Here is a 137,023-nt window from a genome sequence, read left to right as displayed (position 1 = left end):
TCCCGTGCCTTTTGCTTTCAGAGGAGAAAAGTAAAGTCCTAAACAACGTTGTTTTTTTTTAGCTTAGCATCCTACAAGGTTTACAAGTTGGTTTTGCCTGAAGCACGAGGGAAAAAATGTCTAGGAGCAGGTGTCGGATGGTTGCTAGCCTTTGGAAAGTGATTTGAAAATTAACCTCCTGCACCCCTTCTCAAGTTATGAAATCTCTTTTCCTCCTCAAAACACCTTTCCCGATCCCTTCGAAGATGTTGATCCACCCTGAATCTTCCTCAATTTTGCTTACTGAGGGCTGTGCTATCCTCGAATCCTCGGAAACATCATGATGAACACGATCAAGATTGTATTGTCATGGCCATAAACGGAAGATATCACAAGCTGGCCTTTGCTAGATTGGGTGCAAGAGATGGACTAACGTTGAAGTTCCCTCCTTGGTTTATGCGGTGGATTGCCATGGACTAGTAGTTCGTTGTGACCTTGATAATGTAGCTGTAGCTGGGGGGGTCCTCTTAGAGCCACACAGATTGCACCACCTCCTGGTGTGACATTAGATCATGTTCAGAAATATCTTGTAGAATCAATAGGAGACCTCTTGTTAGTTTCTCGTGTACGTGGTGGGCGTTTTTATGGGGAAAGGGGTCATAAGAGACGTTATTAATAAGCAAGAACTTCACGAAGCACATGTTCTAGTAAAGCTTATTGATGAGAACCTGCAAATTAATATACCCAAGTTTCAATTATAAAAAGATGGGAGTATAAAATCATTCTTAAAACCCTAAATAATAGCTTTACAATTTTTTATTTTAAAGGGAAATATAGCGTTAGCATTGTGCTTTGAAGAGTGAAATAATAATAATAAAAAAAACCTAGACCAAGTTAAGTCTTGTTTTGCTTTTAAAAGTATATTTTTAGCTACAACAAAATTAAACCTAGGTTAGTTTTTCTAATTCATAAACGGTGAAACCGCGGAAATAAGTTCAATTAAAAATTTTAATTCTCAACCAATTTAATATCGAAATATGAAATTAAAAAAAAATCTTAAATACAAAAACTTACCAGAATAAAATATGCCTCTTCAATTAAGAGGGTGTTTGAAAACGTGCAAGTGGTTGTTTTTAAAAATATTTTTTATTTAGAAATGCATTAAAATATTTTTTTTTTACTTTTAATGTTTTTTTACATCTAGACAATAAAAAAACACATATAAACTAATAATTTCAAGCGAAACAAAATTTAATTTTTTGGGAAACGTGATTTTAGTCTTGTTCCCAAACACAACCTAAATGGTAGGTCAAGTGGTTAACATATCTTTCGTCTTCCTTTTAACGTCCATCATCGTGTTAAAAATATTTTTAAACATGTTTTTTTTTAATATGCATGACATCCATATTATGGTGTGGAAGACTAGTCTTCCAATAAAAAAGTTCCTAAAAAATACTTTGCTTAACATAGTTATGAGTCACATCAAAATCAAGAAACTTTTGCTTACTAGATTGAAAACCAAACACAATATCATCATACTACGAGATCACATCATACAATTTTTCATTTGACAGTACCGATGGTGTAACATTCATTTCAGCTCTACCTACAAATAAGTCTTTTATGTACTTATGATCGGTTGACAAGAATTTCCGATGTCAATAAAAAATGATTTTTTACCACTATTTGTTAAAGTGAAGGCTTTGCTGTTTTTCATACAGTATAGAAATGTTAATTTTTTATATGTATTCCAACTAGAAACCATCATGTATGTAGGAAAATTATTAATAGTTTATATCAAAGTTGTTTTCATTTAAAAAATTTATTTTCTCGAGACATATACGTTAAAGTCTTAAAAAATCACAACTACTTCACTCATCAACAATTAAAAACAAATTGAGTTTTATCTCTTTTTTTACTAACCAAACTAAAGTTCTAGAAAATTCTCAATGGATAGAGAATTGTTGAATGACTATGTGACTATACTCTATTTTTTTTTTTAAATCCTAAGCTATAAAAAAATTAAAAAGTTATAAAAAAAAATCTAAAACTAAATGTTCATATATAATATTTCTTTATCTATTAATTTGCCGGTTTTTCAAATCTATATTAAGCTTGCAAAACATTTTTTAAAGGTTTTGTAATTTTCTTATTTTTTTTTAATATTTTCTAAATGAAAAGGTATAATTCTTTTATATACAAGCACTTTTTTTTAGCAATGTAAAGGACCAAGTTTATATATATATATATATATATATATATATATATATATAGTTTAATAAATTTAATTTTTATTATAAATCTAATATAAAGATTTTTTAAGTTAACAATATGATTTTTCCTTGATGATTTTTAATATAAATAAGATAAAATAAATATTTTATAATCAGATTATCATGAATAAAAAATATATGAAATAACCATTACAAATTAAGATTTTGATTTTTTATGAAGAATAATTTTAATCTTAATGTGTTTTTTTTTTCTTTTTTATAGAAAAATTCATCCTCTTTCAATAAATGAACATGTTTTTCAATTTTTCACTGAAAAGAAAAGAAAAAGAAAATAAACTGAAAAAGAAAAAATAAAATGGTTTTCTAGTAATGAACAACCTTAGGGCTTCAATTGAGATAAGAATTTCTTTGGTGACTAAAACAGAACTATTTGTATAATTGGGTGACTTACCAAATTTTGATCTAAATTTATTCCCAGTCTCCCCACCAGCAATGACAGTGTCCTCACGCCCGTCTCCACCTCTCACCTCTCTCTAAAATTGAAAAACCCGAATAACCCATCACCATGACCCGACCCGTTTCCCTTCTCTACTTCCTCCCTCTCTTACTTCTCCTCCTCCTCTCTCTCTGCTATCATGTCCTCGCCGATTCCCACTTCGAAGGATTCGAAGCTGAAGAAGAAGACGACGTCGTCGAGGAAACAATAGATCCCAACGCTTTCAAACTACCCGATCTCCCTTTAACTCTGTCCGAGTCACCGCCCATATCAACTCCAACTCCGGATCCTAAAGAACCGGATCCGAAACCCTCCAAACCCTCTCCCCCACCTTCAACGACCAACTTCGAGTTCTGGGACGAAGACGAATTCGAAGGACTCCCTTCTCATCAACCCCACATCGAATCCGTGGTAATTACCGAGTCTGCCACTCCAGATGCCACCGTCCAAACGCCGGATCCAAAACCCACCACCGTTTCGAAAAAGAAGCAGTCCTTCTTGGTGGAGATTGTGTGTGTGAGTTTCTTGATTATGTTTGTGATAAATTACTTCACTGGTAAAAGAGAGAATGAGAACTTGGCGTTATCTTGGGCGTCGAAATTTGCGACGAAAGATTCGATTTTTGAGAAGAATTTTAGTCTTTTAGGTGTGGGAGAAGGGGATGATTCCCCTTTATTGTTGAAAGAAGGGCAGAATGTGTTTAAATTCTATGCGAGTGGACGGAGGTATTGTCAAGGGTTGTTGGCGACAATGGAGTTGAAGAGTAGGCATGATTTGTTGTCCAGGATATATAATATGGTGATCCCATGTAAGGATGAGATTAGTATTGAGGTTTATATGAATGATGATGCGATGGATCATGTGGTTTTTGCGTTGGCGAGGAAGAAGATGGCGAAAGCAATGCAGAAGGAATTGAGGGATTTGCAGAGGTTTGCTGGGAGTGTTGTGCAGCCGCCTAATGGGAGGAAATGGGTGGCTGAGGAGTTGGCTGTTGTTTCTGAGTCTAAGGAAGTTGCTGGGGATTTGATCACTGAGGCCGTGCTTGAGCAGGTTGGATTGTGTGTGATTTTTTGTTTTTGTTGGTTTGATATGATATTTGAGCATTGTGGTAGCGAACTAATTACTTTCATTGTTTTTTTTTATTACTACTATTATTAATATTGTGAATGTGTTTATTGATGTTGTTGATGTGAGTTTTAGTTTTTGATAAAAGAACACTATGGCTTGTGTTTTGAAAGTTTGTATGTTTAAGCTGTGAATGATCAGGTTAGAAACAGGGAGTTTGGTTGTCTTGAAAGAATTAGCTTGATTCAGTTTTGGGTATGAGGTTCTAGTTGCAGAGGCTATTTTTCATTGACTGCATTATTTTGTAATTGTTTCCTTAAAGAGGAAGACCAAAGTGCTGTTTTTTAGGTTTTCTTTTTCTCGTTGCCTTTTAACGATTCTATGCTATTGGGTAACATAACCTTCATAAATTTTAGGTAGTGTTTGTAGTTGTTTTTTAAAGTGTTTTTCTTTTGAAAATACATTAAAATATTTTTTTAATTATTTAAATTTTAATTTTGACATCAGCACATCAAAATGATAAAAAAAAAAATACTAAAAGAATTAATTTGAAGCAAAAAAAAATGAGAAGCATGGCTGGGTTGCCCAAACAAACATTGTCTTAGTGATGTCATTAGCATAATTAGAATACAAATGCACTGAGAACTATTCTTTTCTGAAACTTGGTTTGGTGCTTGCTATGAGAGCTTGAACCTTAGTTGAGTGCCTGGAGTTACAACTCCAAACCACATGGCCAAGGAGCATTGGCTTCTACAAACTAAGATGCAATAGGAATACCAGCTGATGACATTATCTATTATGCTACACCCATGTCAGTGACCAAAACTGCTATTTTAAATCATGGCCTTCAGGTGCCTGTTTGGTTGCATTTTCCTCATGAGGAAACAGTGGCAATTCGTACCTTTTCAATTTTTCACATGTTTCCAAATAAAAATACATTAATTTCCCTCATAATTTTTCTTGTTCTTGTCCATGGAAAAAATTGCTCCTTACAAAATATGTCCAGCTTCAACACGTGGTCCCACTAGGGTGTGTGGTGGAATTAGGGATTTTTATTACATGTTTGGGGAAGGACCGAGGAGATTATCTTTGTATTCTAATACAGCGAAGTCTTTCTTTCCCCCCCTAATAATAGCAATGAGATTAGATTGATATGGATGGGTGTAGTTGTGATTTAATTTAGACACTTCTAGGAGCATTAAAATGATTATTCTTAGAACATACTCTCAAATCTTTCTTATGATAGTTGTGTAACCTTATCCTTTTCCCCATTTTTAAGTTATATTGCTGGACTTGGATTGGTGTGGACACGCACACACAGGGAGTAAAAATGATTGCATGTATTGTTAGAGTTATTTCCCCAGTTTATAGAATATACCATGCGCATTTCATTAATCTGTTTCTTGGAATGTTTGTATTGTGTCTGATTTCCTTATATGTGAAATTTGTCCTTGAATGTCTGACCTTAATTAAATTATTAGTGTGATGTTTGGTTATGTTCATTAAATTATTTCCTTGCTATTTAAAACGTGCAGGTTTTTGGTGAGAAATCATTTGAGAAACATGGCAAGGGCTTCATCTCAATGCATGTCTCTGATCAACTCCCTGGCACACAGAAGAAGATGCTATTGTTCAAATTTGCTCTTCCTGATGCCAAAAACATGGCTGACATGACCCGGCTGGTGGCTTTGGTACCCTATTACATTGATCTAGTTGGGCGCTACAAGCTGAGTTCACAGGTGAGTTGGATTTTGATTGTCTTCTATAATCTAATTTAACTTTCTATAAATTTAGATAGTCGTAAAACTGTGCTCTGCTGTACTGCAGGCTCGTTCTAAAACAGAGGCGGCCAGAGCGAAAGCTGCCCAAGAGGCATACAAAGAACTTCAAGGTGCAAGACAAGAAGCTTTACAGAAAAAGAAGGCAGAGAGGAAAAAGATGTTAGAGGAGGCCGAAGCAAAGCTCAGTGCAGAGGCAATTCGCAAGAAAGAAGAAAAGGAGCGTGCTCGTCAGATGAAGAAGGCAATGCCAAAAGTAAAGATGACCCGTGGTCACTAGCTCTCATATTTCCATCAGTGAGCAAAACCTCTTATTAATTCTTCCCAGTCTTGCGATAATTTTAGTTGTGTTTCCATGCCTTCCATAGGTTTTTGGACTTTGTGCTCTCACGCAGTGTACTTTAGTTGTTCCAGTTATATTTTAGCTAGTAGTCTACAACACTACCCATCTTTAAGGGTTTTGGATGTACCGAAATGCAACATTTTGGAAACATGAAATTTTTTTCTTCGATCACAGTAACCAAAACTTTATAGTGCAAGAGTTTTTCACTATAATAATAGATATAATTTACTGCAGATTCCCATTATAAAATTATCTATTCATCCTTTAATGGAAAAAAAAAAAGAAACCTTGAAAGTAGGGGTGTTTTGGTTTTTCTCACGGTTGAAGATTGGATGTTTATGTTTTTTATATTTTTTTTGCACAATAAAAATATTTTTTTATACTTCGACTGAACAAAATTTGAGGGTGTTTGGTATTGATGTTGAATTTGTTTTTGTTAATATTTGAATTTTGTTTTGAAAAGGCTGAATCCATGTTTTGAATTTAGAGTGAGGATGGGTAGCTTAAAGCTTGAATCCATGTTTTGAGAAGGCTGAAAATATGGTGATAGAAGATTAATTTGTTGCTGAAAATGTGAAAAGGCTGCCATTTGAGAGAGAGAGAGAGAGAGAGAAGAAGCTTTGGGATTGAAAATTAGCAGGTTTTCAAGGAAAGAGATTTAAGAAAGAAGCTGGAAAAGGATGAAACTTGGAAGGCAGCCAGAAATTGGAGCCTGGAAAAAGTGATTCATACAAATTATAAATAAACTTGCAAATTGTTAGTTCTTTTTGTCAGTTTTTATCTCTAAATTATTTTGATTTCTTAATTTAGGAATGGAAATTAATAGAGAAGTTATGTTTGAAATATATAGTCTCTCACTGCCTATTTTATATTATGACATGTTTAAGAGTACAATCTTTATATTATTACATGTAAATACTTTTCATGCTGAAATATATTAAAATAATATTTTTTTATTTTTTAAAAATTATTTTTAAAATTAAAATATCAAAACATATATAAAAAATTAATTTTTAATAAAAAATTGAAACTTTCAAAAACACGAATTAACCTGCACGCTACACACAGCTCGCACAGTGATTAACGTATTTGCATCAACTAATAAAACAGAAGCCAAGTGGCATTACGCAGAAGACTCGATGCAGGAGAGGATCACTGCTGGACCGGACGCGTTTGGAATTACTTTAGTGAAGCTGCGTTTGTTTTCTGCCGACTTCTGTATTCGTGGTGAAACAACAAATCAAACTATATCTTATGCCATGAGACATATTAAGAAATTAAATTTAAAATACAGTTTTTGTAAAATAATTTTTTTATATTTTTTAATTAAATTTTATAAAATTCTATTTATTTTTATATTTTAAAAGTGTTTTTTTTAAAAAATAATTTTATTTTTATTTTTTTATTTTAAATTAATATTTTTTTTGTGTTTTTAGTTTATTTTAATGCGTTAATATCAAAACTTTTTTTTGAAAAAATAAAAGATTATTTTAATTCATTTCCAAATAAAATACACTTTGAAAAATAATCATAACACCACACCCTAAAACACAACTATCAAATATTTTATATATATATATATATATATATATATTTTTTTTTTTTACAATATATAAATTTTTATCTATGTTTCACCACAAATACAGAAGTCGGCAGACTTCCAAACGCATCCTAACTAATCTCGACTAACTGGATTTTTTTAAAACTTTTTTTTTTTAAACCAAATGCATGAAAGCTACCCAATCAAACAATCACACTCTGAGTCTTCCCTATCACAGTTGTGTGCCGTACAAAAAATAATAATTTGTGGGGCACCTCCTGCTGGTTTGACTTTATTAAAGTATTTATGTATACTTTTTCCAAGGAAAAACAACTCCTGCCCCCTTCCAGCGATCCCCACCAGACCATGAACACATGACGGCTATTAAAAGATATCACGCCGACGACTTTGGAAAGAACTGACGTCATGGAGGCTATTAAGAGATATGATGCTGACGGCCTTTAAAAGAAACAGGCTTATTTATACCCCCTTTTCTTAAGAATACAGGAAAAAAAAAAAGAAGAAAAAGTCAGAATCATTTATGAAAAAACAACCACTATCACGGACTGTAGCTATTAAACCTGGAGCCGGGTCTGATGACAATATTTTAAACCTATACTAAACTCATAAACATGGATGGTAATATCTCTGGCATCATTTTCCAGTTATCCGATGACCGGCCTAAAATGAGAGACTAGAAGCAAATGATGGCAAAACACGAATCAGTGACCAAAATTGATAATTCATCATGTGCTCTACATCTTTAAATCTTCAATGCAACACATCCATCCCTGAAGCATGGTGAAGAACATTACCAGAACACACTCAGCTTAAACCTAACATATAAAATGAAGCTAACATTATCAGGCACAAGTACACACTTCAGCATGCAGTGACGAGAAACTGAGATTCACGGATGGCATGAAGAAACTAGTTTTCATTTTCTTCTACTTTTTTCAGAGAACATTGTTTCTCTAGAAATAATGGTAACAACACATAATCCAAGCTTCTTCCAAATTTGTGACCAGATACAACTGACATGTGTTCTTGGTATTACAGTTTGACTCCTTTATTATCCTTCACCATGAAGGCGGTTTTGTACTGTTATAATTTATCACCCTTGCTTTCCTTTTTCAAGAAAATAATTCATCACATTTTATATTCATCAAGAATGACTACTATACCATAAAGTAAATAATTATCATTACCCACAGAGATTGCTATCTTCTACGCAAAGCAGACGGTAGGATGCTCTTGAATCTTTTCTTGAGAAAAGGAAGAAGAGCAGAACCGACAAGGGGCCAGGTTGTTACGATAGCAATGTAAGCAAGGAGCCAGATCGAATTTCTACTCAGTCGTAGAAGCTGATCCATTCCTCTTCTAGCAGGAACACCCAAATCATTGAGATTCTGATCCAATGGCTGGTTGAGGTCAACTTTAGAATGGGTTCTCTCTGTCAAAAGATCACTTCTTTCTTCGTGCAAAATGGCATCTTCATCCTTCCTGATGTGGTCCACATCTTCATTGCATTCATCTTCAGCTATGAAATCTTCTTGACTGTTGCCAACAGCAGTCACCATGCCATCCTCCAAGACATTCACATAAGGTCCTTGATCAATTGAAGACTCCGGTGGAATGGACAAGCTAGGCCCTTCCACCTGAAAGACAACCAAACAAAGAAATTTCAACTTCCTGGAAACTGACAGTTAAACTAGAATAAGTTGTCCCCTTGCTATGCTTGCGTTGGAAGATTTAAATTCAGATATTCCCACTGCAAGACAAATATAACTGGTAACAGTTGATCGAATGACTGGACACTGGAAACAGCTGGTCTTTTAATCTCTTTGAGTTCCAAAAACATAATCTCTTACCCAGGAATTTTAACCCACTCAAAAAAAGAAAAAGGTTTAAATTATTGCGAAAACATTTGGCTTTCACAGCCAAATAATGGAAATTTCTCCTCCATCTCATGTTTGAAAGGTGAATTTTAACAAGCAGAAGTAACATTAGGAAAATATATACTTCATACTTCCATGGGATCTGGCAATGTGCTCCACTGTGGTGCTAGAGTATGTGGTATGTCCTTGTCCATTTCTTTGTGTGTTAAAATGTGTGCATACTAATTTCTATCAATTGACTCCAAAAATCTTTAGCGAACTATTTTGCACCTTCTTTCTTCTGTTGCTTAATGGGCTAGACTGCAAGACATCAAAGAATTCATCTACAGCTCTCACCCACCTGCAAGGAAATGAAGAAAACAATTCAATCCAAGTTTATCAAGAGACCAAATGAGAATCATACAGTAACTGCTGCTAAAGATGATGGACAAAATTGTTGATTATCATCCAAGAAAAAGAATGTTAGCATGTAAGCTCCTAGATAATATCTAATGCAAACCCTTAATAGATGGTAAAAAATAATCACTCTTGACCTCCGCATAGGACTACAACAGACTCTGACATGCTCATTTTTTTGCAGATGTCTATGCATGTTTGATAATAAAGAGTTGTCAAACATGCCAAAAGAGGAAGACAGTAGTTACCACATGCTATCTGCAGATATCCCCTCATAATAAGCAAGGTGTCCTCCATGCTGTGTGACAGCAAGGATAATATTTTCATTTGCCCTGTAAGGAATCAAACAGTTCAATGTTGCATAGATTGAAAACATTGTTCAACGCATGATATCATGAGCTTCAAAGAATAGTGGCGACAGCTAGACTTATTCTGGTTATGAAAATTTAGAATTCATACATTTGGTATGCTATTCACATACTGTTGATCATATCTAAATCTTTAACCATGCTTCATGTTGTGGCATTTTCAAACGTATTGTGTTAAGCATCATCTACCTGGTTCTTTCAGACTATGAGGGAATTTAAAATCCATCAATATCACCCTGATTCCTTATCAATTTCAACAGCAAGAGTTCTAATCACTCCATGGTTGATTGCTGCCCTATGTGACAACTCTAGGTGTGAAATAAAATGTTCACTAGGACACTCAGCTAACTGAGTAGAAGTCAGCAGCATTCAAAATCCCTTCATGTTATAACTAAAGCATTTTAGCTGTGGTGCAACATAAATTTTTGGAATATGGTATTTAAACAATTCTATATCTGAGCATGCACTAGTTAGTCAAAATAATTTTTGCTCCATGATAAATGTTTTGCCTCCATTTAATTGGAAAATGTGACTAGAACTTTTATACAGTGTCTGTGTGCCTACAAACAACCCCATTTATAGTTAGTAGAGGCCAAATTGGAGCGGTTTTAGGAAAGCCAACAACCAGTCAGGGCCTGCTGCAACAGAGATAGCGGAATAAAGAAATCCACGTGGAGCATTCAAGAATGTCATAAATAAAGAACAAATCACACACTCAAATGATTAGAGAGTGGAGAAAAGTAAAGAAGCTGATTCCCTACCTGCATTCATCCCATGGGATGGCCTCCCTTGTACAAACTGGATCATCCATGGCACTGATGCACAGAAGAGGCACTGATACATTTCCCACAAAATTCACACAACTAGAACGCCTGTAATATGCATCAACAGTCTGAGGAAAAGAACAGTGGTTTTAGTCAATCAAGAAAGGATGAGTCATTTTGGTGAAAATGAGGATCAATCAGCTTTCACCTCAAATTTTCCAAGAATGCGGGTTGCATAGTTGTCGAAGTCTCGAACAGAACGTGACTGTCACACAAAGGAAAAAAAAACAGATTCTTTAAAAGCAAGGCATTTGCTTCACCAATACAATCCTCTGATTACGTTTTCATCTATACATGTCAACATATCAATGGATTGTTAAGGAGTATGTACCAACCAAATGTATTTTGCTAAAAATAAGTAGAAGCATAATTTGCTTGTGATATATCTAAACCATCAATGTGGAAAGTGTTATATAGATATAGGCTCTTTCCACTTTCCAATGCAATCTCACTTCAAAAGAAATAATGCCAATAAGCAACTATTTTATGCAGTTTCATAATGTGATTTAATTGACAACATGATGTGAGCATGTTGAATGTGAAGAGCTACAATACAGCATCTCATTAATCAGCATCCCTCTAAAGATGAATGCATGGTAATCCAATATATCCCATAAATTAAACTAGGGGGAAATGCAGCACCTATGGCTTGGTTATATTGGATTTATATGACAAAAAATTGTTCATTTGCCCTTAAGTATCTTGTGCTTTGCTCCATTAGCAGTGTACGGACTGCTGAACTCCAATAGCAATATTAAAGTGGCATTTGGTACAAGGTTAAAAAACGAGAGGGAATTTGTACAAGAACACTAATTATATGAGGAATTGTTAAAGTGTAAAGTTAATATTCAAAGGTTGTTTGGTGTGTTAACAAATTATAGGGTAAATTGTTAGTAGAGAGAGAGAGAGAGAGAGAGAGAGAGAGAGAGAGTTTATATATATTTTTCTAATTCTCCTATATGTCTTAACTATTAAGTTTAGTAAATAGCATCTCATGTGTTGGCATGGATCTAAAACATAATGAGCTGAACAAAAAATTTTTGTAAGTCTGTGTTTACACTTATTGTATAGATTACTTTACATCTTATGCATGCACAAATATATACATACCTCTACAAGTAAAAAAGAAAAACTAGAAAACTATTACTTTACAAATATATAATTGCATCCCTTATGGTTTAAAATGGGCTTGCTTCTAAAAGCATATCGAATGATATTTTTACTACTCCAACAACCAACTTCATATATTCACTTAAGTAGAGGAGTTTAAGAAAGAAATGAAATGAAGGCACTCCCTCCATCCCACAAAGGATGTCCCAATTGACTATTACACGTATTAAAAAATGAAAATAAATGTTGTGCCAGACCATCTATTTTTATTGCATTAACTACATTATCCTTCCAAATTAAATGCAGTTAAAGAAAAAGCATATGAATTTAATTTTTAAAGAGTCAAAGTATTTAAGTAACATAACCGATCCTTCAACATATTGAAAATAGACAATGCATTTTGGTAAGGAAATAAAGAGGTAAATAGCTCAATCTGTCCTTATATAATTGGACAAGTCTCCAATATATCCCTACACTTTTAATTGTGTCTGCCATGTCATTGTATAATATTCAATTCTCCAATATGTCATTTGGTCAAGTTTTTCCACCCAAATTGACAAAATTACATTTTTTTCATTCTAAAGTTGTCCTTGAGTTATATAAGAATATAATAGAAAAGTTTCTTAAGATTGATCAAAATGTTTTAAGAAATAAAAAGTTTGAAAATTATTCAACCATTAAAATTTAAAAAACTAAAGATTTCAATCTTTTCTCAAACAACTAAAATTATATTCCTGTACAGTTCAAGGGTATTTTCAGAATGAAAAATATAATTATGTCAATTTGAATAGAAAAACTTGAGATAAAAATATATTGGAGAATTGGATATTAAAAAATGACATAATTGACACAATTAGAAACACAGGGATATATTGGAGACTTAATCAATTATATAAGGATATAATGAGTCATTTAACTGAAAATAAGGATGCTTTTTGAGGAACTGAGGGATTACCTTCTTTACACCATCCCAATCTGTAAGACGTGACAAGATAGACTCATGCCTGCATAACAATACAGTTAGATCTTTGGAAAACAAAAACCCTGGAAGTTCAAAAAATTAAAAACACAAGCTGAAATCATAATTTTGAAGTGATCAAGTGGAGTTCACACAGGATAACTAAGCAAAAGAAGGTTCATTGTCAGAAAAATTAGCAAAGCAGTGATGGAGACATACAGTTGTGCATAACCTTGTAGGCCAACTGTTAGCACTTTGTCATACAATTTCTGCACAAGTCTACGATTGATATATCTATCACATATCTGTAAAGCAACAATAGAGGGACTTTAAATAATTTTCAACAGTTAGTTCCATAAGTGGATTATTTAACAAAAACAAGGATTTTAATAATTTATTGACTTATAATTCAATAAGAAAGCAATTTACGTAACTTCTGATTTAGTTGAACCTGTCAAGATTAGTACTAACTAAAGATCTTGACATGATCCCACCATCTTTTCTACAAATTTTCTTAAACAATTCTCTTCTACTTTGCCTCCAAAGTTGTATTTTGACTTTTATGAAGGAATTTCATAACCAGAGTTGATCTTTCCTTTCAGAATAACATCCACTGGAGAATTATGCGTCTTTTCTTTTATGTATTGTATCAATAAAATAAAATCATGAAATTATAGATTCAAACAAGCTTGGAACAAGAACTTCCAAGTGAAAGACAACCAAGCATATAGAGGGAGAGATGATCAAAGAAATAGTTGGTCGCATCACATGGAATTCATATGGATGAACATTCAATAAGAACTATATGTAAAAAATATACAAATTCATATAAAAAACCACATAAATTTAATACAAACAACCAAGTTGGTTGGTCGAGCAAGCCCAAGGAAACCCAGTGCAATGAGACACTTCATATTAGAACAAACTAATATCCATCAAATATCTACCGAGAGAATATCCTTAACGTTCATGATTTTGCAGTTCAATCTCTATTGCACAACCCATTTTCCATTTTACTGCGACAACTGCAAACTTTTTTTCCTTTTTCTTTTTTTAATAGAACTATCATACTTCCTTTACAAAAAGAAACTGAGAAATTCCTTTACTGTGAACAAATTTTACAATCTTCCGAAGCACATGAGGCATGGGGAGCCATTGGCATGACAAGTTATTCCTCTTAGTACTCCACAATCAATGAAGATACCCAAGTTATTCCTTTTATTCCCTCTCCTTTAATTTCTTCTCTTTTCTAGTTTATCCACTTGAAGGCAAGTGGTTCAGTTCAATGGGACAAATCCCATGCCATGCTGCAAAGCAAAAGTGAGTCATCAGACAGCAGCAACTTCACGTGGAATGCTGGTTGTTAGAACCTATCTGGTTACTTCCCAACATTGCTCTAGCAAAAGCAGCAACAGGTGTGGTCTCTTTTCTCTTCCACCGCCACCCTATATAGTCTTCTTCTCATTAATGACATACTCTTAAAATTCTACCTGTAAATTTTTTCTTTAACTAAAACCGCAAGTAAAGAAGAGCTAGATCTACATTCTCACTATACTAGTACTTCTAAAGGAACCCATTTATGAGGAAGTAATGGTTGTGCAATTTTCTCAGGAAAACAAACCAAAAGAAAATGAAGATGTTTTCACTCTCTGCGGAAGACATTTTAGTTTCTACCATTCACTTCAACATGTTGCTGAATATGGTTGTTGGAGCCCCACTACATCACCGTCTACCTTTTAACATTTTCTGGTCACATTACTGTCTTCATTGCTGGAACGAATAAAAATATATAAATTGCAATATCTTGCATCCTAAAAAATCAAGATGTGCCAATGAAACAAGGTACCTAATTTGGCATGGTAATAGATAAATACAAAAACTGCAAAGATATACCTACTCCCATAACATGTAAATATAGATGAAACACTCACCAAAAGATCCCAAGGAGAGCAGACAGCCGCAGCTCCAACAAGAAGACAATTAACCCCATCTTCTCCAAGATATTTCACCTGGAACAATTAACGTTAACAACACATCACTTGGATTCAAAGTTCCAACTCTAAACAAAGCAATTTCTTGTATACACCCTTGTTCAATGTGCATCAAAAAGAATCCTACTAACTGTGTGATTTAGCTTAACAAATCCACCATAAATAAGTATGGTTAGAGTTAATCCTCCAAATTAGACAAATCAAACTCATTCAGAAATTGATACAGTCATAATCCATTTACCAATATCTACCAGGAGGCATTGGCATTATAAAACATGAAGCAACATGGCCATGCGGCAGGTTAAAGATGAAATGTATAAAAATCTCATCAGGAAGGTAGTTTATTGAGATGATAATTTGAGGTCTTTCAAGATAAAAAAATACACATACTACTTTGCAAGCAGGGAAAAAATAAAAGGAGAAGCATACCAAAATATTTGCCCCAATACTAGTTCCAACAGCATATAAAGGAGCTTCAGGATATTGACAATGAATATGATCAATGACCTTTCGTACATCCTCTGTCCACCCAGCATTGTAGAAGCAATCAGACTGACCATATATATTTATAACAAATGACCTTGTTAGTCAACGATTTATTGCAATAAGTACAGACCACGAGAGATGTCTGAACAAGCTTTGATGCAGCTCACAACACACATGAAAGTTTGACATTTAAGAAAACATATTCAAAAGCAACCTAAAAAAGAAAAGCAGTCACAGTTATGCAAAGTTGAATATTCTCTGAATAACAAGATCCTCATTAAGCACATTATCTATTAACAAAATAACATATATAAAATCCCCTCTCAACAAAGAAAAGAGAAACCCATGGGTATACAAGTCTGTGAATGAGCAATTTCACATTCAGAATTGTCATAAAAAAAAGAAAAGAAAAGAGCTTCCTGCATCTTAGCAGTATATTTCTTTTATTCACTTGGATGAATTGAAAGAGAGGTTTCTTCTAAATTGCCTTCTTCCATTCCAGTATTTTAACTTGTGACAACTAGCTTAAGAGAAAACTATTTAAAAAAGTTAAGCCATTTGCATTTTCTTGAAAAGCTTTTGCTACTTCTTCTATTTGGCTTTTGATGATCTGTCCATGTGGGCATGTACCACAGCATGTCTGATGCTTTTTCATAAACTTGTGGTTGTTTAACTCAGTTTCTGTTTCAATGAAACAAGGTTTTGTGAAGGAAAACCCTAGAGAGAGTCCCACCTCTAAAACAATTTTAAATCAAAACACTTTTCCTGTAACCTATAAGCTCTTGGTTGTAACCCAAAATCTATCATACGTAGGGACAGTAAAGTTGTAAAAAAAAGAGGGAGAGGAGGAAAGTCGAAGCCTAGGATCTAGTACTTTAACAACAACTAAAAGATATTCCAAGAATTTAACTGTGGAAAAAGAAAACCAAAAGAACAAACTTCACAAGATTTTCAATTTGGTTTAACTGATCTGTCAAATCCTTCAAAAATTCTAACATTTTTTTTCTTCCTCACTAAATTTCAAAGTCAAGATACAATTTACCAGCCTGTACCACTCTTCCGTATTTGTTGTTTTTCTTCTTCAAAAACCTTGTTTGGATGATATCATACTAAATGCAATGACTTCTTAATGAATGCAAGCCATTATGTATAATATTCATAAAAGGGGAAGAGAGAGAGAGAGAGAGAATGGTGATCCATGAAGAATGAAAAGGAAAAGTTGCTTTATGAGAAATCAAAAGCTTGCATATAATATTTGACACTCACAGTTATTGATATGCCTCCAAGTCCGCGATGATTGCTCACAACAACATTCCAGCCATGCTTTGCCATCTTATCTACGAGATGCTTTACATACTGTTGCACCGTAAAATTACACGAGACATTTAAAAAGGAGAAAGGAAAAAAACCCTACTGGCCACAAGAAAAAAAAAAACTCCGCAAAAGAGTCACAACAATTAATGCAGCATGTCTATCACCAATATAACTGAAAAGGGCAGCATCAAAAAGGAATTTCATAAGTTACTTCTATTCAGCCAACTGAGGTCTTGCTTAGGGGATGAACGCAAGAAGTAAAGGAATCTCCAGCAGAAGGTACCAACTACATGAAAATGAAAAAAACTTCAATTTCAAAATGATAAAAAGGACTTACAGCAGAACCCGAGTCACTTGTTAAACCAGGAATCACGATCAAAATAGGAGTTTTATCATTTTCTCGAGTCGCATCATTTGTGCAGGGAGCACCTTTAACTGAAAAATTAAGAAGCAAAAATTAGATTTAAACAATACCAAACAACAAGTAAAGCAGCAAAAATATAAAACACACATGTTAAATTCAAGACATAAATCATTCCCCAAAAAAAATAATGATACACACGACTCAAACCAAAGTTCAAAGTCACCGTTATCACAACTCGACTCAAAGTTAGCATCTTTTCAGAAAACAATATATTGGGAAACTCCAAGCAAGAGTGATCATAATGTGCAGTGGATAAAAGATGCACTCGACCTAGCAGTAATCCTAGCTTACTTCAGGTTACATAAGTTCGCCTCTACCATTCAACGAGAGAAAAAAAATCAAACACCAAAGCCATTGCGAATTATTGCATCAAAAATTGAAAATTTAATCTAATCTAGTCAAAGATAGCTCATGTTTTCTTCAAGATTCAGCTAGTTTCACATAAAATTTGTATTATACTAACCATCAGAAGACATTAGCCAGTCCAGAGCAATGGTACCGCCATCAGTAGCATAAAACATGTGTCTGCAGAGTACAAAAAAAATAAACGTATAAACATAGGGTCTGCAGAAAAAAACAAAAGCAAGAGAGAAAAAAGAAAGAAAAAATAACCTTTTGTAGGTGACATGAGGAGATTTTGCAACAAGACTCAAGAAAGCTGTTTGGAGATGAGGACTTGATAGCCATGGAGTAGGCAAAAACCTTCCGTGGAGGATGCGGCACTTGGAAGCGACGGATTTGTAGAGTTGAGAGCTGGGATTATAGGTGAGCGACACAGAGTCGCCTCTGAAGGCGGTGAGTAAATCGGCGAGAAAGTGTATCTCAAGAAAATTGTAGAAAAAGACTAGAAATGCTAGGAAGAGGAGGAGGACGATGCATAGGAGGAGGAGTAGGAGGAGTAGGAGATGGTTCTGAGAGATTGAAAAAAGAGACAGAGATTTGACGAAGAGCTCGTCGTAGTCGTATGATGATGCTCTGTAATCTTCTTCCATTTCAAAGATTTTCGAGGTTGTGGAGGTTGGAGAAGAGCAGGTGGTTAAGCTTTGTAAGATGGAGTTAGTTATAAAGTTCGTCCCTGTAGTTTAATGAAACTAAATAATTAGTCTTGTAGTCTTAGAAATTATATATTTTATCTATTTATATATTTTTTTCCTTCTCCTCTCCTCTCCTCAAGAAAATATATGATTCCTGCCAATACTTATTGCATGAAAAAGAGAAAATTACATCTAAACCCACCAAAAATTCTCTTATTTTTAGTTTTTTTTCCCTAATTTAACTTTATTTTGTAAAATTATAAATAATATTTAAAATCATAAATACAAGATGAGATAATGTAGAATAAAATAACTATGAAAATATTAATATAATGTGGGTTGATTGGAATCAGTATATTTATTATTATTTATTAATATAATTTTTAATTTATTTTATTAAATATATGAATAAACTTTTCAATTGGTATTCAAAGAAGAATTGATGGTGAAAAAATTGTTCATTTGATTTTTTTTTCTCAGTACAATTTTTTTTAATTAATTTTATTCAATTTTCTCTGTTTAATTAGTGATTCGGCTTTCTCATCCTCTCTTGTCACTGCATATAAGTTTAAAGATTACTGTTTTCTTCTCTGAAACCATCACTCACTAAAAAAACAATCCTTCACCACTCCCGCTTCCCCAGCACTTTGAACACAGCAGCATCAATTCCATTTTCTTCCATGAGAGATGATGATGTCTCTCTACAGCACCAAACTCCCACACCAACTCAACCAAGCCAGGACCTTCATAGCTGCCAGGATCAAATGGGCCTGTGACCCTTACCTTGACACAGCTGTTTCCAAAGAAAAAGACTTGAAACAAATCATTTCTATCAAGAACCAACTAATTTCCTCTCCCTTGAAATCCCTCCCTCTTTCCTCTCTTTCCCTTCTAAAACCCCACTTCAACCTCTCCACTACAGCCCTCAATTTCTTCCACAAGTACTCCACAGTTTTCTCTCAATTCCAGCCCTCCCCTTCCCTCCCCTTCCACATCAAACTCACCCCTCAAGCTATCTCACTTCACAAGGAGGAGCAACTCATTCTAAAGTCACAACCTTTACGTGATGACACCATAAAAAGGTTAGCTAAACTCTTAATGCTTTCCGGGGCAAAAAGATTGCCTTTGCATATTGTTGATAGGTTCAAGTATGATTTGGGTTTGCCTCATGATTATATTACTGCCCTTTTATCAGATTATCCTGAATATTTCAATGTCTGCGAGGATAAAGATTGTTTAACTAATAAAGACACTTTCTTTTTAGAGCTGGTTTCTTGGAAAGATGAGTTAGCTGTGTCTGAAATGGAGAAAAGAGTGTCACTTGAGGATTTGAGGAATGTTAAGAGAGGGGAGAGAATTGGGTTTCCTTTAAATTTCCCAAATGGGTTTGATTTAAAGAAGAAAGTGAGAGATTGGGTTTTTGAATGGCAAGGTTTGCCATACATATCACCCTATGAAAATGCTTTTCATTTGAATCCCAATGGGGATCAAGCTGAGAAGTGGACTGTCACGGTTTTACATGAGTTGTTGTGGTTGTTAGTGTCAAAGAAGACGGAGAAAGAGAATGTGCTTCAATTGGGGGATTATTTGGGGTTTGGGAACAGGTTTAATAAGGCTTTGGTGCATCATCCAGGGATTTTTTATGTTTCCAATAAGATTAGGACACAGACTGTGGTGCTTAGAGAGGCTTATAGGAAGGGCTTTTTAGTGCATAAGCATCTTCTAATGGGAATGAGGTTTAGGTATATTCGTCTTATGAGTAAAGCTAAGAAGAAGAGAAGAAAATCAGTTGGTGGTGTTTCACATTTTCAACTGCAAAGGCAGGTTTCATCTACCAAAAAAGGGATAGAAAGAAAAGCTAAATATAAAAGCAGGGAGGAAGAAGAAGAGAGATCAAATGACTCTTCAGAATCTGAATTTGAGGATGTGGGGTCTTCAGACTCCAACCTTGAGGATGCGAATAATGAAGGGACTATGAAGATGAAGATGTGAATTGGTGCAATGAGAATTGGTGTCTCACAAACAAGGAAGCAAGAGCTCGCCATCAGGATATTGAAATGATTCCTTGAAAGTGCCTTGTCGATTGCTACATTTGTTGGAGAAAATTCTAGGAAACAAGAATTTGGCAAGGGCATTGTCCAATAAGGCAAAACCTTTGGACCTGATAACAAGAGGTAGATTATTGGTTGATATCAGTGGTTGGAATCTGGTTGGTTGCTTACAGCTTCTTGGTGGTTGGTTCCCTTCTTGTGTTTCTAATTGTTTTGATTTTGCTCATATATGTAACAGCACTACCTTGTAAATAAATTTCTGTTTTATTTCTCTGCTTATATTGACTATTTTTCCCTTTCAAATGCATATCAATAAAGGAACCAAAAAGAGGGTATCCACCTCCCATACACTGAAAGTATAAAAAAAGAAGTCAAAAACTACCAAACTACTTACAACTTAGCATTTTTCCTGGTACTGCATTTATTCCAACCCATAAGACGTTGAAGGAAAGATCTTTTAATCTAGAAATTGGAGTGTCCTCTCCTATATATGTGTTATCATTATATTCTAATTTGATTGACTGACATTTTACATGCATGCTCAGTTTGACATCATAATGAGTCAACCCGGTTTATAGGAGTGCATTTTACAGGCATATATGCTCAGTTTAGTCGAATACCAAGTCATTTCATCTTTTATTGGTGGCTGTTTCTTTGCTCCAAATATGACATGGATTGAATGTTTGATGTGTCAGAGGCTTCTTCTCTTTGCGGTATTGTAAATCACTTGGGGTATGGTATTTATCCTCCGACTTCTTGTTAGTGATGTACAAGAAGCTAAAAACAGGAAACTAGAGCCAGAGGGGAAAACATTTCACTGTGAAAACTTACTTTAACATGCTTTATTGCAACCCAAACTTATCCTCTTTTTGTTTCACTGTTTGTTGACTTGTTCATTTGTGATTTCTTTTTCAATGAAAGGAGAGTCTGCTGCATCCTGCCTCAGCCTTTGCTAATTATTCATATGCATTTTCTATGAATGGAGTTTTAACACTCCACATCTTGAAGTCATGATGTATGCCTTTGATGGGAGGCCGAGAACTGAAACATGACTTTGGTTACGGTTTTCCTCATTGTAAAATCTAACAGGTATTTGCTGAGAATTCCCTCTTTTCATTCCCAATAATTGTAGGTTTCACAGATAAGTGATGTTGCCATTTATTTTATCTTATTGTGGGAAGCTCGCCCCTACAAAGCATTACAGTACGGACTGCTAATTGTTGCTTCAGGGTAGAGATATTTGAGGTTATCGAGTAGACATGTAGCCATGCCAGTTACCCTGAATTTTGCTGTTCATATGGCTGGCAATCATATACTTAATAAAGGATTTAATTTCTTATCCCAACTGAAGCTGTTATCTTAACAGATAAGGTTCAGTTCTGTAGTATTTTTTGTGGTGGCTCAACTTTTAAGAGTAGCAGCATTGAAGAAATAGAGAGAGCTGAGCCTTGCTAGTTCTCTCATCTGGTTCATTTCCTTTCTCAGAAGAATCTTCCTCCATTTGTATGGTCCATGCCTCTGTTACTGGATCCATTTCTTTTTCCAAGGGTCTGGACTCTGGTCATCATCACGGTATGTCCTCTGGCCTTGGGTGTCAAGTTCAGTAGGCTTCCCATAAGGAAACAACATCCTGATTAATCTACTCATCATCTAGTATAGTTTTTTTAAAATATTTTTTATTTAAAAATGTATTAAAATAAAAAAATTTATTTTTAACATTAATTTGAAAATATAAAAAATAATTATTAATAAAAAAATAATTTTTGAAAACGTAATTTTTCACCGTATTTCCAAATATACTCATTCACTTCCCCAAAAGGAAGGGTGACTTGTGTTAACGCTTTCCATTCCTTATTTTACTGTACATCAATCCTGCCAAACAAGCTGAAGTTCAAGCTCTTCCACCCTCCCTCCCAGGAAAAGTTATTTAGTTTTACTGAAAAGTAATTTAATTATTTAAATATTTTTTTAAATAAATTTTTAAAAAGTAAATTTTTTTTGATATTTGATAATATCATAAAAAATAAGTTGAAAAATACTTTTCAATATTTGATTATGTCATGGAAAATAACCTGAAAAATAACTTATTAATGTTTTTTTTCAAGTTTATTAAAATAATAAGAATAAATCTTACAAATTAAATGGTTGAATGAAAATGAAATTGAAAAAAAATCTAATTTCATAAATTATCTCAAATAAAATAAACAACAATCAAATTAATGGAGATCAAATCTAATAGATAAAAAAATTGAAAGATGATGAAATTAAAATAATAATAATTAAAATTTCATAAATTATTTCAAATAAAATAAGTAATAATCAAAAAAATGAGGACCAAATTTAAGAGATAAAAAAATTCAATTAAAAAAATAATAAGAGAAAAGTAAATAACAATCATAAAAATAAGGATCAAAGTTAATATAAAAATCAAATTAAATCAAATTCTAAGAGATAAAATTGAAAAAATAAAGATTCAAAACAAAATATATAGCAATAAAAAATTTGAAAACTCAATTTGATATAATTGACAAATAATATGATATTTCTAAATTTTTCACAACTTCTAAAAAGTGTTTTCTGTCCAAAATAAAAAGAAAACACTTTTCTAGAAATCAAGTCAAATTTTTCTTTGACTGAAAAGCATTTTTTGTTGACTAATTTTTTAAAAAACAAATAAACATAAAAAAATTTAAAAAATAATTTTCAAAAAACTATTTTTCATGAAACAATTTAGCCCTGGAATCCTAAACTTTACCTACAAATGGTTGGCTTTGGCTATATGCATCTGCAGATCCTATACTAGACTTTGGTTCTGAAGGCACAAATTGCTCTACAAAGAGTCAGTGTTACAAAATGAAAAGTATATTAATAGCCATGATTGATATACTGGGGGACATGTGCTTAAGAAAGTAGCAAGTCAACCAACGAGCTTGTCTGGAGTTCCTTCTGGAAAATAAGCTGAGAAGCCAAAGAAACTGTGACTTGCAGGCTGCTGGTTACATGATCTACCCAGACATTCTCCACTTATGTCCTGATGGCTAAATTATAGTGCTGTTACATGTGCATATGTTTTTTTTTTTTTTATTAACATTGTTATCCGAACCAGTTTACATACAGTTCCATTAATCTTATAAATAAACATATAAATCTTTAATAATTATAAAATTTATGACTTGAACGGGTGACTTATAGCCTGTGATAGATTCTGAAAGCATGAAATCCTGCAGTTGTTTGGACCATTATGATCCGTCAAGATGGTCGAGTGAAACAGTGGGATTTTCTTCAACGTGGCATCATCTTTGGGGGTGCTCCAGAAAGAGCAGAAAACCTTCATGTCGTTCTCTCTGTGCTGGACTTGGGACTTTCGGACAAGTAATAAGTAATAATAATCATAGCAGGAGGCCTGGGATTTATGCGTCAACTTCTACAAGTGCCTTGTAATTTTTGCGGTTATCAGATAAGTGAGATGACATTGTGCTTTCTTTTAGTTTCCTGACATAATTTCTTTCTAGATTCTGAGTATCACCGAAGATTTTAGGCACATTGGGGTAGAGAATTGGGAAACTGAGTGAAGTGGGGCCATTGATACGTTCACTAAGCTATAGCTTAGGTTGCATTGAGTTAGTGTCCCAGGACCATCGAGAAATTCGAGATATAAATGTGTTTGATTGAGAAAAATAAAAAATTAAAAAAATTATTTTCATGATAAATTGTATGGAGGGAATTTATGTCTCATCTCGAAACAAGAATGATAAAGGATATGTTTTCTCTATTTTTATTATTTTTATATTTTTTTATCTTAAAACAGTAACTAAAAACAAGAGACTTGACGAGTTAATTTGGTAGACTCAATTAAAACCTGAATTAGACAAAAAAATTTTTAAAAAATAATATTATTTTAAATTCATTTATATTAACTCGGTTAATTCAACTAACTCACGATCCAAGTTAAAACAAGATTTGATAACCATAACAAAATGTAATAAGAGAATTTATGTCTTATCAAAACAAACAAGAATGATTGGGGACATGTTTTTCTATTCTTGTTATCTTTGTATTTTTTATCTCAAGATAATAATCAAGAAAAGGGGAGTCAAGCTAATAAACTCAGTCAAAAACTAAGCTGGATAATTTTTTTTTCAAAATAATATTATTTTAAATTAATTTATATTAACTCAGGTAATTCCAGCTAACTATACATGTTGGAATAAGGTTTGATAACCATGACAGCATGAAGGATATTTTAGTTCTGTCTGATGGGCAGAAGCCGCTTTTAAGCACATCATTTTTTTCCCATGTTGAAAATGCAAATGATATTTCCAAGTCAGTCGATCATCAGAAAGTGATATCATCATCAACCACTGCATTTATGATGTAGGGTTCGCACTCAGAAATGAGTCCCCAAGTCATGGTCCTGCCGGCCGTCAACAGCACCCTTTATTATTTGGCCCACATGACACCTAATTAACAATGTTGGGTTGCGATATTCATTTCTGTAAACAGAGGATTTTGCCTCCACCTCTTGTATCATGTCGGCCTCCATGGAGCTGGTTTACTTCGGGTGGTGAGAGGACAGTTCATTCACTCTCAGGCGTTAAATCCATTTCATCTCAACATGAATTTTAATTACAGTTATTAAACTCGACTTATATAATAAATCAATTTAATTACATGTTGATATCAACGTATTAAAATAATTTAAAAATATAAAAAAATAATTTTTAATTAAAAAAAATTAAAATTTTAAAAAACATAATTTACATTATGTCACACGCACACACTCTTAATTGTGAATCCTAAATCACTATCCTATAAGATTTTTCCTCTAATAAATGCAATTAATTATATATATATATATATATATATATATATATATATATAAAATGAATCTCATCCACGTCTCCCACCACCTCAACCACTTCATCATTTAAATTGAATTGAGGATTCACGATTTTAATTTATTAATTGCCATCATACTATCTTCCCTCTCTCTCTCTCAGTCATTATTTCAGATAAATAAATCTCTTGGATGAAGACGCATCATGGTTCAATTGTTGTAACTTGTAATGATTAGAAATGCCATGTTCTAATTAAAAAATAAAATATTAGAAAGATAAATTGTTTCATATATATATACATATATATATGGTAAATTATTTTGAACGCCTTATGATATAATATAATTTGTAACACTGCATATCTTAAAAAAAAAAAATTCGAAAGCAAATTGCTAATATTATAAGAGTACTTTATATAAAAGGACTCGTAAAGTCTTTAATTATTGTTCTTTTTTTTACAAATTGCTAATATTATTAAAAGCAAACTTCTTTAAACTATAATTAAAGGATTCGACAAAGTTCATAATATTCATTCCTATATTTTTAAATTGGACCTTTGTTATTTTTTTTACAGGTAATTAACCTTAGTTATTGTCTTATGTTAGCTTTTGGCTTATTTAGGGTAACGAATTTATACCTTTCGACAAACTCTACTAATAAAACCTTAATTTCTATTTTTGAACATCAATCTTCAACTCAATATTTTTTATATCTACATTTTCTCATTTTTTTTAGATCATAATAGAAATCAGAAATCATTGAGTGCTTGTTTGTTTTTATGTTATAATATGTTTTTTAAATTATTTTTTATTTAAATATGCATTAAACTGATATTTGTTTAGATAATTTTGGATGAATTTAATATGTTAATGTTAAGTATAAAAAAATCTTTATTTTAATAAATTTTTAATTCAAAAATATTTTTAAAAAACATCACACAATAAATACATTCTTCAAAGAAAGCCAAGATATATGCAAGCTAGCACACATGGTTGATCATGAGCTGCGAGCTGACTATTTCCATATCTTCTCGTAATGGTTTTGTTTTTGTTTTAATATTTTTTTTTGAGCTGCTAAATAACGGTTTATTTTATTTTTTCGTTTAAATTTTAAAATCAATCAAAACTAAAATATTTTTCATATGAATGTGAAGTCATCTACCCCTCCTCCGATTAGAGTTTTCCCTCGCCAGATCATGATTGTCAAGTTCCTGAGGCAAAAGAATTCTTCAATCCACTCTAAGCTCCCTTTCGCTGCCTGTAAAATTAATGCCAAGAATTAAGGGAGAAAGAAGACAAGAAGTCTTATCAAAATGATCAAGACCATCGGCAAGAACAGCCTGGGCTGCTGCTGATCAGTCTTTTCCTGCAGACTAGTCATCATAAATGGCAACACGCAATTTTGAAAAGTCAAAACCCTAAATCAAAGGTTTCACGTGGAAGTAGGGTTTCAACTTTCATGGAGAAACTTGCCACCCCCACCATGTGAATGTGTACAAGCTTACAGCTCAGCTCTTGAACATGTCCATACGTCTTAACAACAGAAGATGTTGCCTTCATATCTTTGATCATATCTCTGTGTGAGCTCTGTAGGATCCATGTCAGATCCAATGGCTGAAAACCATTGTTAATTATCTTTATAATATTGCATTTTGCCTATATATATATATATATATGGGAATAATGGGATGTTGTAAGATTTTTCGGACAGAGAGTTGAAAGGCAGGAAAAACACCAATAATATATATTGCAATGTTAAGGTCGCACATTCGCGTCTTTGCTGGTTGCACAGATCTCACCTCCGCATCTTATCATGTGTAACCCAAGCATCTGGTTGTTGCACAGACATATATATATATATATATATATATATATATATATATATATATATATATATATATATATATATATATATATATATATATATATATATAAACTCTAACCGCAGTACTGTTTTTTTTTTAAAAAAAACGCATGCATTGCACGTAGTTGGAAACTTAAATTCATAGAGTAATCCTGGCAAAATATTCATAAATCACATCCAAGTTTGTTTGTTGGGTATAGCTAGCTAGCTCGGGGGTAATCATTACAAGCTAATTAAACCTAATAATATTGTTCTAAAGTTTACCCATTTTTATAATCGTGTAATGAATGCATCAACTACGTGCACACGCATTTTAAAATCTTAATTCCAATCAAGTAACCCTTTTCAAACTACATTACTTGTACAAACGAACTGGTGAAAGAAATGTGATTCCCGGAAAATGAAAGGTGACATGTATTAAATAATTTCGCATGCACATGCTTGGACTTTCGAGACTAGAGAGCCTCCCGATTCCTTCCCTTCCTGCACTAAACCACATAATTAATACTTTTCTTCTACCAAGTCTAGTCTAACATAGTACTCTACCTTTATATTTATTTTAATGTGGGGTTAACTAGTCTTTGGATCCATCTTTCGTCATGGTATCACGATCGGAAAGGGTCTTGAATTTGTGTTTTTTTTTTTTGATAGCCTGTTTTTCTTCGAGTCTTTTTTTTTTTTGGATTCTATTAATAATGTTCTAAAATTTAAGATGTTTATGAATAAAATCGATGTATTGAATAATCAGTTAATCTCTTAGCTCAAGTAATTTGATTCATTCTCTTTAGTCAAGCTGTCTGGTGGCTTGATATGAAAAACTCATGTAGCTTGTAACTAATAGCTAGTAGTGTCTGATAAGCCAAGATGACTGGTAACTAGTATTTGCAAAAAGATTTATTTTGATGAATGTAGAGACTCTCGGATGCTTAAATCAGATAGAGAAAATACAATGATATTTTAGAATGATAGACTGTGAAAATATGAATGCTAAAAATGTTAAGAATGAAGAGATTATGAACTTGGAGCTTGAAGGATTCATGGTGTAGTTATAACCCATAAGTCTTGTCTTTTTATGGAGAGAAGAGGTTAAAGTGTTATTTCACCCTTGTGATATTTTGAATTGTATTATACTCAAAATAATAAGTATTGGATCAATATAAAATACTAATAGACCTGCGTAGGGTCCTGAAAAAAATTTCAAGAGCATGTTGGACTCGGGTAAGGTGCTTCAGTTTATTAGAGGTTAAATAATTTTCATGTCAATGCTTATACCTGGAAAAATTTCCAGGGGACAAACCCAGAAAAGGGGGCCTATATTTAGAAAAAAAAAATTAAAGGGCGAAGGGGAAACTCATGAAGAAGAAGCCCATACTTAAAAAAATTTCTAAGTAGCTAAGGGGACAGACCCATATCGATGCCTATACTTAGAAAAAATTCTAAGAGGTAGAGGGGGCGAACCTATAAATAGTGGTGTTATTGCACCACAAAGACCAAGTTCATCATTTGAAGAGTGATCATATTATTACGTAAGAGGTATGTGACCTTCTTATGATGATATGGAGCATGAGACCCCCCTATTGAAGAGTGGTCAATGGAGCGTGGGAGATATGTAACATTTCTAGGATGACATGAGGTATGATAACCCTTAATTGGAGAAAGATCTCAACAAATAGGGCGGGTTAATAGCCTCATTGGTGATGGTATGGGGGCTTAAGAACCTCCACTGAAGAGTGGTTATTTTCTAATAGTGGATGGCTTGTGGCTTTCCTAGTAATGTAATACGGTGTGAGAGTCTCATATTGGAGAGAGGTTATACCCAAGAGTGAGAGATATAATATCATCCCTAGAGATATAAAGGTTGAAAGCCCTACTAGAGAGTCATGTCAATCCGAGACTATATTGTAGAGGCGGGAGATCTAAGATCAATCCCTGAAGAATTGGTAGGGCCTTTTAGCATCATCTGAAGAATGTGTTAGTTCAAGACTACACTGGAGAATAAAGAATCTAAGATCAACCCTCATGAATTGGTGAGAGGCTCTTAGGCATCATCTGGAGAATGATGTTATTGTAATAGGAGACATCATACCTATTTATTAAAGATTATAGGGTTATTGCTCTAAGGAGACCAAGTAAACCCTATTGAAGGAGAGTGATGTTATTGTCTTAGGGAGACCAAGTCAATCATTTCCTTGAAAAATATCTGGAAACCCCCACTAGAGATCTATAGATAAAAAATATATATTAAAGATACATTATTTTTATTTTAAAAATAAACTTACATTCCTATCAAGAATTATGCATCCTGAGGTGATCTAAGTGATAGGTATAGAGGATGAATATGTCCATGTAGACTCTCCCTCTTGTTGCGTAACATCAAATAGCTCTGGGGAGCTTTTCTTGAAAGACATGTTGGTTTTGAAGCATGCCACTAGCTAGACACAGAGGTCATTGAACCTTTCAATAAAGTTTGGCTCCAAATTATTGTACCATGCATGCATAGAATCCTAGAAGAATGTGTGTTTTCCACGACAATTTAATTGTTTTTATCTTAAATTTCTCCTCATTTTTAATCAAATTTTCTAATCCAACCTACTATAGATAAAAAAAAATTAAAAATTAAATACGGTGGTTTTGAAATCCCAACAAGAATTAACAATAAAATTTGATTAAGAGACTTAACTTATGGTTCTTAAAGGCAAAAGGATTGATTTATTGAATTATAAAAATAAATAAAAAAACACATAGCTAGACTAATATAATATATTCTTTTCTTTATTGAAAGATCATCTTCAATTTGGAGTATCGTGGTTGCCATACTTTGTTTTTTCCCTCCCATTAATTATAATGAAACAACTTGTTGATTTTATTGAAATTTATTTATTTTGTGCTCGGGGAAAGAAGACTATATTTAATTTTGTGGTTGCTGAGCAATGATTTGATTTTCGTAGTAGGTACGTAGTTGATTTTATTGCAATTTAATTAGACACGAAAATGATTGTGGACGAAATAACATATGCAGAGGCAGATAATTAATGAGTAGAAGTAAAGTAGACAGCAACCCTTTCACGTTTTATTTTATTTCTTATTATTTTTTATCATTGGGCCACGAAATTCCAATGATTTTCCTTCACAATTTCCCATCAAATATATACAAATGATGACTCGGATTCTTACACATCAAGAATAAATATGAATCGGTAAACTCTTCTCATCGATTACGATGACTCAGATCCATTTCAGCATCTTTAATCAATAAAATAAACAATAGTACAAGAATTTGAACCACCAAAAGAAAAGAAAAGAAAAGAAGGAATGATTACAAAATTTTAAATTGATAGCATGAAATGCATGCATGGTAGGTTTCGGAAATAAAATTTAAGCTGTATTTTTTAAAAATTTAGTTTTTTTAAAAAAATTAATTTTTTTATGTTTTTAAATTGTTTTAATGTGTTGATATTAAAAATAATATTTAAAAAATAAAAAAAACATTGTTTTAATACATTTTCAAACAAAAAACACCTTAAACCACAACCGTTACCACACTTTCAAACATCCCTTTATCTATCAGTTTAGACAACAGCATAAATTGCAATTAAGTTTAAGGCATGTTTGTCATGTAAAATATTTTATGGGAAAATATTTTCTAGAAAATTCTTGTATTTGTTTCTTGTAAAATATTTTGAAGAAAAATTAATTAATAAAAAATATTTTATAGTTAATCTTCAAATTTAATTTATTTGTTGAAAAATAATTTATAATTTCACGCAAAACAGTGGATCTTAATGATAAACAACATTATAATTTAAAAAAAAAACTTAAATTATTAGATGAAATTTCAGAATTTTAAATATACCATTCTTTTAATTGAAAGATTACAAATCTGATAGATTTAAATTACTACCACTTGATTAATAAATTTTTAATATTTTATTACAAAATCATTTTAATTTAAAATTTAAAATTATTAAGGAAGATCCCATAATAAGGTGTGAGAATTGATCTTTGTCATGTAGTGATGCATGGGTTATATAAAATCTTGAGAATTTTTTAAAAATTTTATGAAACTCTAAATATTAAATTAAATCGGGAGACAAGTAGAAATTAAATAATACAACATGAGTAGAATTTGTTAATATGTAGCTGGATCCCTTCACACAAAAGACTTGGAGTTTTGTGGCCAGCGACTCTCCATGTTATATTTTATTTTAATTAATATTCTTAAGAATTAACTTGGAATTGATTAATTTTTATGACACTCCTCCACATTCTCCTCATATGAAGATTATTTTTTTTTAAGTTATCAAATGGCACATACTCCTGGCATTCTATATTTTAAAATTCCCAACAGCAAAATGAATTTATTAATTATAACAGAAAAAAAATTGATGGATGAACATATCAAATGGCATACACTGAAAAATATAATTGACTAATTTTATTTTTTTATATAGAAAGACATGATTGAAAAAACATATATTATATGAGGGTATATTGATAGGTTTTATTCAAAAATTAAAATTTTATGATAATTGAGTCGTTCTCAATTTTATATCTTATAAAATTATAATTTGTCTATATATTTTTTGTTTATAACATTTGAAAAATATATAATGAATATGATTCTTGAAACTTCACTTAGTAATCTAAATTTTTTAATAAATTAGTATTTCTTCCTATTAAATAATTAATTTTAGAGCAAAAACAAAATCCCAATTTAACTGTAATAATTAAACATAAAATCTTTCAAGCAACATGATTGATTTTGTGTGTGTTTAGTAACGCAGTGCAAAATATTTTTGCAAAGGCATTTTTCAATTGAATATTTTTTACATCGGTGTTAGAGAATAATATAAATAATATCTTGAAATTTTACCTAATAGCTTAAACTATATGGTTGAAATGGTTCTTTGACACGATATTAGAGCCTTAATAACCAAGCACAAGGTAGTGTAAGTTTGTACAAATTTCAAATCCAAAGAACTTTCACTTGATTAGGTGTATTAGAGAATAATATAAATTATATTTTGAGATTTTACTTAATAGTTTAAGCTATTGGGTTGAGATAATTTTTTAACAATTAGTATATCAAAATGATTTAAAAATATTAAAAGAAATTTAAACCCAAAAAAATCATTTTTTTTCTTCTAAAAACATCATTTCTGCCGCAAAAACAAAAAGGTCTCTATAACTTAACGAGTTTTTTATAACGCTGGCAAATTTTAGAGCTTCTTTATTTTTTCGTTTTCAAAGTATTTTTTTAAAATAAATTTTTTTATTTTTTTAATTTAAATTCTTTTTTAATATTTTTATATCTAATACGAAAGTACAACCATTAAAGGAGAGGAGAGTTCATGCGTCCACCAGGTACACAAATTAGTAACATGAAAGAATGCTAACAATGTGCTAATTTATAATATCAAACTAATAATTAGCTGTCGGTAGGTGATTGGTAGTTTGTGGCGGATAAGATCATTTCCTCCGACTATTTTCCAACTAATAACGAATGGAAAACACGACACCTCTTTCCTTTTCTTCTTCGTCTTCTTTAGCTGTTGTCCCTTATAAATACACTGCTAATTTCTTCCCTACCATTACCCTATATTGACAACGTTACGCATCGCATTATCCAGAAGAAAACAAACAAGTTAATTTCGACAGAGAGATCATGGGGAATATTGGAGAGATTCAGGAGGAAACAGAGAGGTGGGTTTCTCCTTCACCGGCCTTCCTACCTTCAACAGGAACAACATCCATGCCTCTAGCCTTAAACCATATCTCGTTTGTTTGCAAGTCTGTTGCTAAATCTGTCGAGTTCTACTATGATGTTTTGGGTTTTGTTCTCATCAAAAGACCTTCTTCCTTCAATTTTGAAGGAGCTTGGTACGTATCCACACCCCTCTCTCTCTCTGTATCATCTTCTCTAGCTATATATATATGGCCTCTTTGTTCTCTAACTTCATAGGAAAATGGATCATGAAAGACAGATGCGCGAAACAATTTTACATACTGACTGTTATATATATGCTTGATCTTTCCTCCTCCTTAACTAATTATGTTTTCCACACAGTAAATTGAAATGGTTTGTCCTCTTGAGTCTGGAGCAATACGTACTCCCATAAGAATATAATGTTAATTTACCATATTTACATTCAAAATTGAAATCTGTCCACCCATCTCTCTCTCTCTCTCTCTCTCTCTCTCTCTCTCTCTCTATCTATCTATCTATCTATCTATATATATATTGATTGTATCCTGGAGAGATCGTTCACTATTACAATATCATCAACCTATAGTTGGTTTTTTTAAATATCCTTTTTGCCTCTTTCCTAAGAGAAAAAGGGAAATACTACTCTTTTTCTTACCATTTTACGTACTAATACCGTGATTGGAATTATATTTTTCGTTTTAAAATATATTAATGATATTATTTTTATAAAAAAAATGATATTAACACTTCAAAAACCACCCTCGAATTTATGTAAATTAAAATAATGCTCATTTATGATGAATAGCCTGAATTATTGACCCAAGCCTTAAGCATAATCATCACTCGTTACGATACAGCTCAAAGTCTTGCATTAGTGTCCCTGTTGAGCCTTCTTTTCTTTCTTTATTGATTATGGCAAAGTGGGGAGGCTGAGTGCCCCATGCCCTGTGCCATCGAACCCGGAACCTCCTGCCATAACCATGGAGGTGCTGGCTACCAGCTAATCAATTGATCCCTGGTGAACTTCTATGGTGCGCCCATGTTTTTTATTATTATAAAAAGGATAAAGTACTTTTTCCACTTTTAATCCCATATCTTCTTAAAAAGTTCCAATTTGGTCCTTTACTATTAAGTAACTAGTGAAACTAACCCTTTCTTTTCTTGTTTTCAATCGTTTTTTCCTCTTAGATCTCCATGCATGTACATGTTATAGCACCTCACAAGAATTCTTAAAACCCTTTAGAAGTGAAAAGGTTACGTTCGAATTTTCTGGGACTTAAAAGGTTAATATGCTGTCCCTCTTGAATTGTTAGTCAACTTGGCCATCCTATCGGTTGACTCCAAGTTAATTCAAAACTGGTTTTATATAAGAAAGCTCTAGATAAACGAGTTATTGAATTGATTTACTGAGATGGACATGTTTAAATCAAAACTAATTTTATATAAGAAAGTTCTAGATCAACGGGTCATTAAATTAATTCATCAAGCTAGGCAGGTTTTATAACTACGATGAAGCCATCATGATGTATAAGTTGATCTTAAAATGTTAAATAAAAGAAAAATTATATCGATGCATGTGGATCATCCATCATGCCTCAATCCCATTACTCATGTGCTTGCTAGCGTTTTGCAAGTAAGATTGATTGATGAACTTTTGGCATTGATGATAGTAATCAATGGCTTCTGTACCATAACTGGAAGAATTATAATAGTAATTAATGTCTGTTTTCTCTTAATCAATGAACTAATTGAGTGGGTGCTTTACAGGTTGTTCAACTATGGTATAGGCATCCATCTGCTTGAATCAGACAAGGCCCCAGCAAAGAAGAGTAAGATCAATCCAAAAGACAACCACATTTCATTTCAATGCTCAGACATGAATCTTGTTATCAAGAAACTGGAGGAGAAGAACATTGAATATGTTACTGCAGTTGTTGAAGAAGGTGGCATCACAGTTGATCAGCTCTTCTTCCATGACCCTGATGGCCACATGGTGGAAATATGCAACTGTCAAAATCTTCCTGTTCTTCCACTCTCTGCATGCCCCATCAAGTTACCTAAGACCAACGGGAAGCTGGCATCATCAGTACCATCACTATGTGGTAAGGTTCTTTCCAAGCAGATACTGCTGCTTAGATTTTAACTTCTCTCTTATACATTATCTGTTACGATCCTAACATTTACAGGAAAATCAATGGCAGGGAAGCAGAGTTGGGAGTTGCAATGCTTCGCGGAAGTCGCCTCTCTGATGATGGACAACTTGGTGGTGAACATGATGGATTTTTCAATATGAGGATCCAGGAAGAGTGGTGGATGCCAAGTTTTGGTTCTTCTGCAACTTGCTTGCAAAATTGTTTCAAATACGTTTTGTAAAGAGAGGTTGAAATTAAAGCTTTGTAATGTAAGAAAAACGATTAGGATTTGAGGACGTTCTTGATTTCTATTAAATAACTCTTATATATATATATATATATATATATAGTGCTCAGTTTGATCCACTGTTCATCCATGTGCTCCCTGCGCGTCTGTGTCTCTGTCTGTGCTTGATCAGCAAAGTCCATTCATTAGATAGAAACACCAGACACAGCAAATTGGTGGGGTTTCAATGGCGATCAAAGAAAAGTTGTGGTTAGATAGGGTTAGGTTTCCTGACTTGGAAAACTTAAATCTCACATGGTTACTATGAAAACAAGCATGGTGAGTGGTGACTGATTCTAGGATAGGTGTAAACACTAATCATTTTTTTTTTCTTTTGAATTGGCTTGTTTTATGATTTATGAAATGCTGGGAAAAAATTAAGTTCAAGAAAAAGTTTGGTTGTGTTATATATATATATATATATATATTATTGAATTGTGCTTAAATTTGAGCGAGATGTATTATGAAGAAGCAGTTAAGGTTAGGTATTAGAGTTTTAATTTGATTTGATTTTAATTAGTTTATAATATATTGGTTTGATCTACTATTTTGTTTCAAAAAAAAAAAACCCCGGTATCTATCTGCACTGTGTGGGTCTGTGTCTATGTGTATGTTAATTTGTTTTTGATAACAAGGTACATTCATTAGACATATACATCATATACAACTAAACTATTTTATTGCCCCCATGCTTAACGTAATTCGGATTAATTTTTTAAAATATTTATAAACAAAATGTTAAAAGTGCAAACAATTTTTTTTCTATATTATTAAACTGGACTTAATGAGTCAATCTTAAAACCCCGCAATCTATTTGTCTATTTTTAGTTTCCAACTAAATCGAGCGGGAGCTAACCCAGTCTAAATTAATTGATTTCATGGGTCTACATACAATCTTGATGATCAATAAAAACATGGTTTAACTTTTAAAAAAACTTCAAGATGACAATGGTTTTTTTTTAATTTATTGAGACAATTACAGATTGGATCGATCTCAATCCCTTAGTGATCCCTATCATGAACTCTATTGAGTTTAATAAATCTTTTTTTAATTATATGATAAAAATATATAGTCGCAAGATTACGCACCAACCTAAAAATAAAAACTTATTTGAGACAATAATAACCCTATAGAAAACAAACAAAAATAAATCATGCAGTTTATTTCCAAATCAATCTAATATTGAAGGATGAAATAAAGAAAAAAAATTGAACAAGTAGAATTTTTCAATGTGTTTTTTAATATTAAAAAAAATCATAAATGTAAATTAAAAAACTTATGAACACAACCAATTAAATAAATCATGAACTATTGTGTAAATAAATAAAAAAAAAGTTATTAACAATAAATAAAAAGATAAGTGGAAAAATTAATAGACAAATCAAGATATTTAATATCGTAATACGAATGATTTAACTGGTTGTGTTTAATAAATTTGTTTATTAAAATAAATTTATAATAGAGATCGATACACATGAAAACCCATTTCAACTTATTTTTTACCCAAAACATCTAGTAAACACCCTAAGAGCCTTGTTAAACCAAACCAAGGCTTCCAAAAACATGAAAAACCAGCCCAAAACTCGAAACCAAAAAATTTTTCAGGCTCAAATATATTTGTTTTTAGGTGTTTTCACGGGGAAAAAAAAATATAATCTTAACCCTCTCATTACATGGAACCTTTTGACACAAAAATTATATATTTTGGTAGTCTAAATCTTCTCCAATGATAACTTTCTCTCTCAAAGTCGGAATTCGATGACTTTCTTTTTCTCTCCTCAACAAAAAAAAAAGTTTGGTACCAAATTTTTTAAAAACAAAATTGTAGGGATTAGATGTCTAATTGCTTAAAAGATGAAGGACAAAAATAAAATTTTCAAATAAATTGCATACCTATCACCAATTTTACTTGCTTTTATCATTTTAGTCCATTTTCTTTCAATTCAACCTTCACCCATGTTGATATCATTAGCCTCCAAGTTACTGTTAGGCTAATAAATTAAGTTTTTATTTAGAAGTTTCTTTTATATTTTCCTCTTTTCTAACATAACCGAAATAATAATAATTTAAATAATTATCTACAATATACCAAATTTATTTCGTATTCTCAATTTTTATTAGTTAAAATAAATTGAGGAGAAATCTTACCTGTTTAATGTACTCATCTTGAACCTCTCGCGCTTTGAAATCTAACCAGAACAATAACTCCTGTCATCAACCAAAATATTTTATTATCACCCTTTTTATATCGACCCACCCATATTGTCGCGGGGTGCGCGACGTCGCGGCGATCGTCCACCCTCAGGTGTTGTGATGGGGGGTATATCTGGTAAATATGGAGAGACAAGGAGTTCTTTGTCTCTTAGCAATAAAAATGGTGTGGGAGTCGCCACCTAGTATTTTGGTCACTAGGAACCCTAACTGGTCTCAGAGATCGGGCACGGGGACTGGTTGCGTAAAGGGAAGGTATTAGCACCCCAAATACGTCCTACCTAAGGTAAGCTGCTTTGTTTGTTTGTCTGATAAAATTCAAGGTCTCGTTGTGTTTCCTAGTTGTTGGGTTGTCCATGGTTCAAGAAAAGTCCTCCTCAATAAGGAGGTCCTTATCTTATCGGGTAAAAAACCTAACCGTTCTAATGTCTATGTATGTTAAGCTATATTTTTAATATCAGGAATACATTTTACGTATAAATTCTTAATCCCAAATACTAAAAGAAGACAAAAAGATTTTTTTAGAATTTTTGAAATATTGGCCTAGTTCTCATGGCTTGAATAAACTGGTTATTAAAGCCAAAATGCATGCTAATACATATATCGTTTTGAAATTTTCTTTGTTGTATGAAAAATATGATGTTGTGATATTTATATATATATATTGGAGAGACTAGGCCGTATGCATGAAAACAAAACATTTTTTTTTTTGTAATTATGTATTTTTTGATGTTTTGACGCAAATCGGGTATTTTAATACTGGGTTTGTATTCTTACAGTATAAAAATATAACCAAATATTAATCCACTTTGATAAAAAAAATGCAGAAAAATCAACAATATTTTTAAAAATATTTAGAAAATTTTTGAAAGCTAAAGACATTTTTATTTTGCAAATCTTTGATTTTTTTATGAAAACCGGGTATTTTAAAACCGAATTTATATTTCTATAACATAAAAATACAAACCAAAATTGATCAAAATACAATAATAAAATTACAGAAAAATCACATATTTTTTGAAATAATTTTTGAAGAATTTACGTAATTTTTTTTTATATATATATCTATATATAAATAATCTAAAACAAAATAATATATAATATATAATATATAATATTAAATGGGCTGGGCTGGTCCGGCCCAACCAACTGGGCTGGGCCGGACTCAGTCCAAAGGTGTTTGGGCCGATTTCGGCCCAAAAAATGGATTGGGCCGATCTCGGCCCAAAAAAGAAAAAAAACTAATGCTGCCTTCTGGGCCAGGCCCGGCCCAGAAGGCAGAGCTGGGCCAGGATCCGCCTGGCCCAGCAACCCAAAACGGGTGGGGGGAATTATTTTCCCCCCACCCCTGCATGCAGAACGCTATTCGTTCTGCATGCAGAGAAAGAAAAAAAAATGCAGGAAATGAAAGAGAAGAAGGGTTACCTGGAGGAAGCTGGTGGCGGCGTCTTGGCGAGGCTGTGACGGAGGCCGGTGGCTCACGGGCGGCGGTGCTGCGGCTGTTTCCAGTGGCAGAGAGTGAGGTTGTTTCGTTTCCTTTTCCTCCCGTTTTCTCACCTCTTTTTTTTCTTTCGGGTCACTTCCCTCTCCCTTCGTCCTCTGTTTTTTCGTTTTCTCCTCTCCCCCTCCACCACCCCTTCTCCCTCTTTCGGGTCCCCTTTTATAGAGCCAAGGCCATGGCCTTTTTTACAGCTCACATGGGGGGGGGCAGCCGGCTGGTCGGCCATGGGCGCGGCTGCCGAGGTTCGGCGGGTGGTGCGCGGTGGGTGGTCGGCCATTGTGTTTGGTCGGTGGGCTCCAGGCGAGAGAAAGAGAGGGGGCCGGCAAAAATTCAAAAAAAAGCCCCGCTTTCCCTCTTCCCCGCTGTCTGTTTCGGGGGGAAGAAGGAAGATGAACAGTGTCGTTCAAAACGACACCGTTCTGCCCTCTCTCTCTTTTTTTTTTTTTTTTTTTTTTTTTTTTTTTTTGAACGGATGAAACGGCGTCGTTTTGGAGAAAACGCGCCGTTTCATTTAAAACCTGCAAAACGCCAAAACGCGTCAATTTACAAAGCAGCCCTCAATCATCTTTTATCCCTTCAATTGCATCCCTGCCGAATTCGAACCCCGTCCCTATATTTGGCCGCGTTTTTCACTTTGGTCCTTGGCCTCTGAATTATGCAATTGAGCCCTTAATTGATCAAATAACTTCCAATTTCTTCAATTAGGCCCCTGAATCAATTAATTCCAGCCCCTATACTTACGCGCCTTCTTCAATTTGGTCCCTGGTTTCGGATTTCTTCAATTAAGTCCCTAATTGGCCCTTAAACTTCAATATTTATGCAATTAAGCCCCTGATTTGACTTAATAAATTCCTAAAAAATATATTTTGGCCCCAGAACTTAAATTTCTTCCAATTAAAGCCCAAATTGACTTAAAAATCAATTTTTCTTGCAATCAAATCCCCTATAAAATCATTTAAAAATCCAATTAAATCTAAAAACATCCAAATTTGGGCTTTTCTCCTCCAATCCAAATTTTCCTTCTCAACAGGGCTCTCCTCCTTCAATAATATATTGTCAAAAATCCAATCTTTGCATTTTTAACCTCCTTGACTGATTTTTCTGACCATTTGCTGAGCGCTTCTGCCTCCTGTTATTTTCCTAACCTCCTTTGGCTATTTATTTTATTTCATTTATTTGGGGACCCAAAAATGGGTTACAACAGATGCCCCCTCTTTATAAAGCTTATGGAGCAGAGGTTCTGCGCAGTAAGTTTTATAAAGATAAACCAAAACTGAGCTCCCGAAACTGATTTAGTCGGAGCTCGATTGCTCTGAAACTTTGTCCTTACAACAATCCTCCTTAACCCAAAAACTATGATCAAAATTTAGTCATCTCGAGATCCCTTCTGGTGATCTCCTTTAACCCCAAAAACTTGGAATCTCATCTGGCGATTCCTTTACCCATAACCAAATACAAAAACACGTATGTGGTCTCATTATGACGGGTGACCTGCCCGAATGGGAAAAGGAAAGAGTGGTCTCATTATTATGGGTGACCTACCCAGGGGGAAGAATGGCCTCATTATTATGGGTGACCTACCCAGGAAAAATGATGGTCTCATTGTATGGGTGACGAACCCAAGAAAATGATGGTCTCATTGTATGGGTGACGAACCCAAGAAAATGATGGTCTCATTGTATGGGTGACTAACCCAAGAAAAATGATGGTCTCATTGTATGGGTGACTAACCCGAGAAAAATGATGGTCTCATTGTATGGGTGACTAACCCAAGAAAAATAATGGTCTCATTGTATGGGTGACCTACCCAAGAAAAATGATGGTCTCATTGTATGGGTGACGAACCCAAGAAAAATGATGGTCTCATTGTATGGGTGACGAACCCAAGAAAAATGATGGTCTTATTGTATGGGTGACGAACCCAAGAAAAATGATGGTCTCATTGTATGGGTGACGAACCCAAGAAAAATGATGGTCTTATTGTATGGGTGACGAACCCAAGAAAAATGATGGTCTCATTGTATGGGTGACCTACCCAAGAAAAATAATGGTCTCATTGTATGGGTGACCTACCCAAGGGGAAGAATTCTTAGTAAACTCCATGCTTTTCTAAGAAATAGTTTCAATACGAGGTCCCTTCTAGCGACCTTCCTTGATGAATGTCGAAGTACGAGATCCTTTCTGGTGATCTCAAATAACTTGAAATCCCATCGGGCAATTCCTTTTACCTCAGCTAAAACATGAAGTTCCTTCTGGCGACCTTCATCGAAATACAAGATCCCTTCTTGCGATCTCCTTTATCCAAACAACTTGGAATCCCATCTGGCGATTCCTTTTATACAAAAGCTGAAATTTAAGGTCCCTTCTGGCGACCTCCATCGAAATACGAGATCCCTTCTAGCGATCTTAACAACTTGGAATCCCATTTGGCGATTCCTTTTTACCGAATGCTATTGATGTCGTTCTTCCTGCTGGCATGGTTTGAAAACCATTATCTTATCTTCTTGTTGTTCTAGAATCAACTCAATGATTCTTTCTTTGTCCATAATCTTGTTGGAATGCGCTAAGATCTCCTTCTGTAACGATCCAAAAAACATACATGCAATGATTTATGATTAGATGCAATGCATGCATTCGTACCTGGTTTTGAAACATAGGCCCCATCCTCTTCTTCTAGTTCATGAGACTTCCTCTTAACATGAACTTTACTTTTGAAGTCGTATGCTGAATTCATCTCTCGTGTTGCCTATCATATTCTTGGAGAAGAAGTCTTTGACTTTCTTCAAGTAGTCCTTTTCTCAAAATGTATGACTTGTATTTGCCTCTTTGTCATGCTTTTGTCAAATGCTTTAGCTTGATTTTCAAAACTATGGGCTTCCCACCAATTCAAAAAACAACTCGTTTTGCCCCCAGTGTAGGGGTGTGATCCTAGTCTGGGCTTTTATTCATTCAGCCAATGATAAACTTTTTTAGTGCGTGAAGGGATAATGATGATTTTTTTTTTTTTTTTTCAAAATGCACATTGTTATGGTTGATAAAGACAATTACAGATGATTATAAAGTGACCCCTTAATCATTTATCCATTCATTACGCTATCAGAGGTAGGGATGTACTTTAGGGTTAGCTTTTCTTAAATTTCATATTAAACCATTTTATGATATAACCACTCAAACTTGTTCAAAAAGTGCATAATCTCATCATTTATTAAAAAAGTAGGCTCAAAGACAAACATAAAATCTGGCTGAAAACATGAGCCCTGATTGCTAAATAGAGAAAATAAAAGCAATGACAAAAGCAAATGACAAAAACATGCTAAGGCAAATAAAGTTGTTTTACATTTTGAAAACTACGAGAAGTTATTGGGTCAACCCGTTATGGAAAGTCAACCGAGGCAATGCTTCATCTTCCTTCCCCACTTGCGTTTCCTTGTCTTCTCCTTCGATCTCGCCTTCTTCATTATTGACGATTCTTGACCAAGGTTTTCCAACCCTTTATCCCCTATTACTTTTGTCATGACCAGGCAATGGATTTGAATTGATATTGGGTGTGTCTTCAAACGATACCCATCCTATCTTGATGAGCTTCAACAACATGCTCTTGAAAGCGTAGCACGTTTCAAGACAATGTCCGGGAATACCAGCATGGTACTCGCAAGTCAACTCGGGCTTATACCAGATGGGGAATGGTGGTTGTAGTGGTAATGTAGGGATAGGAGCTATTTGTCCAATGCTCAGTAGTTTGGCATACATTTCCTTCAAAGGCATGGGTAATGGCGGTAGTTGTTCTGCAATGTACCTTGTATTTGGTCTTTGGTAGTTGTTTTGGTTGTTTGACTGGTTATTTGCTCGATTAGAGGAAAATGGTTTGTTAAAGTTTATGTGGGCAACATGAGAGGTAGGTATTTGTGGGTTGAGTGAATCCACTATATTGCCCTTAGACCCACCTTCAAAGTCGTAAATGTGACCTTCCATTTTTCTTCCAATAAAACCCTTCGCCTCCAATGGCTCAACTATACGTCCAGCTTTAATCCCTTGCTCTATTCTTTCAGCTATGCGTACCGCATCGTAGAAATGCTGAGATGAGCTACCCATTAGGTGCTCATAATATGGTGTTTTAAAGGTATTGGCAAACAAGGTCACCATCTCCGTTTCTATCAAAGGGGGTTGGACATGCATTGCCTCATCCCTCCACCTTTGCGCATAGGCCCTTACCGACTCTTGGCTCCTTTTCTCCATTGACATTAGACTTGTTCGATCAGGAGCGATTTCTATGTTAAACTTGTACTGCTTAAGGAAAGCCTCCATCAAGTCTCTCCAGCTCCTGATCCTGACACTGTCTAACCTCATGTACCAGCTCAAAGCGGATCCTGTTAGGCTATCTTGAAAGAAATAGATTAGCAATTTATCGTTATGGATTACTTCCGCCATTTTGTTGCAGTAGGATCGAAGGTGAGTGTTTGGGCATTCCAAACCAGTATACTTAATGAATTCTGGTATCCGGAAATCTTTTGGCACCGCAATGTTTGGTACCAAACATACTTCGGATGCTCGTATAGGGTCAAACCAGTCATTACCCTCAACTGCCCTTAATCTTTCTTCCAAAGCAAACAGCTTGTCTTGGTCCATCAAACTAGGAGACCTATTATCCGGGATTCTCTCCGCTGTTAAGTCCACAGTGATTGGAGCGTGAGTTGGCTGGATAGGGGTGATAGGCACAAAATGTTGTTCATTGGCCGAGTTTGCCCCCTGGTTTTGAGATGCTTGAGGGATGTGAGCTACTGGCGCTCCTTCATGTTGTGCTGATGTTCCCTCCCCCTTCTTAGCTCTTAAAAGCTGCTCGAGTAAGTCGGTTAGCCGAGAAACTTCATTTTTTACGGACTCCAACTCGGTCTGATAATGTGACTCTAAGTGAGCTCTTTCTTCGTTCTCCATTCTTGATCTAGACCGGGTGTGGTGGATTTTGGATGTGGGACCTATGTTTCACGATCTGACGTGCGTGGAAAAATGTAAATGAATGTATGATAAAGAACAATGCATGATGCATATATGATGTGAGCTGAAAAGACCTGAAAACCAAATGCCTTATGGTTAGGTTTTGTCTTATGCAAAAATATTTTGTGGAGCATACACCCTATAGCCGGTTCTAATTCTTTTGTGCTTGATGAGGGTAGGTTGGCTATTCAGTCTCTAAAAAAGGGTCTCTTGCTGTCCCAGTGATTGCCCTCGTGGAGGTAATATGGGGGCTTGTAGGCAACGAGATGGCACATGTACCAACTATTGCCAGTCTAAGCACTCAGCGAAGAGTTGGGGTTTACACAAACTTAAACCTTGACTAACAGTCGTAAGGTAAGCTGCTAGTCCCCCACTTAACTTAAAGTTTGTGTGTGCTCTCAATAATCAAAGTATGTGATGCATGAGACAGTTCTATATAATGCATGAACAATATGTGTAAAAATATGTGTAAAAATATTTAAAGCATATACGCATGAGAGAGTTCTATATTTAACAATAAACACACGAAAACAAAAACAAATCAGACAAAAACAAAGCTTAGTCCACAAGGTCCCCAGTGGAGTCGCCATTCTGTCGCGGGGTGCGCGACGTCGCGGCGATCGTCCACCCTCAGGTGTTGTGATGGGGGGTATATCTGGTAAATATGGAGAGACAAGGAGTTCTTTGTCTCTTAGCAATAAAAATGGTGTGGGAGTCGCCACCTAGTATTTTGGTCACTAGGAACCCTAACTGGTCTCAGAGATCGGGCACGGGGACTGGTTGCGTAAAGGGAAGGTATTAGCACCCCAAATACGTCCTACCTAAGGTAAGCTGCTTTGTTTGTTTGTCTGATAAAATTCAAGGTCTCGTTGTGTTTCCTAGTTGTTGGGTTGTCCATGGTTCAAGAAAAGTCCTCCTCAATAAGGAGGTCCTTATCTTATCGGGTAAAAAACCTAACCGTTCTAATGTCTATGTATGTTAAGCTATATTTTTAATATCAGGAATACATTTTACGTATAAATTCTTAATCCCAAATACTAAAAGAAGACAAAAAGATTTTTTTAGAATTTTTGAAATATTGGCCTAGTTCTCATGGCTTGAATAAACTGGTTATTAAAGCCAAAATGCATGCTAATACATATATCGTTTTGAAATTTTCTTTGTTGTATGAAAAATATGATGTTGTGATATTTATATATATATATTGGAGAGACTAGGCCGTATGCATGAAAACAAAACATTTTTTTTTTTGTAATTATGTATTTTTTGATGTTTTGACGCAAATCGGGTATTTTAATACTGGGTTTGTATTCTTACAGTATAAAAATATAACCAAATATTAATCCACTTTGATAAAAAAAATGCAGAAAAATCAACAATATTTTTAAAAATATTTAGAAAATTTTTGAAAGCTAAAGACATTTTTATTTTGCAAATCTTTGATTTTTTTATGAAAACCGGGTATTTTAAAACCGAATTTATATTTCTATAACATAAAAATACAAACCAAAATTGATCAAAATACAATAATAAAATTACAGAAAAATCACATATTTTTTGAAATAATTTTTGAAGAATTTACGTAATTTTTTTTTATATATATATCTATATATAAATAATCTAAAACAAAATAATATATAATATATAATATATAATATTAAATGGGCTGGGCTGGTCCGGCCCAACCAACTGGGCTGGGCCGGACTCAGTCCAAAGGTGTTTGGGCCGATTTCGGCCCAAAAAATGGATTGGGCCGATCTCGGCCCAAAAAAGAAAAAAAACTAATGCTGCCTTCTGGGCCAGGCCCGGCCCAGAAGGCAGAGCTGGGCCAGGATCCGCCTGGCCCAGCAACCCAAAACGGGTGGGGGGAATTATTTTCCCCCCACCCCTGCATGCAGAACGCTATTCGTTCTGCATGCAGAGAAAGAAAAAAAAATGCAGGAAATGAAAGAGAAGAAGGGTTACCTGGAGGAAGCTGGTGGCGGCGTCTTGGCGAGGCTGTGACGGAGGCCGGTGGCTCACGGGCGGCGGTGCTGCGGCTGTTTCCAGTGGCAGAGAGTGAGGTTGTTTCGTTTCCTTTTCCTCCCGTTTTCTCACCTCTTTTTTTTCTTTCGGGTCACTTCCCTCTCCCTTCGTCCTCTGTTTTTTCGTTTTCTCCTCTCCCCCTCCACCACCCCTTCTCCCTCTTTCGGGTCCCCTTTTATAGAGCCAAGGCCATGGCCTTTTTTACAGCTCACATGGGGGGGGGCAGCCGGCTGGTCGGCCATGGGCGCGGCTGCCGAGGTTCGGCGGGTGGTGCGCGGTGGGTGGTCGGCCATTGTGTTTGGTCGGTGGGCTCCAGGCGAGAGAAAGAGAGGGGGCCGGCAAAAATTCAAAAAAAAGCCCCGCTTTCCCTCTTCCCCGCTGTCTGTTTCGGGGGGAAGAAGGAAGATGAACAGTGTCGTTCAAAACGACACCGTTCTGCCCTCTCTCTCTTTTTTTTTTTTTTTTTTTTTTTTTTTTTGAACGGATGAAACGGCGTCGTTTTGGAGAAAACGCGCCGTTTCATTTAAAACCTGCAAAACGCCAAAACGCGTCAATTTACAAAGCAGCCCTCAATCATCTTTTATCCCTTCAATTGCATCCCTGCCGAATTCGAACCCCGTCCCTATATTTGGCCGCGTTTTTCACTTTGGTCCTTGGCCTCTGAATTATGCAATTGAGCCCTTAATTGATCAAATAACTTCCAATTTCTTCAATTAGGCCCCTGAATCAATTAATTCCAGCCCCTATACTTACGCGCCTTCTTCAATTTGGTCCCTGGTTTCGGATTTCTTCAATTAAGTCCCTAATTGGCCCTTAAACTTCAATATTTATGCAATTAAGCCCCTGATTTGACTTAATAAATTCCTAAAAAATATATTTTGGCCCCAGAACTTAAATTTCTTCCAATTAAAGCCCAAATTGACTTAAAAATCAATTTTTCTTGCAATCAAATCCCCTATAAAATCATTTAAAAATCCAATTAAATCTAAAAACATCCAAATTTGGGCTTTTCTCCTCCAATCCAAATTTTCCTTCTCAACAGGGCTCTCCTCCTTCAATAATATATTGTCAAAAATCCAATCTTTGCATTTTTAACCTCCTTGACTGATTTTTCTGACCATTTGCTGAGCGCTTCTGCCTCCTGTTATTTTCCTAACCTCCTTTGGCTATTTATTTTATTTCATTTATTTGGGGACCCAAAAATGGGTTACAACAGATGCCCCCTCTTTATAAAGCTTATGGAGCAGAGGTTCTGCGCAGTAAGTTTTATAAAGATAAACCAAAACTGAGCTCCCGAAACTGATTTAGTCGGAGCTCGATTGCTCTGAAACTTTGTCCTTACAACAATCCTCCTTAACCCAAAAACTATGATCAAAATTTAGTCATCTCGAGATCCCTTCTGGTGATCTCCTTTAACCCCAAAAACTTGGAATCTCATCTGGCGATTCCTTTACCCATAACCAAATACAAAAACACGTATGTGGTCTCATTATGACGGGTGACCTGCCCGAATGGGAAAAGGAAAGAGTGGTCTCATTATTATGGGTGACCTACCCAGGGGGAAGAATGGCCTCATTATTATGGGTGACCTACCCAGGAAAAATGATGGTCTCATTGTATGGGTGACGAACCCAAGAAAATGATGGTCTCATTGTATGGGTGACGAACCCAAGAAAATGATGGTCTCATTGTATGGGTGACTAACCCAAGAAAAATGATGGTCTCATTGTATGGGTGACTAACCCGAGAAAAATGATGGTCTCATTGTATGGGTGACTAACCCAAGAAAAATAATGGTCTCATTGTATGGGTGACCTACCCAAGAAAAATGATGGTCTCATTGTATGGGTGACGAACCCAAGAAAAATGATGGTCTCATTGTATGGGTGACGAACCCAAGAAAAATGATGGTCTTATTGTATGGGTGACGAACCCAAGAAAAATGATGGTCTCATTGTATGGGTGACGAACCCAAGAAAAATGATGGTCTTATTGTATGGGTGACGAACCCAAGAAAAATGATGGTCTCATTGTATGGGTGACCTACCCAAGAAAAATAATGGTCTCATTGTATGGGTGACCTACCCAAGGGGAAGAATTCTTAGTAAACTCCATGCTTTTCTAAGAAATAGTTTCAATACGAGGTCCCTTCTAGCGACCTTCCTTGATGAATGTCGAAGTACGAGATCCTTTCTGGTGATCTCAAATAACTTGAAATCCCATCGGGCAATTCCTTTTACCTCAGCTAAAACATGAAGTTCCTTCTGGCGACCTTCATCGAAATACAAGATCCCTTCTTGCGATCTCCTTTATCCAAACAACTTGGAATCCCATCTGGCGATTCCTTTTATACAAAAGCTGAAATTTAAGGTCCCTTCTGGCGACCTCCATCGAAATACGAGATCCCTTCTAGCGATCTTAACAACTTGGAATCCCATTTGGCGATTCCTTTTTACCGAATGCTATTGATGTCGTTCTTCCTGCTGGCATGGTTTGAAAACCATTATCTTATCTTCTTGTTGTTCTAGAATCAACTCAATGATTCTTTCTTTGTCCATAATCTTGTTGGAATGCGCTAAGATCTCCTTCTGTAACGATCCAAAAAACATACATGCAATGATTTATGATTAGATGCAATGCATGCATTCGTACCTGGTTTTGAAACATAGGCCCCATCCTCTTCTTCTAGTTCATGAGACTTCCTCTTAACATGAACTTTACTTTTGAAGTCGTATGCTGAATTCATCTCTCGTGTTGCCTATCATATTCTTGGAGAAGAAGTCTTTGACTTTCTTCAAGTAGTCCTTTTCTCAAAATGTATGACTTGTATTTGCCTCTTTGTCATGCTTTTGTCAAATGCTTTAGCTTGATTTTCAAAACTATGGGCTTCCCACCAATTCAAAAAACAACTCGTTTTGCCCCCAGTGTAGGGGTGTGATCCTAGTCTGGGCTTTTATTCATTCAGCCAATGATAAACTTTTTTAGTGCGTGAAGGGATAATGATGATTTTTTTTTTTTTTTTTCAAAATGCACATTGTTATGGTTGATAAAGACAATTACAGATGATTATAAAGTGACCCCTTAATCATTTATCCATTCATTACGCTATCAGAGGTAGGGATGTACTTTAGGGTTAGCTTTTCTTAAATTTCATATTAAACCATTTTATGATATAACCACTCAAACTTGTTCAAAAAGTGCATAATCTCATCATTTATTAAAAAAGTAGGCTCAAAGACAAACATAAAATCTGGCTGAAAACATGAGCCCTGATTGCTAAATAGAGAAAATAAAAGCAATGACAAAAGCAAATGACAAAAACATGCTAAGGCAAATAAAGTTGTTTTACATTTTGAAAACTACGAGAAGTTATTGGGTCAACCCGTTATGGAAAGTCAACCGAGGCAATGCTTCATCTTCCTTCCCCACTTGCGTTTCCTTGTCTTCTCCTTCGATCTCGCCTTCTTCATTATTGACGATTCTTGACCAAGGTTTTCCAACCCTTTATCCCCTATTACTTTTGTCATGACCAGGCAATGGATTTGAATTGATATTGGGTGTGTCTTCAAACGATACCCATCCTATCTTGATGAGCTTCAACAACATGCTCTTGAAAGCGTAGCACGTTTCAAGACAATGTCCGGGAATACCAGCATGGTACTCGCAAGTCAACTCGGGCTTATACCAGATGGGGAATGGTGGTTGTAGTGGTAATGTAGGGATAGGAGCTATTTGTCCAATGCTCAGTAGTTTGGCATACATTTCCTTCAAAGGCATGGGTAATGGCGGTAGTTGTTCTGCAATGTACCTTGTATTTGGTCTTTGGTAGTTGTTTTGGTTGTTTGACTGGTTATTTGCTCGATTAGAGGAAAATGGTTTGTTAAAGTTTATGTGGGCAACATGAGAGGTAGGTATTTGTGGGTTGAGTGAATCCACTATATTGCCCTTAGACCCACCTTCAAAGTCGTAAATGTGACCTTCCATTTTTCTTCCAATAAAACCCTTCGCCTCCAATGGCTCAACTATACGTCCAGCTTTAATCCCTTGCTCTATTCTTTCAGCTATGCGTACCGCATCGTAGAAATGCTGAGATGAGCTACCCATTAGGTGCTCATAATATGGTGTTTTAAAGGTATTGGCAAACAAGGTCACCATCTCCGTTTCTATCAAAGGGGGTTGGACATGCATTGCCTCATCCCTCCACCTTTGCGCATAGGCCCTTACCGACTCTTGGCTCCTTTTCTCCATTGACATTAGACTTGTTCGATCAGGAGCGATTTCTATGTTAAACTTGTACTGCTTAAGGAAAGCCTCCATCAAGTCTCTCCAGCTCCTGATCCTGACACTGTCTAACCTCATGTACCAGCTCAAAGCGGATCCTGTTAGGCTATCTTGAAAGAAATAGATTAGCAATTTATCGTTATGGATTACTTCCGCCATTTTGTTGCAGTAGGATCGAAGGTGAGTGTTTGGGCATTCCAAACCAGTATACTTAATGAATTCTGGTATCCGGAAATCTTTTGGCACCGCAATGTTTGGTACCAAACATACTTCGGATGCTCGTATAGGGTCAAACCAGTCATTACCCTCAACTGCCCTTAATCTTTCTTCCAAAGCAAACAGCTTGTCTTGGTCCATCAAACTAGGAGACCTATTATCCGGGATTCTCTCCGCTGTTAAGTCCACAGTGATTGGAGCGTGAGTTGGCTGGATAGGGGTGATAGGCACAAAATGTTGTTCATTGGCCGAGTTTGCCCCCTGGTTTTGAGATGCTTGAGGGATGTGAGCTACTGGCGCTCCTTCATGTTGTGCTGATGTTCCCTCCCCCTTCTTAGCTCTTAAAAGCTGCTCGAGTAAGTCGGTTAGCCGAGAAACTTCATTTTTTACGGACTCCAACTCGGTCTGATAATGTGACTCTAAGTGAGCTCTTTCTTCGTTCTCCATTCTTGATCTAGACCGGGTGTGGTGGATTTTGGATGTGGGACCTATGTTTCACGATCTGACGTGCGTGGAAAAATGTAAATGAATGTATGATAAAGAACAATGCATGATGCATATATGATGTGAGCTGAAAAGACCTGAAAACCAAATGCCTTATGGTTAGGTTTTGTCTTATGCAAAAATATTTTGTGGAGCATACACCCTATAGCCGGTTCTAATTCTTTTGTGCTTGATGAGGGTAGGTTGGCTATTCAGTCTCTAAAAAAGGGTCTCTTGCTGTCCCAGTGATTGCCCTCGTGGAGGTAATATGGGGGCTTGTAGGCAACGAGATGGCACATGTACCAACTATTGCCAGTCTAAGCACTCAGCGAAGAGTTGGGGTTTACACAAACTTAAACCTTGACTAACAGTCGTAAGGTAAGCTGCTAGTCCCCCACTTAACTTAAAGTTTGTGTGTGCTCTCAATAATCAAAGTATGTGATGCATGAGACAGTTCTATATAATGCATGAACAATATGTGTAAAAATATGTGTAAAAATATTTAAAGCATATACGCATGAGAGAGTTCTATATTTAACAATAAACACACGAAAACAAAAACAAATCAGACAAAAACAAAGCTTAGTCCACAAGGTCCCCAGTGGAGTCGCCATTCTGTCGCGGGGTGCGCGACGTCGCGGCGATCGTCCACCCTCAGGTGTTGTGATGGGGGGTATATCTGGTAAATATGGAGAGACAAGGAGTTCTTTGTCTCTTAGCAATAAAAATGGTGTGGGAGTCGCCACCTAGTATTTTGGTCACTAGGAACCCTAACTGGTCTCAGAGATCGGGCACGGGGACTGGTTGCGTAAAGGGAAGGTATTAGCACCCCAAATACGTCCTACCTAAGGTAAGCTGCTTTGTTTGTTTGTCTGATAAAATTCAAGGTCTCGTTGTGTTTCCTAGTTGTTGGGTTGTCCATGGTTCAAGAAAAGTCCTCCTCAATAAGGAGGTCCTTATCTTATCGGGTAAAAAACCTAACCGTTCTAATGTCTATGTATGTTAAGCTATATTTTTAATATCAGGAATACATTTTACGTATAAATTCTTAATCCCAAATACTAAAAGAAGACAAAAAGATTTTTTTAGAATTTTTGAAATATTGGCCTAGTTCTCATGGCTTGAATAAACTGGTTATTAAAGCCAAAATGCATGCTAATACATATATCGTTTTGAAATTTTCTTTGTTGTATGAAAAATATGATGTTGTGATATTTATATATATATATTGGAGAGACTAGGCCGTATGCATGAAAACAAAACATTTTTTTTTTTGTAATTATGTATTTTTTGATGTTTTGACGCAAATCGGGTATTTTAATACTGGGTTTGTATTCTTACAGTATAAAAATATAACCAAATATTAATCCACTTTGATAAAAAAAATGCAGAAAAATCAACAATATTTTTAAAAATATTTAGAAAATTTTTGAAAGCTAAAGACATTTTTATTTTGCAAATCTTTGATTTTTTTATGAAAACCGGGTATTTTAAAACCGAATTTATATTTCTATAACATAAAAATACAAACCAAAATTGATCAAAATACAATAATAAAATTACAGAAAAATCACATATTTTTTGAAATAATTTTTGAAGAATTTACGTAATTTTTTTTTATATATATATCTATATATAAATAATCTAAAACAAAATAATATATAATATATAATATATAATATTAAATGGGCTGGGCTGGTCCGGCCCAACCAACTGGGCTGGGCCGGACTCAGTCCAAAGGTGTTTGGGCCGATTTCGGCCCAAAAAATGGATTGGGCCGATCTCGGCCCAAAAAAGAAAAAAAACTAATGCTGCCTTCTGGGCCAGGCCCGGCCCAGAAGGCAGAGCTGGGCCAGGATCCGCCTGGCCCAGCAACCCAAAACGGGTGGGGGGAATTATTTTCCCCCCACCCCTGCATGCAGAACGCTATTCGTTCTGCATGCAGAGAAAGAAAAAAAAATGCAGGAAATGAAAGAGAAGAAGGGTTACCTGGAGGAAGCTGGTGGCGGCGTCTTGGCGAGGCTGTGACGGAGGCCGGTGGCTCACGGGCGGCGGTGCTGCGGCTGTTTCCAGTGGCAGAGAGTGAGGTTGTTTCGTTTCCTTTTCCTCCCGTTTTCTCACCTCTTTTTTTTCTTTCGGGTCACTTCCCTCTCCCTTCGTCCTCTGTTTTTTCGTTTTCTCCTCTCCCCCTCCACCACCCCTTCTCCCTCTTTCGGGTCCCCTTTTATAGAGCCAAGGCCATGGCCTTTTTTACAGCTCACATGGGGGGGGGCAGCCGGCTGGTCGGCCATGGGCGCGGCTGCCGAGGTTCGGCGGGTGGTGCGCGGTGGGTGGTCGGCCATTGTGTTTGGTCGGTGGGCTCCAGGCGAGAGAAAGAGAGGGGGCCGGCAAAAATTCAAAAAAAAGCCCCGCTTTCCCTCTTCCCCGCTGTCTGTTTCGGGGGGAAGAAGGAAGATGAACAGTGTCGTTCAAAACGACACCGTTCTGCCCTCTCTCTCTTTTTTTTTTTTTTTTTTTTTTTTTTTTTGAACGGATGAAACGGCGTCGTTTTGGAGAAAACGCGCCGTTTCATTTAAAACCTGCAAAACGCCAAAACGCGTCAATTTACAAAGCAGCCCTCAATCATCTTTTATCCCTTCAATTGCATCCCTGCCGAATTCGAACCCCGTCCCTATATTTGGCCGCGTTTTTCACTTTGGTCCTTGGCCTCTGAATTATGCAATTGAGCCCTTAATTGATCAAATAACTTCCAATTTCTTCAATTAGGCCCCTGAATCAATTAATTCCAGCCCCTATACTTACGCGCCTTCTTCAATTTGGTCCCTGGTTTCGGATTTCTTCAATTAAGTCCCTAATTGGCCCTTAAACTTCAATATTTATGCAATTAAGCCCCTGATTTGACTTAATAAATTCCTAAAAAATATATTTTGGCCCCAGAACTTAAATTTCTTCCAATTAAAGCCCAAATTGACTTAAAAATCAATTTTTCTTGCAATCAAATCCCCTATAAAATCATTTAAAAATCCAATTAAATCTAAAAACATCCAAATTTGGGCTTTTCTCCTCCAATCCAAATTTTCCTTCTCAACAGGGCTCTCCTCCTTCAATAATATATTGTCAAAAATCCAATCTTTGCATTTTTAACCTCCTTGACTGATTTTTCTGACCATTTGCTGAGCGCTTCTGCCTCCTGTTATTTTCCTAACCTCCTTTGGCTATTTATTTTATTTCATTTATTTGGGGACCCAAAAATGGGTTACAACAGATGCCCCCTCTTTATAAAGCTTATGGAGCAGAGGTTCTGCGCAGTAAGTTTTATAAAGATAAACCAAAACTGAGCTCCCGAAACTGATTTAGTCGGAGCTCGATTGCTCTGAAACTTTGTCCTTACAACAATCCTCCTTAACCCAAAAACTATGATCAAAATTTAGTCATCTCGAGATCCCTTCTGGTGATCTCCTTTAACCCCAAAAACTTGGAATCTCATCTGGCGATTCCTTTACCCATAACCAAATACAAAAACACGTATGTGGTCTCATTATGACGGGTGACCTGCCCGAATGGGAAAAGGAAAGAGTGGTCTCATTATTATGGGTGACCTACCCAGGGGGAAGAATGGCCTCATTATTATGGGTGACCTACCCAGGAAAAATGATGGTCTCATTGTATGGGTGACGAACCCAAGAAAATGATGGTCTCATTGTATGGGTGACGAACCCAAGAAAATGATGGTCTCATTGTATGGGTGACTAACCCAAGAAAAATGATGGTCTCATTGTATGGGTGACTAACCCGAGAAAAATGATGGTCTCATTGTATGGGTGACTAACCCAAGAAAAATAATGGTCTCATTGTATGGGTGACCTACCCAAGAAAAATGATGGTCTCATTGTATGGGTGACGAACCCAAGAAAAATGATGGTCTCATTGTATGGGTGACGAACCCAAGAAAAATGATGGTCTTATTGTATGGGTGACGAACCCAAGAAAAATGATGGTCTCATTGTATGGGTGACGAACCCAAGAAAAATGATGGTCTTATTGTATGGGTGACGAACCCAAGAAAAATGATGGTCTCATTGTATGGGTGACCTACCCAAGAAAAATAATGGTCTCATTGTATGGGTGACCTACCCAAGGGGAAGAATTCTTAGTAAACTCCATGCTTTTCTAAGAAATAGTTTCAATACGAGGTCCCTTCTAGCGACCTTCCTTGATGAATGTCGAAGTACGAGATCCTTTCTGGTGATCTCAAATAACTTGAAATCCCATCGGGCAATTCCTTTTACCTCAGCTAAAACATGAAGTTCCTTCTGGCGACCTTCATCGAAATACAAGATCCCTTCTTGCGATCTCCTTTATCCAAACAACTTGGAATCCCATCTGGCGATTCCTTTTATACAAAAGCTGAAATTTAAGGTCCCTTCTGGCGACCTCCATCGAAATACGAGATCCCTTCTAGCGATCTTAACAACTTGGAATCCCATTTGGCGATTCCTTTTTACCGAATGCTATTGATGTCGTTCTTCCTGCTGGCATGGTTTGAAAACCATTATCTTATCTTCTTGTTGTTCTAGAATCAACTCAATGATTCTTTCTTTGTCCATAATCTTGTTGGAATGCGCTAAGATCTCCTTCTGTAACGATCCAAAAAACATACATGCAATGATTTATGATTAGATGCAATGCATGCATTCGTACCTGGTTTTGAAACATAGGCCCCATCCTCTTCTTCTAGTTCATGAGACTTCCTCTTAACATGAACTTTACTTTTGAAGTCGTATGCTGAATTCATCTCTCGTGTTGCCTATCATATTCTTGGAGAAGAAGTCTTTGACTTTCTTCAAGTAGTCCTTTTCTCAAAATGTATGACTTGTATTTGCCTCTTTGTCATGCTTTTGTCAAATGCTTTAGCTTGATTTTCAAAACTATGGGCTTCCCACCAATTCAAAAAACAACTCGTTTTGCCCCCAGTGTAGGGGTGTGATCCTAGTCTGGGCTTTTATTCATTCAGCCAATGATAAACTTTTTTAGTGCGTGAAGGGATAATGATGATTTTTTTTTTTTTTTTTCAAAATGCACATTGTTATGGTTGATAAAGACAATTACAGATGATTATAAAGTGACCCCTTAATCATTTATCCATTCATTACGCTATCAGAGGTAGGGATGTACTTTAGGGTTAGCTTTTCTTAAATTTCATATTAAACCATTTTATGATATAACCACTCAAACTTGTTCAAAAAGTGCATAATCTCATCATTTATTAAAAAAGTAGGCTCAAAGACAAACATAAAATCTGGCTGAAAACATGAGCCCTGATTGCTAAATAGAGAAAATAAAAGCAATGACAAAAGCAAATGACAAAAACATGCTAAGGCAAATAAAGTTGTTTTACATTTTGAAAACTACGAGAAGTTATTGGGTCAACCCGTTATGGAAAGTCAACCGAGGCAATGCTTCATCTTCCTTCCCCACTTGCGTTTCCTTGTCTTCTCCTTCGATCTCGCCTTCTTCATTATTGACGATTCTTGACCAAGGTTTTCCAACCCTTTATCCCCTATTACTTTTGTCATGACCAGGCAATGGATTTGAATTGATATTGGGTGTGTCTTCAAACGATACCCATCCTATCTTGATGAGCTTCAACAACATGCTCTTGAAAGCGTAGCACGTTTCAAGACAATGTCCGGGAATACCAGCATGGTACTCGCAAGTCAACTCGGGCTTATACCAGATGGGGAATGGTGGTTGTAGTGGTAATGTAGGGATAGGAGCTATTTGTCCAATGCTCAGTAGTTTGGCATACATTTCCTTCAAAGGCATGGGTAATGGCGGTAGTTGTTCTGCAATGTACCTTGTATTTGGTCTTTGGTAGTTGTTTTGGTTGTTTGACTGGTTATTTGCTCGATTAGAGGAAAATGGTTTGTTAAAGTTTATGTGGGCAACATGAGAGGTAGGTATTTGTGGGTTGAGTGAATCCACTATATTGCCCTTAGACCCACCTTCAAAGTCGTAAATGTGACCTTCCATTTTTCTTCCAATAAAACCCTTCGCCTCCAATGGCTCAACTATACGTCCAGCTTTAATCCCTTGCTCTATTCTTTCAGCTATGCGTACCGCATCGTAGAAATGCTGAGATGAGCTACCCATTAGGTGCTCATAATATGGTGTTTTAAAGGTATTGGCAAACAAGGTCACCATCTCCGTTTCTATCAAAGGGGGTTGGACATGCATTGCCTCATCCCTCCACCTCAAACTTGTTCAAAAAGTGCATAATCTTATATTTTATATGAGAAGTCCTAATCAATTTTAAACTCACCCATTTATTTTCAATGGCTAAATACCAAAGAAATCATGGATTTTTGTTGTTTTTCCTTCAAATCTTTACATGAATTCATAACTATAACCTTTCAATATAATTATTTACTACGCATATATTTTATACAATAAGTCCTGATCAATTTTAAACTAACTTATTTATTTTCAATGGCTAAATGCCAAAGAAATCATGGATTTCTTGTTGTTTTTCCTTCAAATCTTTACATGAATTCATAACTATAAGGATTATAACAAACTTACATACCCTATAAATAACAAATTTGAAGAAAATATTACTCCCCTCTTTGGTACCCCTAATCCAGCACCAACAATATAGAAAAGAGACACTAATTTTTTTCGTTAATTGCTTCAATTCTAACTTGTCCCAACAATGAAATATGCATTTTAACATGATTCCTATGTAAATTAAACAATCCAAGCAAAAATCTCTCAAATCCTTATTTTCTTCCATACATAATTCAAAAATAAACTATATACATTAATTGAACCAAGACAAGAGTTCCTTGCCTTTTAATATCAAGACTTAATGTGACCAAGAATGGAAGAATTGCTTAATTTTCTCCCCTCCTTCCCTTTTTTCTTGTTTCCCTCAAATTCCTTTTCTTCTCCTTTCTTCCAATTTGTATAAATACCCTTCCTAAAACTTTCAATTCTTCTTTTTACCTCTAAATGTACTTGTTTTTGTTAAATTCTATGGAAGAAAATTGAAGAAAATCCCCCCCTCCTCTTTTGTTTGCTTCCAACTACACTTGGCTTCCTATAGTTTATTTCAATGAGTGACTAAATTACTTTTACAGTTTATTTCAGGAGTTTCTCATTTCATTTGATATCTCATTTCAATCTATTTTAATAACTAACAATACTAAAAAACTTAGTCCTTGGAACCCATATTTTAAATTATTTAGCATCCTTTATATTTATTTTACTTATTTTATTGTTATTTTTAGTCTCTTTACAATACATTTCTACTTGTTGTTCTTTATATGTCTTCTTCTAATCTCTTTTTTTATGCCCCCCTTCTACAATTCTCGAAATACACCATGCTCTAGTTTGTAAGTTTGGAGCTGCAGCTACCCAATTTCTTAGCTAATTCCCCGAATAATAGCATTGTCACACCATCCTTGTAGGTCTATTTGGTCTCAAATTTATACCTTAGTTGACACTGCAAATCTTAGTATATTGTTTGATAATGCAGTATAAGTGTTTTCAAACTAAAAAATCATTAATTTGATGTATTTTTAATGATTTTTTTAGATTTTTTCATTGTTTTTGACATTAGCATATAAAAATAATTCAAAATCATCTAAAAATGCTTTAATTTGATTGTGTTGTCCATTAACAAACAAAATATTAAGACAAGTAGATGCTTCCTCTACTCTTTATTTATAGGTGCTCTATCAATAAGGTACCTTACATTGTTCAGTCATGTTTAGCTATTACTCCATGTATACCTATTTTTATGAAATAATAGGTCTAGTAAGCAGTCCTATAGTTTGAAAATAGAACATGTGAATTGATAGGCTTATCTTTAAATTTCTCTTCTTAGAAGATTATGGCATTCAAATCCTTTGTGAAAAGTATAAGAAGGTATCTCTTAAATTGACACTCTTAAGTATAGTTATAAAAACCAGCTTGGATTATGGGTTAATCTGATCCGTGGATCACAAGTTATAATTAAATGACTAATATGAAATTTACCCTAATACATATATATTTGTTTTCTTGTATCATAATTTCAAAATCTTTAAAATAAATATTTAGTTAAGGATTTAACAGTAAAAATATGTAGTTAGGGATTAATAATACAAATATATAGTTTATGGACATGTTAGAGCATCTCCAAAGCAAGATGCTATTTTGAAGTGCCAAAATATTAATATGGCATTTTGAATAATATAAATATGATTTTTTTATTATGTTTACTCCAATGACAAAAAAAAAAACTATTTGAAAAGCCAGTTGTATAGAAGAGAAAGAAAGAAGTGCTTTATTTTTTCTTCAAGGAGTTTGAAGTCATTTTTTTTCCCACATATTTGCATTTAATTAGTTTATGTTTTTAGTGGCTCTACTTGTTAGTTTTGATGTTTCTGAGAAATATGTAAGAATTATATTTTTGAGAGAAAAAAAAACCATTTTGGCTATTCTTTTATCATTCCCGTTGGAGCTGCTAATTGAGAAGGAAAAAAAGCTAAAAGGATAGTTTCTTGAATTTGGCTTCTATTTTGCCTCTTGGATTGGAGATACTCTTAGGATTGTTTATGCAAAAAATATTTTTTAAAATGATATTTGAAATCAATTCTTTATTGTAATTTTATGCAATTATAGTATTTAATTTTAATTTAATTGATAAATAAGTTGAATTTACATGTTTTTAAAAGAGATAAAATTTAATTTATTTTGTTTTTTAAATTATCCTTATCGCTTTCATCTTATTCATTCAAATGTCTTTAAAAAAATAGTAAATGAGTATTTTTGAAAGCTATTTTAATATTTTTTTTCTCTTTTTAGTATAATAAATCGGAGGGGTAAATTTTCGATTCACTTTTGTGTTATTTTTATTGAGTTCCATTTAGAATTCAATTCTTAACACTCAAAATAATTACAAATATGAAATTTCATTAAAAAAATTCAATTCAATTCAATTCAAATGGTTTCAAACATGTTATTAGAAATACTATTACACCTATGAACTTTTTTTTATAAATTTTAATGAATTTCACTTCATCCACCAAGTATTTGGTTTGATTTAAAGGGTTAATCAAGTGGTATGTCCACCCAAAACTTGGAGCAAATTAGGTTTGGTTTTGAATGAACGAGGGGCTGGTAGTATCCTTGGCCTTGCAAGAATTATATATTTTTTTCCAACCCCCTCAATAAATTATATTTTTAGTCTTAGAAGTAAAAAATCTCAAATTCTCCCTTAAAAAAAAAATTTCTCTAATCTGGCTCCCCAAACTAAAATTCCTAGCTCCACCCTTGATTTTGGATATTGACTTAATAAAATTTGAGTTATTAGTTAAACCCTTGATTTTCTTCAAGGAAAAGTCATTTTTTTCCACAAGTTTGCATTTAATTTGTTTATTTTTTATTGGCCCTACTTTGTTAGTTTTTTTAATTTTTAAAAAATATATAAAAATAATATTTTCATGAGAAAAAACATTTTGACTATTCTTTTATCATTCTTGTTGAAACTGCTAATTGAGAAGGAAAAAAGCTAAAAGGATAATTTTTTGAATTTGGCTTCTCTTTTGTCTCTTGGGTTGGAGATGTCTTGGTGTTGTTTATGCAAATAAATATTTTTTAAAATGATATTTGAAATTAATTTTTTATTGTAATTGAATTCAATTATAATATTCAATTTTAATTGAATTGATAAATAAATTGAATTCATATATTTTTAAAAAAGATAGGATTCAATTTATTTTGTTTTTTATATTATTATTATCGCTTTTATCTTATTCTTTCAAATGTCTCTAAAAAAATAGTAAATAAATATTTTAAGAAGCTATTTTTAATATTATTTTTTCTCTCTCTATTATAATAAATCGGAAGGGTCAACCTTACTTTCATAATATTTTTATTGAGTTCCATTTGAAATTTAATTCTCGACCCTTAAAATAATTACAACCATGAGATTTGATTAAAACTTTTTAATAATTCAATTCAAACGATTTCAAACATGCTATTAGAAATACTATTATACTTGTGAACTTTTCTTTATTAATATTCAGTGAATTCCACTTCATCCCCATGTATTCGATCTGATTTAAAAGGTTAATCCGGTGATATGTCCACCCAAAACTTGGAGCAAATTAGGTTTGGTTTTGAATGAACTAGGGGGCTGGTTCACGCACCATCCCCATCTATGAAACGTATCTGTTCTTGGCAATTACAATGGGATGTGTCCATACCGAAGGTGAAGCAGAACACACCTGCGGTGTATGGAACTACGAAAAAGATAGAAAGCTATTTCAAGTGTCCAAAACATGCACAATCGTGCCAAAATCAATGCCTGATAACTCATACATTGAACAAATCATGAGGAATTTTGCCTCAGAAAATGTTACATAACACATTTTTCGAATTATCTTACAGTTGTAATCTATTTTCCGCGGCACCTACCACTGTCAGTTAGAAATTCTCAAGCTACAAGTAGCCATGCGCCCATTAGACAGCATAGAAGTGAGTTGTGGTGGGGTTGGTGTGTAAATGTATAGCAGAGAGGACTTGGCAGAAAGGCAGGGGAAAGCAACGTGCATGTATCCTTTCAGTCACCCAAGGAGATGACAACAAAAACATCAGCAAGGGACCATTTTCTTGGTTGCAACTTTTCAGGAGGGTTAATGATGGCGCGCTCGGCGTTTGCAAGGCGAAAACCAATCACGATTTCATTTCTTTGACGACCTCTAATCACTATCTCATAAAAAGGAATCTCTTCCTGATCAAACAGGTAAAATTCTGCTGGTTTAATGCACATCTCATTGCCCTGCAAATAGGAACAAGTTGTCAACTTGCAAAATCTCGAAGTTGGGTGTTAGGAGAAGAAGAGACGATTGCAGGGACAGATATCCATGCACTTATTTACTACGTAAGGCAAAGCTTAACAGGCATTAGATAAGATATGAAAGGTACCTCCTCCGCGAACAGTTCCTCAAGAACACGATTTATTTGCTTGTCTTCAGCTACCATTGCAAGTGCCATACTTACCAGCTCATTTGATAGCACATAATCACTGATTCTGGACACAGAGACAAGGTTTCTAGTCCTAGAGTCTAAGATTTCACTAATAATTATTGATTTGTCAGAAGCTTGTTGCATTTCACGGATCCATGAGCTGTGAGAATACCCAGAAACCCGTAAAGAAGTTGGCTTAACATCTCTGTAAGGGAGACGCGTTAACTGCATTCCATGAAGCAAAGAAGAGGCAGCTTTATCAGTAATCATTTATTCAAAACATGTACATGCTGCAAAATGGCTTTTACAAGTGAATTCAGGTTTTCTGATAACAAAAACAAGAATGGCAAAACACATGCAATTTAAACCTTCTCTCTTCAATTCTACACGTCTGAACCTAATCTCCTCCTAGTCCTTTTACACTTCATCTCCCATTACTTAATCCTCTCCCTGCTGTAAATGTAGGCACATGCAAGACTGAGAGATGGAATTTTTTTCTTCTTCCAAACAATACAGGCAAGCAATATTAAGGCTAATGACTAATTATGTAACTAATCCATTTTGATCTGAAAAGGGAGGATGAATTCACAATCACAAGTTCTGTGAAATACTGAATATACCCATGCGGGTTCTCTTCTCTTGTTATCAAATAAATAAAAAGAAAAGGAGCGGGATATTGTTCGTGCTAGGCTAGAGGAAAGCAGAAATGACTACGGGATAGTATGGCTTCTACTTCACTCAAACATTACCTATCATGCTATGTTGCATCACAACTGTAACAACTACACATGCAAGTGTCATCATGGAACTTCTCAGAATTTTCCACATACAAAGTTCCATATAACTTTGTCAAACTGTTTCCCTCGAGTTCAAAGTGAACCTCCACTAATTGTTAAGCAAGAACAATAATGTACATCACCTGAGCACCATCCTCTAGTTTCTTGTTAATAAAACCATGTTCAAGAGATTCGAAATGTTTCATGTAAACTGATGCATTGACCTTGAAAGTTGGAAGACATAGATCTACAAGCAAAACCATGGTTTTTCCTTAAAGGCACAGCCAAATAAGAATAACTAGGAAAAAGAGAGGAGAGGTGGGGAGGCACTCAAATTGTTGGTTTAATCAGAAATCTCAAATCCATAAGGAAGGAAACTGCAATAGTAGTTACCTGTATCTCTCGAATAAGGAGGAGGGTGGCTAGAGATCTTGAGTCGGAATGCACAATGGAGTCTTCCAATGACTCATCTGCAAGAATTAATATCTGTCCATTTAGAGTTAGCAATCAGTAGTAGAATTGAGCTCATGGAAGAAAGTTATAAGGTTTTTTTGCATGTCAAGTATGTAAGATAGCAAGAAAATTTAACTGTGCAACTTCAAATGTGAATACGTAGCCAAAAATAGTTGTCGAGTCGTCCCATATTTATCAAGTAAAGAGAGTAAATATAATCTCTCAAACCAAAACAGGGAAAAAGAAGAAAAAAGAGCCCTTTGTGATTAATATTGTGTAAGAACATCTCAACACACTAATTTTAGGCCAATAAATATTTATTTCCCTGTTATTTTTCCCACTGGTAATCCTGCTAACCTTAACCGTTAGACAGACGTTGGATACTCCGACATTCCTTAATTCATACTGACTATTACAACATGGTATAGCATCGCATGACATACTGGCCTCTCCACTTGTCAGTTTCAACTTTTGGGTTCAGTATTCTACATGGCTTTAGATTTTGCCTCATAGTACTGTTGTCAATCGTGCTATTATTCTTACACGAAGGGCAGCATTGATCAATCTCGCATGGACTAAATGAGGTGCATCAGTGTTAATGTAAGAAGGCTCCTCCATCAAATAGGTTGAGTCCCTGAATTAATTCTCTAACAATACTCAGTGTGAAATCGAATCAGGTCAAAGTATTTAGGATGTTGCAGGTGGATCGGTGCTAGGTGTTTTTAAGCGAAGTAGAAATTGTCAATTCAGTCAATTTGAAAATTGTATCCAGACGTTTGTTTCCTTTGGAGTTTCAACCATTACCAATAACCTAATATCAGGATTTATAGACATTTCACTACTTTGAGCAATCCCTTAAAAAACCTACCTTTATATCCACAGGTAGTAGTCACCTTCAATTTCAGAGTGAGACTGAGAGATATATCAAATAAGGTAATGCAACTTACAGAATCAAAGGTCTCAAGAGGAAGACTCTCCAAATGCCGTTTGATGAGAGCATTTCCCTCACGGTGGACGAGTGTTATGTTCTCTAATCCAGGAATATCAAGTCCCCCATCAGTAAGCTTTTTCTCTCTCTCTCTTTCTGGGACCTCATTGAACATCCACAGTTCTGAACCTGGAGCAAGTAATGCTTCCAGAACCTGGGAAAACAGGAATTAAGTTAGAGCTCGTGGCTGATTTTTCCTTTTGTTTCTTAGTCAATTACTCCAATTCAACCACCTTCAAATGCAAGCGGGAGGAGGTTAGGGCTACATTATACCATTATCATGTCATCAATGTCACGTCGCCAGCCACAGAACAGTATCTTTTCTGGATATTTTGGAGGATCAATTATTTTCGGACAAGAACTCCAATGTATCTGGAAACAGAAATGGCATGTAAGATAGAAAATACATCTTAAATACATTTTTGTTTCACTAAGAATGTAGCAAGTGGTCTTTCTGTTTTTAAGTGGAAAAAAATTGATAAGCGTATGTGATGAACTTGTCCGTCTGATTGATGTACAATTGTTCTGGTGTTTGTTCCTTTATTTCTAAGGATATGATGAACTTTAGCCATATGATAGAAGGTATCAATAAGAGATTAATTTAGCAATATTTTAATTTTGAAAATCATCAACGAGAATGCAACTTTCTGCTCACTGGGTGAGAAAAGAAGGATAACCTCTGGAAGAGGACATGGAGCGTAGGTGTCATCATCCTCGGCTATAACAAGGACTTCATCTCCTTCTTTCAGAACATAGTTATCATCAGGATTTAAATTTATCTTTCCGCCTTCAGCCGCAACCTTAACTCCACAGGGAACTGCTTCAGGAAATGAAATGAGCACATCTTGAAAACGCAGACCATCCAATCGGGGCCACCTTTTGATGTAAAATTCTGCATTCTCAAACCCCAGTATATCTTCCCAGATCTGGCCAAAGAAAAAATTACTCTGAATTGTTGAAACAAAAAACAAGAGTAACTGGAAAATTAGAATTGCATGGAGATTAAAAGGGCATGGCACATGCATGACAATATAACACAACTGAAGCACCTTGTTCTATTGCCCAAAAAACAAAAAAAGAAACCGGTTTCTTGTTGCTGCTCTTGGTTGGTGGCTAGTTTCCATATGCTTTTCCTACTTGTCTGGTAATTTCTTGATTCGGGTTGCTTTCTGAGTTTCTCCAGAAAGTGGCGTTTTGATTAGTATCCTGTGTGGTAGGTCATTTAGCCTGGATGTTGAAATTCTTCTAGTAGTGTTTTTCACTTTTTTTGTTTCAGGGATTTGGGAGCCTTTGGTATGGTGTTGTGTTTTGGTCCTTCTTTGGCCTCTAGCCTTTTTGCTAATTGTTCTTGAATAAAACTCTTGCCTTTTATATAAAATAAAAATAAAAAAAAAAAATTCTTCCTGAATTCATGAAAAGGTTAGTGAAAGCTCATCTGGGTAAAACCTGTGCAAGACCTGGTTGTAGAGCGCACTGAATCATTAAGCGTCCAATCACATCATGGGCAACAACAGTTTCAATGAGTTCCCCTCCAACAAGCTTCACCAGAGGTTCATTGTCAAGGTCACTCATCTCTACAACAACATGACCCCTCAAACCCTCTTTAACTCCTGTTAGGCTGAGAACAACTCTCAAGGCTCGCGCATCACTCTGGTAATGGAAATACATAAGTATTTGTAATCATTGCAGAGAAGCATAAAGTCCAGAAGTTGCAGAACAACATTGAGAACGAAAAGAACCTGATCTGCATTTTCATCAGATGCTAATACAATAATAGCACGTGCCTTCGATACTGAAACCTAATAATATGAAAATGCAAAAATTAATACACAACAAAAGACTTCGAAAGGAAAAAAGAAGAAGCAAAAATCACTTAAACATACTTTCTTTAAGTCAGCCAGGATAAGGGGACTGCCACTTCTGCATATAACAGAAGTTCCCATCAAGTCAAATTCGAGCTTCGCTATATCCATCTCCATTTCTTCCTTGTCTCTCTCTGCTAGTACAACTATAACACCGCCACCGACACTCTTGTTTGCTATTGCTAGTTGCTTCAAAAGTGAGCCCTACAACCAATAAATCATCTTTAACACTTTAGTCTTAAAATGAGTTTGCATCATCATCATCATAAGATATACATGGCCAACCTCTCATACCAGTATAAGAAGAGTTCAAAGAACACCTTAGCTTCTTACACTGTCATCCTAAGATTTACAAGGCTCAGTTTGTGGCTGGAAGCGAAACATCAATATAGATGGAAACCTACCAAGACATGGAATAGATGCAGAAGCAAACATATAATAAAGAACCCATAGCAAAAAACCTCAACTTCTTATCAAGCACTGAAATAAACTACAGCCAAATCCGTATTTAAGAACCAAGAAATTTACATATAAAAAAGGGACATGGCAGTCCTATTTTTCATGTTCTAAGTAACTTGAACAGCCAAAATCATGTGTAGTTCTTTCCTATAGAAAAAAACATATATCATCATGTTTAGTTCCCTGGAAAGCACTTGCTTTTCACTAGTTCTTGATTTATGCACAAGTCACATTAGTTACTGAAAATGAAATGCAATGGAAACAGTGAATGATAGTTCAAAGTAACTTGTATGAATTACCAATTTGTCACTCCATCCAAGAATTAGTATATGGTTCTTTTCGATTACTTCGCTCTTTCCTTTCCGCAGCGAATCTACTTTTTCTGAGAAAGCATCCGAGACAAGTCCAAGCATCATGCAAAATATTAGCATGCCTCCTGAACTTATGGAGACAGAAACGATTCTTGGGCCAGCGCCAACCCTGTCAGCATGATTTCCTGAATCAGCTACGAATGTCCATGAAAGCCAAAGAGCTTCGGCCAAGCTACCATCACTGACAGCATACAGTGCTAACCCACCGAATCCTATAAGAAAGATGGTCGCAACGAGCAGTGCAAGGAGCTTTGCATAAGGATAAACAGAGAAGCAGACATCCACCATATAAGCAATTCTCTTCTTCAGCGGAGCCTCTTCCTTGTTATTCATTGTCCTTTTGGAGAGTGTCTTTATTTGGGGAAAATAATCAAGATATTTGTACAGCACAAATGGCATGATGAGTGTGAACATGACAGTATAAAAAGCAACAGTCCTACTGTCAGCATTTCCGAAAGAAAACGAACTGTTGTCTTCAGCCTGCAAAACTTCCATGCTGTCATTACCAACACCAACTTTATTGCAACACACTGTACGGAGGCCAATATTCTCTTCCTGCAAGTAAAAGAGCCATAATTACGAACAGATGAGCAGAAATCACACAGTCCTGTTTTCAGTCACCATGAACATTTTACGAGAATTTGTTTACTTTTTTCCCCATTTCCTAAACCATCCCTTTTCGAGAACCAGAATACCCAAGTCTTCTAGAATTTCACCTTTCCTTTTCTATTTCAGCAATTGAGCAAGCATATTCCAAATTGTTTAAGACAACAACAGATTTCAACAGAAAGAACCCATAACTCAACTTGTCAAGAGATGTACATAAAACATACCTCTAGTTTCGCGACTTTCTTCCACAAGTAAATTGAACAAGAAACAGATACTATACAAGTGAAATTAAGCTGCAATAGAAGATTAGCAACGAAATTATCAGCAATGCAATATCAAAACAAAGCAAACTAAACCCGGAAAGGACTGCAATTCAACATATAAGCCAGAAATAGCCAGAAATCAAGTTGAAATATAAGTGCTCTCTAGCTATTTGGTTGCCTGAAAAAAAAAATTAACCAGAAACTTTTCCACTCATTTCCATTTTGAGAAACCACAATAACTACTATACAGAAAGAAAGAAAAAAAAGGCAGTAATTATTACCAAATAATAGATGAAAGAAGATTTGAGTCCCCTGCTTCTGTTGACACTAGACTGAGTCACCAAAACTTGAGTGGCAGTAGCAGCTGTTTTCACTTCCTTAATATTATTTTTAGTGTTATCTACCTTCAACAATTTCTCATCTTTCACTTTCCCCTGATCAGTATCATGACTAGCAGTAGTATAAGAGGCGGCAGCTCCGGTGTTGTGCTTCTCCTCCACCTCCACATCCACCTTATTATTACCACGGCGACCCTTCACCGTGACCCGATTTCCAGCCACGTGGGGCCCAAGAAAAGAGCGGTACATCCAGTCCGTATCAACCGAGAAGTTTAAATTATCACTGGTAATATTACTACCACTAATATCAATGCTATTAGTAGCACCATTAGCACTACTGTTGTTAAAGTTATTGTTTGAGGAGACTGAATCTTTGGAGAGACGGAGATCCGACGGCGGAGGGCGGAGGTGGTGATGATGGTGGTGGTGAATGGATGGCATTAGTGGCGGAGCAGCAGTCCGGCGAACAGAAGGAAACAGTGGGCCAGGAAAGCGAGTGTCATCCGATATTGATGATGATGTGCTTTTTGTTTTCTTTAGAAGTGGTCTTTCAGTTGCCCTATTTGTGTCGTCATTTGTAGCTGCTGCTGCTGCTGGTAGAGGTGACGGTGGTGGTGGTGGGGAGACTGAGTCTTTCTTTACGTTTGCCATTGATTCTTGAAAACTATACTGTGAGATGGCGAAAAATAAAGGGAGTTTTCTTGAATCCAAGTCTAACTAGACTAACAACTAATGTAGACAAATCTAAACAGTTACAAGGTGGTTAACTGTTAATCATATAAAGTTTCTTTCCAAAAAATTTAAACGAGGATTTTTCAAAAAAAAATCATATTCGTTATGATTATATTTAAATTATAATTATAAAATTTGACCCAGTAGGATTATCGATATTTAAATTATAGTTATAAAAAGTTAATTAAATTATAGATTGATTTATTATTTTTATATTTTTTAAACAAAATGATGTGGTTTTAGTTTTTTTTTAAATAAAATTATTTGTTTTTTTAGTGATTTTTGATATATTAATATTAAAAATTGAAAAATATATATATTTTAATATATTTTTAAATAAAAAAATATTTTAAAAAGTATTTTCCATTACCATCACAATGAAGCTAGCAAAGCGGGGTACATGTCACCGGAGAGAGGACAAAGATGCAAGATGTAGACGGTAGAGGACTGAGAGGGTGCTTGACAAGTGGGTGGTGGACCCGCCTTTTTATTTCCATTTCGATTGGCCCGTGAACACACAGAAGCACATGGAATGATTCTCTTTCGGTTTTTTCTGTTATCTTTCAGACTTTATTCTCTTTTTATGTATAAACAATTCATTGAAAAGAGAAGTGCTTTTTTTCCGGTGGTGGTTCCATTCCAATTTCCAAAATGCTAGGAAATTTCCTCCTTTTAATTTCATATAAAAATATTATACACATTAATTTATTTTTATTAACATGGATAATTTGATCAATTTATATGCATTTTAACTAATTTTATGAACTTTAAAATTAAAAATTATATAAAATTTTAGTAACTCTAAAATTCATGGGACTCGGATTGATCGATGATCTCTAAAAAAAAAATTTGTTTTTAAACTTTACAATAAGATCTTGTATAGTTTAAACTGATAATTTTCTATTCAATTTAATATAAAATTTAAATTAAATTAAGTTTTAGATTAACAGATAATTAAGTTCATCTATTATACTTAGATTTAGTTTCATAATACCACTCAGATAATCTTAAGAACATGCGATAAATATAATAAATTTTACTGGATTGTTAGTTCTAGGATTTAGAGTCTAAAAATTAAAATGAAAAACATTGACTATCAAACCAATAAAGAAATTTGATGATTGGTCAAGAAAATAGAAGGGTGAGGCATGGGACGAAATTTCAGAGGCGGCAAGCTCGAATTGAATGCACGCGGTGCCGCTGGTCTCTGTCAGCCCTGACTCGGCGAGCTACAATTTTTTTTCTTTTTTTCTTTTTGGTGGACATCACCAGACACGGAAATGAAGACTTTTTCAGGTGACGACATTTCCAAATAATTGCCGTCTCCCAGCCCACACGCTAAACTAAATATTCATTTTTTTTAAAAAAATAAAACTATTTGAGAATTTAGCAAAATAACATAGTTTAAATTTTCAATTAATGAGTTGGCACAAGTTATAACCAGAAGAGAAAGAAAAACATTTTAAAAACATACCAGAGTTAATTTTATTACCATAAAAATAAATTTTAACAGGATAAATTCAATAATATAAAAACAAATCAATAATGATAACCACAATGAGCTACACGTGTTGCCCGAATTGTAGTTGTTATTAATATAATACCCCTAAATATCATACAAGTTTAATGTTGAGTGGCCTTATTTACTTATTAATAGTTATTTTATATTTTAGATTAATCTTTATCTTTTCATATTATGAAATTTATTGTGAACAAAATACTAACATGTGATATATATATATATATATATATATATATATATATATATAACATAACAGGTATTAATTTGGTGTTTATAATTAATCAATATCATTAGTTCTTATTTAAATACAATAAAGTTGTGATAGGGAACACATTTATTAAAGGAGACATAGAAAAACATTTCAAGAAATAAAATACAGCATAGTTTATGATTTTTTGTTCATGAAATGTCATTATCCAATTACCCAAAAAAAAAGGCATTATTCACAGATTCTTTTTTGTACTACGTACTACGCATTATCTACTTAATTTTTTTCAATCAAAGTCCACGCAGCCATATGTTCTTTTAATTAATTTATTTTTGGGTTCATTTTTTTTAAAAGGGAGTTCCATATGTTAATTCTATTATTAAACCCGATTTGACTCATCATTCTATTTAAAATTTCAATCACGAAATTAATCTAAATCAAATAGTTTTAATTAAAACAAATTTTTAAAAAATAAAATGATTTCTTTTTAAAATTTTCTTTAAAAAAAGTGAAATTAATTTTTAATTATCAAGATGATTAGGTTCGATTCAATCAGATTTATTAGGTCAACACGGATATACTATTAGTTATACAACAAACATATAAACTCAAGTTAATTTTCTGGTTTACAATGAATTGAATTAATCTCACGACCTTCCCATTAATTTCTATATATGTAAAAGTTAAAATAATACAAGTGAATGTTCAACAACAATTAGTTTTATTTTTTAAAAAAGAATAACAACAAAATAATCTAAGAAATATTACAAATTAAATTAAAGAGAATATCATATATGATACAAAGGACTAGCTGCAATTATTTGCCTTGCACGACGGGGTAGCCGATCCCATGCCTTCTGGTAGGGAAAACCACAAACAACAAGCTGCAGATGAGACCCACCCCAATTGGGACAATACTCAAAACCTCTTGAGTCTCATGTTTAGGCATAGGATAAAAGCAGCTCAAAACATTCTTCTCCCTCAGAGCCACAGAAATAAACACGAGCACTGATAAAACTGCGTGAACCACGTCGATGAACCTCATCTTGAACTTGCTCAGATCAACCAAGCCTGAAGCAGCAGGATCAGGGCAGTCAAACAGGTACATCCCTTTAAAGCTTGCAAGACCATAGTAAACTCTTCCATCCGTTGGTGACCTGACGCTATCCGTGAAGGAAGCAAGAAAACAAGAAAGGGCGAGAAGAACAAGGAGGATTAAAGTCATTGGGCGTGTGGCAGAATCACAAGCACCGTTGTTGGTAAAGAATGGGGTGAGAAGCTGGAAGGCTAAGAGGGTCCCTGTAGGAAGAAGGTTGGCTAGGTTGGCTGTGCTTGTTAGGGTTTGCGAGATTGCACGTTGAGACAAGGTGGGTGGTCTTGATGGGGATTTTGGAGTCTCAGGCTGCACATTGTTACTGTTATCGTTGCTGGTTGTCGAGCTAGAACTTTGTGTGGATACCTCAGGTATGGATAATTGCTTGGTGGAGGATGTGGTTCGTGGCCTAAGAGACATGTTGCTGGGTTCTTTGGGTCGTCAAGCTCTCCGAGAGATTGTGAGGATATAGAGACCAGAAAGATAACTATGAAGCTGTTTTGAAGGATTTTGAAGAAGGTTGAAGATAATTATGTGTATATATATAAAAATAAAATGGGGATTGGGTATGTTTAACTAATTACTTGGCCAGAAAGGTTGTTGATTTCCATGGAGTTTCCTCTTTGCTTTCCTGTTAGGCTCAAACTTTTTGACGACTTCAACGCCATGACCATGTGCAGGCATGCATAATTTAGTCTCAATTTGTATGCGTGACGTTAAGCTATGAGGATTATTATTTAGTATAATTATCCATATGGTATAATTACAGAGTGTCAATGCCCTGGGCATTTGACATTGTCGTCGTTTTGGCTGTGAGGACTTGCGTTTTTGGAACCTTCGAGTGCCTGAGTATGGAAAATGTCATGTGCCCAAATTTCTAGGGTTTGCTTGGACGTAATAGTTGGTGTATTGCTTTGCTCGTGGGTGACTTGCCCCATGTTGTAGGAGTTCGTCAATATCATATATATTGCAGACGAAACGAGTACAATTAAAAATTTAAATGTATAATGGAAAAGGTACTTTTAAAATATTGAGTTGGTATAGATGATATTTAAAAAAAAAACAAATATTGATACTGTATAGATGATATTATATCGACTATGGCCAATTGAAACGTGCGATCAGGGGCATGAGCTCATAATAACCCCATGAAATCCAAATTAAAACAAATTAATAAGCTCAATTCTAATTTATTAAATATTGAAAGCCTAAAATGAAACAAATATTTAATTAAAAAAATAATAAAAAATAATTCAAGCAAATCTAGATCAGTGGCATGCGCTATGTTGTGGCTCAGATCAAATTGTTTCAAACATAAAACAAGGATGCTCAAGCGATGCTAATGTTTTTAAAGAAGAAAGAAAAATTCAAGACTTAGATCATTAACTAGACTAGATTCATCAAGCCAAATTAATTTAATAATATAATTAAAAAATTAACAAAAACAATAAATTAAAAAAATCGATGCAACCCAAGTTAGTTTTAAAATTAGTGAAAAATCATATAGAAATAAATTAAAAATAACAATGATGAAGTCCAATCCCCAAATAAATCAAATGTTGAAGTATAAAACTGGAAAAAAAAAAACATGATCTAAAAAAAAATGAATTTTTGCCTCGTGTTATACTGCAAGTCGGATATCTTTTTCCTAACCTTTAAAAAATATATATAAAAAATAAAGATGGTGACATGCTGAATGATATTGAACAATTAATTTAATTTAATTCTAAACAAATTTGTTTTAAAAGAAGCTAAATCTAACAAAGAATGACAAATAAAAAGACTCGAGATAACTCAGGTCGTTTTTAAAATTAGTGAAAAATCTATATAAAAAAAATTGTGAAGTCCAATTTCCAATTAAATCAAATGTTAGAGGATAAAACTAAAAAACTTGAGTTTTTTTTAAAAAAAACAAATGAACCCTAGCGAATCTCCTAAACTTGGGTTAATCTCTTAAATTCATAACCCGTTAAATTCTAAACATAGAGTCAATCAAGAAGCTCAATTTAATATTGAAAGATGAAATTGAAAGAAAAGAATTGTTAATTTAAAAAACTTGTCAGGGTAAAAAAAATAGCAACAAAAGAATGAGGATAAAATTTTATATGTAAATATAATGAAGAATGATGAAATCATAAAAAAAAACTATTAAAAATAAAATAAATAGCAATAAAAAAATAAAAACCAAATATAAAATAAAAAAATTGATGAAGGAAGAAATAAAAAAATCAATTCAATGAATTAATTCAAATAAAAAATAACAATTAAAATAACATGGACCGGATCCTTAGAAAAAACACAAATTGAAAGTCTATTGTGAAATGTTGCAAGACTATGCATAAAAATTAAGATAAAGAACAAAAAAAAGTCAATCATTACCAAATCAAAAAAAAATCAAGTATATGTATCACCTAAAATAATAGACCTCACTGTGATAAATTGAAAAAATAGTAAGGAAGCCCAATTTTTTCTCTTTGTGAGCCATTATTTGTCCCATCTGAAAATGGCGAGATGACTCACTCGTTGGTGTATTCCACAAACATGCCAATAATTTTTTTTTTCAATATTTTTATTATTTAAATTACCAAATCATACTAGAACCATATGAATAATGCAAAAAAAGAAAAACAATGTAAAATGACTAATATATCCTTAGAGCCAAGCCTAAAAAGTTTTTGGTTTCAATGGCAATAGAGTGGTGACATTGTGCATGGTAAAATGAAAATTTAAAAGTATCCCTAAACCAAATATATATTTCTTTCAAAGGTGAGCAAGTTACTTAATTGGGAAGAAAAATTGAAAAACAGAGATATTATTGAGCAATTTTAGAATGATAAATGAATCCTGTAAAAAATTTTCCTTGCCTCCAAAACCAATTTATTGGTTTTTTTCTGTTGAAGGACAAAATTATAATTTTACCATTATAATACACAATGAATCGCAATATGTATATATTATTTTTCTCACACCAATATAGTATTTATAATAAAAAACTATATTTATCTCACATTACAGCTGTTACAACACAAACATGGTGATCTCTAACATGCCGTTTATATGATTTATTATTGTAGACTTAAAGTATTTTTCAAGTTGGAAATCATTGAAAATTTGAAATTTAACAGTAGAATTTCTTTTTAGAAACCTTATAAATTATAACTCAAGAAAAAAACTAATCATGGGTAGAAAAGTCTACCTTCTAATTTTTTTTTATAAAAAAATCATCTTGATCAAAAAAAATATATTTTTTAAAAATCAATTAATTAAAGATTGAGTTTTGATTGGGTCAGGATCAGATTACCTGAATTGATGGGTCAACTTAAATTTTTGATTGAACCATCTAGAAATTTTTTATTCTTCATATTTTTTTAATTTTGATCCATTAATACCTTAAATTCACCCATAATTCACCCATAAAAATAGTTAAGGTTTCAGTATCATGTCACAAATACCAAAATTTTAGCCAAAAAGTGGTGGATTTTGCTAGTTTGAAGACCAAATACCATGAAACGTCTCGATCATTTACATTTAGATGACCCAAAAATAAATTCTGAAATTCTGAAAAAGGTAAATAAAAAAGAAAAAGAAAAGGAGGGCAGTTATAAGTTTGAGGGAGTGAATAGTAAAGAACATGGTGTGTCTGTTCTGACGTTTCTAAGTTTCTAACGTTGGCTTTCCACAAAAAGTGACACTTCTTTATCACTGCAGGCTGTGAAAGCGAAACCGCTGCCACTAAAGCTGTTCGCTAATCTCTCTCTCTCTGTACTTTTAGCGACAAACAGACACACAGGCTATGTTTTTCCCGTTTCTAAACCCTAAATAAACCCCCCCATGTTTTTTAAACCTTAGACACTCTCAATCTCAGACCAAAACCAAACTAGGTAATGTCTCTCTCTCTGTTTTTTTTTTTATTATTTAGAAATGATTTGATCTTGTAGAAGAAGCAGCTAAAATTTTGATGAATAAATGAAATAGTTTTGATTTTTTTCTTCTTTAATTTTGTACCCTTTTATTACTGAATGTTTAAGCTCTTTTCTTTAGGGTTTCTGTTTTTGATTGTTCTTGTGTAAGAGTAAAAATGTAATTTTTATTCTGTTTTGTGGGTTATTGAACTTAAATTTCTGATCATAATGTTGTTTTCTGATGTGGATTTTTGGTAGTGTTAATTAGCAGCAGAGAAAGCTAAAGATTTTAAGTGGTGAAGTTGTTATTAATAAGTTTTTAAGCTTTGTGGAGTGAATTTTAAAGCTAAAAAAGGTAATTTTTGTTGTGGTAATTAGTTTAGCATAGGTTTTGTTTGATTTTTGTAGTGTAAGAAGTTTGGGATAATGTTTTAGGATCTTTTCTTTTTTTCCCGGAAGAATGCTAACTTAGAGGATGTTATCTAGCAGGGAAAGAAAAATGGTGAGGAAGAAGAAGCGTGCTAACAAGAAAATCACAAAAGAGAAGCCCCTTGTTGTGACTAGTAATGAACAAGCGTTCTTGAACTTTGTTGACCAAAATGCCAAACAGAAAACTGAATTTAATGAAGTCGACCAAAATGCTGGACAAAATTCTGGGTTTAATGAATTTTGTGTTGGTAAGTTTGGTGAAATTGATTCCGGTTCAGAGTCTAGCTCATCGGCATCATCTTCAAGTGGACATGATGGATCATTGGATGTTGACAGTGGTGATGAACCAGCACTTGATAGGGGAGTGCAAAAATCAGTTAAAAAGCGTGGCCGACCTCCTAAGAAAGGTAAAGTCATAAACAAAGCTATGGATGTGCAGGATAAGTCATCAAAGGGGTTGCATTCTACGTGTAGGAAAGGAAAACAAACAGACAAGCCACCTCACGATCCTACATATAACAAGGAAGAATTGAAAGCTTGCTTTGCAGTATGTCTGACAATTTCTATGGTTAATGATTGTTTTTCATTTATTGACTTATGTATAATAGGACTTTCTTCTTGTTAAGTTTAGACTCTAGGTAATGTGTCGATACTAAACTTGTTGATTCTTTTGGTCTCTGCTGTTGGATTTGTCTTCAAGGTGATTAAGAAGATAATGGAAATGGATGAGGCCAAGTCTTTCAATTCCCCTGTGGATCCTGCTTCTCTGGGATTACATGTAAGTATGAATTGCTATTTAGTGTAATGCATAGGTTTGGATGGGTGTATACTCATTAAAACTGGCAGGATAGGAAACTGCTTGTGACCCCAAGTTCATGTGGAAGTACAAGTGCTGGATGTGGTAGCACTGCAGTGAGGGTACAGGTTACGTGTCCAGAACATCTATGGGTCAAGCGTGGGACCTTCAGGCACTAACTGAGAAATAAAAGGAATGGTCTCATTTCTAACATGTGTCCAGTTACCACTTTGCATTAATCCTTCTCTTAGTTGCATGGATAATCACTGAAGTAATTTGTGATGTTATTATATGCAGCTGTCTGTTTCATTTTGACCTTGAACTTGGAAGGGCGAGGAATAATGGTTGGCATGATGTTCTAATGGTGTTATTGTTTGCTAAATGAAAGAATGCTGCCTAGGCTAGAGGAAATTATGCGCTATTGAACCATGACCACAAGAAAAAAAAAAAAAAAGCTTTTGCAGTATCTTTTGCACTAACCGCTCATCTTTGACAACTTTGGGTCAAAAAACTCTAGTTTGCTATACTTTTGAGCACAGAGAATTTGTTAGTGGTTTCCTTTATGTCTAGTCTATTATCTCCGTTCTTCAACTTTCTATAAAAATCCCATGGAGTGCGAAAGTATTTCACCTTAATCATGATTTTGTTGTTGCAAAATGGATGTATGGTGATTCATAAAAATGACCTGTTACTTTTTAGGTATTGTTCATGCTCATGCTGTCATGCACTACACTGGATATTTTATGTAAAAATAACACTATGCTGGATATTTTCTCATACTCAAATGCCTATATACCATGCAGACTTCTCTCTCTCTAATATTGGGGTTGGGGTTGTCTGATTGTGATCAGGATTACTTTGATGTCGTAGATACACCAATGGATTTTGGAACCATATGTAAGAATCTTCATAATGGTGTCAAGTACCTAAATGGTGAGGATGTATACAAGGATGTACAATATATCTGGGAGAATTGTCTCAAGTATAACAAGAAGGGTGACTATATCGTGTACCTTATGAAAAGAGTGAAGAAGAAGTTTATGAAATACTGGACGGCAGCTGGCTTGAAAAGTGAAATTCTGACCAAAACTAGTGGTATGAGTTTCAAGGTTCTGCTTTTTTCTATGTTTCTTCTAGTGATTTTCATCACTTTGCTCATTGTAGCTAGTACACCTTTTATAGAATTTCCTGCTTATAATGGATAACCAACTGATTAGGATTTAGTGTTTTATTTTTACATGAATCTCCCAAAGTCAAGCAACGTAGCCCCCCCCCCCCCCCCCCGGCTTATTAATACGTTTTTCTTTTCTTTTTATTTTTTGCAATCACCGAATACATTAGCCTTGAAGATTTCTTCTCATTATTGAGGTAATGATTCTCAGCTATTATTATTTCTTTTTCCTAATAATCTCAGTCACAATCATTTGATTTTGTTCTTGTAGGACATTCTCACTTTGTGCTTTCAAATGACCATGATATAAGGCTTAGCCAATGCGATGCTATGTCTGTGGTCAACCATGTGGTATGTGATCTCAAGCAGATGCAACAGAATGATTTTGGTATCATTCACACTCAGTCTCAGGTGCCCCTGCCAAGCTATAGCCAGCCTTATCAGTCACATCAGCCTCAATCTCAGGTGCCCTTATCAGGCTACAGCCTGCCTTGTCAGTTACATCAGCCTCAATATCAGGTGCCCTTACCATGCTATAGCCAGCATTATCAGTCACATCAACCTCAATCTCAATCTCAGGTGCCCCTACCAGGCTATAACCAGCCTTATCAGTTGCATCAGCCTCCAGGTACATGGAGCTTCGAAAACAAAAATAGATAATTGAAATGTACAAGTTTCATGCTGATGGCTGGTGTCTGTATCCATTCAAGGCACTGAATTTTTATTGCAACTGGGTCTAACGCTGGTCTATTCAGAAATTTGATATCGTATCCTTTTTTGCACTTGCATCTAACATAATAATGCACTCATGCTTATTTTTATTTATCATTTATTGATTTAATTGTTGTAGGAAATCCTCACCTTTTGCCTTCTAATGATCATTCTAAGAGGCATAGCAAGGGTGACACTATTTCTATGGTGAGCCACGCAGTCAGCAGCCAGACAAGACCAGATAATTTTGGCACTGTTCAAGCACTTTCTCAGGTGCCCCAATATCACCAGCCTTGTCAGTCACATCAGCCTCAGCTGAGCAATACCCAGCCACAGCTTTTCCAGTCACAAGCAGTTGCAGAAAGTAATTGTGCAGGTACATGGCCCTGTAAAAACAAAAATATACACAGGATAGATACAACTTTCATATGTTTAGCAGGTCTTTGGGACCCTATACTTCTCTTGCTACAGTTTCCTCTCTTTTTGGCTTATGTGATTTCAAATTTCTAGTTGTGTTAACACAATCATGCATGACTTCTTCATAGACATTCTTACAATATAGCAATTTTATGAGGAAGAAACAAAATCAAATTCATGAACTTTTTTCATTATCATGGTATTTAGTTTTTTTATTATCATTATTATCAACTGTATTCATTTTGTAGGAAATTCTTACTTGGTGCTTTCCAATAATCAAACTGTGAGGTATAATAAATGTGATATTATGTCTACAGGGAACCATATTGTTGGCAATCATATGCAGCAGGATAATTTTGGCATCAGCCAGTCCCGATCTCAGATGCCCCTCTCAGGCTTTAGGCAGCCTTGTCCGTCGCATCAGCCTCAGCCAAGCACCGACCTACCACCGCAACTTTCCCATTCACAGGCTGGTGAAGACAGTAATTATTCAGGTACATTGCACCTGAAACAGAAGTAAATGTGAGATAGATGAAAATTCCATGCCTTATGGCAGGTCTTGTTTGTGTTGCAGTTATTACAGAAGTAGATGTGAGGTGGATGAAAGTTTTATGCTTTATAGCCATTGCAAAATTGTCCACCTTTTCTTGAGAAATAAAACTTAGCTGGGTCATAAACTACCTTAATGACTCTAATTGATTATTGATAGTTCGATATCTCTATACATAAGAAAATATATTGATATCCACGTGGCATTTAAGTTGATAAGAAATAAATTGATTATTGGTCAAATTTTCAATGTTTTTATTATGTGACTTTGAAATTCCTGAATCACAATTAACACAAAGGAATCCAAGGCAGTTGATTTTGAAAATTCATAAAGCATATTTTTTTTTTCGTTTTCTTGAAGTTTGACAAAGAAGATAGAATAAAATTTGATTTCACGGATATTCTTATATTTGTGAACGTTGTTTTGTTTCATTCCCTCAAGCTTTAGGTCTTGGTTGAATGATCCACGCTACTATGACTTTTGGTTTTGTGTGTCTGTTCAATCTGCTACCTTTTTTGATGTATCTGCTGAGATCAGTGGTTGATTTGCCCTGGTCCATTTCCACATATGGTCTCTAATCTTTCTTCTCGTCCTTGTTTTCTGCAAAACATGAAGTGAGAAAACATGAAAGTGAAAATGTTCAAGAATAATCCATTAAGAGGAAAAAAGAGCTAAATGACATTACTTGTTGGGCGTGGAGGTGAAAATTTGAGCCGTCATATTCAACCCTAACTGTTTTTTCCTCATGTACCTTGATTCTTTTGAACTTGATGTTTGATATGAGATGTTGTGACCTTTGTCGAGGCAACCCTATTCAAGATAAAACTTTAAAGATTATTCAAGAGCTATGATGGATTTGTTATCAGAAGGAAGGGCTTAGATCATAGCAAAGAGGGAAAAAATGGATTCAATGACTTTACTGAGATAAGCTTTGGCGGTCTTCAAACTGTTAAATTGAGGTAATTTAAAAGGGAAGACGGTTAGTGTGCCATGTAATTTATAGGATGTGGCATTCATCTTTATCAAGATGGAATGGGATATAAAAAGAAACATTTTATAGAATGCGTGAAGGGCTTTTGAGGCTAGGTGCATTTGCCTTGGAGCCTTGGCACACCTGCCTTCTGCGACTCTCTCAGGGTAGGCGCTATTGGTGGCTAGGGGATCATATGTGAGCAAACATTGCTGTGTTTGGCAAAATAGAAGGGGATAGACTGGATTGAAATGCTTCCAGTAATTTGAGTGAGGAGGGAGGTCTTGCTGTTTATTAGGGATACGATGGTTTTGAAGAAATGCATATTCTCTGTTATGAAATTAGTAATGAAGGGACATTTTGTCCATTAGCCAAAGTTCAGGACAAGGGATGCTTGGTAGTTAGGTTAAGATCCATGGGCTTAAAGTGCAAGTTTGACTCTATTATTTTAATGTAATCATTGATTTGTGAAAGATCTCAGTATCATTTGGAATCAGACATGCAACATAAGGATCTTGTTCCTCCTGTCCATGTATGTTATTTAACATCTATTATCTTGCCATTTTTCTTTCAGGACATTCAAAATTAGCTGCTCTAATGGGTCGCTCCACGAGGCAGAAAAAATATGCCACCAGGCATTCGATGGTCTCCATGATGAGTGGCCCTACCAATTCCAAGCAGCAACAACCCCAACCAAGTTCATGTCATTTATGGCAATCCCAGCAAAGCACCTCCCAGGAACATGTTGGTGTAGATATTGATGGTGCAGGTATGGCATGGACCAAAATTTTCATATATACAGAGAAAGCTTCCTTTCTACTTCAATTCCATCCAATGCATCCATCCCTATCATCAACAGTGTTTCAATCATGTGTTTGTCTTTACAATTTGGGTTGCGTCTACCATTTGTAGGACATCCGCCACTGCCTACAGTGGATTGTCCCATGGAGCAAAATGGATATGTGCCTGTGTGTCCAGTGGATCCTGTGGATTGTGCAATGGAGCACAATGGAGATGTGCCTGGGTGTCCAGTGGGCCCTGTGGTTGTCAATCAAAGTGAATTGCATGCCCAACAGCCCCCATTAAGCTGTAACCAACCAAATGTACTGCATCAGCCTGAGTCAAGCATTGGGCAGCCCCAGCCACCTCAGCCGCTGACTAGTTTAGATATTTCTAGTCCTGGTATGCTGCTGTGAAGTTCATAATTTTGTAAATGAAATACTTTTCAGGATTCTGATGCCAGTACTGGACATTTTGATGTCTGGTTTGTGACTGAAACAATCAATAAAACCAAAAGAATATGTTCTGTGTTTTTTTTTTACATCAGGTCTCGGAGACAAGTTTTTATTTCTTTTCTTTAGTTTCCTTCTTTTGGTGTTTCCTCTGTGCATTTCTCTTGTACTAGGATTGCATTCCTCCTCTTTTGACATCTTTTTAAACTCAAGCTCTGTTCAGTTGTTATGGCCAGAAAACAGTCTCATAAGAACATAGCTTAGGCTTTATATTTTCCTTTCTCCATACCTGCATGGTAGTTTTTTAATGTAAATCTTGAGTGTGCGTGCGTGTGTGTTATAGCCATCTTGTTTGTTGTGTTTTAGACATTTACAATGTAGTAATTGGTATTGCCTCTTTATTTTGGTATTCTTCTATGCAGGACTAGCAAACACTAGCGGGAGGGGGATGAGAAATACACAGAGGAGCTCTGAGGACCCGTGCACCAGAACACCATTGGTTTCAGGCTGTCACTCACCTCAGCAGCCCTCAGGGAGTCACAGCCATCCAGACAGCCCAGAGCAGCCAACACAAAAGACAAAGAAGAGGACTCGAGTTAGAGGCCCCACTCTGTGCCGTGACATGTGGGACATGTGTGATGGTGAACAGATAGCTGTTCCCATCAACACATTGGGGCAGCCTGTTGGTCCTGAAGCATCTAAGCTAAGTACTTTCCTGGGAACTGTTGCACGGAATGGTGAGATGGCACCCCTTACTTTTGTGGATTGGTTTGCAATGCCAGATGAAAAGAAGGAGAACATGTGGCAGTTTGTCCAGGTATTAATAAATAAAACTTTTGTTCTCAAGTGGCACGTGGACAAGGATGGGGGTAGAAATAGGTCCTAAGTTCATTTTTTACTAACAGAGGAAAAGAAAGAACTTTTTACTTCCTTAAACAATCATTTCTTGGTGTTCATTCATGATTGTTTCTTCTTTTTTATGCTTTACAGACAAAATTTGACATTGAGCCCATCTGCAAAACTTGGGTACTGAGATCCCTTGCATCAAAATGGAGGAATTGGAAAGCAAAATTGAAGTCTGAACATTATTATCCTCATAAAACTGATGAGGAGCGCCTGAATGATCGTGATAGAAGAGTCCTTCCAGAGCAATGGGCAATCCTCATTTCCTATTGGAACTCTGAAGAGGCACAAGTATGTGCAAGCGATGATTGCAAGATCTGTGTTATACCATTGATATTCTCTCTCACATAAAAATTGGAAACTTAATTCTTTTATATGAAATTTGTAGTTGCGTAGTGCAAAAAATAAGGCCAACCGCTCGAACCAGAAGAGTACCCACACTGCAGGCTCAAAGAGTTTTGCAAGGATACGTGAGGAAGAGGTAACTTCTACATTGGAATCTTATTACTGCTCTCGTGATGTCTATTTTGACATGCAGACTGCTGTCATTTGAGGATAGAGGACAAAGAAGTCTGGTGGAAAGGAGCCAACCAGGGCAGAGCTATACATAAAGACCCGTACTCGTAAGGATGGACAGCCTATGAATAATGTAGCAGCAGAAATAATTGTAGGTTTAATGAACACAACTATGGAAATCCATTTTTTTTACCTTTATTGTAGTTTTTCAAAAAAATTCAAATACCAATAGTACAAGAAAATTTACGCGAGATAGAACTTGGTCTTGCTTTTTTTCTGATGTCATGCAATAGCTTTCTAGGGGTGTTTCTTTATCTGGTATTCAGTGGGGTTAAGTGTTGCTTCTTATGTTATGATTTTCTTTCACTTTTGAAGATGTCTTGTTCTCTTAATTTTCTCTTACATTCTTTTCTTTGTAATATATTTTTTTCTTTCTTTTATAACTTTTATGATTTGGAACACTGGTTTTCATTCCAGTCGAAACTCCGTGAACAAGAAACTCAGAAACAACAGACTTCAAATGACAGTAATGACTGGGATGATGCTTTCTTCCAAGTTATGGGAGAAGAAAAAAATGGCCATGTGCGCACATATGGGTTGGGTCCTAACCCTTCTGATCTTTGGGGCCAAAAACTTGGCCATATTGAGCTCATCAGGATGGCATCTGAGGCCAAAAAATCAGCTAATGTAGAGGTAAGCAAGATGTTGGGTAAAATGGAGGCCATGGAGAAGAAGTATGCAAGTATGGAAACACAGATAGCTAGGATGGCTTCAAGCATGCAGAATTTCTTTGAGAAGATCGGTGTCGGTGAACCATCTAAAGGCTTGGGTTCAAAACAGGTACCTTTGGTGATGCTGTGAATCTGATAGTAAAATTTTATCTCGGGCTTTGCATGACATTCAGTTAAATGACAAGCTACCTAGTAACTTTAGTGCTCATGATGATTCATTGCAGGCACAAGAACACTCCTCGTCATCAAGTCATGAAGTTCCATCAAATGAGGTGACAAAACTATTTTATCTGCACCCCCCCCCCCCCCTCCCAACCTGGGAAAAACATAAACAAATAGATGGAAGGAAACGTAATGAATTGCCAGGATTCAGTCATTTTAATAACAGCAAACCTCTGGAGTTTTTGGCACAGTGAAACTTCATAATGTAGGAGTCCTGACGTGTCATTTCAAAAAGAAGATTGATTAATCCAAGTCACTCAGGAGTTGGTTGGTGTAATCTGCCCAATTTTCTATTGTGAACAGTAAAAATATTAACTTCTTTTTGCTGCTTTCTTGAGAGATTGAAGAAGGAAGGTAACTTTTGAGGTTAGGGAGGAAATATTTATGGAGATCGAAGGTGCTATTTTCTGATGATGTTGGGTGGCAAACATTGTGATGCTGTAGTGAGGGAAATGGGAGTGAAACTAAGAACAGGAGTTCAGTAAATAGTATAGATATCTAATCTAAGGCAAGGTCAAGAACCCTTGTCATCCCCACCTTTAGCTGATTACAAGTGGCCTCCTTATTTTCTCCATTTTTGCTTCCCTTTTGAGGTAGGAAGAGCTAGGTTATGTAATTATCTGGTCCATTGCCGTATCTAATTGGGACTTGTATCTGAAAAGTATGCCGAGTTTCATGTATCAATTATGTAGCATGGTGCTTTCTGTGAACCTCAACAAAGTGCTGAACTAGTTGAATTTCATGTTAAAAATGGAAAAATAGATCATGTCTGCATTTAGTAGTGTGGGATGGGATTGCAGGTGTAGGAACTACATTACAGAAAAAACAGTACAAGAACCAGATTCTGAGAATTCAAAAAGTACCAGATAGAGCAATACAATTAATCCATGTATTTTCAGTTCGCCCCAAAAATCAATACAAGTGCATATTTTTTGTATTATCCAGTTAAATTATTTGTTTTTTCATGCAGATTGATCGCGGAGAGATGTGATGCTCAATGGACTTCACCAGCTTCTGGAACCATAAACAAGTTACTAGCCATGTATATTGTCTGTGGCTGAAATGGCTAGCTAGACATGCATTTTGTAATTTATGAAGGAGCATTAAACATATTTTGATGGCATATGAGATTGTAGGAGAGTGATGAGCTAATTCCAGTGAACTCTAGCTGTGTCTTGAAATAAAGATGCATGGATGAGCAATGATGGTGTGTTGCTGGCACAACTGATCATGCAAGGTGGTGGTAGGTTTTCTTTGTTGCTTCTTTCTGGGCATGTCCTATTTCATATTTCCTCCATGTTATATTTAAATTTTAATCAATTGAAAAGCTTGAACTCACTCTTTAGCTAATATTTGTATTTCATGTTTTTCAATAGAATATGAAATTGGTAAGAGAGCGATACTCCGACTAGTAGTGGCCTATATTTTTACAATATTTTAATAATTGTGATTTTCCTTAATTTGAATGTAAAATACCTTTGTTGAATATTCTTACTATTTGATTCAAACAAAGCAGAAAACTGAAGTAATTGAAATCATGATGAAATTGAAGGGTAAGAGGAACCTAAATGGAAATTCTCTAATTATAGGGTTAGCTCAATGTTGATACTTTTTATTGTTGTGATTAAGGTAATATTTCAGAGTAGGGTAACAATTATTTTTTAAAATGTTTTTTATTTAAAAATATATAAAAATAATATTTTTTATTTTTAAAAATTATTTTTAATATTAGCATGTTAAAATAATCTAAAAAAATAAAAAAATAATTTCAAGCAATTTTTTTTTCAAAAAATCATGAAATGCTATTTTAACTATAAAAATGAATAGTTTTTAAAAAAGCAATTCCAAAATTATGATGACAATATTATAGTTTTGTGATTAATCAAGAAGGAAATGTAAAGAGAACTTGGATTTTTGATGCAATTGTTAACATACAGTTGAAATTATGTTTTTTAAAAATTTAAATATTTTTTATATTTCTAGATTGTTTTGATGTGCTGATGTTAATAAAAAAATATTTTGATGCATTTTAAGAAAAAATATTTTAAAAAATAATATTTGTGTTTTTAATCAAATATTTTTTTTTATATTTATTTTTTTATGTCATAGTACATTAATTAAAATGTAAAATATATTATATTTTCTTCCACTCAACTAAATATGTAATTTTCTTCCATTCAATTCCATTGCATTGGATGTGGTATGTTAAATACATGTGCATGCTATTGAAAAATTAAAGAGAAAAGGCCCAAAACTTGATTTCCATTTTTTTTTTAAAAAAAAAAACCAACGTTTTTCTTATAATCTCATGAAAATACTATTTAGTCCTTATGATGAATTCTTTTTTACAATAAGGTATTTGCATGATTACTTTTAATCATGTAGTTCTTCATCTTATAGCCTTTTTTTAGTGGTGCTTGTATTGTAATAAATCATTATAATTTTAATAATCCATTATATTACAATGTTTATAATTTCATAAAAAGAACAGAACTAGAGATATAGACAGAATTCTATTTATATATACAAGTTGGTATACAAGATAAAGCTAGTCACAATAATAAATTTGTTCTTATAAAAAAGAAGTAGGGTTTGTTAATGCAAAATCAAAAAGATAAAGTTGAGATTATTGAATATTTACAAGGAAATTATTGAAAAAATAAACAAATAATTGTCTTCAATTTCTATTTCCCCAAAAACTATCTTAATAAGAAATATATTATAAATTAAATCTATGTAAATTAATATAATTGAGACCATACAAATTTATTAATTAATCAATATATTATTTAAACTTTAATTTTTTTTTGTTTTACCCAGATATCCTCACATCTTTTTAAATGGTAAAATTAGTCTCGTTTGGGATTCGTGGCTGCCCTTCGTTATAAGTGCGCTTCTTAGAAATCGAACTTGTATTCTCATCCTTATAGGGATATAGTAATGTCTAAACCGCAAGAGCAACATTTTATTTGTAAAAACTTTAAATTTAAAATCGAACAAATATTATTTAAAAGGAATCATTTTTTTTGGAGTAAAGGAGCCATATAAATAAAAAGAAAAGTAGAGTGGTCACATAAGAAAATGTAAAAAATAGAGGGACGAAATAAATACACTAATCCATAAAATAAATAGTAGTCCTGTCTTTCTCTTAACAACAAACGAACGAACGACGCATCGCTTAGGTCTCTCTCTGCAAACGCCAAACTTTTACCGTTAGGGTTACTGATTTTGATTTCTTAGAAGATGAAGAAGCGAAAGAGAGCGAGGAAGAAAGGAAAAGCAGCGAAGCCAAAAGCCGAAGCTGCGGTGAGCGGTGGCGAGGGTTCTGCCGATGAAGAACAAACACTTATCAATTTAATCACTCTAAGCAGGGAAGATCATAATGATGATCATGATGGTGGTGGTGATGATGATGATGATGATGATAATCAATCTCCAATGGAGGTTAATACACCTTCTTCCACCGGAACCGACCAGCCATTGCATCTTGCAAGTATTAATCCTGATGGTTCTATCGATAAGGCTGCTGCCACGGCAGCATCAGGAGGAGGAGGAGGAGTAAAGGGTGTTGGGCGTGTGAAGGTTAAGCTAAAAAGTTCGAAGATTTTGGAGTCTCGGACTGATACGGACAGGAGTAGCCCAGTGCAGAACTTGGGGTTGGAGAAACAAGGTGAGGATAGTGGGAATTCGGTTGTTCCTGAAATTAAGATGTATGTTTCGAGGAGACCTGGGGGTATAAAGATTAAGTCTTCTTCGTCTACTAAGGTGTTGGGAGGAGCAGGAAGAGGAGGAGGTTCGAGCAGTGGTGATGTGGTGGTGGTGGAGGATGAGGATGAGGATGAGGGTTTGCCAAACAAGGAATTGGAGACGCCACATAAGGAGAATCGATATGATAAGAAAGAATTGGATTCTGCCTTATTGGTATGTTTGGAGTTTGTTTTTAGTTGTTATTTTTGTTTGTGTGTAATTGTTTATCCTATTTGTAGGTTATTAAGAAGGTGATGAAAATGGATGCAGCCGAACCCTTTAACGTTCCTGTCAATCCTGATGCTCTTGGAATACCTGTAAGTTGGTATCTTGATTATTATGGCGCGATGCTTTGTTGTTTTATGTTTGTTATGGAGTAGAGAGTTCTCATGTTAAGGACTCGATTTTGGGAAGATTAAGTTCCTATGCTGCTCAGCTATGGGTGTTATAGAGGAATGGTCTGAATGGATATCTTAGTTGACATTGCATGCAAATACATTGAAGAGGCCTTATATTTTAGTTGCAAGGTTTTCTTGAGAATTGAAACTATGTATTATCCGCCATCTTCTATATACATCCATACTGCCTAATAAGATTGTTTTTGAAAAATAAAAATCCATTGAGCTCTTTTTGTTCTGTATTGCTTGATATGTCCATATTTATCTATGGTATCAAAATGACTTTCCTCTTTTACAGGATTATTTTGATATCATAGATACACCAATGGACTTTGGAACAATCTGCAGCAATCTTGAGAAAGGTGACAAGTACATGAATTCAAAGGATGTCTACAAGGATGTTCAATACATTTGGTACAACTGTTTTAAGTATAACAGCAAAGGTGACTATATCTTGGATCTTATGAAGCGTGTTAAGAAGAATTTTATGAAGTATTGGACAACAGCTGGGTTATACACTGAACTATCAAAAGGAAGTAATGGTGAGGATCTTATGGCTTTGTTCTTTCCAATCAATTCATTTTTATTTTTCTTCATCATGTTGAGTCATGAGTGTACTTAACCCTTTTGCTCTCATACTTTCTGTTAACAATGCATGGCAACTCTAGGTCTAAAAGAGGAAATCTGTCTTCTACATCATGTGAACACTAATGCATTGTTTCTTTGGTTGGTTGTTTAAGCCGTTTAGCTGCCCATCAGACAAATTGGGTTTTTTGATTTCCTAACTTGCTCCATTGAAGAAAAAAATATCACCTCAAAAATAGGAGTTTTTGTTCTGTATAAGTCTATTATTTCCTGGTTTCTTTCGTTTTCTCCCTTTTCCAGATTATATGTTGTATTCTTTTAGGGTTGTAGAGCAATGAAGCTTATATCTTTCTTTTGGCATGATAGTTCAAGACCATTATGGTGTTGCGCTCCTCGCATGTATATTTCTAATATGACAAGTCATCTTATTTAAAATTTAGCAATATATCACCTATCAGTATTCTGACAACAGTTAGCTTGGTGACACACATCTATAATTATTTCTTGCTGATGATTAATGGATAAATGGGTGGCAAAGTTCCAATATTCAATGTATTTTAGAGCAGCCAATGAGTGCTTAGACAGCACTGAGTTACCTTTGTTAGATGATTTCTGTGTGGTATAATTTGTAACTAGCATCACTTGTCATGGTAGGTGCTAAGATGGTACAGCTCATCATTGTAATTGATCTAGACAAACATTTCTTTTCATTGTTTAGTATACCAGATCTAGTTTATTCCAGAAAATGTAGATTTTGAAGTGTTCACATGTTCATAGCAGAGATTGCATTGGCAATCGCTACACCCACTGCTGGGTTAAACAGGAAGTACCCAATTAGAAACCTAGGATTAGGGTTATTAATTCTGTTTCATGAAAGGCTGCATTTTGCTGTAAGTTAAAGTCCCATAGATATTCACTGTATCAATTTGTAATTAAGAAAATATATTTATCTGAGTTATACTTTATACTGACAGCTGAAATAGTTGATCAATATTCTTGTTTTCTGGTTCGTGCATGTTGGCTATTTTAGGCAACATGTGTTGCTGCTTAAAATATGGAACTCTCTTGTATTTAGGCTCCATATGCCAATGGTGATCCGAACACTATTTGTTTCCTTTATGGTAGGTGATGAAGGTGTTCATGGTGAGGATGTTGCAGCTTCTAGTCATGCACATAATAAAATTGTGCCACCGAAGAAGTCAAAAAAGCGTCATGGGTATGTTTCTGCAGGATACGTTTCTTTTTTCTGTTCTTGCATTGTCCTATTACTTCCTAGAAGTTGAGTATCCAAATTTTAGATGTCCATAAGGACCAATGGTAAACTAGCAGCATAAGTTTAACAGACAAGAATCAGTCAACTAATGAAGTGGAAGACAGTTACTTGTTGGACAATGAAAATCTGTGCTACATGTAGTTAATATGGGCCAGTTGCTAACACTGCTATTATTAGATTGTTCTTTCTTTTGTATTTTTTTTGGCTCATTCTAATAAATATTTTCTTGTATCACCCCTTCTCAAAAACTTTACCTCAAAATTTCTACTCCAGCAGTCTGAATTAACTTACCCTCACCTTTATGTCCGACTCTGGTCAATAAATAATAAGAAGTGTCCAACTTCCAATTATTCTTTTCTCTTCTAAATCCCTGGCTTCCAGTCATAGTGTCATTTGAGTTCTCAAAGAAGGCAGCCAGTTTAACATTTTTATATTTAATATGAAATGTTTTTTTAGGAAAAACAAGTTCTGGAGGCAACTTCCCACTTCAACATTCTGAGTTTTCCATTGAGTGATTAATAGAAAAGGTCCAAACCTTTCTTGGTTCCTTCCCATTGCATATTATGTATGCCAATTGACATCCTCCTTTGTAATTACACATATTGCCAAGGTGGATGGTCTTCTTCTATATGGAATTCCTGATAACACATTTGTCATTTTATTCATGACTCTGCTTGTTGCAACGTATTATAGTGAATTATTAGATTTCACTCTCTTAGTTTGTCATTTTACTCTGAAGGGTTCCCTTTTCTTTTGGAGTATATTCTTTAGTTTTCTTAGGAGCTGTATGTTATATCTTTGTCTAAGACCTGGCTTGATTAACTACTCATTTAATTTGTCTAAATTGGTAACTCAAGCAATGAAAGGGGTAGGGCGGGATGGGAAAGCATGGGCCCTGATAAATGGATATCATATTCGAATTTTTCTAGTCTCTCTTTTGAGTGCAGTAAGCAGGACTGAATATCATAAACTTGATTTTCATTTTATATGTGATTTTTCCTTTTGCAGAAGGCGCCATAAACTTGATTGTTTATGTGCCATATGTGTTCTAAAGCGCCGTAGAAGAGAGCGAGAAGAGAATGCTCGACTTGCTAAAGGCCAGATCGGAGTTTCTGATAATGAACTTGGTCAAGAGTTCAAGCAAGAGGTGCAGTAATGTTTTTAAACATTTATTGAAATTTCTTAAATGTGTGAAACAGTCCTGAAATAAGTGTTAACTATCCTGTGATTGGTAATGCTCTAGAATAAAATATATTAACATATAAGTAATAAGCTGGGTTGGTGTTTATCTTGGTTTTGAATCTGCACTTGGCTACCTAGCATGCTGTGCTTGTGGACAGAGATCAGTTCTGGATTTTGAAGTACTATTTTCCGTTGAATTTTCTAGAGTCACCATAAAGCTTTTGGTGATTTAAATTATGAATGTAGATATGCACGCTTGATTGCCTATGATAATGAACATTTGGTGTTACAAATGACCGTTCTGATTTTCACAGCATTTTCCCTGAGAAAATGATTCTCCTTTGGCTTTGCACAAACTCACGGTGCACTTCTGTTAGTCCAATAACATCCAATAATTGGATCCAGTTTTCTTTGCATATAACAGAAAAACAAAGATGAGGGGACTTTGCATTTGTAGCTTATATTGCATACAAATTGTCACAAGTTTGTTAAGAGTGCAAATGAGGTATCACAATAAGAAAAGACATCTAATCCTTTTCATTCAATTCTTCTCACGCTCTTCTTAACTCTGTTAAAAAAGGTTCTCATTTGGAAGAGTTTGCCTTGCTGTGGTTTATTCAAAATACTATCTTTTGTACAGCTAAACTAGAAAATGACATTATGACTGCCTAGAATGAGAGCATAGATTTTAATTAAAGTATGCTTGAGCTTGAAGTTCATTCTAATTAAGAACCCACTTTTTTTATATATTGAATTGTCTTTATTATCAAAGAGCAAATAGTTTGTGATGCTGTCAATTGAAAGAAAAACCTTTTGTTAAAGTTCATTCTATATATGTTCTTTTCTTCTGCTGAAGGAATCTTCACTTGCCGGAAGTCCTTGTGAGGATTCATCATCAAATATGGGTGAATCATTGGACCCAGATGCGTATGTTGAAGTGGAAGGAAAAGCACATGAGGGGAAAGTGGAGGTTACAGAAAGGCATCAGAGCCCTGTGGAGAAGCGAGAGGAGGAGGAGGAAGAGGAGGAGGAGGAGGACGATGAAGAAGAAGATGAAGACAATGAGATGGAGATTCAGAAGCAAGGGAAGGATGAATTACCAGAGAAATCACAGTTCGCTGATGGATCTGGGGAGGAGCCTAATCAACAACCTCAGCCTGTAATATCCGAAAATGCAAATATCCGTATACATATCCAGAAAGATGCATTAGTGCTGCAAGAGGAAGAAACTATGGCAGTTCAGCAAAATAAGCGCAAGGTATTGGAGTTTATGAACTAACTTTACATGGCAAATTTATGCACATGCAGCACTTTTGTGTGTATGCGGGGGTGTGAACAGGAAAAGCACTATGGTGCTTGTGATCGAATTTTACTATATATTTACACGTGTGAGATATGGCTAAAGATTCCATTGTTATTGTCATGTTATATGTACTGATTTTGTCTTGCTACAGTTGCAGGAATTGCAAGAAAGGGAAGAGAAGGTTAAAGTGTTTAAGAAATTCTACATTGAAAATCCCTTGCTTCTCAGCCTATGTGGAACTCTATTCCCTGACAATCAAAGATCTGTCTGGAGTGGACCTCACTCGCTGGTTCAGCATCGGGATTCTGGCCATACAAGTTCCATTCATGCTGCTATTGAGACGTTTATGAAGTAGGTTTTCATAGCTGTGTCAATACCTTGACCACCTCCGTCAAGTGATGAATTGATGCAGTTTTATACTATGGATAGACGTGACTAATCTCCAGTAGCCTTTCTGGGTATTACTCCTTGCTGTGAAAATACATGCTAAATACTCTAATGATTTATCATGCTGCAAGGATGATTTGATTAGCTCCTCACTCAGGTTGCTTTGCCATTTTCTATCACCAATATTATAAATGTTTTTCTCGAAAAGAAAATGACCAAATCCTTGAAAGAAAAAAAAAATCTAGTTCCATATTTTTCCATGCAAATTGAGGCCTTGACCTGCAGGTATATGCTATGTAAATCAAGGAAATATCTCTAGCGTTTGAAGAGATGATTTCTATTCCTATTTTATTTGATCACATGAAATATCAAAGTTATTAAACTTGTCTTGGATTATAAATTTATTTGGTAAATTAACTTGGGTTGTGATATATTTTTTTAAAAGAAAGGTTAAAAAAATGAAGAAGATTTGTTTGCATATAAACTATTCTTTTTCCTGAACAATTTTAAAGACATACCCTAAAGAAAATAGTAAACTGTTGAGTAATTGAGGATATTTAAAAGTGCAGTGGTGATTATTTTTTGAAGTATTTTTTTGTTTGGAATTATATCAAAATAATTTAAAAATAAAAAAAATTAAATAAATAAATTAAATTTTAATGAAAAATTGTATGAAACGAAATTACACAGCATGACAGCAATGCAATGCAGAAAAATTTGTGCATGTGGCAGAACCTGCATTGTCCTTGACAAAAAGGTTTGCAGGAAAAACTGCTAAACAGTTTCACTTTCATAATTACAATGGAGCTGCAATGATATCTTTACCAACCAAACCAAGCAACAGGCAGGCAGTAACATCTTATTAAACATGATAGCAAGGTGATGATTGCTTGGAGGATGCACTAATTCATGCTGGATATTATGCATACATGATTTGATTTTAATTCTTTGCCATTAAGGATCATACCTTGCTTTGTGGCTTTAGCGGGTATGTGAGAGACCAAGGTTCAAAACACAATCAAAATTAATTATTATTAGATAAATAAAATAAAAATAAAAAACTTCAAACCACCTGCTAACCATCTCCCTGATAAACTAAAAGAAGCTACTCACCTATAGGGGACAAAGCTCTTTAAATTGGCTTCAAATGAAATAAAATAGACAGCTCTCAAAAAGAAGGGATAAAAACTACTACAGCTACAGCACGGCAACAAACTTACTAATGCTCTAAAAAAAGCCTATGGTGCAGGAACAGGGGAGGCTGAATTTCCTATCGGCTTCTTTACAGAGTTACTCTTCTGGTTGTGACCATTGAGTGAGAGATTTTTAGTTAAATTGATCAGAGTCGAGGGATTGGTAGTTTTCTTGGTCCTTGAGTCATCTTCAGATATCTTTTCCTCAGCTGCTGTATGTTTCTGTGCAGAGGTATGAAACAATGTTACAAAATTTCTACACTCGGTAGATACATAAAGCATACAACTTCCTAGCCTGAATTTGGGGTGGGAGGAACATGGATAACAAGAATCGTAGCTGGTATGGACATGAGAATTAAAACCAGTATGCTATCTTGTTGTCATGGTCTTAGTCTCGGTTCAAAAACAATATGATTGCACGCAGGTGTTTCATAACAGAATTAGGGTAAACCAAAGATATCTGTATGAATTTTACATATAGTGGTTCAAAGTTTTTTTTTTAAAAGAGAGAAATAAACTAAAAAAGAGGACAAGGAACTTACAGGGAAATCACTGTTCTCAAATATTTCCATTCGCAAAGTTGCAGGTTTGTTGCTCTTTTTGGTATTAAGCTTCTCTCGATTTTCATAGAAGTTGAAGTCATCTAACATAGATGTTTTTGCAGAATAGCTCTTGAAAATATTAAGCATTTCCAAACCTTTCTCGAGTCCAATCTGCAAATTTACATGACGGTCTAGTCAGACCAACTGTGAAAACATTGAGCACAAGCAAAAGGTTTTATTTTGACCAGACTAGACACAAAATTCCATTTACAGGTAGGGCGTCTTGCAGAGATATCAAAGATTCAAATCTCAGATCCTAGTAGAGGGTGACAAACATCATTCGATTCCCCTCTCTTGAATGTTACCCTTAATAGGAGAAAAACACTAAATCCACAAAAGAAAATGCCATCAGCCAACAACTGGGATGAAAGAGCTATACTTTTTAGTTTCCAGTTGTTTTTAAATTCTTGTTCTTTTTATTTAGAAGCCTTTAGTCATTTCATGTGTTTATCAGATAACTTTTAATTAAGGATTTCTTCTCCTGCAAGGATTGAAATCAAAGCTTTTAGCTGGTATCATTGAGCCAGTAGGGCTTTTACAAGACTTCTTTGTTTTCTTCTTCCAACCCCATATCAAACAGAGGACATACAGCTATGATTTGGCTTGCATATTCAAGGAAACACGACAAATTGTGGAAACACAGGTTTAGTATACTTCATTCAAGGACCAGACCAGGTTCCACAAAGAGGTGCCACGTGCATTTAAATAAAAGAATATAGGAGATACCTCTTGAGTGTCCCGGCTGAAAGTTACAGAATGCCCATCGTTATTTTCAAGCACAATATGCCGCAGCTGACCGTTAGGAATGTCTTTTATTACATGCCACTTAACTGGGAAGAAACCATTCCACTTGTCAATTTGCCAAAAATCCATGTCTTTATTGAAGTCTACCTGACCAACCATCTCAGCTAAGCCAACAAACTGTCCACTTCCATTTACCTGACATTATAATAAACCAAGGGCACAACCAAACAGAAAAAAATGACTAGGTCATTTAAAGTATATAAGGGCATAATGAGTATTTAGAGAGATGACAAACTCTTCACAAAAAGAAAAAAAAATGTGTTTCCAACTTACTGAAAAAAAGAGGAAAATTGGACATTTGGTGCCGGTCTCACTTGAAACCTCTTCTGCATTGTGGAATGCTGCATCTAGCTTCTTATTGCCATTTGGGGTACTTGCCCATACATCATATTTAATGCTCTTGTGAATATCATCTTCATTGTAAGACTTGATAACAAAAAACTTGGCATTTGAATACTCAGTTTCAAAATCTGGTAAGTTGTATTGCTCCTTATGCATTGCAAATCCCAGCATGTCCTTCACTGAGGAGTCCAATGGAGCATTATTTTTTACCGAGTCGTCCAAAGGAGCATTTTTTATGGATGCCCTAGGACCACGAGTTAATTCAGTTTGGTTTTCAAAATCACCATTTCTATTGAATCTATCCCTTGGTTTGTTTCTGTAATTCCCATTCCACATTCTTACATTTTGCCTGTAGTTCAATGGACCACTGTGCGGGAATGGACCTTGTTTTTGGCCAGTAAATGGAGGAAACTTTCCCATAGGTTGGTATCCCTTGTAAAGGCCTGCTGAAAAATCTGAACCCAGCGGAGAAACCTGTAAATTGATTGGTCACATCAGCAAAACACTTTCAAAAAGAATCCCTTAACACAATGCATACCATACAAAGTTCAGTTATTCTTGAAACAGCTTTTATGATAAAATAAAGAAAGAAGTTCAAAGAATATTAAGAGTATCTAGAAATGGAAGGAAAAGAAATGTAGTTTCAAAAACTCAAGCAATTTCCGCTCAACAAAACCACTGCTCCAATAAAAATGAGAAAAATGCTAAAGATGATTTCTGGAAAAAATTAAACATGCTCCAAGAGGGTTATATACCTTGGTCATAGGTCTTGCAGGTTGTGTATACATAGGCTTGGAAAATTTGCTTCCAACGTTGCTATTAGATTTTACAGAGTTGAATCCACTTGACTTGGCAAAAGCAGTGGAACCTGTGCCACTTTTTCCATTTTCAAAACCAGCATTTCCATTTGAGACATCACCAACATATGTTGAATCCCATGAATAACAAGGCATGGTTTCTAATCCATAGGACACAGGATGCTGTAGATAACCAGAGGAAGAATAATATGGCTGTTGAGCAACACTTTGCCCCTCAACACCAACTACCGTCCCTGAAGCATATGGATAGCTAGGCCAATAATAAACCATTGAACCATTATCTGATTGCATACCCTGAAGAGGCAACCAATAAAGAGTATAAGACGTAATATTTCATCAGAAGGTGATGGCAGTAGTGATGATATGCAGTGGCAAAGCTAGAAATTTTTTTCAAGGGGGGCAGATTTTCCCAATGACAAGAAAAAAGAAAAGTTTGGGGGGGGGGGGGGCAATTCATACATTTTAATTTTGATCTGTGAGAAAAGATAAAAAAAAATATAAGGACTAAATGGGAAGTTCAAAAAATTAAGGGGGGCGGCCTTCTCTATAATGTAGCTTCTCCCCTAAAATATATGTAGTAGTAGTAGTATTACTCTATTGGATTTAGAAAAAAAACAGACAAGGCCCAAACTTTTGCAAACAGATTCAAAACTTCAAAGTCAATGTAAGTTGGGCCATTACAAGGTGATGACGCTCTGTGCTTCTACGTAAAAGTTAAGAGGAACATACTATATGAGAACCATCTGCTTGATAATAGCCATGATCATCCAATTGTGTGAAGGACCCACTATAGCCTGCAAAATAGAGTTAATTCTTCTAAAAAAACAAGTACAGTGATGACAAACAAAATGCTCAAATTATAAATTATAAATTGGAAATCAAAGGTGAATAAACCCAATGAAAATTTCCCAGTAAATGCAGACAGCTCCAAATAGTAAAAGAAGAAACTTCATGGTTATAAAAATTTATTGTAGTATTATTTTAGGCAAAGCATTAACAAAAAAAGGAATGCTTCTATGATGTCTATCAAATAAAGCAAAGAGGCCTGGGGCTATCTCAAATTACTACCCAACTTATACCCAGGTCACAGCAGTGATCTTGTTGAAAGTGCTTTTGACGTTAAATCAGTCAGTATATACCAGGTATCAATTAGGACAACCCCACTAGCCACCTGCTACCACCTTGACAACTAGAAAGAGTAGCAAATGTGATTTGCTCGCTAAACCTTTTGAGTAAGCAAGAGTAGCATATAAGCCACCACTAGATGCTCCAAATCCTGACCTGCTTATACTCATTGACCAAACCCCAGGCGATCCCATTAAATTAGTACTCTACAAGTACTCCTACGCTAAACCAAAGTCTGACCAGCAATCTGTTACTATTCCACATGCTACCCAGCCCAGAATGGAAACTGAGGATTGATTTTTAGTCTGACCAGCAATCATTTTTTTTCTATCCAACAGTAGCTTGGATTAATTAGACAACATCTTTTGATGTTCTCATGGTTGACAACATCCTAAGGTGAAGAATTTCCCTTTTCCACATAATTGCACAGTGTAGCGTAAAACATTCTGACCTTATGGCAACAAAGTATCATATCAACAATAGAGATCACAAAAATCCATCAACTTTCAGTTTCATTAAATACCTGAAAGAGTACCAAGTACACTACTTCGTTTAGCTGAAAACCTATTACCATAGTATATTTGCAATGGAGATTATAAATTTCCATGAATGCACATCTTAAGAACAAAAAAAACATTTTGACTACTAACCTGGGTATTGATAATTATAACTACTAGTAGGGGGGACAAAGGCAGCATGTGGCTCTTGATCATCCTCCTTTTTGGTGGTAGATGCAGCACTACCATTAACTTTGGTGTCAGAAGCACCACTCCCAGATGACAAAATGGTGGGAGTTGAATCTGATTGGATTCCATCTTTTCCAGAAACCTGCTTATAAAGAAAGAAAACATTAAAAAAAAAAGCCTTAGCCAAAGCTTTTTCATCCCATAATTCTATTATTCCGGCCAAGCCGATTTTAACTGAAAATAATGAAGGTAGGTCAAATGTAAAATACCACATTGTTGTCAACTGGTTTAGCAACAACAGGGTTTGGCTCCAATCCTGTCAAGACAGTCTCAGCTATATTAGATTATATAGTTAATGACTAACTCAAATCATCCATTATCAGATTTAATCAATCAAACAGGAACAGAAATCCAAGAAAAAAAAAGACTTGGGAGAAAGGAAGGAAGGGTACGTTTCTCGAGTTTGGTTTCGGTGGCCATTGTCGATCTTCAAAACTCAATTAACCCTACAAAAACAACAAGAACAACAAGCTGAGACACCCCTATATTTATTTATAGATATTAAACAAAAAATATTTCTTTTAGGACTGGAAATATCTTTGGAAATATTAAATTAATTTAAAAAAAAAAACATGAACTGAGTCACGTTATGCATCCAAGCGCATGCTAGCATAATGCACGAAACTGGATAAAAAAGGAGTTTCTCTGATTCTTTATGTTCTTTCATCACCACAACCATCGTTATTATTAGTAAAATCAAAGGGTAAAAATTCAATATTTTCCTAACCCCTTGATTGATTAGTGATTTCTCTCAAAACAGTTTTCATTTTTTTTCTTTTTGAGATATTATTCGCCAAAAGATTCGATTTTTTTTAAAGATATTTTAAAAACTTTGTTTGTTTTCTGAGAAAAAGAAGGGGGGCACCAGTAACCACAGAAACTTCAAAATTCAAAAAGAAAACGAGAGAGCACTGAAGTTTCAAATTTTCAGAACTGTGAATGAATTCTTAGGAGAGGAAAAAAAAAAGAAACGGACCTTAAAGAAAAACCGGATCGGGGCCGACCCGAAATCGAGAGACCCGATCTAACCGAAACAGAAATGCTCTCTCCTTCGAGTTTTTTTTTTTCGGAGAAAGATAGAGGAGAATGGAAGAAGAGAAGGGTGTGGCGGATTTGGAGTGAAGGAGGTAGGAGTAGTAGTAGGGGTTATGGAGTGAAGGAGAGATCGTACGGCTTAGATTAGATCCCATGTTTTGTAATAACTATTATTAACCCTTGGATGTAGGGGTTAGCGGCTGCTTAACAGGTTCCTTCTCTTCAAACGTCAGTCGATAGAAAAAGTAAGATTTTTTAGAAACTTAAGTTTAGTCCCTAATGTATTAAATCATTATCAATTGAGTCTAAAAGTGTTTTAATTGATTATGAAAACATTTCAAAAGGCATAAATTCAATTCAATTTTATCATATTAAAATTTATTTCAAACATATGAATTTAATTAAGTAAACAAATCACTTAATAAATCTGTTATTATATCCAAACTACTATTCTTTTAGAAATACATGTATAAATTGCATTTTAAATTATTTTGCTTGCATCGAATAACACATTATTTAATTATTATTTCGGATTAAAAAATATAAATAGAAGAGACATGTTTTCTCAGCACTTTGTATGAAAATTCATTCTAAAGTTTTTGAAATATAAATTTTTTTTATATTTATATTTTTTCAACCAAACACATTTTTATTAATATTATTTTCATCTTTTTTGTTTAATGAGAGTAACTAAACATTACCATATAAATTGTGTTCTATTTTATTTTATAGTAGTGTGGTATTCATTTTTATACGTAGCTCCAATAAAAAAAAAAGTATATTCATATATAGTGGAATACATATACACTGTTCATACCAGAGATGAAGCCATATTAACACGACCTAATTGAAGAGGGGGAAAATCAAAATTCTCCTTCTCCCATGTTGTTGTTTATTGGAATAGTTATTTTTTATATATATTCTAACATTGAATTTACTTAAAATTCGATTAGGGTTATTATAGTCTTAAAAAATATCATAGCATTGGATTGATACTCAGTTTTATGATCGTTTATTTTTTTATTATATAATTAAATAAAAAATAGTCTATTATATTGTTAAATAAAAGATTATTCCAAGAAAAAACATAATTATTATGAATTGGGTTTCAAATTTTATTTCAATTACTTTCAATGGGGTTATAATAATTTGAACTTTGATCAATAATCATAGGACAAACCATTAATCCCTCACCTAATCTAGAAACTTGTGTGTGCTTTAAAAAATTAAAACAGGTGATGCATGAGGTGTTGATCCACATCCAGTATACAAATACATGTGTCATATGTACAAAAAGAATGCATGTTGATAATAAAAATGATGCACAAAAAGCAGTAAAATCTTAAAGCATAAAGAAAATAAAAATGTATATACTAAAAAAACACAACATCAGACAAAAAGACAAAGTTTAGTCCACAAAAAGTCTCTAATAGATTTGTCATTTTGTTGCATGTGTATGGTGATCATTCTCCTAAGTTGGGATTATCATGAATGATGTAGGTGGAAATAATGATAAATTCTTATCTTTTATCAATAAAACAAGGGGAATAAAAGTCGCCACCTGGTCAATAAGTTGTTGAAGATTTGGTGGTGCGAGAGCTAGGATATCTATTATAGAAAGGAGATCAATAGCTCGTCCCATTCTAAGAGTGTCCTAATTATTTGCCATCAATGATGATAAATAGGAAAAATAATTAAACAATAAAGTTATTTATGACTTTTTTATTAGTTCCCCGCAAATGACGCCATTAATGATATTCTAAAATCCAAGATATATAAATAATAGTTTATTTAGTGTTTAGAATAGTGATTAATTAATATGTCCAGGTAGTTGACTTTCTTCTATATAGTCAGGGAACACTAAACTAATGGTAGAAGCTCAAGTAACTGCAAAGCAGTCCCAATCGAGAAGACTTAAAGACCTTCTGATGATAAAGTCAGTATCTTTATGGGAAAGATAATAAATAACTTAAAAGAGCTTTAATTTCAAAGAACACAGATGTTTGTTCTTGAGTTTTAAGATGATTAATGCTCTAAAATCTATGAAAGTTTTTCTTAAGAGATGAAAAATTCTAAACCCTTACCTAGATGGTTTAAAGGGTATTTATACCCCTTGAACCTTATTGTTTTCAGGAAAAAAAAGGGCTAAAAAGTCCTTTGCTTTTCGTGGCATTAACGAGGAACAAATATTCATTACATATAATTAAATAAGATAGTAAGTAAGACACATTGGGTATGACTGATTGCGAAGCCCAGGTGTTTTAGGGCTGACATATTCACCAGATATATATCACCTTGGGTTTTGTTGATTGTTAAACCCAAGTGTTTTTTGATCTAGCACGTTCGCCAGACCCATGTCGTTTTAAGACCTTTTAATTTATAAAAAATTAGGTAAAAAACTATTGACTCATCATAATTAATTTTTATTAAATTTTTAACCTTTTAACTATCAAAATTTACTATAAAAAAAGAGTGTGGAGGAAGAGTTCCTAACTTGAATTTTTCATATTTTTTCACATTCTTTCTCACCTTATTTTTAGTGTTTTCATTCTCTTCTATGCTTTGATTTTTTCTCCAAAATCTAGAGTTTAGGTTCATACTTTATTGAGAGATGTTTGAGTTTTTTTATTTTGATTTAAGGAACTTGTTTAGAAGTGCATTTAAACTAAGGTGATGTTGTTGAAATACTAGGAGAAATATTACAAACATTGTAGTTGCACAAGTGAGGAACAATAAACCCTTAAGGACAAATAATTCATCATTAACAACAATAAAAGTTTCATTCCTTTAAAGTGTTTCAACAAGTAAATTTTTGTTTTAATTGAAGTATTATTATTTTAATTATTAGTATGCATGTGAGGACATTGATCTTTTATATATATATATATATATATATATATATTGTAAGTTTGAATATATGCTTAGTATGTAAATATATATTCAAACTATATTATATTGAAAACATGTTTGTATTAAATTTTATTTTACATGTTTATAGATTTAAAATTATATGTATTGGAAGCTTACCTTGAACAATTTTTTATATTTGTATGCTCTTATTATGATAAACTAAATATTCTTATTTGCTAATCTAACATAATACAACATATTTCACCAACATTCCATGCATCGTATTTGTTGAGGCGAGAAGATAATGGCATTCCCCAAACTCTAAGTTAAGTTGAAAGATTATAAGTTTCGACATCTTAATTTTACAACCAATCTTTAGACATCAAATGCTATAATTTAATTGGCTGAAACACCTCACTCACTTCCTATAAATACTTTTTGATTATTTTATTTAGCATGTATTTGGTATTGCAGTCATTTTTTTAGTTGTATTTTAAAAAAATAGGTCTAATTTTTTTAAAAAAATTATAGTTTTTCTTAATTAAAATTCTAATCAATAAAACTATAATATATATTAATTAATTAAATATTTTTAAATTTATAGCTAAAATAAAACATAGATTACACCACATCCTCCAACATAAAAAAAAGCGATAGGTACTCTTGACTCATTTTCTAACTTGATGCTCAAATTGGACTTATTCATTTCACTACTTAAAAGAGCATTATCTTCTCATAATATTTTCTTGGCGCATACAGTTTTATTTTAGAATGTGTTTGAAAATATGATAATGATTATAATGTAAAGTATTTTTTATATCAGCATATTAAAACAATCTAAAAATATAAAAAACATTAATTTAAAACATAAAAAAATTTAAATTTTAAAAAATACAGTTTTACGTCGTGCTATTTTTTTTTTATCTAAAAAGGGTAAGTGGAGAGAGAGATAAAGATTTTTGTTTTGGTAGACAAAAAAGAGAAATGCATGGGATGCGTAATATGGGATTTTTTAATCTTATTATTACTTTAAAATGTCTTTCCTTTTCCAAGAAAATGCAAAGAAAGTGTCATATTATTATTTTAAAATATCATATTAATAGTAAAATAATTCACCTAATTAAATTATAATAATAAAGGAATGTTGGCTATAATTAATTAACTAATCAAATAATTCTAATAAAAAAAGGAAGTAAATTGTAAAGAAATCAAACAAAAAGCATGTATATTAAGAGTATATATATATATTAATACAAACACGGTCCCATTAAGATTTGCTATCTCTCTCCCTCAGCTAAATTCAAGAAGTGCATCGTAAATTATTCCTACATATCGATATGGACATGGAATCTCCTGTGCCTAGAACCTAAGTCAATAATTAATAATAAGAAGAAGAAAAAAAGGAAATCGAAGGGAAAAATATGCTTTGCACAAGGCAAAGGTTGTAACTAAATCAAGCCAGCTTTCAGACACAATTTAAGTGTAATAATAATTAAAAAAAACTGCCTTAAACCAAAAGATCCTGTTTATATTTCAAGCCATTTACGATCTCCTTCTTTTCAGTACCACTCTTCTTCATTTGTTGGGGGAGAATTGAAGAAGACGAAGATAGGTAACAATCTGGTGATGTGTGGCGAGGGAATTCTGAGAGCATCTGCACCACTTCTCTCATTGTGGGACGTTCGATGCTATTTTCTTGGCTACATAACATTGCAATGAAAAATAAATGCATGGCTTCGTCTTTTGGCACCATTGTTAGCCTTGGATCAACTATGTGCATGGCATCTTCTTTGCGACTGTTTGTTGCTCTTTTGCTCCATTGTACAATGTCAACTCCATCGCCGAAGTCTCCCACCGGCCTCCTCCCCGTGAGAAGTTCTAGTAGAACTACTCCAAAACTGTACACGTCGCTCTTCTCATCGACCTTCAATGTGTATGCATATTCTGCATTATTTAATTAAGAGATTAGACAAAAATGATTTAGGAAAACGCCGTTTGTAACGCAGTTACAAACTACCCTTTAAGCCCTAACTAGTAAACAAACTGTACTGAATCAAAATAGTGCAAAAACAATCAAAATGTTCATAGAAAAGGAAAAAAATAAATCAAAACTATGTATTTAAAAGGAGCAAGACAAAAGGAGATGCCAGTATGCCAATAGAAACCAAAGCAGCCAAAAGGGACTTGTGGGTGGGAAACAGCAGGACATGGAAAGGAACAACAAGAAGAAAAGATAGCCCTTTACACGTAAGATCAAATTAGTAAGGCACTGCTTCAAGGCATGAGATTTTTTTTCTTTAAGAAAAAAAAGGAAAAAAAATTGATCAAAAAAAGAGAAAGAAGATGATGATGTAAATAGGTGTGCATGTCGGTTAGCTTTCACCAATCTCAACGCCTTGTTACGTTAGACATCATTGTCAGACAATAAGATTTCTGTCAAATTTTAACATCTTAAATTCTGAGATCAGAAGTTTTGTAGGGTCCCCAGCAAGTGCCCTGCCTTTTCTTTTTTATTTATTTTTTCTTTTTTTCTTGCTGTGGTTACCAAAAAAATTCTATGCACCTTGTCTTGCTTGTCCCTCAGTCTCTCCCTCTGTGGCAAAAATCACGGGTGGTATTTTTAGCTGTTGCTTTAGCAGAGACAGAGAAAGAGAGACAGTTTAGCTAATTAGTACAAGTGTACAGCACCTACACTTGCTTTTTACAGTGGGATAAGGGAAGAGATGATCAGTTATGTTATGAAGGAAGATGATTGTGGGATTTGAATACTAGGTATCACAAGTCAGAGATGATGATGATGATCATCTGGAAACTTGAGCTTATTGTTCCCTACGTAGGATTATTACTTCATAATCATCTTTTATCTTGTTACTAATCCTAATTATAAAACCCAACTCAATCCCGCGGGTCATTTCAGTAACTAATCTAAGTATTATCTGGTTTGAACCAAGTCAATTGAAAAATCAATCAATAATAATCTGGCCCTGATCAATCCATGTCAAGTTTTATAACTATAGTGCTAATTAAGTTGACCAGTCCAAATTCTTTTATTCACAAAATCTTAGAATTTTCTCTAGGAAGCTTTTTAAACCAATGTAAATTGATTTTTTTTTTGTTTTCAAGTTTCAAATTTGTTAGATATTCAAGAAAAATGTAAGCAATTAAACATGTTGCAGAAAATGAAATTTAGTGAAGAAATTAAGATTATTAGGGAGTTGAAGATGGTAAGTACCAGGTGCTATGTAACCATAAGAGCCTGCAATTGCCGACATACACTGGGATGCACCACCATCGACCAAGAATTTCGCTAGTCCGAAATCAGCTACATGAGCTTCGAAGCTGGAATTCAAGAGGATGTTGTTTGACTTTACGTCTCGATGAACAATCAACGGAGAACAATCATGGTGAAGGTAGCATAGGCCTTTAGCAGCTTCAATGGCGATTTTGTACCTCAAGTTCCATCCCAAGAACAATGCACCTTTTTTACCATGCAGTGCCTCTCCTAAGCTCCCATTTCTCATGTACTCGTAAACAAGCAAGTTGGTGTCCTTGTTGGAACAGAATGCCAGCAATCTAACAATGTTTCGATGTCTAATGTTGCCAAGTGTTTGAATTTCTGCTCTAAAACCGTGGTCGTGGCTGTTGTTGCCAAAACCAAGTAGTTTTTTTACTGCAATTTCGACCCCATTCGGCATTTTCCCATGGTAAACAATCCCAGCTCCTCCTCTTCCAATTACATTGCCATCTTTCACACATTCAATTATGTCTGTCACTGTGAATTCAAGCTTTTGGAAGGTTGTCAACTTCCAGGAATCGGAACTGCTTTTCTTGAATGTCTTGGCCTTGATTAAGGCAGCAGTTGCAAATATCAGAGAGCATATCAGCAGGCCTAAAGCAAAGATTAGCTTGAAATTGCTGGGGGCTTTTCCTGGTGTGTTGGTGACGGTGGTGAAATTGCAAGGGTTGTTAAGGAGAGGACCGCAAAGTAGAGGATTACCAGCAAAAGAAGAGGCATTGAATAATGAGAATTGGCCAGATTCTGGGAGCTTTCCAGCGAAATCGTTGAAAGAGAAATCAGCAACAGTGAGGCTTTTCAAGGAACCAAGGGATTTTGGTATGGTCTGGTTCAAGTGATTTCTTGATAAGTTCAAGTAGTTCAAGTTACGAATGTTGGACATATCTGATGGGATTGGACCGGAGAGGTTGTTCTGGCTCATGTCAAGAAATGTAAGGTGGAAACAGTTGCCTATTTCAGGTGGAACCGGGCCGGAGAAGGAGTTTCTACTAAGATCAAGCTTCAGTACTTGAAGGAGTTCTCCTATCATTGGTGGGATTGGGCCTGAGAATTTGTTTCCACTGAGTAGAAGAGTTTGGAGGGAAGAGAAATTTGAAAGTGAAGATGGCAATGGACCTGAAAAGAGATTGTTTGACAAATCAAGTTGCCCTAATTTAACAGGTTTCAAGGAGCTATTACCATTTTCTGATAATGTCCCAGATAGGTAGTTGCTTTGAAACTCTGCTAAGATCAGCTCAGGCAAGTAAATAAATCCGATCGGAATGCTGCCATTCAAGTAGTTCTGACCCAACCTCACTTTGGTAAGACTATAACATGCTCCCAAGCCTTCTGGGATTGGCCCAAAGAGGAAATTCTTGAAGAGAATCAGTATCCTCAACTGATTGGATGAGCACAGGTCTTGCGGGACTGTACCGGTGAGCTTATTGGAGGACAAATCAAGAAGCTGGAGCTTCCCATTTCTGCCGAGGTTGGGGGGAATCTCGCCGGTGAAGTTGTTCTTCCACAGTTGCAATGTTTCCAAATTGGGCAAGTCTGCAACGTAGTCTGGAATTGAGCCATGCAGTCTATTCAAGAAGAGATTTAGGAGGTTGAGTTGCTTGAGATTGATGAACTCAAATGGGATTTCGCCAGTGAGTGCATTGTACGAGAGGTCAAGATTCACCAAGTTTGTCAAGTTTCCCAACTCCTTTGGGATGGAGCCTGAAAGGAAATTGATATGCAAATAGAGAGTGTTAAGCAGCTTCAAGTTTCCAAGCTCGTTAGGAATCGGACCATCCAATCCACAGCTTGAAAGATCCATGTGAACTAGATTCACCAAATTGCTCAGCTCCACCGGGATCTCACCTTCAAAAACATTATAGTTCGCCAAGTAAATCTCTCTCAAGTTAGTAAGATTGCCTAGCTCACCTGGGATTTTTCCTTGAAGATTATTTCCCATCAACGAAAGATACTCCAACCCCGCTAGTTCTCCATAGCTTGTTGGTATTTTGCCATAGAAATAGTTTCCACCAAGCTCCAAGTGCCTGAGTTTCTTCAAGTTCAAAATCCCAAGAGGAAGGAAAGCAGTGAAGTTGTTGTCGAAAGCATCAAACACTTCCAAGTCTGCAATACTCGTGTAGTTCCAATCCAAACCACCATTGAATTGGTTGTTTGAGATGTTAAGAAACCGAAGATTACTCATGCCGGCCAACTCAATGGCACCGCTAAAGTTGTTTCCTGCGAGAGATAAGCTGGTGAGTTGATCAAGCTTTGAGATTTGAGGTGAGACAGAGCCATACAGATTAAAATCCGTCAGGTCCAACGAAGAAACTCGACCGCGAGAGCAATGAATTCCAACCCAAGAACAAACTGAGCTCGGATTCGACAAATTCCACGTGTTCAATACAGGTTCAGGGAATTCAAATCCTCGTTTAAGTGAGACCAAGACACGAAAATCGTCAACCAAAGAAGAATGACAAGTGGTGCTTAGAAGAGAGAACAGGGTCAGAACAATGAAGGGGACCATGTTTTGTTGGCAAGATTTCTCAGCAAGATTTGTGTTTGGAAGGACTTGGAGGAAAGGGTGAAGGGATTTAAGGAGTCGAGAGATTATAGAGTTTCTACAAAAGGAAGGAAAAGTGAAGGGAATCTGAAAAACTTCAAGCGCGTGTTTAGGCCTAAGGAATCAAACATCTTCACAGAAAGAGTCTTCAAATACAAGGAAGAAGCTTGGCCTCTCCTTTCTCTGCTCCTCTTTTCTGTTCATTTCTTTTTCTTTGGCTTTCTTCCCTTTTCTCTTAAAGAAGAAGAAAGGGAAGAGGAGAGGAGAAGATTGAAATTCTTCTGAAATTCTTTTGTTCAAGTTGCTTTTATGTCTTAATTAAGCTTTGAGCAGAGGAAGCTGAGAGAGAAGAGGGTAAAGATGGTGTGCTAAATTATTCTTATGGAATAGTAACAGTGTTTATAAAGGAAGAAAATAATCATAAAGCCGTTGGATAACAGAAATTTAAAGATGAGATAGACTCGGGGGAGGAAAAGTAAAGTTGATGCTGCTCGCCCTCTCTCTCTCTCTCGCTCGCTCGCTAGCAGCTCTCCCCTTTTCTTTTGTGTGACAAACCTACCCTTTAGCTTTAATCAAAGGATGCTCTTTATAGCTTTGATTCTTTGAATGAGAAATGGTGGAATTGCACTTTCAATGATTTGAAAATGGCTGCATTGTCCTGTTGCTTTTCATAATTGACACCCATGGATCCTCATTTTCTTTTGCAATTCTCATATCCACATTATGATTGCCAACAAGTGGGCAAAATAATTGATGCATCAAGTTATTAATTGATTTCATTGTTCTTTTGTACTACTTTATGAACTCAAAATTAAATCAATGTTGCTGCGAAGGTTTAGGTAGGGCATACGGGTTTTATTTAAATAGTATTTGGTTATTGTCTCAAAATTCTTAAAAATCGAAGATAAAAAAGACAGAAAAAATATGTTTTTGTATAACTCATGTTTTGAAAACATATAAATCTATTCTATAACTACAAATTCCATCAGCAATAGTATAGCTAGCAATGGTTATCTTTCGCCATGAACAATTTTTATTTTTATTTTTATATGAATTAGCCAGGAACATATAGCTGTAATGGAAAAGCACATTGACACCTGATGCATATCGGACCCATAAAAAAGTTTCCTGGTCATGTTATACGATAAGTTGGACCAAAGAAAAAGAGTGTACTTGATCAAGAGAGAACGTAGAATTTTGTGTACTTTGATGCAAATCCTACACTCACAAACACATTTAAACTTGCGGGATGGTTTTTTAGGGTTAATTTTTCTTAATTTTATCTTGAGATTGCAAACATGTGCCTGCAACAAACAGTACTGGGCTGTAAGAAGTAAAAGATGATGATTATTAATATATCATTACTATGTTTGCTGAATGATCAATATATAATTATGTAGTATGGATAGGTTGCATGGAAGGAGGAACCAGTGGAAGCTTTCTTTTCTTTTTTCCATCAGCTTTATTCCTTCTTCTTCCTTGCCCTACAGGACTGGGACCAAAATTTCTCTTAGTTAATGTGCATTTGAGCTTTATTAGAAGATGGAATAGTCTTAAAGAGAGGGCTGAAAAGGAAAAGCAAGTGATATTTGCTTTTGATCTTCCACTTCAAAAGAAAAAGTAAAGAAAAATCCATGACCCCTCCTTCCCACTTCTTTCACATGGAAAAGAGTGCTCTTGTATTAGCTTGAACTCCATCAGACCTAAGACCTCTCTCTCTCTTGACCCCTTGTACATGGGAAAGAGTGCTCTTGTATGAGCATGGACTTCACTCTCTCTCTCTCTCTCTCTCTCCTCTCTTGCTTTCATGTGTGTGTATTTGTCATAAAATAATGCATGGTTAATTGGCTCCACTTGTAGCTTGGTGGTTTACTCTCATGGCGCAGGGGGGTGATCTCAATTTTGAGGCGTCTCTATCTGTCTTATTGATGGGTGCAGGCCTGCCCTCTTTGAAGAGTCACTGTCTCGTGGCTTGCACCTACCCTTCTGTGGTCGGTCTCTCACTGTTTTCTTTGGCAATGACATGCTCGGGGTTCAGTTCTTGTATATGTTTAGCTAAATTCCAAGAGTTTCTCTACTTCACTTTTGTCTAAATCTTTCGTGTCCAAATTCATGAAGCTACGACACCATTTTAATTAAAGTGCCCTAATCTTCTCCTTTGTTGCAGAAGGTTAGCCGAATAACTGATCATCAAGAGTATTTAAGAAATGATCGTATGATCATATGTATATTAACCAATATATTTCATAGTATAGGTTGTTCAACTCCATTTGAAAAATAGTGTCCTCTCATATTTCTCGCATAAAAATGTTCAAGAACCCAATGATATAATAAAAGTGTTTGCAGATTGAGAGAACACAAAATAATTAAGGTCCCTTGCACATTGTTTCCCGAGAGATTATTGCTCGAGACAAAGTTATTATTAAAGGCAACCTATGTATGAACAAGACTCGGTGATGAACGGGATGAATTGATCAAGATTAATCAAAATAGTACCATTAAAATGATGTTATCTTGAAAAATAATTAAAAGTTAAATTGAATTTTAATGAGATTGATTAGAATCAAAGTTGACTCACCTATCTAGATTTTATTTTTTTAAAACCTAAACCTTATCAAGTTTCGAATCCACCCACTAGGTCGGGTTTAGCAACATTAGCTTGAGAAGGATTTATTCAATTAAGGTGAAGGAAGGTTTATCCTCAATCAACAAGCCAATAGCACTAAATGAACCGTCTGGTAAAAAAAAGAAGAAGGAATCAAGCATGATATAATTGTCATTCCCAGTTGTGAATTAGATTAAATTTTGCTGAACTAGAACATGCTAACATACTGTTTTTGCACCGAATGAAAACATGGTATCCGACTCAAAAGCATTATCATGGAACATTATGCAATATTCCATATTAATTATATGCAAAAGGAAAGGGGAAAAAAGGGAAAAAAGAAGAAGAAGAACAGTTGACTTTCTGCCATAGAATGTGAAATAAGGTAGCATACAAAAAGATGAAGGAGAAGAAGGAGAAGGGGAAGGAGGGGAAGAACCAGGTTCCTTATCTTTCTCGAGGAATTATAGTTAAAAGCAGCTTTAGAAATCTTGGGCTGTGATATTGCTACAATGGCAGCTGTATCATTTCAATCAAAGCTGAAAGAAAGCACATTTATTTTAGTTTCTCTCATGGCAATCTTGTAAGAATAATTAATTAATATGGAAATGGCAGCAGTATCATTTCAATCAAAACTCGTGCGTGTTCGAACTTCGCAGTTAATTAGATCAGAACAGAATTTCAAGAAAAACGGTTTACATAATTAAGAACCATAGCGTTTACTTAAATAATTATTCTCTAATCACTTGCCTCTCCAAAAAGAATTATAATATTTTAAATAGTTGAAATTGAATTTTACAAAGAAATAAAAATCAGAATCCCTAAACATATATGAAGAAATAAAAATCGAAATCGAAATTAAAGAACAAAAAGAAGAAGAATAGTTGACTTTCTGCCATAGAATGTGAAATATTGTAGTATACAAATAGAAGAATCAGGTTCCTAATTATCTTTCTTGAGGAATTATAGTAAAAAGCAGCTTCGGAAGTTTTAGCCCTTGATGGGAAGGTGTTTAAAATGATATTTTATAAAAATTTGATTTTTTTATTTAAAATTAGTTTTTTATATATTTTTTGCATCATTTTCATGTGTTAATTTTAAAATAAAAAAATAATTTGAAATGCAACCGCTAGTAGCTTCCACGCTTCAAAACATTCTTATTAAATTGTGATATTGCTGCAATGACAGCTGTATTATAATTTCAATCAAAGCTGAAAGAAAATACATTTATTTTAGTTTCTCACATGATTGCAATCTTGTAAGAATATTTAACATGGAAATAATGCATTTATTTGTAGTGGAAATAAATAGGATATATGTGTAGTCTGCTATGAGTCAAATTAAATTAAATTATGCATATTAATAATATTTTTATGTGTGTTTACTATCATTAGGTTATGAAATTTAATAACTTTGAAATAATATAACATGCTAACTAAATGATATAAAGTTTTTATTTTACTGAAAAGTGAAAGTGTAACATTTTATTTTCTCAAATTTTAATAACAATTCATATTTTTCAACTTGGTGTATCTTATTGTTTACATGAAGATTAAAAAATTTTGTCACATGATTAGAAAACCCTAATTTACAGTTACAAGCTCTTATTTTAGTAAATGTTTCTTGAAACATCAATCAAATGATTTTAAAATGAACTGATTTTTTATTGGTCTAGCTTTAAAAATCACATGAAAATTTGCATAAATATAACTGAGTTTTATTAAATAATTATCTCAATTTAAAAAATTAATATATTAGGTGATATATCTATAATGATTATATATCATTTTGTACTATTCTAAAACTTGGCCTTTCCCATCAATTCAAAAAAAAAAAAAACTCTAACATTTTTTAACCAAAACAAAGCCATCTTGGATTTTTTTAAAAAAAAGAAATTTAAAGATTAAATTGACTTCGATCATCACGATTTTTTATCACGAGGTAGGGCTTAATATTAAAAGTCCTTATATCATTTTGCACGATTTTAAAACTTGTCCTGACCTAGGTCAATCCAGAAAAAAAAAATTACTTTATCATTTTTTTTTATCAAAACAAAGTCATTTTAAATTTTTTTAAACAAAAAAACAAAATTGACATAGGTCGTCATGAAGTTTTACCGTGAAGGTGGGGCTTAAGAACACTACAACATTTAACAGTTTTACTAACAAAATTTTTCTTTTGACGTGCGATTAACACTTCATCGGTATACCGTTCGTCGGTAATTCCACCATCTGTCGCTAATTCTATGGGAAAAAAAACTGATGATTTTACAGAAGGACAAAAAAGTTCTCAATGGAAATATGCTGACAAAAATATTCCGTCGGTATATTTTCATCGGTGATAGTGATATATGCAATAATGTTTTTCAAACTCTCTAGAAATATACCGACGGATAGATTTCATTTGTAGTCCCATTGGTAAATCATCGACGAAATACCGTTATCGGTGATTGTGGCATAGACAGTAAATTTGTTACAACTCTCTGGAAAATACTAACGGATGAATTTCGTATGTAAATCCGTCTGTGATAATTAAAAAAAATGAAAAATTAAAATTGTATAAAATAATTAATATAAAATTGTATGGATAAAAAAAAGAAAATAATTAAACAAATAAATTTGTATAAAATTGAAATATGTAAAAATAAAATTGAATAATATATTAAATTTTTATATTAATAAAATCCAAATGTTCATTAAAATTTTATTTGTACAAATAAAAATTAAACTAGAACAATGGCGACGCTAGAAGAGAAGGACGTGGAGGAAGAGAAGGACGTGGAGGAGGAGGAGGCTAGTCGTTCTCGGGACCATGCGATCAAAAAGAAAGCGCACACATACCACTCATCTGTGATCTCATATCTATAGCTATTTGACTTAATCATAAATTAACTATTACCGATATCATTATTAACAGAATAATTTTATCTATAACTCCTTCAATAATTCTATCAGTATTTTTAACAAGTCACTATATAGACAGTCCAATTTGAATTCAAATGTAATTTTATCGGTAAAGCTATCTATAGAAAAATTTACATCATCACAAAACTTGTTTTTTGTTTTTTTGTTTTTTCAATATCCGTGCATGAGTCCATTATTATTTGTTGAATTTCTGGCAGTGAAAGAAGTCCTTGAATCGATGATGATCGCAGTCATGTGATCATTTGATATGATGGGAAAATAAGAGTACATGAAGGATGGCTAGCTGGTGGTGTCGTCCAAAAATGACTCAGATTGGAAAGGTCTCCTGATCAAGATTTGATCTTTCATGAAGAAATAGAGACGAGAGTTCTGTGCTGTGGTACGTACAGCACATATACATAGCCAGTGCTTCTGCTCTCTTCTTGTACTACTCTATCTATCATAGTAAAAAGTTTGCATGCATGATCATACACTATGGAATATATACAAAAAATAAAAAATAAAAAAATATACCATATGATTAAATGCATGGGTGGTGTGTGAAGAGCACGATCCAATTGGCTAGGAGGAAAGTGCCTCCACATCAACTGCCCCGGCAAACCCTATCCCTTCTCGTGCCATGGAAGTACGATCATGCTACTGCCAACAACCATCGAATCCTTCAGTGCTGTTTCATATCCTTTCAAGCTCACTCAGAACAGAGAAATCCTACCTTTATTTCGTACATGTCCTTTCAATTAATTTTGTGCACCTTTTAGTTTGTTCATGTTCAATTCTTAGGGTACGAGTTCCATTAAGCAAAACAACCATATATAGGAGGTTGGTGGCCATGATCGAACGGTGATTAAGCTGGTAGTTGGAATGAAGAGTGTATATATATAGGTCTTGATGGTCGAATGTGGACATGGGACATGAAAATACATTTTGAAATTGTTATTTAAAAAGATTTAGAGTTGTTTTGTATTCGTGTTACAACGCGTTTTAATATATGATAAGAATGATAAAGCATAAAAATAATGTATTTTCATTTCAATTACGGTTTCAATCATGATGTTACCATATAGATAATAAGAAAATCCAACAATTAAATCAGAATTAAATTTTTTTTGAAAGGTAGTTCTCACAAATAAAGTTATTGTGTCGCTTATCGAATCATTAAATCTTCTAGAATCAAGTTTCAGGCTGGACTCTGTTGTTTTGTTTGGGATAATTTTATTAATTTTTTATTGGAGTGTTTTGAATTTGTTGTTTTATTATGGATTTTGTTTTAATTTCTTTAATTTTTTTGGATTTTAAGTTATTTTCTATATAGTAGAGACAGGTTTTCTTGACATATTTAAAGTTCATGTAAACCTTTAAAAAAGACAATAACTATATATCTAAATTAAAAAGAATAAATTTACAAAGAATTTAAGGTTTTTATATGCAACCATTAAATTCTTCCTGAGCTTGGAGGCTCGAAAATCTATACTTGATGCACAATTAACCTATTAAGGATTAACCCGAAGAACCTGATGTGCTTATTTTGTGTTGAATTGGGTTGAGTAGCGAGTCAAAAGCTAGCTTGTGCTGGCTCATTCAAACATGCAAGCTAGGCATGCATTCTTTTATGTTGACAAAACTGTGAAGAAACAAATTAATTAAAGATTTAGGGTTCCAAATTTAAATATAAAAAGAAAGAAAAAAGTTAGGGCAATGGTGTTGGCTGGTTAACGGTATAATAGACAAAATTATTACTATCATATATATATATATATATATATAATGTATAAATGTAATCAATGATGGCATGCTAAACAACATTATTGTCTCTTGACTGGCGGCACTCTCACTTGTGAAAAACAAAGCAAGAGCACAGAAAGATAAAGCTCGAGGAGCTTTCGGGCTTGAACCCTAGGAACACCTTTAGCCATGGCCAAAATAGCTTTTTTTTTTTTTAAAAAAAAAAGGAGAGAGGATGACTCGTATTTATACTAATTGAATGACAAAAGAAGTATCATTGGGAGGTGGTAATGGCGGTGGTCCTCCTCCTCTTATGCAACTATGTAAGCACAGGGAAAGGGAGAAAAAAAAAAAGAGAGGAAAAAGGAAGGAAAGAAGTAAAGAAAAGATCAAAAGAGATGCTTCCAATAATTAATTCCTGTAAATAAAGCTATTTATATATTTCGGAGTGGATTTGCCGTCAGATTTCACAATATTTATATTCTAAAGATGATTATTTAAAAAATCTATACATTCAAGTTAATTCAAGTCAATATGTCAACTTTATATTAAATTGTAATTATTAATTAGCCACTGTATATATAGGGAGAGAGATAGTGATGTGCTCTCTTGTTGTTCCTTTTTTTTTTTCCATAAAGTTTTTTGCACCTTTCCTAATTATTCCAAGAACGGTTTGATTCTACCGTTTAACAACAGGAATGACTTCCTCTACGTACAACTTTCAATTTTCATGGTTTTTTTTTTTAAAAATTAGCACATTAAATAAAAAAATTGATAAAATAACATACTTTCATCTGTTGCGCTTCACAAACGCTGTATTTACTAAATATTATTATTTTTAAGTGCGAGAAAATATTTAACGTGCTTCAGAATATTAATATTTAGTAAATGATGAAAGTCTGCTATCATCAGGTTCAACTGGTCGGAAATAATGAAAGTGTGCTATCATCGGGTTCAACTGGTCGGCTCACGACCACTATTCACACAATAGTGATCCTATGTTTTTCAATGTTACTGATGTAGTTGGACTTGTGATAACATGTGATTTTGAGTAGTTAGGTGTGAGTTTGCCATAATTAAATGAGATCTATTATTTATGAACTAGTAGGACAGGTCTAGATCCAAGAGGAGGTTTGGTCGTACTAGACCATAATAATAGATCAAAGGGGTCATTACTTTTGATCCGATTGTTGGATCGCGTTCAAATTTTTATAGGAGTTTCCTGAAGCTGTTTTCCCTATAATAGCCATTGCATCACTACGCAGACCGTCGAATTTTTAGATATTAAAAATCTCGCAGAGGCACACCGGTTTTGACAAATTTAAGATTTATTATTATTATTTTTAGGATCGATCGACTGATTTTTCTGACCATTATAAATTAGTCGATCAGTTGAGCTAGATAATGAAAAACTTAAAAAATGCGATATTTTCTAAATGTTACTATTTAGAAATATAACAACTATATCTTATCATGCATGCTTAGAAATAATATTATTTAATAAATATTATTTTTCTAAAACACGACAAGATAAGATGTATTATTTCATTAATTTTTTAAAAAAGGTGTTATTCCTCGTAATTTTCACATTTGCTGTGATAATTGTCCAATTTATCCATTTTTATGACTCCGAGGTCCCACCATGCCTTTCCAAGGACGGTGCTGATGAGGGACATGCAGGCGAAATTACTAACTTCTCTCAATCCAATCAATAATAATAATAATAATAATAATAAGCAATTAAAGGAAGGAAGGTCGAAAGAAAATAAAAGTAGGCTAAAAGATGCAAAATCAGTGGGGGTTCCTTTTTCTACCATACAAGGGCAACCATAGCTCCTTCATTAAAGTGGGCACAAACTACCCAGCAAAGGAACCTAAGTAGACTGCTCACAGAAACAAAGGAGAGAGCACATCTCCCTATAGTGGCATGGTAGTGACTAATACTCAATAATTCACTCTAAAATAAAGCTACAAGTCACGAATTTTTTTTTAAAAAAATTAAGAGAATATCATTTTTAATTTTTTTAAAAAAACTAAAATCAGGTTTTGATGAGGTTGATCAGGCTATGAGTTTAATCACCATATTAATTATATCGTACCGAGTCAATTTTTACTTAATTTAATTTGAAATCTAGCTCATCAAGTCAAGAGTTGAGTCGATAAATCACTGATTTGATTCGATAGTCTCGAGTCATGTTTAATAGCACTACTTTCATGGGTTGCTATACAACTTTGGGATTTTATTTACCAAACTAAAACACAAAGAAAGAAAGAATTAAAACACTTGTATTCACCAAACCTCTCAAAAGCATGAACTCCACGTATATTTGTTGAGCAACAAGACAAAAACTCTTTTGGGAAAATCTGTGGATTAGCCACCAACCTCGTCATTTGTCAAAGATAAAAACAACACCTCATAATCTGCAACATTTTTGTCTCTTTATTATTGATGGGTAATATTTAATTATATTTCAATACTTCCATTGCAAACATTCCTAAGACCACCGTCACCTTAAAAGATCACATTGATACTATTTTTTATTCAAGATTTTCCGGCTAAAGATCTCCCGTACGTGCTCCCCGGAAAATGTTAAATCCCCCTGAAAAATGCATGCACGAAACTGTACAAAGCACTTAATTATTCTGTGAAATTTTGTCATCTTTAGATTATAACTAAATACTTGATTCGCACTCTCAAGTTGAGATCTAAATTTTTTTTAATGCTAACAAAATGTTGACAAAGTTTATTAAGATGACATATTTTATTATAAATACTAAGATGATTATATATTGGATTAATTTGAGTAAACTAATGTTAATTTATCAAAAAAATTTATCTAAGTAATGAAATCGTGATAATCCAATAAAAAATAATTCAAAATCAATTAAAAAAATTAAATTTTAATCAATCTACTAAAAAATAGTCTACTCAAAGTCTTAAATATATTAAACTTGAAAAAAAAAACTATTTTGTTAAAAAAAGTCCAATGGTTGCATACTAAATTGATAAATTCTAAATTACTATTTTATAATATATTAGAAACATAACATATATTTATAGATTTGATTAGAAATTTCATCTACAAACAGGAATTCAAGTCGATGAATCATTGAATTGATAATAAATTGATATAGATTTAACTAATACTATTTTTATGGGTTAGGATACAACTTTGGAATTTTATTCCCCAATCTAAAACACTTATTTAGAAAGAAAGGAAGAACCAAAACAATTTTATTGCTAGAATAAAACAACATTTGTATTTATTTTAAGGCTCTAGGCATACCATAAACCCTTCCTTCAAACACCAAATTAGTTAGAAAAAAAATTGCAATGCTCTATATAATATTCCTCTTTTATCTATTAGTAATAATTAAAACTTGGATTTTCAAAACCTTTTTGTGTATTATATATGCAATAATACACAAAGAAATCAAACCTCTCAAAAGCATAAACCCCACGTATATTTGTTGAGCAACAAGACAAAAGCTCTTTTGAGAAAATGTTAATTGGGAGTTGTCACTAACCTTGTCATTAATTTGTCGAAAGTTTTGCAAGGTATAAACAACACCTCATGATAATCTGCAACGTTTTTGTCTCTTTATATTATAATTGATAGGTACTCATATTTACATTAACTTTTTGTTTTTGGTTCCATTCTCCCATTATAAACATTCCTAAGGCCAATATCTCTTTAAAAGATCGCATTGATCCTGCTTTTTATTCAAGATTTTGGGGCTCAAGATCTTGTGCGTGCATGCTCCATGGAAATGTTAACTTGCCCTGAAAAATGCATGCACGGAGAACAGTAAACTCAAAAGCACTTAGAGTGTGTTTGGTATTGAGATTGTTGTTGTGGTTGTAGCTTTTAAAAAATTATTTTATAAAAAGTACTTTTAGTTGAGGTTAGTTTAGAAAAATATATGTTTAGTTAAAACTGTGGTTGAAATTGAGGTTGAACAAAAAGTAGTTTAATGTGTTTGGTTAAAAAAATATTTTTCAAATTGCGGTTATAAAATAATTAATATATATATATATATTAATGATTTTTAATTTAAATATTGTAGATTTAACTACTGTTATTACATCTTGAAATAAATAATATTGATATCAAATATTTTATATTATTCCATTAAACTATGTGCAATGTCATCCTATACGAAATCTCTCCAACAAGGACTGTATTTTCCATTGTTTCTTAAGCGTGCAACAACAAAAACTGAATTTTTTGTTACGTCATCAAGCGATCTCCTTCTAATTTTTTAAATAAAACACAATTAAAATAAAAATAAAAACTGAATTTTTTTTAACTAGGTTGGACCCGGCAAGAACATAATTGGAATTGCGATCAAATTTCATAAATGCTACGTCATCATGCGATATCCTTCTAATTTATGTAGTGTCATTAAATAATATTAAATACTAGTTTTTCGAGTAAAACATAATTTTTTTAAAAAAAATCAATAATTTCATTACGTACAAAATTCATTCGACAATAACTACAGTTTTCATGATTTATCCTGCGTGCAATAAAATTAGATAAAATATTATCAGGAATAAAATTGAGATTACAGTTCGAGTAAATTTAATTCACCTTAAACTAATTTAAAAAAAAAAACAAAAAAAAAACCGTTCATGTTCACGTGAACAATACGAGTGCAATCAATTAACTGCACTAGTTTTTTGAAAAAAGTAAACTAAACTTTTCGCACTGATATTTCAAAAAAAAATAAAATTGTTCACACGAACAGTGTGACAGTGGAGCCTGGCTCCACTGTTGAGGTTTCTCCCCCACCACGAGAAGCAGCAAAATGCTGCTTCTCAAAACATGCAGCCCAATCTTTGATTTTAGTGGGTCCTACCAGCAAGACGCATTTTTTCTTCTTAACCAAACGTTGTTATGTGTGGCTGCCGGTGAACCTCACCCGCAGCCACGTTACCAAACATGCACTTATTTTGTAAAATTTTGTCATCTTTTAGATTATAACTAGTTTACTTTCCAATATTTAGATAAGTAGGAAATTTTGTCATTGAAGCATCAAATTTAAAAACTCCATAATTGGTTCTTTACCTATGTCTGAGTTTTAAATTAAATTATGTGGGAGTGGACTCGATATAATATTGTCTACTTGGTAGATCCAAAAAAAAAAACTCGGGTTAACCCTGATCATCCTGTCAATCTTACGACTTGAGTAATGAATTTCAGTGGGTTCAGTTAATTTTTTTTGTTATATTATATAATAAAAAATACAAAAACTAATTCAAAATCAATCAAATATTGAAGGAAAAAATAAAAAAATAAAAAATAATCCATAATTAAAGGATGAAATTGAAAGAAAAAAAATCAAAAGATCATGAAATAACCAAAGGGAAAAAAATGAGCTCAATGCAAGGGTTTGGGCCAAATATTTTTTCTATTTTTTTTGGGCAAATAACTTTTTTGTAAGAAAAAAAAAGTAACAAATGACACGTCATTCACTCGGTTACAACCTAGATATGGTTGGAAAAACTGAAGGAGGGGTTTTTTAAGTTGAAAATTCATTTGTCAACCTATTTTCACCTCAAAATCACCAAAAAAAAAACAAAAATCAACTAGAAGAAAAATCTCAAAACTATGTCCAATCTCTTTTGTTAGGATGTTTAAGAAAAAAACACCAACATCAAACACTCTCCGTCGATTAAAACCCTTTGGCGCTAATAATGATGAGTTTCTTCACCAAAAAGTGACATAACCGATTATTTTCTTTCTCCTCGTTATTTTCAGGTGACTTTCTCTCGTTGCTTTCTATCAAAGAACCATCTCAACCTAAAAACTTAAGCTTTTAGGTGAGGTCCTAAGATATGATTTATATTATTCTTTAACACATCCCCTCAAGTGAAAGCCTTTTGGGCTTGAAACTTGCACATGCCCATATTACCTTGTGCTTAATTTTTATCAAATAAATAAGGATTATGAGATTCGAACTCGTGACCGCTTGATCATTAAGGCTCTGATATCATGTTAAGCTTTTAGGTGAGGTCCTACAATATGATTTATATTATTCTCTAACACTTTCAAAGTTAAAGACTGAAAAATTAAAAAAAATGATCAAAATTAAAATTGTTGTGAATTTGGTAAGAGGCATATATTTTCTCTATATTTTACTTTTTAGTCCTTTGTTTTTTAATTTTATGCATTAAAATGATTTTAAAAAAAATTATTTTTGACATTAGCACATTAAAATCATCGAAAAACACTATAAAAAATTAATTTGATGTTCCAGATAAAAAACAATTTAAAAAGTACTTTAAAAATTAAAAATTACCACAATATTAAACAAACAATAAATTAGATTAGGTTTTTGTCCTCGTATGACTAGCATGTGATGCTAAATGACCTTAAACATACGTGATTCATACGTGAATTTTTAAGACTTGTGTTAATAATGTGAAAGAAATTAATTATCCCTAATTTATATGGAAACTTAACTAAATTAAAGGATAAAATTTACCCTAATTTTCTTCATGAACTAAGTTGAAAAAATTAGATGGGAACTGTTTGCGCTTTGATCAATAATTTATGGTGTCTGACATATTTTACCCTTGATCTTTCGATATTTTTAGCATCTCAAGTATTTTACCCTTGATCTTGCGACCAAGTGCTAGGCACTGGGCTCTGTCCTTAGAGCTGAGCTTGTGGATGATTTAGGCCCAGACACGTTAACTAAGCCTGTGGTTTTGTAAGCCTTCGAACGTTTCAACCTAGTTCTGTGTAGTTTTGCGTTTACAAAATATTTTTTAAAAAATTTAATTTTTTTAATTTTTTTAATTTTAAATTAATATATTTTGAGTGTTTTCAGATCATTTTAATATATTGATATTAAAAATAATTTTTAAAAATTAAAAAAATCATTTTGAAAAATTTCTAAATAAAAAATACTATAAAAAATTAAAGCTTTGTGAAGCTCAACTCAGATACAGCCTTTTGTCCTACAGGCTGTGGACTCGACATGATTGCCAGAGATCATCACGGAGACGCCCTTCCGAGTGCTCATAAATGGATTCAGCCCCATTTACCTGTTGTCCTTGGGGAAGCAGGATTCTCTAAGATTATGCTTGAATCAGACTGTCTTCAGGGTTATCTAGGGACAATGAAGATGAAGACTGCTACTCAATGATTGCTAAAGATAGACTAAACTGTTACAATATGAGTGCCAGTTACCTTGCTGCTAACCCAGTGTTCCATGCTCGTACCAGGGATAGATTTTCACTTTGCTTTGCGACGTGGGGTCAAGGCCTTACCAATTGATCTCAAACCACATCTACTCAAAGTATTTGTTTCTCATTTGAGTCTGCGAAATCAGACTCTTTTGAACATCGAAAACAAAAAAAAAATAAAAAAATGAGCTACATGCAACTACAAAAAGGAAAGAAATTGGATCTAGTTGTGCAGCTATACTAAAAGAAAATTATTATTTATATTAAAAAATTTATTATTTATCTTATAAATATTATTATTTTTATTATAATTAATATTATAATTTAAAAATTTTAAAAATATATCATTAATTTTAAAAAACAACCATAGATTTGATTTGAGGGGTGAAATTATTATTATTATTATTATTATTATTATTATTATTAAATTAAAAAAAATATTATTACTATCGAAGAAAAACAATAAGTTTTATTTGGAGGGAATCAAAACTATAAAAATTTAGGTTAGATAAGTTTAATATTATTATTAATATCATAAATATTATTAAATTTAAAATAAATTTTATTACTATAGATAAAAACATAGATTTGATTTGAAAGATAAATTTAATTATTATTATTTTTATTAACTTGGATCTAACATACCATTCAAGACCCAAGAAATTTGGAACTGGAAAGGGATGCTTGACCCAAGAAACTTGAAAATTAAAAAGGGAGGCTTGACCCAAGTTACTTGGGCGTGGCATGGAAGTAGACCCAAGTCCATTGGATCTTGCAGCTCTCCTTGACCCAAGACACTTGGGTTAGGTGTCCTCACCCAACTTTAATGGGTTCGGGTTACAATTAGGCTCAAAGTTCTTGAATTTGACATTTAAAGGGCCTTAAAGATTTTGGGCCTGGTGTGGAAACCAAATCCACTTAAACTTGAGTAAGATTAATATTATTAATATTATTATTATTTGTATTATAAGTATTCTTATTTTTTTTAATGATAATTAATATTATTAATATTAAAAATATTATTATTTGTAATTTTCTTATTTTTATTATAATTAATATTATTATTTGTATTATAAATATTATTATTTGTCTTAGAAATATTGTTATTTTTATTATAATTAATATTAAAAATATTATTATTTGTCTTAGAAATTTTATTATAATTAATATTCTTAATATGATAATGAAGAAATTTAAAAAATATATCATTAATTTTAAAAAACAATCATAAATTTAATTTGTAGGGTAAAATCATCATCATCATCATCATTAAATAATAATATTATTAATAATTATAATTAATATTATTAATTATAATAATATTAAACACAACGTTCCTTTGCTGTGTGTTTTTTGTTAAGAATTACGGTCGGAGATGTTACTTTTATGGTTGTTAAAAATATATTTTAACTCGTAAAATTATCTAATTAATTTTACAAGTCAAAACACATAAAACATGTGAAATCGATATTAAAACTTTAAAAACCAGTAAAATCAACCCAATCCGATCAAACTCGTTTAAAAAGCGTCAACTCATAAAAAAAGTTAAAAACGCAACGTTTTCACGAGTTAACCAAAACTTTTAACAAATGCAGAATTTTGAAATGCCCTCTGTCCTTTGACTCAGCACAGCAGTCTCTTTCTTCCAAATTTCCAATCTTCCATCCTCTTGAAACGCTCTCTCTCCTGATCTAAAGAGCTCCTACAGGCTACAGTCCTATCGATTCCGCTCTCTCCAAATTCATCTCCCCAGTGGCTCAGTCCTTCCTCCTCATTTCATCGACTTTGATTTTTGTGATTTCTTACCCGATCGATTTCATCAGGTATATTTCCAAAATATCATGTTTATTTTAGTTTTTTTTTGGTGTTTAATTTCTGTCGATTATTATGCGTTATCCTTAATTTTTTCTTATCAAAACTGGAGTGGAGGCGTATAGGAATTAGGTTGTATTACTGAAGAGGTGTGCTTGTCTACGTGATTTTGTGCTTTTCAAACTGCGCTCTTAGAATTAATTATAAAAAATTATTATTTTGGCTGCTTTTCAACCAACTAAACCGCAGTTTAAAACGTAAAAGAGAAAGTGCGTAGAAATGGTGTGATCTGAAGAAAGCTTGCATTGAATTAGATCTCCTATAGGGAGAAATTGTGGCACACCATGCGGAGAAATGGCTGATGGTTCATGCCTAGTCATGATCTAGACTGTGGAGCCTTTATATTTTACATCATTTTTCCTTGTTTTGTTTCTGCTTTTCTAATTTCTCCCTTTATATTTTTTTTTCTGCTTCTATTTTTCGATTAGTATTTAGAAAAATTATATTAAGTTAAAATTTTATTTTATTTTATTTCAGTTCTTTTTTCTTAATTAATTTTTTTTACTATGCTTCGATCAAGTTAAAAAACATCAGAGCTGGAAATGGAAGAGAAGTTAGAACTAAATTATCATTATTTTGAATTAACAGCCTCTGTTTCTAGGAGTGCTTATGTTGAATGAATATAAGTATATAACCATATTTCGCTTCAAAAACCCTTTTCTTTTTCTACTTGGGTTTCTATAATCGTGAACTTCAAACATCAAGCTCATACAGTTATGAATTCATTGCTTGGTTTAACATTCCTTAGTTAACATTCTAGTATAGGGCAACAATGTTCAACTTGTTGATGCTATGATGCTATTATAATGGACTTGCTATAGTATTATGTCAGACAACAACTAGCTAGTATGCCCGGGCAATGCTTCAAGCTTTTTTCTTTTTTTAATTATGTGATAATTAAAATAAATACCACTCAACTATACTAAAAGACTTGGGAAACTTAATGAATTCAACTTGGTTACGCCAGAGTAACTCCCAACCGGTTTAAATTATCCCTGGCTGCTCACACCAGCATCATCTATTCCCCTTAGGGGAACAGCTTGCAAACATTGTTGCTAGGTGCAATTGATGTCACCTTTCTTGCCATCATATGGGAGTAAAACCATCTACTATTAGACAAACGATTGGCAAGCAATGTTTATTTTCTTCTATTTGTTTTTCACTCTTTTAGTGGAGGTGGAGATTATCTTAGTACCATGAGTGATAATGACATTCTGATACTCACAGGGTGAAATTGGGGATGGAAATTCTGAGTGCCTCACTAGCGACATTTTTGGATCAGCTAGATGTTAAATCCAATTGCTTGTTGCATGTTACATAATTTTGTTTGGATGGAAGGTAGAGCAGATCAATTATTGATAGAGAAGGATTCAAATTTCTAAACAAGGACGATACTAGTGTAGTGCAAGAAGGCATTCAAGGTGATATATCTCAACAACAACAAATGAGTTTGGTTAGGGAAGCCATTGCAGATCAATTGTGGAATGATTATAATAATCATTAAGAATTTATTGTATCTTAATTAATATTGTTCATAGGTATAAGACTTCATTATTAATACTCTCTAACAATGAAAATATTATATTGTTATGTTCATTCTTGCACAGTTATTAAACCTGGACCAGCCCGGCGGGTCGACCCGGTATCTGGACCGGTCTGGGCAAAGTTAAAAACCGGCTTGGCAAAAAACCGGTCAAACCCGGTTGACCCGGTGGGTCGACCCGTGACCCAGGCGAGACCCGGCATATATATACATTAACTTTCCTTTGAGCCGCTGGCAGTAAAACGAAAGTTGAACAACTAATTAATTAGTCTCTGCCCTAATTTCTTGAGAAGAGCAGCCCGCCCCTAATTTCCTTCTCTGTTATCTTTTGCAAAACAAATAATTGGTTGAGATTTCATCGGAGAAATTGGAGTTTATTTCTACAGGTGCTCTGTTTTCCTTACGCTGCTTACTTTTTTATGTTTTTTTCTTTGTTGAGATTTCTTATTGCATACAATTGCTGCAGATTTTGAATGATTCCCTCTTTTTTCCATGTTTTTTAAGCTCTTCTTCGGATTGAAACAAATAATTGAAAAAAATATTCATTTGACAACCATCCTTTAGTCACCCATGAAGAGAAACATCTGATATGATTTGCAAACATGAACTTTGTTGTTGTCGGTTTCATTCTCCATTAACATATTCATATTGAGCACCGACTGTGAAGGCATTTCCTCCATGTTGCCCGTATTATTAGTTTTTGATCTTTTTGTTGATTGTGAGTTTTTGATCTTCTTGTTGATTGATTAGCTTTGCAATGGTGAACATATGGGAAATGAATCGAGTGAGCTTTAGTTTTTTCTTCTTCTTATGTTTAATGATTTATTGTGATTTTTAAGGAATCTTTTGGATTTGTTGGAAGCTAATACCATTCTATTTTTGTTCCACTGCTTAAATTTTAGTTACACTGGGTAGGAAAAGGTAAGCAATTCATCAGTGGGTTTTGCGGTTTAGGGATGATGTAGCAGTTTGATTTCTTTAATCTTTATATTTAAGGAGAGGGGTTGACCCACAAAACCCGTGACCCGGTCATTTTTCCGGGTCAACTACCGGGTTGAGTTTTATAACTATGCATTCTTGTACCTCATTCAATTTAATTAGGTGGAAAATTTATCTCAAAACCTTTCAAAATAATGATAAAAAATATTAGTGTATGTCAAGATATTAAGAATATCATAGAAAATGTTTAATTTGAATACAATTTTCATTTTGCCATTTTTCTCGAAATGGAAAACAATATAAAATGAACACATTTTCCAGTTTTCTGAGTTGGAAAAATGATCTGAAATTTTAAGAAATGAACATGTTCTCTATTTTTCTATTGGAGAAGAAAAACTAGAAAAAGAGAAGAAAATTGAAAATGATAAGGGAAAATTGTTTTGTGTTATTGAACAGGGCCTAAGTGGCTTATTGCTAAACTTGGTTTTCTTTTTCTTGTTATTTTATGTTGTGTTGTCATGTTCGCTTCCAACAAGTGTAAATTTGGAGGACCTGCAGCGTGTTTTTGTTTTGTGTTTTTTTCATTGGAATTTTAAAATACAGTGGTTGCTGATGAATTTGTGTTCCTACAGGAAATTAAAGCATGGAGGAAGAGGATAACTACGTGGAGTATGTTCCTGTGGCGAAGCGTCGAGCATTGACAGCTCAAATGATTCTTCAGAGAAGGGGAAATATCTCTGCTTTAGAGGATGAACTTGAAAAATCAAAACTTGCAGAAGCCAAACCCAGTCTCCTGGTCAAAGCATCTCAGCTCAAGCGTGACCAACCTGAAATTAGTCAGACGGAGCAGATTGTGCAACAAGAAAAAGAAATGATAGAGCATCTATCTGATAAGAAAACACTCATGTCAGTTCGTGAGTTGGCCAAGGGAATCACATATACGGAGCCATTGTTGACAGGATGGAAGCCGCCGCTTCCAATCAGGAAAATGTCCAGAAAGGAATGTGATGCAATTCGAAAACAGTGGCATATAATAGTTGATGGTGAAAAAATTCCTCCACCGATTAAGCATTTTAAAGATATGAGGTTTCCCGAGCCTATTTTGAAAATGCTAAAAGCCAAAGGGATTGTGCAACCTACTCCTATTCAGGTGCAAGGTCTTCCTGTTATCTTAACAGGAAGGGACATGATTGGGATTGCCTTCACAGGATCTGGGAAGACGCTTGTTTTTGTGCTTCCACTGATTATGATTGCCTTACAGGAGGAGATTATGATGCCCATCATGCCTGGAGAAGGCCCTGTTGGTTTGATTGTCTGCCCATCAAGAGAACTTGCCAGACAAACTTATGAAGTTGTGGAAGAATTTTTGATTCCGATGAGAGCAGCTGGGTATCCAGAACTGAGGCCAGTACTATGTATTGGTGGAGTGGATATGAGGTCGCAGTTGGAGGTTGTAAAGAAGGGTGTGCACATTGTAGTTGCAACTCCTGGAAGGTTGAAGGACATGCTAGCAAAGAAGAAAATGAGCCTGGACAACTGCAGGTTTGAACCATTTATTTTGTGATACAGTATTGTTTTAAATTAATGACTTTGTTCTCTATTGTTATTGTGATAGTTATGGATTCTTACTTTTATCTTGTTGAGAGGGTCTCTATTTGCTATATGCATCCATATAGATTTGATACCAAACTAAGCCCCTGCCATATATTTCCTCTTTTTTTTTCCAGACCCCCTTGTCAATTAAGTATTTTTTATTATCCTTTTTTTTAGTTCTGCAGACATGCAACCTCAGCTGACATTCCTCATCTCAAATTTTTTTTCAAACTCATATAATGTCTGCTTGCCGGTTATACTTCTAGTCTTGCTAGACTTCAAAACCTTAAACTTGATCATATTTGCTACTCAGATTTAATTTGGCTTTTTCTCCACAAGTGGTGCAGTTGAGTTTGACTTGGTTCCTGTCATTTGAGAAAGCCACAAAGGACATTGCTAATAAGATAGCCTTTAACATCATAGGAAGTGATGGAGGAACTTGTGGTGTCTGGAGAATAATTTCATATTAGTTGCTCAATGATTCTTTGAAGATGTGTAGTCTGAATAAACTTTCTTGGTATTGTATCTTCAGCTTATTTGTGTAGCTATAAAGATGACATCTTGAATTGAAAATGTTCGATGCAGCTGTATTTAACCGTGCATATAAGAGTTGGTGTTGCCATTTTCTTGTTTCTATTCCCCCTTAGTTTCCTAGTCTTGCAGCAAATTGTATGGCTTTGCTATGTTTGCTCGCTTGATGCATTTTTTTTCATCCTTTCATATAATGTTTGATACACTTTTCTTCTCTCTCTAGCTCTCTTTTTTTCTTTTTTCCCTGAAGATATATTTTTTATTCATCTGCTAGCTACTTTCTGTTAAGATTGTTGCCATTGCCTTCAGGTACTTGACATTGGATGAAGCAGATAGATTAGTGGATTTGGGCTTTGAGGATGACATAAGGGAAGTTTTCGACCACTTCAAAGCCCAAAGGCAAACTCTTTTATTCTCTGCCACCATGCCCACCAAAATTCAGAATTTTGCTAGAAGTGCTCTCGTGAAGCCTGTCACTGTTAATGTGGGAAGAGCCGGGGCAGCAAACCTTGATGTGATCCAGGAGGTTGAGTATGTAAAACAGGAGGCAAAGATTGTTTACCTTCTTGAGTGCCTACAGAAGACACCACCTCCTGTATTGGTATTTTGTGAGAACAAGGCCGATGTGGATGACATTCATGAGTATCTCCTCTTGAAGGGAGTGGAGGCTGTTGCCGTTCATGGAGGAAAAGACCAGGAAGAGAGGGAGTATGCGATTTCATCATTTAAAGCAGGCAAGAAAGATGTCTTGGTTGCAACTGATGTCGCCTCAAAAGGGTTGGATTTTCCTGACATTCAACATGTAATTAACTATGACATGCCTGCCGAAATTGAAAACTATGTACATAGGATTGGGCGAACAGGAAGATGTGGTAAGACTGGAATCGCAACGACCTTTATAAACAAAAACCAGAGTGAGACGACACTTCTTGATCTGAAGCACCTCTTGCAAGAAGCGAAGCAGAGGATTCCTCCTGTTTTGGCTGAGTTAAATGATCCAATGGAAGATGGAGACACGATTACCAGTGCAAGTGGAGTTAAAGGGTGTGCTTATTGTGGTGGTCTCGGTCACCGCATCCGTGATTGCCCCAAGTTGGAGCATCAGAGAAGCCAGCAACTTGCAAACTCCAGGAGGGATTATTTCGGGTCTGGTGGTTATAGGGGAGAAATCTGATGTATTTGTACGGTCTTTTCAGCTGATCTGGCGTGCATATTTCTATAATATGTTTGTGTTACTGTATCAGAAAACTTTATGTTCTTTTAAATGGCAGGGTTACAATAGAGAGGCTTTAGTTGAAATTTATGTTGTCTGTAAATGTAGTTAAGATAGCCAGTATTGGAGGATTATCTTGTTAGCTAACATTTTTTTTGAATTTTTATGATCTCTTGCCCTGCTTATTGAATCATCATGTGTGCTTTCACAAATTTATCCCTTGATATCATGAACTGCAATCCTGCACCGGATGCGAAGAAAAAGTGTACCAAGGAGAAGGAGATTAGAGCAATTTAATAATTTATTAATATCATAAATATTATTAAATTCATTAATATAATTAAATTTAAAATAAATTTTATTAATATGAAAAAAACATAGAATTAACTTGAAAGGTAAAATAAATAAATAAATAAATAATAATAATAATATTAACTTGGGTCTGACATGTCATTTCTAATCCATAAAATTTAGGGTTGGAAAAGGATGTCTGATTCAAGTTGTTTGGGAGTGACAGGGTGCAGATCTAGGTTTCTTGGGTCTTACATCCCTCCCTGACCCAAGACACTTGTGTCCTTCCAGACTCAAGTCTCTCGAGTTTAGCGTCAAACCCAAGTTTCTTAGTTCCAGTGTTCTAACCCAACTCTAATGGGTTCCGATTACAACCAAACTCAAGACTCTTGTTAATATTATAATTAATATTATTATTTCTATTATAAATATTATTATTTGCCTTAGAAATATTGTTATTTTTATTATAATTAATATTGTTAATATTAAAATTAAAATTATTTTTATTATTATTAATATCATAACTAATAAATTTAAAAAATATATTATTAATATTAAAAAACAGTCATAGATTTGATTTGAAGGGTAAAATTATTATTATCATTATTAAATTTGAAGAAAAATATTATTACTATCGATGAAAAACAATAAATTTTATTTGAAGGGATTAAAAACTATAAAAACTTAGACCGGACAAGTTTAATAATATTATTAATATCATAAATATTATCAAATTTAAAATAAATTTTATTAATATAAAAAAAACATAGAATTGATTTGAAGGGTACAATAAATAATAATAATAATAATAATAATAATAATAATAATAAAATAACATAATATTATCATAATATTATTATATGTATTATAAATATTTTTAATTTTATTATTATTATTAAAAATATTATTATTATTATTATTATTATTATAAATATTGTTGTTTTTATTATAATTAATATAGTTAAGATTAAAAATATTATTATTTGTATTATAAATTTTCTTATTTTTATTATAATTAATATTATTAATATTTTTTTTATTAATATTATTAATATTAAAAATATTATTATTTGCCTTAGAAATATTGTTATTTTTATTATAATTAATATTGTTAATATTAAAATTATTATTATTATTATTATAAATTTTATTATTATTATTATAATTAATATTATAATGAAAAAAATTAAAAAATATATCATTAAATTTAAAAAACAACCATATAATTCATTTGAAGGGTAAAATTATTATTATTATTATTATTATTAAAAAATTTAAATAAAAATATTCTTAGAATCGAAGAAAAACAAAAAAATTTATTTGAAGAGATTAAAAACTTAAATCAAACAAGTTTAATATTATTATAAATATTATTAAATTTAAAATAAATTTTATTATTATATAAAAAAATATTGATTTGATTTAAAGAATTAGTTATTAATTATTATTGTTATTAACTTGGATTTGGATTTGGCATGCGGATAGGAATTTGTTTTCTTCTTCAGAGCATCAGGGAAATTCAAGTTGGCCAGAAGGATGAGTTGTTTGGCTTCTAAATGGAGGAGATGGAATGGTACTATTTTTGTAAATCAGGGAGTCCATGTTAACTGTTAGAGCTTCAAGCAAAGATTCAGAAGCCTGGAAGGGATGATCGGCCTTCAACGTCAGATGAAAGAAATGAGCTAAAAACACTCTTATCTCAGATCACCGGGAGACTAACAAGTACGGTGGATGCAATCTGGAGGATTGTATCCTCCAATGGTGCAGTCGGCGGATATAAACGTGAATCCTCGGAGCAGATGATGCATTGAAGGTATTGTAGTTCTGCAAAATCTGACTCATTTATCAAGTGGTCTCCAACAAGAATGTCTAGCTCTGTTTTAGCCTTCTTCTTCAACACTTCTGGATGGTCGAGTAGATTAGCTAATGCCCATTCCATAGCCCTCTGAACAAGTCAAGTACCGTCCTTGGTGATGGAGAATCAAAATAAAAACTATATTCCAATCTGGCATCTCCTCATCAAATATCAATTTATTTCGTCGAATTCCGCAAAAAATCCAATAGGACAATGTGAACTTTAACAAGAAAATACGAGGAATACACCAATAAAATATTTTTAGTGAATTTTTTTGATTAAATATACATATTCATTAGTAAATATCGATAAAAATAGTTTCATGATATATACCGATAGAATTATAATTGAAAATAAATCTCAAAAAAATACTATGATGTGTTATTTTTACAAATAGAATTACCTACCGATTTAAAAAGTTTTGAAATTATTAATTTTTGATGTGCAAAATTACACAGATGATGAAAAATAATGAAATGATTAAAATAGGCTATATATATATATATTTGGCATTTTTGTAATTATTTTTGAAATATAAACAAAAACAGGGTTAGAATTATATTGTCTCTTTGACACTGGTTTTCTAACACCACAGAGGGCAAGGGAAGCGTACGTGGGGAAGAAGAGACCTCCATTTCTTGCTTTCTTTTTAAAAGGACATTCGTTTGTTGTCTTCGATATTCATTTCTTGCACCATTTCACTTTATATATAAGCCCATGAGTCAAGCCCAACACAATAATGGGCCATCCCAGGAGTCCTGCTAACATGGTCCAAGCCCAAACCCAAAGAGTATTGAAGCCTAGAATTGGACTTGTGCTCTAACGTTCACTGAGGATAGCCCACTTGAAATGAAAAGTTGGTTTTTATTATATTTATACTTTAATAAATATTTATATTATATTTATCAAGTTTTGGATATACAGAGTATTATTTATCCAAGGTATATATAAATATATTAAATAGAAAATTTATAATACTCACAATTTTAAGATATGATATTTGATTTAATAATTTTCAAATCTTATTAGTTATTCATCATATAAAATAATTATTTAAAAAGACTCCTTTTTTATTTGAGTCATTTGGGTTACTATAGTTTTGAAACCCGGCTCAGCCCGGCGGGTCGATCCGGGACTGGATTCGAGCCGGATTAAAGAAAAAATAGAGGAAGAAAAAACCTGGTGTGACCTGGTAAGACCCGGTCAAAAGCCCGGTTGCAACCCATTGAGTTTTGTTTTTTTTTTTACTAAAACAATATCGTTTTGATTTTTTTAACAAAGAAAAATTAACCCGAGTAACCCGGTCAAAACCCGGAATCATTGTGCTTAAGTTAAAAAGAATTAAAATTCGCACTTAATATGTAAAGGGGGAGAGCAAATTAGGGCAGATTATTTTAGTTTTTGTTTATTTTTGTGGTGATATGATATGTCTGTGTATTTTTAAAATATTGACTAAAAAAATATGGTTTATAACATTTTATAAAAAATAAAAACCAATTTTCTTAAAATTAACAGTGCAAAATCTATTACTACAGTGTCAAATACTTGAACAAACGAAGAATAAACTGTTCAATTTCCTGCTCTAGGTAGGTTCTCAAGTGTGCTCATGTACTGAGCAGCACAAAACGTTCACTTTGATGAAGTCTTGAGACCTTGGATGCCTCGATTATTTCAGATGATGGCACTGAAAACAAAAACTTCCAGATTCATACACAGTATTAGAGGATTCATTTACGAAAACTGTCAATGTTGTACAAGAAAATGGAAATGAGCAGGCAGTAGATTAAGAACAGGATAATTGGTTGGTAAAAATGGTGGGAAAGCAAAGGGTTGCTTCGTTTGGAGACTAGTGTTCGAGAAAGATGAGAAAATAGAGAGACAGAAAAGAAAAAAGCTGAGAAAAACATGCTTCAATCTATTTTCAACGGCTGCTTTGGAGTGCTTTCATGTCATGGGACCCTTCTCTTTCTTTTGCAAATGTCTTACATGGAAATGGGAAGCAATCATCTCCCTTTTGAGATGACCTTTGTGCATGAAAATACAAAATTTGCTGTAATTTTGACATTTTTATTTAAAAAAAAAACAAGAAAGGCACTTCTTGATTTGATAGAGCACCATTTCTTGGGATGGATTCTTTTTTTTTTTTGAAAAAACAAAAAGAAGATCACAAGATATCATCCGATCAGGAATCAGGAAAATACATCATGACCCCGAGTTTCTCCTCTAAATGTTTTTGGATTATGTTAGCATTCTATTGCGTTGATACTCAATTATATATAATAATATGTAGAGAGAGAGAGAGAGAGAGAGAGAGAGAGATCTAATACAAGTTTCATGAAAAGGTTATGGAATTGTAAGATTGGCCATCTCAAAGAGATAATTAAAGAAGCTCGGACTCAAAAGAAGAAATCATGGGATTTTTGTTCATACAAATGGTGCTTCGAACCTGGAACGAGCTCAAAAAAATACTTGTAAAGAGTTAGGAAAATATATATATATATATATATATATATATATATATATATATATATATATTTGGATTTTAATGAGAAAGGTGAAGATAAGGCTTTCATTTCATTCTCGGACAAGGTGATTGTGTGGTTGACGAAAGAGTCTCCATCAATGTTTTGGAGGTAAAATTAAAGAGCTTCTTTCTTTTTCCTGGCTTCTTTTAATAATTTATGCTGCAATTATTACTCCATTTGTTTTCCAAAACTAAATAATTCAAGTTTTCTTTTTGTAGCTGAGAGGATTCTTAGCTTAATAGTAATCTCTCTCTCTCCCCCCCTCTCTCTATGTTTTTAAAAGTTTTATATTGTTAAAGGTAAGGGTTTTCGTGGCTCTAGTGTTAGTTTCTGACAAAAGTTAAGGGGTTCGCTCTCAACAGGTTTTTAAATTTTACTTTTTTATTTAATTTTTTTATTTAATTCTGGATAGCAATGTGGTCTAGATCATCAACCTTTTCAAGATTCATTCTTTTGGCCACTCAGCCATTTCTTTCTTCTCTTAAATCATGGCAGTTTGGTACTGCATAGCTGTAAGGTCTCAAAGACATTGATTCTCTCTCTCTCTGTCTTTTGGCCACACATGCCCTTGTTCTATAGCAAAGCCCTTTCAGATTAAATTATGCACATGGCTTGTTGCTGTTGCTGTTGTAATATATAACCTTTTGATGTCCTAGCAGCTTCTTCATTCTTTCTATTTAATGGTAGATTACGTGAGATATTGCCGTGCCTTTCCCATGATTACATCTTGATATTTAAGCTGGATTTGAGCTGGGAACCTAGGCATTAATCCCGTCAAAATGAGCTCTAAACTTGAATCCAGAAGGTACGTGATAATTAATAGTCAAAATGAGCAATTAGTGATTTCCATTAGCACTAACCAGTGTGTTTTTCTTGCTGTAATATGGCATTATTCTTGATGATGATTATAATCATACATCATGTGAAAAACTGATCAATGGTTGGTCACTTGGTGGTCATAATTATTTGTCAGTTCATAATTACAAGAGTAGTTGATAAATCATAAACTCCAGCAGCCTACAGGTTAATTGTGGGGTTATTAAGGTTAATGTAATGTAATTCAGCACTCAAAAGGTGACGACTTTTTTAAAGGCATCAAGAGGCCTTTCCTGTTTTCGGCTCTCCAGACATGAAGGCCCATGCTTTTGATTTCTTAAAATATGCTTCTTGAGACAAGGTATAGTAATCAGTAAGTTAGGCATCCGGATCTTGAACATCAAAAATTGTACTGCTGGCCTTTGATTATCATATAACTTTGTCTTTACATTTTCTATTGGTGTATAAAGCTAGTTCGGCTCAGCTACATGACGTAAAGTATTCATTGAGAAGTGTAAATGTCTTGTGTTTCCAGGGCAGCGAATACCCTCTAGAATCTCAAGACTTGGATGATGCATGCTTCTATTTCTCAGGGCCAAATTCAAATGCCTTCCAGCTCCTCCAAATGATGAGGTCAGGTTACACTTTATATAGCTATGTATGATCATAATAGTGTGTAGCAAATTAGCAGCTCACCTATTTCACCACACCACGGGAAGAGCAGCATCAACTGAAGATCATCAAAATCCGCATCACCTTCTCTTGAATATCTGCGAGCAAGAAAACTTTCATGTTAGTTCTAGTTCTATCTGCTTGTCATTGGTTTTTCTAGCTTGAGCTTCTTCGTTCAGAATTACATTTTCTCAAATATCTTGGTGTTACCTGACCTCAGATCTGGTATATCACAAGTGGCATCATCATTTTCACCCTGTCTTCTGAGTTTAGTCTTTATCTGTGTACTCTTGTGTATATAGACAGCAATTATTTAGTGGGATTAGCTGATCCTCTGGAAATATACGATCTCTTGTGCTGATGAATGTCCACAGGCATGCTTGTCTACACAATGTAATTAGTAGGCGGCATGCTCTTGCTTTGTAGTGATCA

General features: G+C 34.1%; 12 protein-coding genes across 34 annotated transcripts in view; 7 read left to right on the top strand and 5 right to left on the bottom strand.

The window, feature by feature from the left end:
- The first annotated feature begins 2,691 nt into the window (after positions 1–2,691).
- Positions 2,692–6,091, top strand: LOC133699437 (uncharacterized protein At5g49945). Its single transcript, XM_062122675.1, has 3 exons — positions 2,692–3,759; positions 5,310–5,513; positions 5,602–6,091. Exons 1-3 carry the CDS (start codon positions 2,779–2,781, stop codon positions 5,830–5,832), a joined length of 1,416 nt encoding a protein of 471 aa, XP_061978659.1. The 5' UTR covers positions 2,692–2,778; the 3' UTR covers positions 5,833–6,091.
- A 2,261-nt stretch (positions 6,092–8,352) lies between these two features.
- On the bottom strand, positions 8,353–18,251 carry LOC133700209 (embryogenesis-associated protein EMB8). The gene is made up of 13 exons (XM_062123750.1): positions 17,817–18,251; positions 17,668–17,729; positions 17,118–17,215; positions 16,733–16,822; positions 15,410–15,532; positions 14,921–14,998; positions 13,209–13,294; positions 12,987–13,035; positions 11,070–11,126; positions 10,859–10,989; positions 9,978–10,061; positions 9,604–9,673; positions 8,353–9,093 (listed from the first exon to the last, which is right to left on the bottom strand). The coding sequence occupies exons 1-13, from the start codon at positions 18,194–18,196 to the stop codon at positions 8,656–8,658; spliced, it is 1,746 nt and encodes a 581-aa protein (XP_061979734.1). The 5' UTR covers positions 18,197–18,251; the 3' UTR covers positions 8,353–8,655.
- Positions 18,252–18,767: 516 nt separating this feature from the next.
- Positions 18,768–20,568, top strand: LOC133698956 (protein WHAT'S THIS FACTOR 9, mitochondrial). Its single transcript, XM_062122070.1, has one exon. It carries the CDS (start codon positions 18,926–18,928, stop codon positions 20,228–20,230), a length of 1,305 nt encoding a protein of 434 aa, XP_061978054.1. The 5' UTR covers positions 18,768–18,925; the 3' UTR covers positions 20,231–20,568.
- Positions 20,569–32,476: 11,908 nt separating this feature from the next.
- Positions 32,477–35,195, top strand: LOC133698829 (glyoxylase I 4-like). Of its 2 annotated transcripts, none has more exons than XM_062121915.1 (3): positions 32,477–32,870; positions 34,465–34,799; positions 34,884–35,195. In XM_062121915.1, the coding sequence occupies exons 1-3, from the start codon at positions 32,656–32,658 to the stop codon at positions 34,988–34,990; spliced, it is 657 nt and encodes a 218-aa protein (XP_061977899.1). In that variant the 5' UTR covers positions 32,477–32,655; the 3' UTR covers positions 34,991–35,195. The 2 variants fall into 2 exon arrangements, with proteins under 2 accessions (XP_061977899.1, XP_061977900.1); XM_062121916.1 differs by having other exon boundaries at positions 32,479–32,870; positions 34,899–35,195.
- Positions 35,196–61,164: 25,969 nt separating this feature from the next.
- Positions 61,165–68,789, bottom strand: LOC133698535 (ion channel DMI1-like). Of its 4 annotated transcripts, none has more exons than XM_062121484.1 (12): positions 67,904–68,762; positions 67,584–67,652; positions 66,679–67,305; positions 65,942–66,124; positions 65,798–65,857; positions 65,505–65,708; positions 64,736–64,984; positions 64,332–64,430; positions 64,018–64,212; positions 63,011–63,103; positions 61,800–62,066; positions 61,165–61,653 (listed from the first exon to the last, which is right to left on the bottom strand). In XM_062121484.1, exons 1-12 carry the CDS (start codon positions 68,609–68,611, stop codon positions 61,435–61,437), a joined length of 2,973 nt encoding a protein of 990 aa, XP_061977468.1. In that variant the 5' UTR covers positions 68,612–68,762; the 3' UTR covers positions 61,165–61,434. The 4 variants fall into 4 exon arrangements, 3 of the variants coding, with proteins under 3 accessions (XP_061977468.1, XP_061977469.1, XP_061977470.1); XR_009843155.1 differs by lacking the exon at positions 61,165–61,653 and adding an exon at positions 62,761–62,864 and having other exon boundaries at positions 61,933–62,066; positions 67,904–68,779; XM_062121485.1 differs by lacking the exon at positions 61,165–61,653 and having other exon boundaries at positions 61,928–62,066; positions 63,011–63,087; positions 67,904–68,787.
- Positions 68,790–71,058: 2,269 nt separating this feature from the next.
- LOC133699034 (protein DMP3-like) lies at positions 71,059–72,114 on the bottom strand. Its single transcript, XM_062122156.1, has one exon. It carries the CDS (start codon positions 71,933–71,935, stop codon positions 71,240–71,242), a length of 696 nt encoding a protein of 231 aa, XP_061978140.1. The 5' UTR covers positions 71,936–72,114; the 3' UTR covers positions 71,059–71,239.
- Positions 72,115–75,154: 3,040 nt separating this feature from the next.
- Positions 75,155–85,457, top strand: LOC133699405 (uncharacterized). 9 transcript variants are annotated; one of them, XM_062122638.1, is made up of 17 exons: positions 75,157–75,396; positions 75,676–75,772; positions 75,907–76,393; positions 76,547–76,624; positions 77,494–77,737; positions 78,085–78,441; positions 78,664–78,900; positions 79,259–79,435; positions 81,036–81,230; positions 81,374–81,643; positions 82,116–82,510; positions 82,684–82,887; positions 82,985–83,077; positions 83,156–83,263; positions 83,590–83,952; positions 84,068–84,115; positions 85,036–85,457. In XM_062122638.1, the coding sequence occupies exons 3-17, from the start codon at positions 75,917–75,919 to the stop codon at positions 85,054–85,056; spliced, it is 3,267 nt and encodes a 1,088-aa protein (XP_061978622.1). In that variant the 5' UTR covers positions 75,157–75,396; positions 75,676–75,772; positions 75,907–75,916; the 3' UTR covers positions 85,057–85,457. The 9 variants fall into 9 exon arrangements, with proteins under 9 accessions (XP_061978626.1, XP_061978624.1, XP_061978623.1 ...); XM_062122636.1 differs by lacking the exon at positions 75,676–75,772; XM_062122637.1 differs by lacking the exon at positions 75,676–75,772 and having other exon boundaries at positions 75,904–76,393.
- A 1,743-nt stretch (positions 85,458–87,200) lies between these two features.
- On the top strand, positions 87,201–93,092 carry LOC133699499 (transcription factor GTE11). Its single transcript, XM_062122761.1, has 7 exons — positions 87,201–87,986; positions 88,052–88,129; positions 88,509–88,752; positions 89,921–90,011; positions 91,077–91,215; positions 92,107–92,508; positions 92,705–93,092. Exons 1-7 carry the CDS (start codon positions 87,309–87,311, stop codon positions 92,906–92,908), a joined length of 1,836 nt encoding a protein of 611 aa, XP_061978745.1. The 5' UTR covers positions 87,201–87,308; the 3' UTR covers positions 92,909–93,092.
- Positions 93,093–93,946: 854 nt separating this feature from the next.
- On the bottom strand, positions 93,947–99,743 carry LOC133699627 (YTH domain-containing protein ECT1-like). Of its 2 annotated transcripts, none has more exons than XM_062122958.1 (10): positions 99,547–99,743; positions 98,963–99,016; positions 98,780–98,826; positions 98,475–98,655; positions 97,429–97,493; positions 96,637–96,993; positions 95,813–96,355; positions 95,462–95,674; positions 94,676–94,846; positions 93,947–94,355 (listed from the first exon to the last, which is right to left on the bottom strand). In XM_062122958.1, exons 2-10 carry the CDS (start codon positions 98,988–98,990, stop codon positions 94,179–94,181), a joined length of 1,782 nt encoding a protein of 593 aa, XP_061978942.1. In that variant the 5' UTR covers positions 98,991–99,016; positions 99,547–99,743; the 3' UTR covers positions 93,947–94,178. The 2 variants fall into 2 exon arrangements, with proteins under 2 accessions (XP_061978942.1, XP_061978943.1); XM_062122959.1 differs by having other exon boundaries at positions 98,475–98,652; positions 99,547–99,742.
- Positions 99,744–103,652: 3,909 nt separating this feature from the next.
- LOC133699526 (leucine-rich repeat receptor-like serine/threonine-protein kinase BAM1) lies at positions 103,653–108,712 on the bottom strand. The gene is made up of 2 exons (XM_062122806.1): positions 105,688–108,712; positions 103,653–104,399 (listed from the first exon to the last, which is right to left on the bottom strand). Exons 1-2 carry the CDS (start codon positions 108,254–108,256, stop codon positions 103,963–103,965), a joined length of 3,006 nt encoding a protein of 1,001 aa, XP_061978790.1. The 5' UTR covers positions 108,257–108,712; the 3' UTR covers positions 103,653–103,962.
- Positions 108,713–124,322: 15,610 nt separating this feature from the next.
- On the top strand, positions 124,323–130,625 carry LOC133699299 (DEAD-box ATP-dependent RNA helicase 35). Of its 4 annotated transcripts, XM_062122504.1 has the most exons (5): positions 124,324–124,564; positions 125,841–126,034; positions 126,221–126,542; positions 127,728–128,637; positions 129,529–130,625. In XM_062122504.1, exons 4-5 carry the CDS (start codon positions 127,739–127,741, stop codon positions 130,391–130,393), a joined length of 1,764 nt encoding a protein of 587 aa, XP_061978488.1. In that variant the 5' UTR covers positions 124,324–124,564; positions 125,841–126,034; positions 126,221–126,542; positions 127,728–127,738; the 3' UTR covers positions 130,394–130,625. The 4 variants fall into 4 exon arrangements, with proteins under 4 accessions (XP_061978492.1, XP_061978488.1, XP_061978491.1 ...); XM_062122508.1 differs by lacking the exon at positions 126,221–126,542 and having other exon boundaries at positions 124,323–124,564; XM_062122507.1 differs by lacking the exon at positions 125,841–126,034.
- Positions 130,626–135,193: 4,568 nt separating this feature from the next.
- Positions 135,194–137,023, top strand: part of LOC133699540 (uncharacterized) — a 3,439-nt gene continuing 1,609 nt past the window's right edge. Inside the window, exons 1-2 of one of the 7 annotated variants that reach the window (XM_062122826.1) lie at positions 135,194–135,211; positions 136,455–136,711. The gene's annotated coding sequence lies outside the window, so the exon portion shown is untranslated. Of the gene's footprint in view, positions 135,212–135,490; positions 136,281–136,454; positions 136,712–136,745 lie in introns of those variants that run through there. The other 6 variants (XM_062122830.1, XM_062122828.1, XM_062122827.1 and 3 more) reach the window with 6 other exon arrangements.

Source organism: Populus nigra, chromosome 7 (assembly GCF_951802175.1).
Source record: "Populus nigra chromosome 7, ddPopNigr1.1, whole genome shotgun sequence".
Lineage (NCBI taxonomy): Eukaryota > Viridiplantae > Streptophyta > Magnoliopsida > Malpighiales > Salicaceae > Populus > Populus nigra.
The sequence above is the reverse complement of the archived record's forward strand: the minus strand, read 5'-3'. Positions and strand labels throughout refer to the sequence as shown.

Bases quoted from the DNA above. Each gene is read 5' to 3' on its own strand.
- LOC133699437 (XM_062122675.1), top strand. From the start codon at position 2,779: ATGACCCGACCCGTTTCCCTTCTCTACTTCCTCCCTCTCTTACTTCTC. The intron at 3,760-5,309 runs GTTGGATTGTGT...TAAAACGTGCAG, and splicing joins CTGAGGCCGTGCTTGAGCAG to GTTTTTGGTGAGAAATCATT. The intron at 5,514-5,601 runs GTGAGTTGGATT...GCTGTACTGCAG, and splicing joins GCTACAAGCTGAGTTCACAG to GCTCGTTCTAAAACAGAGGC.
- LOC133700209 (XM_062123750.1), bottom strand. From the start codon at position 18,196: ATGGAAGAAGATTACAGAGCATCATCATACGACTACGACGAGCTCTTC. The intron at 11,127-12,986 runs GTAATCCCTCAG...TTTGTGTGACAG, and splicing joins ATTGGGATGGTGTAAAGAAG to TCACGTTCTGTTCGAGACTT. The intron at 10,062-10,858 runs GTAGGGAATCAG...GATTCCTTACAG, and splicing joins ATCCCATGGGATGAATGCAG to GGCAAATGAAAATATTATCC.
- LOC133698956 (XM_062122070.1), top strand. From the start codon at position 18,926: ATGATGATGTCTCTCTACAGCACCAAACTCCCACACCAACTCAACCAA.
- LOC133698829 (XM_062121915.1), top strand. From the start codon at position 32,656: ATGGGGAATATTGGAGAGATTCAGGAGGAAACAGAGAGGTGGGTTTCT. The intron at 32,871-34,464 runs GTACGTATCCAC...GGTGCTTTACAG, and splicing joins TTCAATTTTGAAGGAGCTTG to GTTGTTCAACTATGGTATAG. The intron at 34,800-34,883 runs GTAAGGTTCTTT...TAACATTTACAG, and splicing joins ATCAGTACCATCACTATGTG to GAAAATCAATGGCAGGGAAG.
- LOC133698535 (XM_062121484.1), bottom strand. From the start codon at position 68,611: ATGGCAAACGTAAAGAAAGACTCAGTCTCCCCACCACCACCACCGTCA. The intron at 67,306-67,583 runs GTATGTTTTATG...TTTTACTTGCAG, and splicing joins AGAAAGTCGCGAAACTAGAG to GAAGAGAATATTGGCCTCCG. The intron at 66,125-66,678 runs GTAATTCATACA...TATTGGTTGTAG, and splicing joins TTGGATGGAGTGACAAATTG to GGCTCACTTTTGAAGCAACT.
- LOC133699034 (XM_062122156.1), bottom strand. From the start codon at position 71,935: ATGTCTCTTAGGCCACGAACCACATCCTCCACCAAGCAATTATCCATA.
- LOC133699405 (XM_062122636.1), top strand. From the start codon at position 75,917: ATGGTGAGGAAGAAGAAGCGTGCTAACAAGAAAATCACAAAAGAGAAG. The intron at 78,901-79,258 runs GTACATGGCCCT...TTATGTCTACAG, and splicing joins TGCAGAAAGTAATTGTGCAG to GGAACCATATTGTTGGCAAT. The intron at 79,436-81,035 runs GTACATTGCACC...TTTTTCTTTCAG, and splicing joins TGAAGACAGTAATTATTCAG to GACATTCAAAATTAGCTGCT.
- LOC133699499 (XM_062122761.1), top strand. From the start codon at position 87,309: ATGAAGAAGCGAAAGAGAGCGAGGAAGAAAGGAAAAGCAGCGAAGCCA. The intron at 87,987-88,051 runs GTATGTTTGGAG...TCCTATTTGTAG, and splicing joins AATTGGATTCTGCCTTATTG to GTTATTAAGAAGGTGATGAA. The intron at 90,012-91,076 runs GTATGTTTCTGC...TTCCTTTTGCAG, and splicing joins AAGTCAAAAAAGCGTCATGG to AAGGCGCCATAAACTTGATT.
- LOC133699627 (XM_062122958.1), bottom strand. From the start codon at position 98,990: ATGGCCACCGAAACCAAACTCGAGAAAC. The intron at 98,827-98,962 runs GTACCCTTCCTT...CTGTCTTGACAG, and splicing joins CGAAACCAAACTCGAGAAAC to GATTGGAGCCAAACCCTGTT. The intron at 94,356-94,675 runs GTAAGTTCCTTG...ACCTCTGCACAG, and splicing joins TTGAGAACAGTGATTTCCCT to AAACATACAGCAGCTGAGGA.
- LOC133699526 (XM_062122806.1), bottom strand. From the start codon at position 108,256: ATGGTCCCCTTCATTGTTCTGACCCTGTTCTCTCTTCTAAGCACCACT. The intron at 104,400-105,687 runs GTACTTACCATC...TAAATAATGCAG, and splicing joins TTATGGTTACATAGCACCTG to AATATGCATACACATTGAAG.
- LOC133699299 (XM_062122508.1), top strand. From the start codon at position 127,739: ATGGAGGAAGAGGATAACTACGTGGAGTATGTTCCTGTGGCGAAGCGT. The intron at 128,638-129,528 runs GTTTGAACCATT...CATTGCCTTCAG, and splicing joins ATGAGCCTGGACAACTGCAG to GTACTTGACATTGGATGAAG.